General features: G+C 40.4%; 2 protein-coding genes and 1 non-coding gene across 4 annotated transcripts; 1 reads left to right on the top strand and 2 right to left on the bottom strand.

The window, feature by feature from the left end:
• Window positions 1-23,726: 23,726 nt before the first annotated feature.
• NUFIP1 (nuclear FMR1 interacting protein 1) lies at window positions 23,727-66,707 on the bottom strand. 2 transcript variants are annotated; one of them, XM_008706826.2, is made up of 10 exons: window positions 66,241-66,707; window positions 64,075-64,157; window positions 61,691-61,789; window positions 60,945-61,007; window positions 60,084-60,160; window positions 48,645-48,737; window positions 40,868-41,040; window positions 32,366-32,482; window positions 25,409-25,626; window positions 23,727-24,021 (listed from the first exon to the last, which is right to left on the bottom strand). In XM_008706826.2, the coding sequence occupies exons 1-10, from the start codon at window positions 66,644-66,646 to the stop codon at window positions 23,905-23,907; spliced, it is 1,446 nt and encodes a 481-aa protein (XP_008705048.1). In that variant the 5' UTR covers window positions 66,647-66,707; the 3' UTR covers window positions 23,727-23,904. The 2 variants fall into 2 exon arrangements, with proteins under 2 accessions (XP_008705048.1, XP_040478925.1); XM_040622991.1 differs by having other exon boundaries at window positions 25,409-25,623.
• A 54-nt stretch (window positions 66,708-66,761) lies between these two features.
• GPALPP1 (GPALPP motifs containing 1) lies at window positions 66,762-101,598 on the top strand. The gene is made up of 9 exons (XM_008706827.2): window positions 66,762-66,954; window positions 77,607-77,739; window positions 78,534-78,632; window positions 80,780-80,888; window positions 85,169-85,300; window positions 85,698-85,862; window positions 90,664-90,762; window positions 98,273-98,491; window positions 99,257-101,598. The coding sequence occupies exons 1-8, from the start codon at window positions 66,867-66,869 to the stop codon at window positions 98,489-98,491; spliced, it is 1,044 nt and encodes a 347-aa protein (XP_008705049.1). The 5' UTR covers window positions 66,762-66,866; the 3' UTR covers window positions 99,257-101,598.
• Window positions 89,644-89,716, bottom strand: TRNAE-CUC. The gene has a single exon. It is a non-coding gene; the product is annotated as a tRNA-Glu (tRNA).
• Window positions 101,599-143,887: the final 42,289 nt, after the last annotated feature.

The following is a 143,887-nucleotide window of genomic DNA, read 5'->3' as shown; positions in this document are numbered from 1 at the left end:
CCCCGCCTCCCCGCCTCCCCGCCTCCCCGCCTCCCCGGGCCTCTGGCGTCAGACTTGCTTCTGCGCCTGCGGAGATCCTGAGGCGCCCTTAACCCCTTCCGGCCTCCGCTCCGCTCCTTTCCGAGGGTCGCGGTCTTTCCGCCCTCGCGTCCTTTGTGATCTCATCCAGTCTCCTGGTTCTAGACACCACGTCTACACCCGAGTAGACCCTCGACTGGATGAGTCATTGTTCTTAATTCCGCACAGGAAATCCCGCAGAGTGCAAAGGACTGGTGTTTGAGGGTTAGACTCGGGAACGAGAAAGCGGTGCCGAGTGGAGTCGTCACACCGCCACAGCGAAGGCCAGACGGGAGCGGGCGTCCCAGCCGCGGGGCGGCCGCTCGGAGCCCGCCTCGCCGGGTCTCCGCCCTACGGGGCCTCCGCGTCGGGACTCGCTGCGCGCCGGCGCCCCTGAGGCCGGGCTGTGGCCGCCGGCCGCCCCGCCTCGCTGCTCGCGGGGGGCCCGGCCCCCGTCCGGCCCCGGCAAGTTTCTTTTTCCTCTCCAGAAACAGAAACGGGGGCTGCCTGGAAGCCCGCAGCATTCCAGGTTCTGTTGATTCAACGGCAAACGGCAGGATTTGTGTCCCCCAAAGTAGGCGAGGGTGGTTTGTAAATGTAGCTTATAAACCTGGAGAAAGCCCCCTCCTGCAAGCAGTCTTGGTTGATGGAAATTCTTTGTGGTTTCCAAACTCGTCCTGGGGTTGAAGGAGCATTTCACTGGGACCCGTCTATGCGTTAGCGACCTACTGTTTGGATTAGGCAAGTACAAAGAGTCAGTTATTCGGGATAGCCGGGGTGGGAGAGCTATGGTTCTGCTGTCCTCGTTGTGGCTTAGGCTACACAGAAGTTGTTTTGCTAGCGGCGGACACTTTGGAGCCCAGTGAAAAGTCCACTCCCCACCTGCCAAAGGAACGGTGCAGGTCCCGGCTCCCCCCGCCCCCCGAACTAACGGAGGCTCTCTAAGGCTTCAATTGTGACATTCAGCAGCGAGAGGGAGGAGCGACAAGAGACCCGACCTAGAAACTATTCGGCCTAGCGTTTATTAACAGAGATGAAGCTCCCTCACAGGGAGTGAACAGAACCCAACATCGCTGAAACTTCACGAAGCTCCGGGGAAAAACTAGAACCTACTGACTGCAAACCTACTATGGGTATTAGACACATTCAAATATGTCTGCTCACTTAATCCTCACATTATACCTATGAGATAGGTCTTATCCCAGTCTTTGGTCGTTCTTCCTGTACTATCTTTGCATCTTTGGACAGTTTCAGTGATTTGTTTTTTAATCAGTGAGACAGTGGTCTTCCTTTTGGAGACATCTGGGAGCACTAAAGAAAAGTCTCCAAAACAAACTTCATCAAGTACAGAATACCTTACATCCTGTGGTTCTCAGTTAAGGACCATGATTTCTCATGTCCCTTTCTGTTCTGTTTTTCCCATTTGATGATAATCTTTTTAAAAGGTATCTTGCAAGTTGTTATAAAAGTTCCCAGTGTAACCGATACATTGAGCAAGCACCGTCTTTAGGATATAATCGAAATGCAATTTTATTTTTGTCTCTTACTGTCCCCAAACTGAAATCTGTTCAGTTTTCCCCTTGCCACTGGGTGAAAGCTTGGGCAGTAATGGAAAGCCCTAGGGGCACTTCAAATAATAAAGCGCAGTGCAGGACAATATGCTTTTCAACAAGTCAATCTTCGTTTCTAGATAGTTCTGCCCCTCCATCCCAGCTTGAGCATGATTTCAGGCTAGGAAGGCTGGTGTGAGCTGGCTCGGGCTCCCATCAGCTCACAGGATCCCACCGTGGGCTGCTTCGGTGCCATCACACTGGTAGTCTGTAGCCTGAGATGGCCATGCTGGGAGGGTTACACCACAGAAATAGGCAAATCCTCCAAAGCAGGGCTTTTCACCTCGGGAGCTGGTGTGCCGCTTAGAAAACAGTGGTGCACTGGTTAAATATTTATCCACACAACACCGGGCCAAGGTTTACTGTCAAGGGAACAGGGTGTGATTCACTTCTTACTTCACTTTCTTTGGCCTTCCTTTTGAGACTCCAAGGCCCTCCAAGGTTGGAGTGTAGGGAGGGCAAGAGAATGGGGAAGTGGAAGTTCCTACTGGACTGGTACTGTCAAAAGTTGGCTTGCTGCTTTCTGGGTCTGAATGTGTTCTCAAGCTGACCCTCTTTTTCAGTCGTTCTCTGTGGCTTCACCGGAGGCGTCCATGCCAGGGGTCCTTAGTGTCCCAACCAGGAGGCCAGCCGTGTTCTCCCAGCGTGGGTCTTTCACCAGTGGTACCAGGAGCACTAGTGGCCGAGTTTAACTGCCAATTCCCAACCCCACCATGAACTTCCACATGAGAACTTCTGGGAGCTGGGGCCTGGGAGACTGAATTTTAACAAGCACTGGCCCCTGCGATGATTCTGATGCCGGTGGAGTTTGAGAAACACTGAATGACATAACTATAAGTTCCCTAAAACTGTAAGTCTCTAAAAGACCATGATTCCTAAAGCACAGTGTCCATCACTTTCCTTTCCTCCTCAAAAACCTGAAAAACGAATGGCTTGTAGTTGCCTATTGAGTATGTGAAAGGTGAAATGAAATGGGGTCACTTATGCCAAGGGGTTTTAAAATGGAGCCAGGAGGCCATTGAGGAGACGGGCCTGATGCATGTCCTCACTAGTGGAACCACACGCTTTTGAACTGGGCCAAACTGCAAATAGTCGAATGACTGAGCCCCAGCACCCAAAACTTGCTACCATAAAGGAGTTCGCTTAGTGATAGACTTAGCAACCAATTATATTCAGAAAGACTAGCTTCCTGCCACCAGCACCAACCAAAAATTCTTTATAAACAGTACATACAAGCATTCCGTTTTTGCTTTAAAAATCCCCAACTTATGCTCCCTAGTGAGACACGATTTGGGTTGCTACCCAAGTCGGTGTACCCTGAATTGCAATTCTTTGATCCCAAATGAAACACTCTTGCTTAATTATTGCCTCCTGACAATTTTTGGATGAAAGGTAAAAATCTAAATTCCCTGGCCAAGGCTTCCACGCTTTCCATGATCCAGCCGCCCCATACCCTGCTTCATATTATCCTCCAGTGCCCCTCCTCAGAGACCACATTCCAAATCACCCTCTGTGCTCCAGCCCACTGGTCCCACGTGCTTTCCTGCCCTGATCCCTGCCTGTGTACCGCCCTTTCCACTCTTCTTTCCACATCTGACCCCAACTCCAAGGCCAGCTCACCCCCATGAAGCCGCCTTGGGTCCTCCTGGTCACAAGTCACTCCCGTTTCCTCTGAATCCCAAAGAGCAAGCCTTTAAAAAGTGGTAATGTAGGCTAAAATGCCTTGCCACCCTTATTACTTGAGTTATTTAATAGGAAAGTCCATGAATAAAAATTGGCCTCCATAATCCCCCTGGGAACCCAGTCCTGCACTCAATCATTCTACCAAATAGTCGTTCCTTTTAACCAACTTAAATACTTCCCGCTGTACTTCTATGTGAAAGCTGCCCCCTTTTAACCACCAGCATGAACAAAATGTTCCTGGGAGGAGGAGGAAAAAAAACACACATTTTTGAAGTTTAGCCAGACCAGTAAGTGAGCTGCATTTCTTTAGTTCCGCGCACACACACAAGAAAAGCCTCCTTGTTGACACAAGCAACAGCCACTCCTGTTCCCATGCATCTAAGGCCGCCTCATTCGATACTGGGAAAAAGCCCCAAACACATTGTACTTGCTGGGCATCCATATTAGCCAAAGTGCTGGGTGCGATTCAGGCCCCTGCCTGCCAGGCATTTAGGAGTTAGGATGGTTTCTATTTCAGTGGGCCCAGGAGTCACCCTTTCTAAGGGCACTGAAAATAAGCACCAATTAAATTCCCTTCTCCCAGGGAGAGCTCTGGCCAGCACAGACCCAGCCCTCCGCACCAAGTTAACCTCAAAGCTCTTTTGGGTAACAGCACCTGCCCCTGCTGACCAGTTGGGGGAAGTTCATCTTCATGGCGGTCGCTAGGTTCAGGTTCTAAAATTAGATCTGAGCTCAGGAGGCCACTGGGCTGACAGGGTTTCCTCGGGGCTAGTTTAGATTATGTAACTGTGCCCTTCACCTCTACCCCAGATCAAGCAACTCCTATTCAGCCTATGACTCGGGGAAAATACCCTCGAGCTCCTGAAAATGGGTTCGGCACTGTTCTGTGCACACACCCCGTGAAATCAGGAGGCTGGCCCAACTCCCTGCTTCCCTCTCTGTGGTGGTCTGCAAACTCCTGATGGCAGAGTCTGGTTCTTATTCTGTTGTATTCCCAGCTTCTAGCACAGTGCTTGGCACACACAACCATTTACTGAATGAATCAGTCTCCTAAAATATCTTTGTTTCTTTGGGGACCCTCGTATAAAGGTTACTTTTTTCCTTAAATCAACAAATTACAGGAAGAAACTATTCTTCAGTCAGGTAAAAATAATCTGCACGGCATGGTATCTTTCCTGACATATCAGCAGCACTTAGTCAGTGTTGGAGTGGTTGCTTACTTGATTCAGTTATTCATTCGGGAATCAGTTAGTCAATGAGTCCCAGAGGAAGAGTCCTGCTTTTCACATAGCACGTTAAGTGGCAAGGCAACTAAGGGTCTCAGGGGGCCATAATTTCAATATCTGAGCAACTACAGCGTAGAACGAGAAACCACATCGCCGTCTGCTAATATCCTTCCCCACCTCGCAGATACTCTCTTTTTCCTAATACCTTCCTTTCATCTGCTGCTCACAGAAGACGGGGAGAGCTTTGGCAGACCGTCCTCATACTCACCTGTACGTGTGCTCCTACCAGGGACTAGCCCTGGGGCAGAGAGCGAGCTTTTCTCATTTTTCTGGAGAACCACACTCCAGAGTGGTAATGAGTCCAGGTACTCCCTGGCCTGGCATCTAGAAAACGTGCCCAGCATTGTAGTTTCCGGTTCTGCGTGGCAATTGCTCAAATATTGAAATTACGGCCCTCTGAGACCTTCATTAGTTTACTTTGCCACTTAAGTGCTAGGTGGAAATCAGGTTGGATGGGAGGTTAAAACTATTTCTGGTTCATCTCTGAACTTCCCATCAGCAGTTCTGAGTTGAGTGAGCTTTCTAAACTCATTTTCTTCTTTCCCTGTGAGATAATCTGTCTCAATTACCATCAGTAGATCCACAGCCAGGAATTATGTCAAGTTCAATGTTCATCGTGGCTCCCAGTATATATCTGACAGTGCTTGATATAAAAATAATAGCTATCACATGTAGGATTCACTATGTGCCAGATCATTCTAAACACTTTAATATATTAACAATTTAATTCTCACAGCGACTCGCTGAGATAGGTACTAATATTACTTCCATTTTACAGATTAGAAAACTGAAACACGGGAAGGTTAAGTAACTTGCTAAAAGTTTTACAACTCATAAACAGTAGAAGAGGAATTCAAGAATTCCAGAATCTGAACTCTTTTTTTTTTTAAGATTTTATTTTTTTATTCATGAGAGAGAGAGAGAGAGAGAGAGAGAGGCAGAGGAAGAAGCAGGCTCCCCGTGGAGCAAGGAGCCCAGTGTGGAACTCAATCCTAGGACCCCAGGATCATGACCTGAGCAGAAGGCAGACACTTAACCAACTGAGCCACCCACACGCCCCAGAATCTGAACTCTTATTATCAGACTGACTCTCAATTATACATAGTGCATGGAATAGGGGGCTGCCATTGGCAATAATAATAATGGTGACAGTGGCTTCAGCAACAATGACAACACATCCTGAGGCCTGATGGCATCTTCGGGGAAGAGTAAAGATATTATGGGCTCTTCTTAAACCAATGGAAATAAACATTTCATGATCTAAGCTTCATAGATGCTGACATTGGCACAGAGACAACACCCCTGGTCCCTTCTCTCTCATCATCTTCCCATTTTCAGACACACTACCTTCACAATTATCCAAAAACAAATTCACAGTCCAGGATGAGAAATCTCATAACTTTTCCCCTAACCTCTATTCAGAATTATTGTTGATTAATTCGTTGATTCACGCAATCAACAACCCAGACACAAAGACTCATGAGGCATGAGACATTCTGCCCTTCCGAAGCCATGACCTACTTGACATCTGCACGTGGATGACTAAGGAGCACCTCAAACTGAACATGTTTGAAACTGAGCTCGTGAGCATCCGTCCCCCCATCCCCTCAACCTTCTACCATCTTCCCTGTTTCCGTTAATGGCAGTTGCTCCAGCCAAAAATCCTGGAATCACCCTTGATTACGTTCTCTCTTTCTCTCTTTTTCTCCATCCGATTCCTCGAGAAATCCTATTGGCTCTATCATGAAAATACATCCGGAATCTGATCACCACTCCCCATTCCCCTGGCCCAAATCCCCACCATCTCTCACCTAGAGCTCTGTAATAGTCTCCCTCCTGCTTCAGCCCACGGGCTCCCCAACCCTGCAGCCTACTGTCAACACTGCAGCCTGAGGGCTTCTGTTAAAGATTTATTTAAGAGAGAGACAGCACAATGGAGGTGGAGGGGATCTCCAGCACACTCTCCATTGAGCACAGAACCTGATGCAGGGCTCGATCTCACAACCCTGAGATCATGACCCTGAAAAATCAAGAGTCAGACGCTTAACTGACTGAGCCACCCAGGCAACCCTGAGTGCTTCTTTTAAAACAAATCAGATCATGTCACTTCTCTCTCTACAACCCTCCAGTGGCTTCCCATCTCACACAGAGTAGAAGTCGAAATCCCAACAATGACCTACAAGGCTCTACGTAGCAACCACCCCTTCCCGTTAATTAACGCCTCCCCTGGGCCAAGTGCGTTTGGCTCCAGCGACTACTCACCTGTCATCTTCACATCCTCTAGATATGCTGCCACCTCAGGACCTTTGCACTTGTGTGGGGAGGAAAGGGATTTCCGTAGCAGGGGAACACCTTCATAACTTACTCCCTGACCCCCTCAAATCTGTTAGAAATTATCTTCTCAGATCTTCTCTGTCCACCCTATCACGAATTTCAGTAACTTGCCTTTTCCTGCTTTACATTTTCTCATGAGCACCTACTCACACTTGATATACTATGTATTTTATGTGTTTATTTATCTTGCTCATTGTCTGCCTTTCCTACCAGAGTGCAAACACTTCTGCTGTTTTGAGCACTGATAGATCCCCTGCCTTGAGTAAAACTTAGAATTTAGTGAGCATTCAGTAAAAACGTATTGAGCAAATGAACGAATGATGACAGTTACACAGAAGAGTGCACTGAACGGCACTCTGAGTGGTTCGGACAACAAGAAACACCAAGACAATTAAAAGGGAAAAGATCACTTCTTGTAAGGAAGGGCAATCACAGAAATGTCAGAAAGTACGTGGTACCTGAGCTGGGCTTTTAAAAACAAGGAACCTTTGGCCAGGTGCAGGTGGTGGGGAGAGTACAGTGGGGAAGAATGTAACAGGAGCAAAACCCTGGAAGCAAATACACGCAAGACATACTTGCGCGCAGGTGGTGCGCCTGGAACGGACGTTCCCCAGGAAGATAATGCCAAAAAGTTAAGCTGAGGCGGTTGAGGAACCTTCGAATGCAAGCCAAGGAGCTAGGGCTTCCACATGGCGCCTTACTTCCCCCTTGATTTGTCCACACCACAATCGTAGTTGGCTCGGCAACCACGGCGTGTCAAATACGTGATGTGACGATAGGGCGTAAGGAACGTGGCTGTCAGGATTTCTTCTCAGATAGCCGTTATTTATTGCACTCTTCATGGAACCTGTGTTACCTATTAACTGACTGTCAGAAAAGCAGCGCCAGCCCAAACATCTAGGGGTTTTAGCAATGCACATATTAGAGTTATAAAAAGAAAACTCAAGAACAAACTGGAATTCTTCTTCCAGTCGATAGATTATGATTTTCCTGTACTACCATTAGGCATATATGGCTGAGACTCAGCAAATTAGAAAGCAGGCTCAGTAAGTATTGCCCCAAATCTCGAAGCAAATGTGATTTTCAGAGGAAGGCATTCAGTAGAACATATAATTAACTCCCACGCAGCAGATAGACAGTTCCCAACTATTAGCCATGTTGAACCCACAGTATCTTTCTTTGGAGCCACTCTTAGCATAGTAAAACTTTTATAAAGAGGACTGGGATGTGCTGCTAAGTGCAGGGTAAGTCAACTACGGATTACTGGTCCAAGAGGAGTTGAATTTCCCCTTAGCAGTCCTTGAAAATTAAAAAGCTACTCAGACCACATCAGAACGGCACCGTCCTCCCATTCGGTTCCGTTAGAGCCCGTATTCTTGGCGCCCTACGTAAGAGGAGACACTCAACAGCCTTCCCCAGTGACCCTCAAAACGCAGACTCCCATCGGCGTGGCTGTTAATCTGTTTCTATTATTTCTCTGGGCAAAATGCCGCGCAAAGGACGAACGATCTGGTGAAAGTAGAAACCGAAGCGCCAAGCGGGAAGCTAAGCAGCACATGCGTCCGAACCAGCGGCAGCCGACCTCCTGCGGAAATAGAGGCAGACCGACCCGATGAGAAAAGCAAAGGCTCAGCCTCCGTCGCTTGCATTTTGACAGAGATTCAAAGGCAGGCAGAGGATGGGGAAAGTTGTACAGTGAAGCAGAGGGAAGGCTGCAGGGCTGCCCTCGTTGGTGGCTGCTGGCGCGGGGAAGCTGGAGTCAGGCTCCCTAGAAGCGGGTCCGTGTGACTGGGTGGGGCGGTGCCTATTTCGCTTTCTCTGATGGGTCCTTAGCTGGAAGTGGAGATGAAATAGGGAAGCTGTCAGTTATTAATCAAATCCTGGCCACTTGGGGCTGATGGTGACGGAGGTTAGTGTTTAGCTTCCTGGGTTGTTACTAGAGCTAGCAGTCGGACTTCCTCCGAGCCTGACCTGCGGCAGGCTGCCTGCCTGGGGGTCTTACTGCAGAGCGTGCGTGGTTTTCCCCCGCGGGCTGCTGCACGGTGTGGGTCAGCGATCGGTCTGTACACTAGGTCTCTGATTTCCAAGAGGCTTAGTAGCTCCAGCAGTTTCAAAGCACTTCTTCAAGCCAAGATACATAATCCGGCTGCTCCTCCTTCACTCCTTCCTTCTGCTTTGCAGACTGGACCCCCCCCCGCCCCGCCCCACTCCGCCAAGGCCCAGAAGCATGGACTCTTCCCTCCGTTCTGCCAGAACCGTCCCTCCTACCTTGCATCAGCAAGAGCTCTCCTTTACGCCCAAAACCTCTTGGAAATCACCTGATGACAGGTGGTTCCAGTTCCCTTTCTTGCTGAAGTGTTCACATGTCATTTACTTGTTCACCGGCACTCGTACCTATTACATGTTGTTAACATAGACAGCAGTGACCGTGTCCTTTTTTCCAAGACTGTCCACGGCCTGGGATAATGCCACACCCGGAGAGGTGTGTGGTAAACGAATGGCTCTGATGGTTGATGACCTTTGCCTTACGAAAGTGGGGAGCAATTCCAGTCCACCAGTCAGGGCAGGTTCTGGTAACCTGTTTAACTGCAGGGGGCGTCTTTCTCTCCTGAGGCCCTTGTTAAATTTAGAAACAGAGCAAAGGCATTTCAGAAGTGTGTACATCCTCTTTGTGTAGAGGAAGAAGTTTCCCAGCTCTGTTTGAGGAATAATCATTTTAGTGTGTGTGTGTGTCTTATCCAGCTACTGATTCAAGTCTCACTTTTGATAACTGTTAAACTAAAAGTCATAAGACAATTATAACGAAATAGGCCTCTCCACATTCATAATCTGAACAACAAAATAAACTGGGTAGGTATAATAAGGGCTGATAGCCAGCACCCTGTTACAACAATGCCCATTACCCAGATCCAGATGGCTGTCTGGAACCATCTGACCTCACCATTAGCCACCATGGAAGTCTGACGTGGCATGAGCTTTTGTCCCGTTTCTGGTACCAGACTCTAAATGAATTCCATTTAATTAAAAAAAACGGAGTTTGAAAAAAATGCCTATTATTAAACTTTCAGATACTGACATAAGTCAGTCACTGCCATTTTATTTTATTTTATTTTATTTTATTTTATTTTATTTTATTTTATTTTAAAGATTTTATTTATTCGACAGAGATAGAGGCAGCCAGCGAGAGAGGGAACACAAGCAGGGGGAGTGGGAGAGGAAGAAGCAGGCTCATAGCGGAGGAGCCTGATGTGGGGCTCGATCCGAGAACGTTGGGATCACGCCCTGAGCCGAAGGCAGATGCTCAACTGCTGTGCCACCCAGGCGCCCCAGTCACTGCCATTTTAAAACAGCAAAAATACATAGACTAGTGCCCTCTATTGAGATATTTGTCCAATTTATCTGGGTCCAAATTCTGACTTCAAAAAGAATGGTCAGGAGGGCCATTATTTATAAATGCCAAATCTTAAAACTGTAAAACTGCTCTGTTGATTATATAAGTTCTTTGCTCTCTGTTGTCTTTGTCTCCTCTGAAATCCTCCCTCGGATACAGAAACCTCCCTGGAACTCAGCCAAGACCAGAAAGAATACAAATAATAAATACAACTTCTCGTTTGCATTATGCTTTACAGCTTATAAATCAGCTCATATACAATGAAGTCATGTGGACCACAAATTATGGGTGAAATATAATCAAACATCTGTGGCGTTCTCTCTCTTAAAAAGGTATCGGTCATTAGCAGGGTGTGGGCAGACATGGGAATTTGCACCAGCTCTACGACAAGCTCATAAAACTGTATGCAATCTAATAAAGTTGCCAGCGGGCCTATCTCTCTGGATCCTATGAACATGTTTCTTCCTGCCTCCATCCAGCATACCCCACAAAATGGGCCAGGTAATTGCCCATGGTACCAAGCAATAATACAGGATGTCCAAGTCGCTGTCCATGACCACTCCCTTCCCTGATCTAAAGAAAGTATGAAGTTCAAGGTCATGCTGTGATGAGGGAACAGAAGGCAAGCTGAGGACAAAGCATAAGCGGACACCCTGCAACCTCCCCCCACCCCACCCCCCACTCCTGGGTGGGACAGGTGTGACATTCTTCCAGGAATCTCCCAACTGTCTCAATGTTAATGCCTTGCTGGAGGGGAAAACAACCTTAACTTGACAATGGCAAGGCCTGTATCTTGTAGGTCCTCTTTAGCATATGAAAGAAAGTTCTTTTGAAATCTCCCTTTTTCCTTACCTCTCCCAACCCCATGCTATGTAATCAGCCACCCCTCACAACCCCGGTGCAGCAGCTCTTTCTGCCCACGGGTCCTGTCCCCGTGCTTTAATAAACCACCATTTTGCACCAAAGACCTCTCAAGAATTCTTTCTTGGTCGTCAGCTCCGGACTCCACCCCACTGAACCTCACCTATATTCCAAAACCACAGCAGCTGGAGACTCTTCAGGCAATTGCCCAACTGCCCCTGGGTAATAAACTATTTCCTTCACCCATTTTCTAACCTCTAGTCAAACGGGCTTTTAAAAATCCTGTGCCTGGGTACCTGGGTACCTGGGTGGCTCAGTCAGTTAAGCATCGGACTCTTGGATTTGGCTCAGGTCCTGATCTCAAGGCTCTGGGATCAACCCCTGCTTCAGGCTCCGCGCTCAGCAGGAGTCCCCTCGGATATTCTCTCCTTCTATCCCTTCCCCACCACCTCTCTCTCCCAAATACATAAATCTTTTTAAAAATAAATAAAAATTAAAATCCTGTGCTGGTTATTTCTATCCTCTTTTCTGTGATACTCTACTCTGTGATGGCCAGTAACGAAAGCATTCATCTCTGTAAAATGAACACACTTTCCAGATGTTACCCATTGTAAGATTCTGCTGTATGGAGAGGGCAGTCATGTTTGCAAGTTGTTAAAAATTACCTTACTCTCCTTTGGTACCATCCACCCCAATCCCCAAAATGACCTTAGAGATCTAGTTTGAGCATAAAATTGCTTTCTGCTGTTTTTGATAAAAGAATAACAGAGTGTCTTCTAGAAACCCACAGGTAGGAATGCAGCCAATTTTGGCATGCCCACCCTGCCCTTGCTGCTGTTTGTATATGTGACCTCATTCATACAACTGCTATGTGCCAGGCATGGTGTTTGTGGCTGGACCACAATAGGAAACACAAACTGATCCACCTTTTTACAGCGTAAGTCCCAGGGCTTACAGTCTAGCAGAGACAAACCAAGTTGTCACACAAATAAATACACAAATGCAACTGTGGTGATGCTGGGAAGGGCAGGTACATGGTGCTGAGTGTGTAAAGAAGGACCTGACCTACTTAGGGAGGTCAGGAAAGGCTTTCTGAAGAAGTAATTGCTGAGCAGAGATCTAGGTTTAAGCAAGCAATAACAAGACATTGGGGAAAGGGAAGAGCTTTCCAGGTATGGAGAAGAGAAAAAGCCTCCTGGCAGAAGGGAAGCATGGCAAGGCACTAGGGCTGGAGCACCAGGGCTAGAGAGCAGATTAGGGGACCTGCCCAAGATCACAATAAAACCAGGGTCAAGGCACAGGGATTTCTGCCCAGATCTGCACAACTCCTCAGCTATTTTCGTTCCCCTGCCAAGCCACCCTAACCAGCAAACATCATCTTCTTTCCACTCAAAACTTTGCTTAGGGATAGAGGTCCATCAATTAATGCTCACTCCCAAGGAAGAAAATCACCAAGTAGAACATGAAAAAGAAAAGCAAAGGCTTGAGCCAAACAAACCCGAGACCTTGCCACAGAATTCAGTTTGTTGTTTCCTTGTTCAGTGCGACCAGTCTGGGACTGGGAAGTCCTGGGGAAGATCTATGTCAGTAGCACTCAAAAGTGTGGTCCCCAGACCAGCAAAAGTAGCAGCAGCATCTCCTGGGAACTTAATACAATTGCAAATTCTCAGGCCCAACCAGAGACCTATGAGTCAGAAACTTGGGAGGAGGGGGACCCAGCAGTCTGTATTTTAACCAGCAAGACGCCCTGCGGGGGCTTCTCCTGCACACACAATGGTCTACATCCGTGCTTCCCAAACCTGTCAGACCACGTTCATCACCTCACCCGGGGAACTTGTTAAAATATTCCTGGACTACATCCTAATACCTACCAAACCAGACTCTCAGGGTAGGAACTTACATTCAGATGATCAGCCTGGTTTGGGGGCCACTGACTGATACCAACTAATAGTGACTGACATGGTGAACAATTAATTTTCAAATGCCATTTTTCCTTGCTAGGTAATTAAGGGTAATGAATACCACAGGCTCTGTAAGTCTGACTCAGTACGTAATTTGATGGATACCTTCTTTCTTATTTTGATGGGTTTTTTTTTAAAGATTTTATTTATTTATTCGACAGAGATAGAGACAGCCAGCGAGAGAGGGAACACAAGCAGGGGGAGTGGGAGAGGAAGAAGCAGGCTCATAGCGGAGGAGCCTGATGTGGGGCTCGATCCCAGAACGCCAGGATCACGCCCTGAGCCGAAGGCAGGCGCTTAACGGCTGTGCCACCCAGGCGCCCCTTGATGGTTTTTGATGACTGTCTCCTGTCTCAGTTTCCTAGCATCACACCCACCAAGCACCCTATGAGACCTAGTAAGTGCCTACCAAATTCAAACCTTGCGATTTTAGCTGTGGTCTAAAAACCTGCTCTTGAAAATGTCCCCAAGATTCAAAATATCCAAAGGAAAGCACCCAGCCTTGGAATACAAATATGCATCTAATTCAGAACTTTTTCTTTTTCCTGCTTCTGCAAGGAAGTAGATGTTCTATCACAATGATTCAGCACTGTTTTAAATACATATACACAAATAAATATGGGGGGAATTGAGCCAGTATTATGTCTAAAAACAAAAACCAGAAAATACTTTCAGAGCTGAAAGAACTGATATTATCATAGATTCATTTTGAGCAATAACATTTTCAAGAATTTTCCCATTTTAGAATTCTTCCATATTCTGGAATTTATGCAGCTCATCACCAAATAATACTGACCATCTACTGTAGGTAATTTTACGTGTTCTCAGACAAGGTAATCATATATGACTTTCTTCCCTCAAGATATAAGAAGGCCACAGTCCAGTGAAAAAGCACACACACACACACACACAAAAAAAGCCCCAATCATTCGTTATCTTCAGATAGTTTAGTGGTTAGAGCCAGCAATCTTTGATTGTGTAAAATCAAAATTTGGGAAGTGGCTACTGCTACCACTCCAATAAGATACGGAAACAATTTTGGTTGTTTTTTAAACATGGAAAAGAGCATGGGAAGAAAATGCAGCCTTGATTAAACAACTGCCCCATAGGATATTAAAAAGAAACCGCTGTGAAATTGCATAATAATAACAGATTGTTTCTTATTATATGGTATCATCTTCAAAAAAAGAAAAACAGAAACCCTTCTACAGAGCACAAAACCTAGAAGGCAGTATCAAGAAGGTAAACCATTTTCCCTGTAAAAATAGGGGCGCCTGGGTGGCACAGCGGTTGGGCGTCTGCCTTCAGCTCAGGGCGTGATCCCGGCATTCCGGGCGTGATCCCGGCATTCCTCCGCTGGGAGCCTGCTTCTTCCTCTCCCACTCTCCCCGCTTGTGTTCCCTCTCTCGCTGGCTGTCTCTCTCTCTGTCGAATAAATAAATAAAATCTTTAAAAAAATAAAAAATAAAGGGATTAGAACAGCAAAAAAGTTTAAGTTCCTCTTCTACAGTTTTATAGAATAAGGAATTTAAAAAGTAGCAGATCCCTAACTCATGCTATATGCAAAATAGATTAAAGATCAAAATATAATATCACAAAAGCATTAGAAGAAAAAATATATATATTTTAGGATGACACAAAGCCGCAAGCCATCGAAGAAAAAGTAATAGAATGAACTTCCCCCCAAATAAAAATACTAGCAAGAGACTGCAACATTTAACAAAAGATTGAGATCCATAACAAAGGATGTGTACAAATCAGAAAGAAAAAAACAAGTAACGAACAGGAAAATAAAGAATTAGAACACACAATTCACAATGTAATGGCCAAAAAAAAAACCAAACCCAAACAGGAAAAATGGTTGGCTTCACTAGTGATGTAGGAAAGACATTAGGGTTCAAAGCAGACAGCCAAGAAAGAATTCTTGAGATGTCTTTGGTGCAAAAAGGTGGTTTTATTAAAGCGCAAGGACAGGACCCGTGGGCAGAAAGAGCTGCACGGGATCATGAGGAGTGGTCCATCATATACTTTCAAGTTGGGAGTGGATTAGGGATAGTGTTAAGTCTCTGAGGAATTTTGGAAGCAAGGTTTCCAGGACCTTGAGGGGGCTAGCTATTGTTGGGAAAAGGTCATTTATTACTAATAATACCTTAGTCATGAGACCCTTCAGATGTGTATCGGTGAGCCATAGCTTGGGGGGCGATTGCGAACACGTATCTTGGGGGCGGGGGTTAGGGATAAAGGATAAATTTCTAAAGGAATTTTTATATGTTAAAATAGACTTACAGGATTGGGGGGGGGGGCGTGTCGGGTGAGGACTGCCTTTTGCCCTTAGCAAAGGATTAACATTGAGGCAGTTGAGTCCCTAGAGGAATGTCACTCTGCCTGTTTCAAGGACTTGTCAATGGGCTGTAGGTAGTAAGAAAATTTAATGGTTTTTCTTTTGCCTTTATTTCCCATATCAGCTAGTGTCAGGAAAATGCAAAAAAAAGAAAAAAAAAAAAAGATGCCATTCTCTCATCTGCCAGAATAACAAAATCACTATATTTGCTGTTTTGGGATGTTCTTATCCCTCGAAAAGGATGTCTAAATATCACGTGTGTTCCATGTGAAAGGTCCAACACTGAGCACCTCCTACTGTTCTGGACTGGCCCCCGTTGACAGGACCGACTCCCAGGGTAGGGGTATTCAAAGGAAAGGCACACCTCCCCAACCCAGGCCACGTGGGATACGGAAGGGGAAGCCTGGGCACCACTAGTCCTTCTCTTAGAGCCTCGCATCCTCTTCAGGCCCCTGAACAGAAAGCAGACACACTGAACTCTGAGGAAATGTTTAAAAATTTTTTTAACTTTTAAGTCCTTGAGTCTTACAACATTCTGGCACATCTCTTGCATCAGCAAAACCAGTAAAAAGATTTGTGATACATTGGTCAGAGCATGGATAAAAAGAAACTCTCGTGAACTTGTCAAAGAATAATTTTCGAAAGTTAGAAACAACACAGTAAACACAGGCCAAAAGATTTCTTTAACTTATTACCAAAGGATCCCAAAGGATGATAAAAGACGATACTGGAAGAGAATGCAGGAGTAACATTACAAAGTCAAATGATTAATGTCCTACAAGGCTAAACAACTATGACCTCCTTTCTACTAGAGAAAATGAACAGGTCACTCCACCAAATAAAAATCATTTGCAGCTTATCAAGTTAACACCAGGCCTTATAGAATCTGGGCCCTAATCAATCCGTCAAACAAAAAGGGTCAGTTAGCCATTAGGTGGGTTTGGTTAGATAGCGCTCTACTACTGTGACTTCCCAAACATTTTGGTCTTAGGACTCCTTCGCAGTCTTAAAAATTATTGAGATCTCCAAGAGCTTTTGTTTATGTGGGTTATATTTATTCATATACATAGCATTAGAAATTAAAACAAAATTTAAGCATATTAATGCACTTAAAAACAACACACCATTTTAACATAAGTAACATTTTTTTTAAATCTCTATATTCTAACACAAAAAATATTAGTGAGCGGAGCGGCATCATTTTAAAGCTTTCCAGATCACCGGCATTTCAAAATAATAATTTATTGATGACATTAATTCAATAATTACAAGGTTACAAAGACTGTAACAGGCATAACCAAAGATAGCTAGTAAAAATACTGAGAACAACCTGAGTTCAGCTCTAAAAACTCCTGTATGTTTATCATCAGCCTACCAATTTAGAAAACTCTAGACAACACAAGAATAACCAAGGATGCTTCCCATTAGCTGTCATAGTGATGACAGCATCATATATCATACAGCTTTTGGAAAACTCTATCCATTCACAGAAGAATGAGAGTGAAAAAGGCAAATAATGTCCTAGAATTGTGAAAATAGTTTGAATTTCACAGACCCCCTGAAAGGTCCTGGGCCACACTTCGAGAACCACTGCTCTTGTGTGACACTGAAAGGGCATACAGGAATCTATTTTCTTATTTCAAGTTTGGTATGTTTTCTAAACATATTTTTAATAAGAATGTAATTTGGTATACAGCCTTTTAAAGGCCATTTGACCTTTGAGCTCAAGACTCCTACAGAAATATTCATAGATAAAAACACACATAGAGTGTGTATCACTGTAAATTCAGCAGTGTTCACTGTAGTCTCATTAACATTAGAGAAAAACTGGAAACAAATTTCCCCATAGGGGAATGATTTAAAAAGTGAAAGCATATATATGCATACATGCATATATTTACATATATACATAAATATTCATGACATACTGTCAAGTGAAAAATTTGCAAAGCAATATCTATGACAATTTTTCTATTTAAAAACAAAATTTATATAAGCATATTTAGATATTTGTAAATATATGTATCTTAAAAGTCTGGAATACGCATCAAACTTAACAGTGGTATCTCTGGGTAATATGATAGGAGTATAGGGCCAAACCTCACTTTTTATTTTATACACTACTGGATTATTTGAATTTTTACAATGAGCATATTACTCTTGTCATAAAACAACAACAACAAAATGAAAGACAAGGTAACTGAGAGACACAGTGGCTAAATGCAAAGTGATATCCTGAACCAAATCATCAAAAACGACACGATGGAAGACTGGAGAAGCCCAAATATAGCCTCTATTTTAGCTTTACAAATTAAATAAAAACATAAAAATAACCAGAAAAACATGCAGATGCTATATGCTTGCAAAGACTTGACCCAGGAAACGGTGGTACTGCCCTCCGCTAACCGGATAAAGACTGCCGCAAACCACAATATGGAAACCCTCACACAACCTATGAGAAGTTCCTAAATGAAGACATTGTAGGTTGTCCTGGGGGTGCACAAAGACACATTCAAGTCGACTGGGACAAAAGATCAACAGAAGACCCAGAAAGTGTTCCAAACAGGAGCCACGGTGTGTCACAGGGTGCGCTGCACGGCAGGGCACAGTCTAGGGCAACAGCGATCAAGAATGGAAATGTCAATTCAGGTATGTTCTGAATATCTGTCTTCTTTACTACTCCATGTACTCACATTTACCTCCTCTCCCAGTTTTGAAATGATCGTTTCCTATGCTGCTCCCATCGTTTCCTATGCTGCTCCCAAGAAGCCCCCAGCTACGCCAAGAGGAGACTGTTCTGGAACAAGTCTGCCATCTGAAGCTCTTGCTTCCACCATAGTCAAAGTGGCTTCTCCTCTCCCGGAGTGACCACTCGGTCCATTTCAGCCTTGTGTATCAGGCAAATAGTGAGTGGACAAAGGAAGTCAATAGGGCAACTCTTAAATGCTTGTTAAAAATGCTGACTGACACACACACACACACACACACACACACACACACACACACACACACCCGCCCTGGCCTCTTCCTTCAGCAGGACTTCCCTATCTTCTTCTCCCCTCACAACAGTAGCAGCGGTGAGCTCTACTGTGCTTGGCACTGCCGTTTTCGCATTTAAATGAAGATACATAGTCCATTTCGGAATGTAAATGTCTCCTTTTTCATGGAAAAGAGGAAGGTGGCAATAGTAGTAAATACAATAAACAAGTTGAGCAAATTTTAAATATGTCCAAAATATACTTCTCCAATCTGACACTTGTGATATATAAACAAGGTACAAAATGAAATACAGAGAAGGATTTCAACTGTGTTATCTTAACGAGTTAGAGAAACTTCATTTGTCTGATTGGACAGTTGAGGGTCTTAAGGAATTCCTAATTTTAAAGATATGGTGGGGATTTTTAAGTTCTTACCGTCTAGAGATACACACTGAAATACGTAGGAATAAAATAAGACACCTGGGCATTTGCTTCAAAATAATCTCAGGTGGGATGGGGTGGGGAGGGACAGGTGAGGTGTGGATGAAAATAAGACTGGCCACAAAGTATTGAAGCTGCATGACAGTTTTGAAAAGGGGTGTCATTACATTACTCTCTCTACTTTTACATATGTTTGAAATTTTCCAAAATGAAATGCTTTTTAAAAAAAACCATAAAAAGGAGATGGGGCGCCTGGGTGGCTCAGTCAGTTAAGCGTCTGCCTTCAGCTCAGGTCAAGATCCCAGGGTCCTGGAATCGAGCCCCAGGTCAGGCTCCCTGCTCAGCAGGGAGTCTGCTTCTCCCACTCCCCCTGTTCCTGCTCTCTCTCTCACTCACTCACTCTCATGGGTGCACGCTCTCTCTCTAATAAAATCTTTTTTAAAAAAGCCATAAAAAGGAGAAAATTTTTTTAAAGAGGCTTACTCTAAAACTGAGGAATATGATGAATGAAGAAATTAAAAGTCTAGATTAAAACAGTGGACTACCCCTCTCCTTATGCTCCAAATTCCTTGAAATGATTTTTTTTTTAAGAACTGGAGATTTACAACAGGGAAGGAGTACAAAATAAAGGGTAATATTGGTGTGCCAGTGGTTTTGAGAAACTCTTAAGTTCCTCACAGTGGTTCTTAAAATGTGGTCCTCCAGACAAACCTCATCCGCATCACCTGTAAACTTGTTAGAAATGCAAATTCACAGGCTACATACTAACCTCCTTTATTATAATCTTTAGGGGTAGGACCCTACAATCTGGATTTAACAAGCCTTCCAGGTGATTCTGATGTCTGCTGAAGTTGGGGAACCACTGTAAAGCTGATCAGAATGACAAAAAACAAGAGTGGATGGGGGCGCCTGGGTGGCACAGCGGTTAAGCGTCTGCCTTCGGCTCAGGGCGTGATCCCGGCGTTATGGGATCGAGCCCCACATCAGGCTCTTCTGCTATGAGCCTGCTTCTTCCTCTCCCACTCCCCCTGCTTGTGTTCCCTCTCTCGCTGGCTGTCTCTATCTCTGTCGAATAAATAAATAAAATCTTTAAAAAAAAAAAAAAAACAAGAGTGGAGAGCCTCAGTCCAAACCAGCCCATGAGACAACAATCGAAAAGGTAAAAGCAATCCCAAGGATACCCTAAGCTGAGTCAACAAGTGACAGAAAAGTGGGGGTCTCCAGCCACGACTGTCAAGTCCTAAACTTGCCCATTTCCAAAACTAAGTGGTTGGTGGGAGTGGGAGAGTTCTGCCCTGGAGAGAAGAGCTCTATCCTCAGAATAAAGCCCTCTGTATTTTGGCAAACAGAGGCACAGTGACTGTCCAGTGATGGGGCTGAGGATGGGACAAGAGCCTAAATCTCCCGCCCACTCCCCGTCCGCGTATTCTAAAAAGTCTGCGTGAACAAGCCCCCTTTTCTCAGTCAAGGTAAAGTCTTCTGGAGAAAAGAAGGCTCATACCAATGTGGGGAAAATCCACACCCACCTACCAGTACATTAATCAAGTGAATCTCTTTCATATGTAAGAATGATCCTTTAAAAGACAACACATAGTGGTAAAGATAATTAGTAAATTGAACAAATTAAAACAGTTGGCAATAGAGAACACAAGTAATTGAAAGAATAGAAAATAATGTGAAGATTCCAATTGATACCCCAGAAATGTAAGGGTACCACATCTATGAAAAAAGCAGTTAGACCAAGAAAGCAATCTTGAATATTTAAAAACAAATTACTAAACTTAAAATGAAATAGAAATGCTAAAATACTAATGTAATGGACATGCCTGAAGAGGGAATCAGTGATCTGGACAATAACAGCTGAAGAAGTCTTCCAGAATGGAGCAAAAAGACCAAGACAAAATATAAATGTCCAGCAACAGAGGATCGCAAGAGGTCCCACATTCACTCAATAAGAGTTCCAGAAAAATGAAACCAATAAAATGGAAAGTCATTAAAGAAATCATTTTGGAAATTGCCCTTCATCCAAGAATAGTACAATTCTTCAGAGTGAAAGGACCATGGGGTATGACGAATGTCCCACATACCTAGACAATAATGGTGAAAATTTTAGGACTCAAAGCATAAAAGGAAAATCCTCAAAGTTTTTCAATGACAGAAAAAATAGGTTTTTATCAATAAATAAAAAAAGAAGATGAAAGAATCAGATTGGTATCTGGTTTTTAAATCAACAATACTGGACGCTAGCAAACCATCATGTTAGGGCTTCAAAATTCTGAAGGGAAAGGATTTCGAATCTAACACCCTAAACTCAATTTTTAAAAAATTCAAGTGAAGGATTCAACCTGATGGATTAATTGATGATCTGCTGCAAGAAACCAAAAAGCTAACCTTGGGATGAAAGAAAAAGCCGTGAGAAGGAACCAGTAGAATTTACAGTTGTCTAAATAACTATGCATACTGTTAAAACGCACACAAACACACACATCAGGATCACAGAGATTAATCTGAAACAAATCCCACATGACGACACCAGGAGAAGAGGTCCGGGTGGGGAAGAGCAAGAATCCTAAGGGAGAAGAGTGGAAGATAACAGCCACTGTATCTGCAAACGCAGAGAGAAGAATCACCACTAAAGGAAGAGCAGTAGGTTTAATTCTTTCCAAAGCACTGGAAAGAAAAACTAAGAGAAAAAACAATACTCAATCATGTCGCTGAAATGCTGAAGATACAAAATAAAATGGCAGGGATGGTCCAAACATTTCAATAATTTCAATTAATATAAATGGATTAAATTCCCCAGAGACTATTAGATGAACGCCCAAAAAGCTGTTTTGACTACATTAATTGGGGGAAATAGGTCAATGCAGAGAGTATTGAGGACAGAGAGTATGGAGGACAAACAAGAGTACTTCCCAGTTATAAAAGGCACAACTCAACCAAGAGTCATCATATGATGCTTTCTTTCACATTCAGAAATCAATTCATTACATGAACAGTAAAACAGGAATGCAAACTGTATGAACAATTAACAAGCTAAACCCAAAAAACCTCATATCCAAGAAAAGGCACCCCTCTCCCTGAAAACACTCACAGAATATTTACAAATATTGACTGCGTGTTCCACAAAGGGGAAACCACATGGGCTGTATTCTAGGTGCTTAAAAATTTTAAACACACTTGAAGAATTCCTGCGTTAAATATATAAAGGCAACTGAAGCTGAAATTACCCACTAGAAATAAACAGCGACGGTGACAGAGTTCAAGACTGCCAGACAGAGCCAAGGCAGGTCTCAGAACAGCATTTTCAGTCTTAAATATATTTATTAGAAAGCAAGAGAAACTGAAAATAAAACTTTTTGCACAATACACTTTAAAGCAGTGATTGTGAACATTCCTGGAGTTATAAGGGTCTGTGAAAGCAGCCTAGGAGTCTGAATTCATTTATGTATTTAAAGCCAATGGGATTTGTATGCCAACCTGTGATAAAACTGCAGACTAAATCATACCTTAGAATATCAACCCAGTTTGTAACACTGGTTACTTTATCCTGATGAGATGAATTGGCTTAAGAGTCATCATTAGGAATAATACAAAAATTAAAGTGAATTCCTTGAAGTCAGGCAAGGCCTCATTCATTTTTATATTTTCAATTCATGCATACTGCCGGCATGTAAGTAAGCACTCAACAGTGTTATATAAACTGAATTAAGTAATGTGCTGGACAGATAATTTTCTAAAACATGGGATTCACTGCAGGAGGAGAATGAAACAGAATAAGTCTATATGGTGGTTACGAAGTTGGGAAACACCGACTTAAGTATCAATTTGATCTCAGGTCTGTAATATCACAGTGTTACATGCCAGGTATTCCAGGATTCTGGATAGGATCTTACAAATATATAGGAGCAAGAAGTTTTTCTTCAGGGCCACCATCAGCTTTCTTGCCTTTTTCTTGCAGGCAAGATTCATGGACTTCAATAATCACAATGTCAGATAAAGTCAATTTTTCCACAACAGACTAGTTTTTTTAAAAACCCCGTCAAAAGCGGAGGGCTCCAGCTCTAGCTAGCACAAGTGACTAGAATGTAATATCAAAATCTCTGGTATTAAAGGACCCAAACAGATTATTTAAAACATTTTTTAAAGGGTTCAAATAATAGGCTCATACGATGAATTTTAATTACATCTTAAAACTGGTTTTAAGGTTTTACATTATTTCACAAACTACTGTTTTGGCTATGAATTAGATGGACCTCGTCAAGTACCATGCTTTACATAGTTTTCAACAGAGAAATTAAAAAGGTCCAATTCTGATCCATACTCAAAAGAAGCACTCCCAGTGAATCTAAACACACACAGAGGCCTTATCTATATTAATATTCCAAATTCAGTATCTGAACTACTTAAGTAGTGCCAATAGATGAATTTCAAAATGCCCTTTGAACTAAACACAGAAATCTTAAATTTTAAGACTTTGAGTGTATTAATTTAATATGTTTTATTTTTTAAATAATCCCCCTTGCTACAGTTAAAGAATGATTCTTCCTCTCCTGCATTAAAAACAAAATGACTATACTTCTCTCCCTGACCTACCGTTTTGCTTAGCTGAATTAAACATTTTTAAAGCTTTTTTCTTTACTACTAAACCAGTATCTTCGATTCTTAACTGTCCCCAGAGCAGACTTCCTTACCTGACAGCAATACATACAAATAAATATAAATAAAAAATAGAATTCTGCCAGCAAATATTATGCACAACCCCAACAATACAGACACAGTCTTAAAAATCAGTTATGTATTTATTTGCATAGATTCAAAGGAAAGAATTAAAAATCCAACATAATATCCCATGAGGTCTACGATTTAATTACTAATCCAGTTTTGTTTTTGTTTTTAAAGGTTTTCCTCCCCTAACTTTAGGATGGGACTATGTCACATGATGCTGAAACATCAGATACCTATACATCTTTAGTTTTTGCAGAATTAGTATTAAGCCCAAAAAAGTCCTTTTTGATGATGTATCGAACACACTGCAAAATCACATTTCTTTCATGTCGAATGTCCGGAGCTAAAAGCTAAAAAATAATAAATAAAATGATTAGCTGGTAAATAAAATATATCCAAGAAACACAATCTAAAATATATGTGTCTTCCCCATATAAATAACACAGAACAATAAAGATATATATTTATACTTATTATAATTTATAATATAATACATATTTAAATATATATATATTTTTAATTATTTTGTCAAAAAATAATACAAGAACATTTCCTTTTAACTTATACTAAGACTATCTAGTTTTTTAAATAGCACAAATGTTCACATCTGGGGTCCTCTCTAGGAGTATCTAACAAAGGACAGGAAATACAGGTTTAAAAGTCTACAATTCTTTAATCTACAAATCATGTCAAGGAGGACCCTCCTAAACCCAAACTTACAAACAGTACAGAAACTGATAAGCAGATAGAGTAAATACAGTAATGATGAAACCAGCAGTACAAAATCCCAACATTCCTGGATTTTCGCAACTTTTCATTTTTGTGCTTATTGTAATTGAAGGAAATCTAAAAATCCCTGGTATTTAGAAGAAATCCATAACCAAGGAATCATATGTGATTTGCCAAAAAGGACAAGATCATTCGATTTATTTTCTGATGTCATTAGTGTAGTTTAGAAACATCACAATGGAATGAACAGTGAAGAGATGACTTAATTTACCACTTACAAGGTATTCTGAAAATTCAATTTACTTTATATAAGCACTGAAATTTACAAAAGAGAGAGTCCCATTTCCGATCAATTTAAACAAGAAGTAACTGTGTCTACATGTAACACCTCAAAGAGTGTGGCCACAGAACAATTTAGCTATAGCATAAACACTCAGGTGACAGGGCAAAAACAACTTCCACACGTTGTCAATAGTTCTACAACTCTAGTAAAAATTTCAGAATATTTTCTAATACTTTTAGCATGAAAGAACTGGCATCTTTGAACAGCTTCATGTCCATGACTTAGAATCAAAAGATGTGCTACTTTCTCTTTTAAAATCTGAATAGATTTTTCAGCACATCATTCTAAGAATAAAGTCAATAATGCACAAAATAAACACATAACAACCTTTCTCCCTTCCGTCTGCCTTTGTATTTAGTTGTGATTTCAATGGAAACTTTAAAAATGTCACTACACCTCAATACATATTTCCTTACCAATTAGTTAAATCTATAGATTCTTTTATTTTAAGCAGTTTTGAAAAGTGTAACTACTCCACGTTTGCTGAACAGCAGCTGTATTCCAAATGCAGCTTCAAAATTAAGATACACAAATGAGTCTGCAAGGAGCAAATGTCTTTGGTAAACTTTAAAAACACACATGCATGAACCCATGCAGAAACCCAGTGGCTCTACCTTCATCATCTGAGAAGAACACAGATTAGAATGTAAAGAAAAATCATTTACCATTTCCAGGAGATATGGATGGCGTGTCCTTGGTTCAAATAACGATTGATAGTTGTGATAATCTTTTTTCCTCTTAGGGTTTGTCTTTTTAAAACTCTTCTTTCGGCTCTCGTACTTTCTAACAGTCACTTTAACACTCGGACTTGGTCTCCTCGGAGTATTGCTCGGAAGAACCTCATCTGCCACCAGAATGTCTGCTTCAGTCTTAATGGGAGCTTCTATGTGTAATGAAAAACAAATACAAAGATAACAACAAAGACCAGGTAAACTTCCAAAATAACCAAAAGAGCCATAATACTTCCCCCCAGCAGCCATAATATTGGCCACTTACTAATAAAAACTAGGCATTTTCAATGTAGTACGGTATTTTTCAAATCGGAAATATAACTGCCAAGAACTGAAGAGATTACCATAAAGAGTTAAAGAAAACGATCTCTATGAAGGAAACAATACCAGATAGAAACTTGGATCCACACAAAGGAATGAAGAGTGTCAGAAATGTCAATATGTGGATAAATACAAAAGATATTTTTTTAATTTAAAATAGGTTTTAAAGATAACTGACTATTCTATGCAAAAATAGTAATAATGTATGTGGAATTTATAACATCTGTAGAAAACCTAGTAACAACAGCACAGAGGAGGGGAAGAGGAGAGTGTAAGTATATTGCTATAAAATTCTTAAATCCTATATGAAGTGAGATAATATTACTGAAAGTATACTGTGATAAGTTGAAGCTGCATACTATATACTCTAGATAGACCAACTCCTAAAAAGTAAAACAAAGAGGTTCAATGAATAAGCCCATATTTGCACTGCCCTAATAAGGCAGCATAAATCCAAAGGAAGGAAAACAGAACAAAAGGTGAGATAAAAAGAAACAAGCCATATCAATAATTACAATATATATAAATAGTTTAAACATCCCACTTAAAAGGGTGAGTAGTCAGACTGGGGTGGGGTGGTGGGGAACAACAAGACCAACTACATAATGTCTACAAGAAACCAACTTTATTTATTTTTTTTTTTGAGATTTTATTTATTTATTCGACAGGACAGAGACAGCCAGCGAGAGAGGGAACACAAGCAGGGGGAGTGGGAGAGGAAGAAGCAGGCTCCCAGCAGAGGAGCCTGATGTGGGGCTCGATCCCATAACGCCGGGATCACGCCCTGAGCCGAAGGCAGACGCTTAACCACTGTGCCACCCAGGCGCCCCAAGAAACCAACTTTAAATTATAGGCAGTTCTTGCTTTCACAAACAGAACTGAAATTAAATCTCAGTTACCCAGGAAGTACAAAGCAAGGGCTGCCTGTGACCAGTCACAGGTTAAAAGTAAAAGGGGAAAGAAAAGACCATGCAAACACCAATCATAAAAAAGTTGGACTGGCTATATCAGTATCAGACAAAGGAGACTTCAGAACAGGGACTATAATCAGGGACAAAGGACAGTTCATAATGGTAAAGAAATCAATTCAGCAAGAAGGCAAAACAATAACACCTAATAACAGAGTTTCACTATACAAGTAGCAAAAGCTCACAGAGCTGAAACAAGAAATAGACAAGTCCATTATTACGGTTGGAAACTTAACACTCCGCTCTCAGTAACTGAAGAACAATTAAACAGAAAATGAGCAGGGATATAGAAGACCTAAGTACAACTAACAACTCAAATTGACAAACACTGAACCCAATATACATTTTGTCAAGTTCACATGAGCATTCACTTGGTTAGGCTAGAAAACAAGTCTCAATAAACTGGAAAAACAAAAACACTCTGAAAGTGTACAAAGTATGTTCTCTGACCGTAACAGAATTAAAGTTAAGTTATTAACAGAAAACTATCTAGAAAACCTCAAAATCTCTGGAAACTAAACAACATATATCTAAATAACCCATGTATTAAAGAGCAAATCACAAGAGACATTAGAAAATATTTTTAAAACAATAAAAACGGGGGGCGCCTGGGCGGCACAGCGGTTAAAGCGTCTGCCTTCGGCTCAGGGCGTGATCCTGGAGTTCCGGGATCGAGCCCCACATCAGGCTCCTCTGCTATGAGCCTGCTTCTTCCTCTCCCACTCCCCCTGCTTGTGTTCCCTCTCTCGCTGGCTGTCTCTATCTCTGTCAAATAAATAAATAAAATCTTTTAAAAAAATAAATAAATAAATAAAAAATAAAACAATAAAAACGAAAACATAACATAAATTTGTAGGATGCAGCTAAAGCAATGCATGGAGGCAAATTAATAGCTTTGAATGCTTTTATTAGAAATGAAGGAAAAAAAGAGAAAAAAATTAAAATAAAAAAAAAATGAAAAAGAGTCTAAAATCAATTATCTGAACTTCCACTATATGAGATAGAGAGTGAGAAGGGAAGAAATAACAGAGTGAAAATCAATGAATTAGAAATAGCTAATAGAGAAAAAGCAATAAACCCAGAAGTTGGTTCACTCTAAAGAGATTAATAAAATTAATAAACTGCTAGCAAGAGTGATCAAGAAAAAAGGAAAAAATACCATTTAATAATATGAAGAATCAAAAAGAGGACATCACTATAGATCTTACAGATATCACAAGAAAATGTTGTGAGCAACCATATGCCAATAAATTTGACAAATTAGATGAAACAAATTTTTTTGAAAAACACAAATTACCAAAGCTGAACAAGAAAAAATAGAAAACCTCAACAGTCCTATATCTATTAAGGAAATTTAATTCATAACTTAAAATCTACCCCCCTAAAATGCCAGGTACAGATGACTCCACTATTGAATTCTACAAACAAGAAAAAATGGCAGCAACCCTACACAAACACTTAAAAAAGAGGAGGAAGAAACAGATCCCAACTCATATCAAATCCAGAGAAAAGTAATCCATTACAGGAAAAGAAAAAGACAAACCAATAATCCTTCGTGAACATGGAGGTAAAAATCTTTAATAAATTATTAGCAAATCAAATCCAGCAATGTATTAAAAAGGTAATACACCATGACTAAGTAGATTTTATTCCAAGAATACAAGATTGGTTTGATACTTGATAATCAATCTATGTATTTCACCATATTAACAGAATGAAGAAGAAAAACCATATGATTAGTTGAAAACTCACAAGTTTTAAGGATCCCCTCCTCTCATCCCTAAAATGGTTATTCTGTATATTCTGACAAGCTGATATGATATAAAGACTTCAATTCTAGAAGCTGGGAGACTGGGTTCAACTGCCTGGACAAGAGTGTAGGAGTCTAATCATATCCCTCAAAACCTGTACACCCAACTGTTACATAGCACCAAATGTGTTAATTATGTTTGAAGGGAAGTACAGGGTAAGTGTCAGAAGCACAAACCCTGGTCCCAAACTGTTCAAGCTCTAGTTCCATCACATACTACTTGTGATCTTGGGGCAAGCTACTTATCTCTGCCTAAATATCCCCATAAATAATGGCACCTGCTTCATGAGGTTATTGCAATAATTAAATGAGTAAAGCACATAAAACGGCCTGACACAGAATAAGCACTATACAAGAATTTGCTATGACGGGGCACCTGGGTGGCTCAGTTGGTTAAGCACCGAACTCTTGATTTTAGCTCAGGTCATGATCTCGGGGCTGTGAGACTGAGTCCCCATGCCAGGCTCTGCGCTGAGCATGGAGCCTGCTTGAGATCCTTTCTCCTCCTCCACCCCACCTGAGTGCACATGCGCATGCATGCTATCTTAAAAAAAAAAATTGCTATGATGGCAGTGGTTTGATGTGCCCTCAAAGTGATGGAAAAAAGAAAAACAATTATAGAAATGGAACCATAAAAGAATGGAGCAAAGAATTCAAAGTGGTTTGTAGAGTTCAAAACTATGGGAATAATAACAAAAGACAAAAAGAAAAACCAAGGTACTACTTTTTGTTATTTCCTTCCCCTTCAAGTATTGATCTTCTGGGCACCTGAGTGGCTCAGTCAGTTAAGCCTCTACCTTCCACTCAGGTCATGATCCTGGAGTCCTGGATCAAGCCCTGAGACAGTCTCCCTGCTCAGTGGGGAGTCTGCTTCTCCCTCTGCCCCTCCCCCTCCTCATTGTTTCTCTCTTTCTCTCAGATAAATAAATAAAATCTTAAAAAAAAAAAAAAAAAGTATTGATCTTCCAATCCAGGAATACAAAAGTCAAATGAATCAGAGCTTCCATTGTCAATTTTCTGCTAAGGAATAAGGAACTGGGGCCATTTATATTTTTCTTGAGGCTCGCAACATTTCCCAGCTTAGTATCATATTTTAATGCAATATTTACCAATCCAAATGAATTTAAAATATAACCACTGAATTTTTTCAAACCTATAAATCACACTTCTTGATTTGTGGCCTTTAAAACTGAGTTTTCAACTTGGAGGACCCCCAGTCATAGCCCAAACCAGTTGAAAAAAACAGTTTTGGAGAGCTACAAAACTGCACTTAACTTCTAACATGGCAAAACAAAAAACAAAAAACGAACATGCAAAATCTGGAACAGATATCAAACTAACCCATCTGGAAGTATTACTCACTGAAATTTTCCTTCCTATGTGTATCTTAATGATTTTGACGTCCCCAGAGCCAAGCAGAGCCTCTTGTTTAACAGCTTCAGTCTTTCTTGAGGGGCCCCTTCCTTGTTTAAAACTCTTTCTGGAAAAGCACTAGCCATGTTTAGATCCTTGATACACCTTTGTATTAATTCCTAAGTTGAGAAAGATTATAACTATGATAACACAAGTGTTAAAATCTGTGAGGCATCAAACTGCTCCTCTCCATTTAGAATCCACTTAAATAAGCAGCCTTCTAGAAGCTACTTCATGGTTCAGAGAAAGCCCGCTTTATTTCTTTGGTTTATTTTTTCCAAAGTCCCTATGTGTCAATACCCTATCCTATAGCCCAGAATTTACAATGGAAGTTGGAAACTTGCTAGTGACCTGGATGGCTTAATAAAGCTGAATTCAAAATACATACAATAATTCTTAAGCATTAGGAATGTAAAGCAAGGGCTTTTTCCTTCAGGCAGGGGATTTTAGACAATTTGTAAAAATAAATTCATATAAGATAAAATTTATCTTTTAAAAGATAATATCTATAAGAAAAGGCTATGCATTTCTGTGCAGGAAGACAGAAAATATAACACAGAGAATGACTGTAATGAAAGGCAATACAGTTGGCTTTTTTTAGATTTTTAAGTCCCTAAACCTAGGCTTTACATCAGCTCTCCCACATACTAGCTTTGTAAACTTGTCTTCTTTAAGCTTAAGGTTCTACAAATGAAGGAGTGGGACCTCAAAGATCCCTCCCGGTTTCCTTTCTTCCTTCTAATTTAAAAATGGTGGCAGCCTCAAAATGAAGACCTGAGGGGGCGCCTGGGTGGCTCAGTTGGTTAAACATCTGCCTTCAGCTCAGGTCATGATCCCAGGGTCCTGGCATCGAGTCCCGCATGCGCTCCTTGCTCAGCAGGGAGCCTGCGTCTCCCTCTGCCTGCCTCTCCCCCTGCTTGTGTGCAAGCAAATAAAGACATGAGAATGAAAGTATTAAATGCTTTATCTTAACAGAGAGAGAGAGAGAGAGGAGAGCACTAGTGCAGCTTGTTTTTATAACATGCAGTAATCTGGTAATAGCTTTCATTGCTATCACCTGTCATAAATACAAGTGATAAGCAGGAAATGTAATATGTGTTTAAAGAATAACTCCATCTTCATATCAGTGTACTGGAAACAAGAGTAAAGAAATAAATACTGTTTTTCTTAAAATCAAAATAAAAACAAGAAGAGGTAACCATCTGTTAAGAAATACTCTGATAAAACCAAAGTAGTTTATATTTCAAAATTCAAGTAGCTTTTAACCAGCTACCATAGTAAACCATGGTTCATTAAAAAAGAAGAAAAAAAACCCTATGTTACAGATACATCTAAACGTTATCCTTCATATTAAATCCCAACTCTTTCTCCTTCAACATCTTCCAACTATACAGTGATTATCTCTAGCTTAAACATTAAAAGTGCCGCTATCTTCATCCAATTACACTCATATCTTCCCTTCTTTCTACACACTCACTTGTAGACCCTGTACTCTTATCTTCAGTTCAGCTCCTACCGTGATTACACATCTTGTCCAGAGACACAGACACATGAATTCTCTCACGGTTGGTAAAGCCCAAATAAATTTACCATGCAGAGCCAGGTTTCCACAACAGAAAGGCACAGACTTATTCACTCAACATATGCTAATTATTTATATGAACCTTAGGTTTAGAATTGCCACGCTACAACAGATCAGTAACATACTCACAACTTTTAGGTGACCCCCCAAAAATATGCTAGATTAAGCTGGTTTGTTGTCATCTTTAAAGGTTAGACAGGTATCCTGTACATCACTGATTTCTCAGAAAGAACCCTGAAAGAATTCCATTTCATCCAGTCTTTAAAACACACAGGCTAATTCGACACAAGTATAGGGTTACTGTGTTCTCCAAATGAGGTAATTTATGTAAATGTGCCCCATAAAAAACAATGCTCTATATACATGTAAGGAATTGTCATCCACGTTGTCACAAGGACCTCTCTTCACCTAACAAAGGTGCTGTAAACATGTTACGACAAGGGCTCTTGAGAGTAGAAAAAAGAAATTAACTTTCTTTGCACTTTCTTTGCTCTGTCTTTTAGAATTTTCTTTGATTCCATTAATGGAATATTCTCTCCTGCTCTTCCTATTCTGTCATTATGTTATTTTGGCCTTTTTCTCCCAGACTAGCAACACATTTACTCGTTTCTCAAGTTTTCCTTTATCCCATGCTAACATCAAACGAAAAATGTGAAGATTAAATAAAGATGTGCCTGACACATCTCGTCCTCAGAAAGACACACATGAAGGGACGCTACTGATGCACAGTGCACATCAAATTCCAACAGCAACCGAACGAAACCCACCCGCCTGTAACAAAGGAGGCCATGACTTACCTTCCGGCTCGCTCTCTGACCCCGACAGACTGCCATAGCTGCTCATGAGTGAGCACAGGGCTGGCGTCACTTCCTTGGGTATGACAGTCCCTTGTGGTTTCTCCTCTTTATCAGACTCTGAAACAGAGCGGGAAAGAAGTAAAACCGTATACCAAACACATCCACCAGCATAAAAAGGAAAGCTGACAGCCCCCCCCTTCACATGCTAGTAAAAAGAAAGTCATTTCTGATCATTTGCTTAATCTGCCCCCAAAACAGAATTCAGGAAACCCGAACATTTTCCCTTGGTTTAAACCTTCATGGTCGGAGAATCTACTTGCCCCAGAGAGAAGACAGAAGGCCAATGGAAGCTGTAGCACAGCTCAATTACTTACCATGCTCCACAGGTTATGGAATTTGGGCCTTCTCTAAATTAATTATACAGTCTTCGCTACTAATTTATTTTACTTTATTTAGGCTATTGTGCTATTAATTAATTTTATTAAGGTAGAAGGAAGGCCAAGGCCAGAAATTCATTTAACTTCACTGGATTAGGATAATTGACTATAAAAATTAGATTTAGGAATAATATAAAAATATCTTTTTTTGTTTTTTATTTTATTTTATTTATTTGAGAGAGAGAGATTGAGAGACCGAATGGGAGGAGGGGCAGAGGGAGAAGCAGACTTCCTGCGGAGCAGGGAACCGACGTGGGACTCCATCTGGGATCATGACCTGAGCCGAAGGCAGACGCTTAACCAACTGAGCCACCCAGGCGCCCTACCCTTTTTGTTTTTAAGACTGGTTTCGAGGGCACAAATAATAGTTAAACCATTCTATATATAAAGGCATAGTCAAAGACTAATGCTGAAATGAATTCACCTAAAGTTTTTAATATTTAGAACTTCTAAGAACTTAAGTAAACAAGCCAAGCCAGAGAATTTGGCCAATACCAAAGAGCCTGCCAAAGGTAGTGTTTGATCAGAGCCCAGTGAGCCTAATTGTAGCCTCAGGACACCACCTATTACATTGGTTTTGGCAGCTCTAAAAATGTATTAAATCTAGTCTAAACAACCAATAAAAAATAAAGCCTGACTGAAGAATGAAGACAGGAAGTAACCTGTCTATGTAATGTACCAACTCAATCCACAACCAATATGAAACGTTTCAAGACAGCATTTAACGTTCACCAAGTCACTCCAGGGGAAAACAAAACATGCCAGTAGGAATGGGGGTATACTTCCGTATGAATATGGAACTACCATCTGCTGGTGGATGAAGTTAAATACCCTCTCCTCCACCCATCCACGCTACCCAGCACCACACCCTCTGAAAACTGCTCCTTATCAATTTTAAGCTAACTTATTATCTTTTCTCATGAATTAATAAGGGGAAAGAAAAATAATGCAGTTCTACATACAAATTACTAGTGGACTAAACAGAAGTCTACAACAATATTAATATGGAGACCGTTCATCTCACTGTTTGAATGATGACAAGCCAAACTATTATTTCCTTCTAAGACCCAAAGAGAGGTACTGAAAAGCACAGTACAGTTGACTGTAATGCTCTTTAAAAGTATGAGCTTGTTTAATTCTTAGGAGGTATCATTTTCACTATTAATTACAGATGATGAAACCAAAATTCAGAGAATCTGAGTAACTTTTCCTTCAGGTAACAAAAGTAGACAACAGTTGGCTCAAAGTTAAATCTGGGCTACCTGATTCCAAATCCCAAGTCTTAACTAATGGGCTAGAATCTCTCCTACAGATACATAAAGTCCTTTTATTAACATGAAGCCATCCTACCAAACTGTCTCTATGGTCAATAATAATGCTATTAAGTGTCTTCCTCCAGCTATGGTTCCATTTCTCTGTTCCCTGTTAGAGCAAAACTCTAAACAACTATCTGATGCACTTTGATGTGAACAAGTACAAGCGACAGGAGGGAAAGGGCTTGACTTTGTTCAGTTCTGTATCCTAAGAGCCTAGAACAGTACGTAAGTACTGAACAAATATTTGAAGAACAAACTGTTGCATGAATGAGTAAAGACGAGTTCAGAAAAGGCTAACTGGTACAAGACGATAGGGCTATGAAGAGCTAGAGCCATAACAGAAACCTAGTTCTGACTGGATTCAGAGCTCATCTTTCTTTCTTTCTTTCTTCTTTCTTTCTTTCTTTCTTTCTTTCTTTCTTTCTTTCTTTCTTTCTTCTTTCTTTCTTTCTTTCCTTTAATAACGTGACTCCATTTTTATTTTTAAAAATCACATACATGTAATAAGAAAAATATTAAAAGGATATACAACAAATGTGAGCAGTGGCTGTCTCTGTAAGTGGAGGTTTTTTAAAATGCTCTTCAGTTTCTTCTGTTTTTATAATCAGAATATAACAGAAAAACATAGGGAAATAAACCCTGGAGGAAAGTGTTTCCTTACAATTCAATTCAAGAAGTGGAGGGCAAGGCTTGAATAGGCCTACATATCGCCTCTTTTCCCGCATTCCCCTTTTTTAAAACCTTGTATTTGAAACAATCTTAGATTTACACAAATGTTGCAAAGGTAGTACAGAGAACTTCCATATACCCTGCCATCTAGCTTCCCCCTTACATAAGCATGGCACAGCATAGCAACCAATTTAACACCGGTGTAATACTACCGAAACTACAGACTATATTGTGATTTCACTAGTTTTACCACTAATACCCTTTTCTTGCTTCAGGATCTAAGCCATCATATCACATTATACATTTAGTCATCATGACTTCTTATGTGTGTCTTCTCCAAATCTGTGACAATCTGTCAGTATTTCCTTGTCTTTAATGAACTTGACACTTTTGAAGACTACTGGTCAGTTACTGTAGAATGGCCCTTAGCTAAGGTCTATCTGATGTTTTATGATGATTACACAGAGGCTATGGATTTTAGGTAGTGCCCTTCTCGTGGCATCATACCAGGAGTCCATGACATCAACATGACTTATTACTAGTGGTGGTAACCTTGAGCTCTTGGTGGTCTGCCTGGTTTCTTTGCTATAAAGTTATGATTTTTCTCTTTCATTATTCTTTTTTTTTTTTTTTTTTTTTTAAGGATTCATTAAGGCTAGCCCACATTCAAGGGGAAGGGAATTAAGCTCCCCCCTCCCCTCTTAGAGTAAGGAATATCAAAGAAATTTAGACATGTTAAAACCACCATAGTAAGTAATATTTAAGGGGAGATATTTTGAAACTACATAAATACCCTGTTTTAAAGTTTTGCCACTAATTTTACCATTCGTCAGTAGGTCTTGCCTGAAACAATTATTACTGTGGTGTTTTAATGATGACTTTTTGTTTCCTTCATTTCTTCTACATTTATTAATTAGAATTTTTCTGAAAGATCTGTCCCTCCCTCCCCATTTCTTATTTGTATCAGTATGGACTCATGGGTATTTATTTTATTCTTTGGGTTATAATCTATTATTATTTATTTTGTGGCTTGAATTGTTCCAACTTTGGCTATCTGGAGCATTTTCCAGTTGGTCCCTATATCCTTCTGACATGCCCACAATCCTGATGGATTTTTGAGCACTTTCTAACCTTCTGGCGCTATTAAGATGCTCTACGTTCACTTTGTTATTTTCTCTGTCCCAGCTCTACAATCAATCATTTCTCCAAAAGGCCCTGGTTTCTTCAACTGGAGAACCACAAACTGGATGCCTGGCATACTCATTACCAGGACTGTCACAAAGTTCACTATACTGGAATGTCTCCCCATGGGTAGGAGTTAGGAGTTCACACAAATGAACAATTGCCCCCTTAGGTCGTCCTCCCTCAGTTATGTTTCAGGAATCCATGACACGTAATAACACTTTGAAAAGAGGTATCGTCCTTTTGGCCCTATCAAAACATCCTCTATAGTGACTTTTCATCTGAAAAAAGGGGGGGCTGTTCCCAAAGTCCCTTGGATCTACCAGCAGTTTGAATATAGGCATTTTCAGCAGTTGGAAAGATTACGTTGAAGGCACTTACTGGCTGGCAAAATAATACTGAAGAAAATTCACTCACTTTTTAACAAAAACAGACAAAACACCTCTCTAAACTAAAAATGCCAGTATAAAGACAGGAGTAATGAAGATGATAAAATCAAACTTTAAAATGATTACAAAATACCAGCTCAAATAATTACTCTTACTGCTAAAGCCCTAGCAATACTTCTCTTAGAGTAAATCTCTCCTCTCTATCTCATACATACCCATCATGTGCCCTCTGACCAAATATATATATATATATTAATCTAAAATTTATCACTGGACTATGAATTTCTTGAAGTTTCAGAGAAACTTCTCTGAATTACAATGGTGGACAAGCAGAATGTAGGACCTCAAGTAAATCCCTGCTGAAATGAGAAGAAAAAAAACCCAAAAAAACAAAAAACGCCCTTTGTAAATCTTGTGTAAGTATAAACACTAGTTGTAAAAGCTTCCTGTCTGGATTCTTTCTACAGCTTATTTCTTTACTTGTCTCTCCCCCCTTCATCCCCTTACTATTTCTTATTGCCTTTATGAAGTGAAACACAATTACATACTTTAGCCCCAAGAAGACCTATAGATTAAGTACCCTAAAGAAAACGCAATATGTTGAAAAAGTCACCCTAAAAAATGGAAACCTTGCTTTATGGTTTCCAACTCTCAAAAACAAACATTAACAATGAGCATTCCTGACAGCTGATGGGCTAGCTTATATTCTTATTTTAACATCTACATTTAAACACCAGAAGCCCACCAAGCTTAATGTCAGTGCATACACTGATGTCCCCCCATGTTCTATGACAATAGCGATATTTAAACTATAATGAATGAATACCAAATTGGATCTTTTTCATTTTGTGAATGCGAAGGCACTTCAGTCACTGATGGTTGATGCACCTTACTGACCAGCTCTTCGCTTTCTAGCTCAGACAACACTCATTAAAACCACAGGTCAGGAAAGTCATAAAACATGTTGTATATACATTTAAACAAAAGCCACAAAATAAATGTGGTCCTAACTGATGAAATATCAAAAAAAGATTTAAAACAACAACAACACCTAGAGGACACTAGTTAGCAGAACATACAAGGAACTAAAAAAATAAATAAATAAAAAACGGCACCATTAAGGACATCTAGTGAAAACAGGCCATATTCAAAACTGATTAATTTGCAGACTCAAATTACAGGCTTTCCCTTTGAAACAATATCAATCCCCAGTTTAAAGCACCTGCACAATGAATGAAAGTTCACATACTACCAATTATCACAAAAAATACTGATTTTCTAAGCATGATATGAAACAGATCTGTGAAGATCCTTAAGAACTGTTGTTTAAAATGTGAATGCTGCTATCCAGATAAGGTTCTGAGCCAAAAAAAGGAAAAAAAAAATACAAGGCATCAGGACATCTTCATTTTAAAAGTGAAATTAGTGATGAAAAGTATTAACTGCCACCTGAGAGCATGAATAGGGCCACATCACTGCAAACCTGCCCTGCCAACAACAACCTGAATAATGGGCACAACAACTGATCTTAAGGTTGAGAGAAGCAAGAGAGAAGAGAGAAGCAAGAGAGGCCCAGAGAGAAGCAAGCTGCTTCCAAACAAGTGTCACACTGACAGATCAGAAAGCAGACATGCTGGGACTATCCGGGCATGTGAAAAAATGGCACATGTCATTTTCTGTAACTATACTTGCAGTGAAAAGCTGAAGAACCAACGGTCTAAACATCGATTTGGAAAATGTAAACGTCCACAAGAAATCCCAGGTAAAGGATAACATATATCTAAACGAAATCTTTCCTACAAAATTAAGTTACCTTAACTTGATCATTGGTTTTTCCTTAAAGAATAATATTATAAATGTATAACTTAATTGTAAGATTTTTATATTCAAATCTTACATAATCATCTTTGACCCTCAGCATAAGTAAAGGTTTCCACATTTATACCAAACAAAATTACTTGAGGCCTTTCATACAATTGCTCTTAGGAATCTGACTAAACACCTTCTACCATGAGGATGAAAGATACTACTGTTTCTCTCATCTAAAGCATCTGCTGAAGACCTAGATGCAGGCTTAAATAGAGCAAAATACATAAGCATCTTTTTGTTGGTATTTCACCAGATTACCACACACTGAAATATTTCTTTAAAAATGAGAAAACAGGGGGCGCCTGGGTGGCACAGCGGTTGAGCGTCTGCCTTCGGCTCAGGGCGTGATCCCGGCATTATGGGATCGAGTCCCACATCAGGCTCCTCCGCTGTGGGCCTGCTTCTTCCTCTCCCACTCCCCCTGCTTGTGTTCCCTCTCCCGCTGGCTGTCTCTCTCTCTGTCGAATAAATAAATAAAATCTTAAAAAAAAAAAAAAAAATGAGAAAACAGGGGCCCCTGGGTGGCTCAGTCAGTTAAACGTCAGCCTTTGGCTCAGGTCATGATCTCGGGATCCTGGGATCAAGCCCCACTTCAGGCTCTCTACTCAGCAGGGAGTCTGCTTCTCCCTCTCACTCTCCCTCTGTGCTCTCCCCCCTCTCTCTTATATAAATAAATAAAATCTTTAAAAAAAATAAAAAATAAAAATGAGAAAACAGAGGGCGGCCTGGCTGGCTCAGTCCATAGAGCATGCAACTCTCAATCTCAGGGTCTCGAGTTCAAGCCCCACGTTGGGTGTAGAGATTACTTAAAAAAAAAAAAAAAAAAAGAGCGAGAGAGAAAGAAAACAGAATTACCCATCTACCAAAGCTAACAGAATGAAGACTATTCAACATTAGAGTCCCTTGAATGTTCATTTAGAGAACTGCATGAAGTGAAGAATTACATAATTTTCAGATTAGTAATTTACTAATTATAACAGTAGTTTTTGTATTTGTGTTTCAAGTATTTTAATGACATGAAAGTTTTTATTTGGATACAGAGGGTTTTTATCATCAAGGTCACTCACTGTAAATCTGAAGAACTGTGTGGGCTCTTACAACTTTTGAAGGAAAAAAATCAGTGCCCAAGAGTAAACTCAGAGCTGGCCCCAAATGTTATCTGCCTTTTCCTTGCTAACGGCAAGGATAAAAAAGATGCCTTTCCTAAACTCTCTCCCACATCTCCAACTATCCTAGGCTCATACAATATTTTTTTAGATAAATTCAGACTTCACATTTAGAAGAAGCGTAGTGTCTAGTAGAACAGACTCTTAAATTCAAAGTCTGGCACCGCTGCCAACTAACAGCGGGGCTGAGGTAAATTACGTACCCTGTGCTCCTCAGTTCTAACATGCAAGTAGCAGCACATGCTCATTGAAAGAGGTCTGGGATGAGGAAAAGAGTTCGCATGTAGAAAGCAGGTAGAGCACCCCAGGTACCTTACTCAGTAAGTGTTAGTGGGTGTTAAAATAATTACTATTATTCTAACTAAATGATATCTTATTAATCTTAGCCCAACACTCCCTTATGCCACAATCCTTTCCAACCTAATTCAGTTAGTTATCCCAATTTCTTGCCATCCGTAAGTTTAATAATTTGCCATGTGCTTATCATAGAAGCCACTGTCTTCTAAGCTAAACAGAGCGTGCTAGCATCAGCCCACTCACTAATACCACTCCTTTGCGGAAGAGAAAACACATACAATAAGATAAAGCCTCATGATGTTATTGGAAGGGAGGGGGTAGAAATATTTACATCTACATTTTCACTTTTCAAAAGGGGAAATGGAGCCTCAGAGGCTGGATAATATCTCTGTGTGGTTAGCAGCATTCTGGTCCTTTAATTTTTCAACTTATTAAGCAAGAGTAAGGGAATTCAAAGCTAATAGCAATATATTCTATGCGCTGAGGGAGAACAGTATCAAATACAATGAAATAATATTATTTACCCAAAGAGAGCATATTCATGCTCAGCAGCATAAATAATACTGGCTTCCACTGAAATTACGCACCTCATAAGTGGGGAGAAACAAACAAAATTGAGCAAATTTGAATCTACAGCATTAATACATTCAAAATAATCTTTTTTTTTTTTTAAGATTTATTTATTTTAGAGAGAGAGTCAGAGCGCAGGGGGGAAAGGGGGTGGCAGAGGGAGAGAGACAGAGAGAATCCCAAGCAGACTCTCCTCTGAGAGCAGAGCCCAATGTGGAGCTCCTTCTCATAACCCTGAGGTCATGACCTGAGCCAAAAATCAAAAGTCGGACACTTATCCTACTGAGTCACCCAGGTGCCCCCATACAGACCAATCTTAAGAACATTTCCAAGATCACACCATACTATGAAAATTATCCAATAAATATCATCTTTCTTTCACATCCTGCCTGCCTCATGCACCCACTCCCCAAGATTCAGAAAAGATGTCCAGAATTAGGGTTTTGACAAAACACTCCTACTACAAATAAAAACAAAAGCATCGTTCTATTTTTTTTTTTTTTATACATATTTGCCATTAAATTCTCCACAAACGACGCTGTGAAGAATCAACTCCAGCATCATGGTCGATAGGCTTACAAACGCACCACTTCCCTGTACAGCTTACCAGAGTCAGTGTTTGCCAGAACACCCAGAGGGTCTGCATTTGCTTCAGGTGCACCTTCAGGCTTCGAATCACAGGCTGCTTGGTGTCCAACACGGTCATTTTTCCATTTGTGATGCCTGCCCGGGCTTCTGATCTTTGCCATCTGTGAATGTCTGGACATCCCCTTCATCTTGCTGCAGTGAGAAAAATGCAATTCTATATATAAAAGGCGCTGATCTCTCAAGAAAAATCTAAAGGAGAGTACTGAATGCAAAAGAAACAGCTGCCCTATCAGTTATGTGGAGCCCGGGACGCTAAAGAAATCCGAATAAATAAACTCAATGGCTTCCAAAGACAGGGAACTTTATGGTAGATCTTGAAAAGAATAACATACCACGGTATACTACACTTTATTAATTCTGAGGTGCATATTTCCTCCCATATTTTAACCCCTCCGCAAATGGCCTATGTAGTATGATCGACAGTGGTCAATAGGCAGAATTCTTTCATTCCGATTGTACATAAAATAAAAGTGTTTTTTAGATTTTAAAGTGTGTTAACTCTTGTCTATTCATTTTCCAGGAGTCTTGAAAGTTTCTGACGCATTTACAAGTATGCTGCCTTGTTTGACCTTCATGACAACTCTTTGAAAGTAATTAGACAGGCATTATTCTCTTCACTTTACAGGATAAACTTAAAGATCAGAAACTGAGCACAATTTCACAGCTACCTCAAATCAAGTGCCCTCTCAACAACTATAATTACTTCTCTTTGAAGGAAAACAAATGCTTGTTTGAGCATATTCTAAGGTAAACCGTGTAGGAAAAAATTTTCCAAAAAAGGTTCATTATACATTCGCAACAGACAACAATACAAGGTATCCTTTGGTAGGGCTGAGTTTTCACAAAAATACATGTTTTTTCTAATTTGTCATTTGTTAGCAGAATTCTTTTTTTTTTTTTTTTCATTAATAATGGAGGCTGCAGTTAGGAATACAGAAATTAGGAATCTGGGTTCAAATTCTAATTTTGCCACTTACTAGCTGTGCCTCTTGGACAATATTGATATCCCTGTGTCTGTTTACTCCCTCATTTGTTGAAAGGGAATTGTAGAGACATAGAATTAATATAAAGTGCCACATTGAGCCCTTAATAAATGGTAGTTATTATCATAACAATTTCTAAATAATTTTCTAAACCAACATATTTGGTTAATATTTCTGCAATCCAAAAGTTCTTAATCCTTTTAGGGTCACCAAAATCCTTACCGAGTCTCATTCCAAAAAATCATATATATACTCCAAATTTTGCAGAAAACCATGGGCCAATTTCCAATGTGCAACCACCGAAGTCAGGCCTCAAATATACATTTATCATCACAGGTAAAACAGGTAGTTTTGGCCTCAGGCCCAATGGCCCCATGAGAATAATGAAGAGATGCTACTTTCCTTAGGCTCTGATTCACAGGTGCCTTCCCTGTATCCTGCTCCAATAGCACCTGACTACAGATGGCTTTTAAATGATCATCTTAAGGTATTCACATTCGTGAATGAGTTAGAATGACTTGTTTTTTATAAGATTTTTAAAAAAGATTTTATTTATTTATTTGAGAGAGAGAGGGAAAGAGAGAGAAAGAGAAAGAGAAAGAGAAAGAGAAAGAGAAAGAGAAAGAGAAAGAGAAAGAGAGAGACAGAACAAATGGGGGAGAGGGGCAGAGGGAGAGGAAGAAGCAGAAGCAGGCTCCCTGCTGAGCAGGGAGTCTGATGTGGGACTCGATCCCAGGACCCTGGAATCATGACCTGAGCCAAAGGCTGACACTAAACTGACTGAACCACCCAGGGGCCCTAAGATTTTGTTTTTTTTTTAAGTTATCTCCACACTCAACATGAGGCTAGATACAACCCCAAGATCAAGTCTCATGCTCTACCAACTAAGCCAGCCAGGTGCCTCTGGAATGACCTTTACCTGATCAGACCAATAGGACTTCACTGAAAGTGGTACATCTGGTATTTGCACTACCCCCACCTTTGAGGGAGTAGTTCCTTTACACTGTTGATTGACAATAATTTAAAAGGAAAAGTTTATTTAGTCAACACTCAAAAATACTTATACACAAAGATAATGTAAGTAAAGATGTAGATACACATGAAGTAGAGATTAAGGAATAATTATAACTAAAAAGCTAATAGAAAAGAAATAAAACATTAAAAAAATATTTAATTAATTCAAAAGAAGGCAAGGGGGGGGTGCCTGACTGGCTCAGTCGGTTAAGTGTTCAACTCTTGATCTCCACTCAGGTCTTGATCTCAGGGTCTTATTGATCTCAGAGTCATGAGTTCAAGCCCCTTGTTGGGGCTGGGTGTGGAGCCTACTTAAAACAACAACAAAAAACAAACAAACAAAAGAAGGAAGGAAATAAAGAAAAAAACAGGTCATATTAAAAAAGAACAAATAGAACAATGGTAGACTAAAACCCAACTATATTAGTAATTACTTTAAATGTAATTAAAAGATACAGACTGTTGGCCGAGATAATAAAAAATAAGACCAAATTATATATTCTCTAAGAAATACACTTTTAAGTATACAGATACAAAAGTTTAAAAGGAAAGGGTTGAAAACACTATCGTTTCCCCACTACACCAAATTGCCATCAGCCATAAGTCAGGTGACTGTTTGCCAGAAGATCTGTCCTATTTACCTATTTTTGGACAACACCACACTACCTCCATCTCTTTCTTAGCTGTCTAGATCCTTCGGGTTTTCATATAAATTTTAAAGCTTGTCAATACTAACTCCCCCTTCCACCACCCTACAAAACAAAACAAAATTTGCTGGGATTTTGATTGGGATAAATTTGGAGAGAAAATCATATAGAGTCTTCTAATCCATGAACATTATGTATATTCCTCCATTTATTTAGGGCCTTATTTTTAAGCAACATTTTAGTTTTTAGTATAGAGGTCTTACAAGACTTTTGTTAGACGTATTCCTAGGTATTTAATATTTTGATGCTATCACAAATAGTATCTTCTAATTTTCATTTTCTAATTATTGTTAGCATGTAGACATATAACTGCTTTTTTAAAATACTGATTTTATATGTATTCAGCACACTTGCTAAATTCACTATTAACTGTAATTATAGATTTGTTTGGATTTTTTTTTTTTAAGATTTTTTATTTATTTATTTGGCAGAGATAGAGACAGCCAGCGAGAGAGGGAACACAAGCAGGGGGAGTGGGAGAGGAAGAAGCAGGCTCATAGAGGAGGAGCCTGATGTGGGGCTCGAACCCGGAACGCCGGGATCACGCCCTGAGCCGAAGGCAGACGCTTTAACCGCTGTGCCACCCAGGCGCCCCTGGATTTTTTTTACAGACACAATCACATCAACTTTTTTTTTTTAAGATTTTATTTATTTATTCGACAGAGATAGAGACAGCCAGCGAGAGAGGGAACACAAGCAGGGGGAGTGGGAGAGAAAGAAGCAGGCTCATAGCAGAAGAGCCTGATGTGGGGCTCAATCCCACAACGCCGGGATCACGCCCTGAGCCGAAGGCAGACGCTTAACTGCTGTGCCACCCAGGCGCCCCCAATCACATCAACTTTTAACAAATGACAGTTACTTCTTCCTTTTCAAATTTTGTATGTCCTTTTTTTTTTTTTTTTTTTTTTTTTTTTTTTTTGCTTTATTATACTGTCCAAGACCTCCACTATGATGTTGAATAAAAGTGGTAATAGTGGCCATCTCTGTCTTGTTCTCAATCTCGGGGGAAAAAAAAATCAATATTTCACTACTAAGTATAATCTGGCTATAGGTTGTTTGTAGATATCCTTTATTAGATTGAGGGAATTACTTTTATTCCTAGTTTATCAAAAGTTTTTTTCATAACCAGATATTGAGTTTTATCAAAAATTTTTTGTTATTTATTAAGATAATCGTATCATTTTATTCTATTTTGTTCATGTGATGAATAACATTTGATTTTCAAATACCAAACTAACCTTGCTCCTGAAATAAATCCCACTTAGTAATGATGTATATCATTTTTTCCTACTTCCAGATTGATTTGCTAACATTTTGTTTAAGACTTTTGTGTCTCTGCTCAACAGATATTTGCTTCTGATTTTCCTTTATTATAATGTCAAGTTTTGTTATCAAGACTATACTGGACTCTTAAAATGAGTTGGAAGGACACCTGGGTGGCTCAGTAAAATTAAGCTTCCAAATCTTGATTTCAGCTCAGGTCATGATCTTGGGGTTGTGAAATCAAGCCCCCTGTCAGGCTCTGCATTGGGTGTTCAGCCTGCTTGAGGTTCTCTCTCTCCCGCTGTCCCCATCCCCCACTCTTGCTCTTTCTCTCAAAAAAAAAAAAAAATTTTAAATGAGTTGGAAAGTGTTCCCTTATTTTTAATTTGCTGGAAAAATTTTTGTAAGACTGGTATTTATTCTATAAATGTTTGGAATTTTTTGTAAAAAGGTTTTTAATTATGGATTTCATTTTGCTAACAAATACAAAATTATTGTTTTTTTTGAGTCAGTCTTAAAAATTTACATTTTAAATGTACTGCTTAAAATAAATAAATAAGTAAATAAATGCTTGATTTCTAAGCACTAGAGTTTTTTTAGCTATCTTTTCGTTATTGATTTTTAGCTTATCTTACGTTGGTCAAAATAAAACTTTTGAATTGTTTCAATCCTTTGGAAATTATTCATATTTGTTCTATGATCTGTTTGATACCATGTATATTCTTTGCATAAACAAAAAGTTGTTGGGAATATAAATATTCTAGATTAGACTAGTTGTATTCAAATCTTCTAAATCCTACAGCTCATTTTCTAATAAATACAGGGAAAGGTGTGTTAAAAATCTTCAAGTCTGGGGCGCCTGGGTGGCACAGCGGTTAGGCGTCTGCCTTCGGCTCAGGGCGTGATCCCGGCATTCTGGGATCGAGCCCCACATCAGGCTCCTCCGCTATGAGCCTGCTTCTTCCTCTCCCACTCCCCCTGCTTGTGTTCCCTCTCTCGCTGGCTGTCTCTGTCTCTGTCAAATAAATAAATAAATAAAATCTTTAAAAAAAAAAAAAAGAAAAAAAGAAAATCTTTAAAAAAAAAAAATCTTCAAGTCTGTGAATTCATCTAGTTCTCCTTTGAGGCAGTCAATAATTTTTGCTTTATGTTTTTTAAAGTTATGTTACTAGTCGCATGTAGATTTATGGATTATTCTGTCTTCCTGTTGCTTCCTGTTCCTTTTAATATTATAAAATATCCATACATATCTCTAGTAACACTTCTTTCTTTAACACCTACTTTGTCTGATAATAATACTATTGTTATCAGGTTACTTTTGGTTGGTGTTTGCATAGTATAGCAAAATTGGTGCTGGATCAACCACAATTCATATGAGGGGAGTAGAAAAGAATCCCAATCCTTATGCTATGTATAAAAATTAATTCAAGATACAAACATGAATAGTAAAGAAATAAATCCAAAAGAAAACATAGAAGAATAGCTTCATGACCTTGCTGTAAGAAAAGATTTCTTAAGCGGAACACAAACAACACTGGTCATGAATTGGACTTCATGAAAATTAAGAACCTTTATTATCAAAAGACACCATTAGGGACTTCTGTTTATGGCCAAAATAAAGTAACAGGGACTAGATTTATTCTCCCACTTCAAACAACCAAAAATCTAGGCAAAACACAGAAGTGTACGAGAAACGGTTAACTATGTAGGTATTGCAGCCTTCAGCCAGGCTAGATTAGCCATCAGCTAACCAACGCCCAGCTGTGACTGAGCCTTGTCAAGATCAGCAGATATGTCTAACTGAACTCCAAATGACCCCGGTTGTTTGAACAATTAATACTTACTACTATATGGGGGGGAAAAGGACACCCATTAAGACAGTAAAAAGGCAAATCACAAATTGTGAGGGTGTACTTGCAATATATCTACTCTACTCAAGAAAGGATTTGTGTCTAAGTAAATAACTCCTACCAATCAAGAGAAGCAACCCAATTAAAAACTGGTCAAAAACTTGACGAGGAAATACCAAAATGGCTGATAAGCATATAAAAAGTTTTCCACCATCATTAGTCAAGAGGGAAATGGGGGGACATGAGGAAAAGGTGTAACCAAGCATGAACCAAAGACAGAGCAATCAGATGCACGAGCAGGAATGTAAACTGGTACAACCATNATGGAAAATTTGTTTGGCTTTATCTATTAAAACTAAACATACAGGTGCCCAATGATTCAGCATATATATATGACCAGTGAAAATGAGAACTTAGGTCCCCAAAAGACATGTAAAAGAATGTTCACTGCAGCCTATATTCATAATAACCCAAACTGGAAACAACCCAAATATCCAAAAGTAGAATGGATATTCTCACAAACGAGTAATACACAACAATAAGAATGAACAGTTTAGAGCTACACACAATATGGGTTAATACTACAAAACAATTCCACACCACAGAAATCACACACCAAAGAATATACATCATATGATACTACTTATATAAGGTTCCAAGAGCACGTAAAATAACTCTATGATTACAGAAATCAGAAAAGAGGTTATCATTGTGGGGAGACAATGAACTAGGGAAAGCGTAAGGAAAATTTATGAGGTGAAGATGTTCTGAATATTATTAATCTGTGTGGAGGTTACATGGGTGTGTAGGTATGTGTATGTGTATAAATTTGAGTCGTACATTTGAGATTTGTGTCTTTTATTTATATTAAAAATGAACTTCAGTTAAAAAATAAAATGGAAAAAATTCTGAAAAAAATTCTATGAAGGTAAGGGGTTGGGGAAAATAGGGTGTCTCATACATTGCTGGTGGGAGAGTTAACTATGATAGATACTTGGCAATCAGCCATTAATACTACAAATACACATGTATCTGGGGTGCCCAGGAGGCTCAGTCAGTTAAGCTTCTGACTCTTGACTGAAGCTCAGGTCATGGTCTCGGGGTCATGGGATTGAGTCTCAAATCAGGCTCTGTGTCAACAGGAAGTCTGCTCAGGATTCTCTTCCTCTCCCCCTCCCTCTGCCCCTCTCTGCCATGCTCTCTCCATTGCTCTCTCTAACAAATAAATCTTAAAAAACAACAAAAAACAAAAAATAAAAAACAAAAACAAATACACATATTATCTTCTGACTCAGCAAATCCACTTCTAGGAATCCATCCTCAGGAATACCTGCATATGTGTAAAATGTATGTACAGGACAATAATGGCAAATTTTTATTAGTAAAAGACTGGTAAGAACTTAAGTATCTGACAATAGGAAATTGGCTTAAAAAAAAAAAAAAACCCTGTGGGACACCTAAGGATTCTACACATTCTTGAAGAATGAGGAAGCTAGTTATGCATTAATATCTCCAAGTATATCACTTGGCTAAAAAAAGCAAAGTGTAGAATAGTGTCAAAAAGGAAAAAAAGAAAAGACTATTATCTCACGTGCTATATACAAATGAAGTATCTCTGGAAGGATAAAATGGGTTGTCTCTGGGAAGGAGAACCATTTAGTTAGGAGACAAAGACAAAAGACTTATCGTTAATAAATAATATAAATAACAAATCTTTTTGAAAACCACATGAATATAGGGTACTACTTATTTAAAAATATAATTTAAAGAAATTCTGAAGTAAAAAAGTTATAAAAGAAGAGACTTCAGAATTAAGAGTGTAGAAATTTTAAGATTTTGGTACACGCTCTTGTTTATTATTTGTAAGTATACTTGTTTGAAATAAGCATGGAGAATGCAAGCAGTTTTAAGGAACTTACCCATACTGTGTTGTTGTCAAAACTGCTCCTCTCTTTTCCTTTTCAAGTTTTAACTTTTTCTTTCTTTCGATATTGGCCAGAGTTGGGTAGTTTCTAAGAAACAATAAAAGTCAATTATAAAAGGGCTTTTAGAGTACAAATTTAATTATGCAATCAAGCAATTACTGCATTTAGCAATTTTTGTTTAATTAATGACCAATACAATAAATCATTTTAAATCTTTAATTCTTTCTAGAATTTTTTTTAAGGGAAATAAGTAGCCTATGCCAATGCTACTCAAAATGTAAACCAGCTGTCAGTCTACAAACTTTGCTACCAGTCTATGTGCAGGTTAAGGAGCTTACACTAGAAACTGAATTAAATATCATAAAATGTGCTCAAACTGATACAGTTCATTTACTTGCCATGTACCCATAAATGCTATTTTAAAAAAGTAAGTCTATGCAACTACTTATGCAAATACATACTAGGTACACCCAAAGCTACCAAAATGAGGAAGAAAAAGGTCTCAAAAAAGGTAGTCTGGTAGAAGGATGAGAAAAAGCACACAAATAACTAAAACAAAGGTCAAAACATAATAAAAATACCCCAAAGAGTAAAAACACGAGGTGGGAGGAAAAGATCATATCTAGCTGGAGAAATCCAGAAATCCAGAAAGATGAAAGAAGCTGGTCTTACATGGTGTTGATAAATAGAAATTAGGTGGAAAAGCTTCAGTGTTCTAAGTAGAGCAAACAATGCAAACAAGCCAAGGCCTCAGAAGGTGTCAAGATATCCAGGGAATGGCAAGTGGTTCGTTATGTATGGTTACAAGCAAGGGAGGCCACGGCCATTAAATAATGTGCCTTGAATACCAGATTAGAAATTTTATATTTAATTCAGTGGCAATGGGGAGCCACTGAAAATTAAGAACAGGGAGAGATATGTACAAGGCAGTGATTAAGATTAAATCTGACGACAGCATGCAAGGTGAATTGCTCTGACAAAGCTTTCTTTCTTCTTCGGCCCAGTTGTGCGGAGATGCGAGCACCAAACTCTGGTGGTGAAGGGAACGGATCCTAGGAGTATAAGAAAGTACGAAGGGAGGGGAAACATAGACAGCCCGCTACCACTCAGCTTGGCTAGTCATCAGAGTAAATTTTAAGAAATACCAACAAATTGCATTCTGCCATTGTTTCTAGGACATTGTCCCCCCGCTTCTTTTTTTCTTTTTTTTAACATCTGCATCACTGACTTGAATGGCATAGACAATATGAAACCTTTAGGTTGGCCACACTGGAAGATAAGCATGGAAATGACATTGAGTAAGTGGTGAAATAATTAGAAAAAAAGGCAATGAATTTCAATGAGGACAGTGCCAAGCATTCCAGCCAAGATCTATCCAGCCAAGAAAAGTAAACTCCATAAATAAAAGATGATGAATGTACAAGCTATAAATAAACATAAGAGGGAAAGATCAAGGTCATAGGAGATAAAAATCTGACAGCCAGTCAGCACCATATGACTGGACTTCTGGAAAGCAAACATCATCTAAGGTTATGTGAAATGGAGTCTGGCACACGTACAAGTGTGAAACCTTCCTCTCGCAGAACTCAAAAGTGGTCAGAAACTCTCAGGGCACTGTGTCCAGCTTTGTGCTTCTAAACTGAAAAGGAATGTTAAGGAAAAATAAAACTTGGATGGGATTCAGAAGAGACTCAAAGATGATTAACAGGCTGAAAACTAAAACCTCTGAGGAAAGATGAAAGGAACTGGAACTATTTGCAGCCTCTAAAAGAGGAAGAGAAGTGACAATAAATGCTCTTACAGAAAGGATGGTAGCCAGCTGGTCTCAATCTGAAGACAGAAATATGCAGAAGCAGAAATGGTGAGAAAAACAGTGATGACTTTCACAGGCCCCACGCTGTCTAGGCATATAACTCACAGCTACTCAACACCCTTCACGTCTCCGAAACGCACTTATTCTTACTACTAGGGTCTCTTCAACATTTTTCTTCTGAGTATTGCAGACCCTTAACGTATTGAGCCATATGCTGAACAATAAAGATTTCGTACTCCAGTGCACCGTGTACAAGCGAGCAGATGCTACCTAAGTGCTTCCCAATGGAAAAAATGTAAACGTTTGTTATGGCAAGTGGATTTTTCGTGAGATCTAAGAAAGAATTCCTTAAACAAGATATTAAGGATGCTGTGCAAACTCCTTTGGTGGAAGTCTTTTAAAACAGCTCACTTTCTCTTTCTGGCAGATCAAAGTATCACTTCCTGAAAGTTACGGGATTTTTCAATAGCCCTTGCAAAGCTAGAAGATGCCACTTTTCAGTGCTTAAAGTAAAACCCTCTTCCAAAATGTATACCATTCTTATTTACACAGAACCTAGAGACTAAAAACTAGGAAAAACAAAGGCACTAGAAAGCAAATGATCCAAAAAAAAAAAAAAAAAGGAAACCAGAAACACAAAACCATGTTACACATACAAAAAAAAAAAAATCAGAAAGCCCCCTCCAGCAACATAATACTGAAATACAAGAATAAGGAGAAGTCTGGAGCTTTGATACATGAAAAACCAAAACACAGTTAAGATTCCTAAAGTACACTTGAAATAAATCCAAAGACTGTTAAGAAAAAAATCATATACTGTCTGAGGTTACACAATTACAAAATACAGACAAAACTTAGTCTGGTGTCTCCTGTTAGAGAATACCCGGGTATGATGAACTTACAAAGCATGTGACAAGTGCTATTTTCAGAGTTGGTTTCTCTGCTTTTACCTGCTAAAATCACTTTTTCACTATACTTCCACCTTTCCCCAATACTCCACGAGGAAATGGCCCTGAAACCATATGTCCTTTCTCTTTCTCCTCCTTTCATGTCTTCCCTACCCTTTGCCCTCCCCTTGCCTAAGCCTTAAGTATGCAGTGACAATCCTTAAGCACTGCAATCGATAAAATGGGCAAAACTGTGCCACCTGTGATCCTAGAACCATCATTTTGGTTACATTATACTCTGACTCTTTGCCGCTCAAATCACCACCCACTTACCGACTTTTCCCCTAAACCTATTCTCTATAATAACACAATCCCTCTTTATTGGCATTGACCCACAACTGTTTCAACACAAGCCATACCACTGTATTTTTATTTCAAAGTCTTTCTGAACTTCAAAAAGACATAGCATGTTTTAGAAGCCGACCCCCCTCTGTTGGAATTCTGAAAGAAATGGAGATACAGTTTAAAAGGATCCCCTCAGCACCACAGTAACTACTGAAACGAAGATCACAAAACTACTCCACCTAGTGGACCCACAATCTACTGTAAACTATGTTTCAGTGTTTCTAGCCAACTTCTGCTGTTTTCTATAATGCCCAATCACACAGCATTTGTACCTCACAGGTCAGGAATTAAGAAAGAATCACTTCTGGCGGGGTGAGGTGGGGTAAGGGGCGGGTTGAAAGCTGTTAGTAGAAAGACTTAAAGTTTTTAATTAAACACAGTGGGCATCCCTGGATTTGGATAGATAAAGGAATAAGAGCAAAGATGTGCCTCCTTTAAAGACAAAGAACAACATACCAAGCAAATCTTTAGCATTTTCTTCCAACTCTAAAATTCTTGCTATATGAAAGTCTTTTACAAGGTTTTCTAACACAGCAATTACATAAAGATCTTATCTTTCCTGCATGTTAAAGAATACAGTGCCTTCCTCAGAGAGAATGTGGCCCTCAAAAGAAAATTCAAGACAGAAGGACTATCCTGCCACATCAACATGAAATTTATTCTTTTCAGGCCTTCAAATGACATTTTTTAAAAATTGAGAATGATAGAAATTTAGAAAGTAAATAGTTTTTTAAAAACTGCTAGTGGAGAAAATGTTAATGTATTCTTGAGAAATCTATCAAATGTGCCAAAAGAGAAATGTTTCCCATACTTTTTATTAATAAAGTACATTTATAGAAATAATGTATGAGCATGTTATAGCAAAAGAACTTCAGAAACAAGATATGGAATAACCTCAGATGAATTAGCAAGTGCCAAGCGATAATTTCAGAACACTGTATTAACAAGGCCACATCACAGGTACGAATGAACTTCATCCCAAATTGTCATCCTCACCCAATTTCCTCATTCTCTTTAAACATCTCTAAATTTCACAAATCTGTAATTTCATTTATTCACTTCAAAGGTTTTGCCCATTCCTCTTCCAAGACATTTCTGTCCACTATCATAGTATACCTTCAGTCTACATTCTAGAAACTAGAACTACACTCTATCCTATTCCCTGTGCCCTCACCTATCTTACATAAAAATCATCAGTTAGCATATTAAACACTTGTTCAATTTTATCCTTTATTCAAGATAGACCTGCTTCCAAAAACCACTTACAAGTTTTGAAATACAATGAGCTTTAAACTTCGCCACCAACCACTGACGCAAACACTACTACCTGCCTGTTCTCTCCTCTTCCTTAACAATTTCATCTGTGGATGTTCTACCGACTCTGTTGTCACCAAGGTGGTCAAGCAACCCACTTGTAGCCAATGAGAGCTACGTAGAAGTCTCCTAGTTGGATCTAAAAAATAAAGCTATTGTTGTCCCAGTGAAAAGAGGAAAATTCAGCTTTGTGTGCCTTTTGCCTTTTTCTCATCATCCTACCTGGAATGAAGGCATAATACATGGATATGCAGGAACCTTCTAGTGGACATGAAGATGAAAGCTACCTACTAAGAAGCAACAAGCAAGAAAATGTGCCTGATGGTACCGCTAAGTGGCAACAGTAGCCCTGGACTTTTTTTCTACCCAGGAAAAATAGCCCTCTTTGTGCTAAGCTAGGGTAGTAAGGTCGCTGTTCCATTTGCTGAAACAGGATCCTAACCGATGTAAGCACCACTGTATTCTAGCCATCCTCTTTCAGCTGAACGCTGTCCAAGCCCTACTAGGCACATCTTGATTTAAAAACTTGCCTCCTAAAAGCAGTTTCTTATAAAATTAACCATATGCTTCTTATAAAGTTATACTTATTATATGACAAAACAATCCCACTTCCAGGTATTTACCCAAATAAAAAAAAAAAAAGAATATAAACAAAACAAAAACCTGTATCATCAATGTTTACAAAGACTTCACTCATACTTGCCAAATATGGGTAACATCCCAAACGTCCCTCAATTGGGAAATAAATGAACAAACTGTGGTACATCCATATAATGGAACAGAATAGCAACAGAAAGGAACAAACTACTGCTACATAAATGAATCTCGAATGCACTACGCTAAGTCAAAGAGTCAGACTCAAAAAGCCACACACTGAATGATTCCAGTTACATCATGTTCTGCAAAGATAGGAATATAGGAGCAGGAAAAAGATCAGTGGTTGTCAGGGATTAGAGCTGGGGGTAGAAGTTGACCACAAAGGGCATGAGGGAATTTTGGGGGTTTAATGAACAGTCCTATACCTTGATTGTGGCAGCGATTACATGACAATATACATCTGTTGAAACTACATATTAAAAAGGATGAATTTCACTGTATGTACAACATACCTTAAAATAAATGGGGAGGATGGGTGGATGGGCACTATACCTCCTACAAGAGGTCTTGCAAAACAAATTTGGAAGCCCTGCCTTCCAAAGATTCCAAGTACCCCCTGACCAGACATTATTATACCTGCATGGCTAAAATTAAACCTTCAGTTGTCTGTGGTCTCATGGCCATCTCACATATATTTATCTTATATCTCATATTAGGGTAAGAGTCTTAAAGGCAAGACGAGTAGACACTCGTGTCTACTCCTATATGTTTTTGGTGACCTCAGCCATATATAATAAAACCCTTGCCTTTTCAAATACCAAATGTTTACCTCTAATTTTTAAGCTAAACGATTGTCAAGAAGTTAGCCAAAGGTATCATAATGTATATTAACATAAGGTATCATAACAAACATATCATAATTTACATTAACATAATATAAATTCAAAGGTTACTAAGATTTCTCGCTAACATCAGAAAATCAAACTAGCCTTCTACCAGAGCCTTTACACTTGCTACCTAAGCGGGTTTTTGTCTTCAAATGTTAATATACCTTAAGTTTCTCTAGCCAGTGGAAATTTTTTCCTTTAAAGCACTTTTTACACAAAACCACAAGAGGGCATAGTTCATATTCACATAGGGAAAGCTACTCTAGAAAGTAATGCATTCAAACACAGATCAATTTGGTTTGTCCAGTGATGGTCTGTCCTATGTGGTAAGAATTTAATGTTCAAAACCACAGCAGTTTAAGTACCATTAGCTATTATTACTGATTTCCAACCACAATTATTAGCCAGATCAACACACTTTTACCCAATTTCTCTAAAAAAAAAAAAAAAAACAGGTGAGATGCCTGGGTGGCTCAGTCGGTTAAGCATCTGCCCTCGGCTCAGTTGATGATCCCAGGAGTCCCGCATTGGGCTCCATGCTCAGCAGGAAGCCTGCTTCTCCCTCTGCCTGACGCTCCCCCTGCCTGTGTGCGCTGGCACTCCCTCTCTCTGACAAATAAATAAATAAAATCTTTTAAATAAATAAATGAATAAACAAACTGGGTAGGGAGGTGAGGACAGAAAGGGATGACAGAAGAAGGTAAAGGGAGTATGGGATGGGAGGTCTCAACTAGTGCCATACCAGGCAGAGGTGACAGTGAGAGCTGGATAGAATGGAGGTTATAATAAAGAGGAGTATGCCCAAGGGCACCTGGCTGGCTCAGTCGGTAGAGCACGTGACTCTTGATCAAGGTTTTGAGTTCAAGCCCCACACTGGGTGTAGAGATGACTTAAAAATTAAAACAAAAACAAAAACTAAAAAAACTTATAGAAAGATGAGTATGCCCAGCTTTAAGATTTCCAGGCAAAAAGTCCAGAATATTAGATCCAGACTGTGATCAGGAAAGGGAGTGGCTAAAATTGCATGGAGGTGAAGGACAGCAGAAATCTGAATATAAGCTATGAGTCTCAAAAAGTCAGGGGAATTCAAAGTATACACCCTGCTGTGGGAGCATCTGATATGCCAATGGCAGGTGGCAAAGGCAACTGCAATCCACTACAACCCATCTTGTTACGAATCACTGGGGAGGGTGTTAGAACTGCAGACAGCTGTGTAGACAGATGGCAGGAAATTCAAAGAAGGGTGAAGGAGCAATCATCTGCGTCCACATCAAGAAGGCCTTACTTGTCATAAAATCAAATAGTCACTTTTTGTTCTTGTTTTACTTCACCTTTCCACAACAAACTACACTATTACTACTAACCACATCTTCCTTCTTGAAATCCTGCCCTCTAATGGCTTCCATGACATCTCATATTCCTAAGTTTTCTTCTACCTCTCCAGCTCTCACTTGGCAGTCTTACTGGTTTTTACTCTGTTAGGCCGTCTTCTCCTTTTACTCTATCCTTTCTCTCTGGGGGGAATGTGTTTACATTTGTAACTTCATGATTTAAAAATATATATCTCCAGCCCAGTCTGGTCCAAGACCCAATGTCTATGCAACATCTTCAAATAAATATCTCAGAATGTCCTCATGCTCAACAATGTCCAAAATCAATACGTCCAAACCCTCTTCCAGGATTTACTGTTCACAGGGGCTCATATCAGGAACCCGAAAGTCTCCGCAAAACCTCTTTCCTCTTCAACCTCTTATCATTCAATCCCCAAATAGTGCCCACTTACCTCCCAAATGTTTTATATCCACCTAGTTCTTTCTGTCCATATCACTGCCATCTATTAAAAACTTCTATCATCTCTTACCTATACTCAAGTTCCTTGAACATGCCAATCCATCTGGATACTACTCCCTGCCTCCCCTCATCTTTTCCTAGTTAGATCTGAGTTCAGCTCAACCTCCCTTTGCCAAGGAACACTGCACTCCTCCAGACTACATGCTGAGAAGGAGGGAAGGACTGTGAGAGAGTGAAATAGCTAGACTTGTAGAACAGAGTCATTGAAAATGGTGACCATTATTAATAGTGTCTAATTTTCCCAGAGCTCATGATTCAATTTATACAGCCACTAGAGATAAGAGAACCAAGGCTGGCAAATCAGAAACTCATCTCAGACGTTTCTTACTGACTTAAGTGAACTCAAAACTTGTAAGATTCAACAACTAAGTTTAGTTAACTTCCTAGCTGCTTTATAATCTATGCTGTCTTGCAGCCATTGTCATCCTCCTCAAAAGAATTAAACACTTATAAAAGGGCCTGGCACCAATGAGCTGCACTAACTTCCAACTGATCAAAGTCAGGGCTAAGTAGCAAGGGGAACAGGTTAGTGTTTTAGCAGTTACGTCACTTCCATCCCATCTAGCAGGATACAATCTTCGACCCTGTCAGCATCCGCTCTTCGAACACTATCAGACAGGAAATGGAGTTAATTCTTCTTGTTTTAATATTCCTCTGTGTAAAATAATAAAAAGATATAACCTATTGATAAAAACAAAGAAGCAAAGCAAAAACAAAACAAAGCAAAATAACCATATACTTAGGGAGCTGTGAGGAGAAAAAATTGTATCTATAAAGAAGCCAGCTAAAGGGAGCAAGGTGCTTCGATAGGCCATGCTTCAGAATTCTTCCCTAAGTCAAACCACGTCATGGTCCTAACTAAGTTTGACCATGCAACTGGAGAAGCTCCCTTTGTGCTGAGACTGGGTCTTCCTACCCTGCGCCACTTCACAGAAATTCAATCAACAAATCTCCACATGCTAAATTCCAGGCACAGTGCAAAGTGCAGCAGAACCAAAGATGTGCCAGACTCGGGATAACTATGCTATAATGTAACAGACGCTACTGCGGTGTGCTCACAAGCTACATTGTCCCAAATGAGGGAGTCAATAGTGCCTTAGCGGAGGCGGTCCCTGGATTGGCAGCCAGTCCACCCGCTGATACAACAACTCTGTAACTAAGGAAAATGTTTAGATCAGCTGACATCTTTTTCCTACCAAGATTTTCTCTCAATAAAAAAAGTAATGTATCAATTGACATTCTGATACAAGTTCCTTATCTCATCACAGACTAGCACTCTGGCAGCACTGAGCTAAAGAAAATGAAAATGAAGAAGAGTGATAAACCAGGTGACATTTGAGACAGATCTTCCAAGATCATAAGATTCTGCCAAGGAGGGGCGCCTGGGTGGCACAGCGGTTGAGCGTCTGCCTTCGGCTCAGGGTGTGATCCCGGCGTCATGGGATCGAGCCCCACATCAGGCTCCTCCGCTATGAGCCTGCTTCTTCCTCTCCCACTCCCCCTGCTTGTGTTCCCTCTCTCGCTGGCTGTCTCTATCTCTGTCGAATAAAAAAAATAAAAAAATAAAAAAAGATTCTGCCAAGGAGATAAAGAGAAAAAGGCATTCTAGTATACTCTACTCCAGGTGGCCTAAACTCCTTCATTTGTTAGCCTTAGATGTGACTGAAATCTATTAAATCCACCAAGTCCACGCTGACTGGCTAGACCTACTTGCCTAAAAACTAAATTCTTCTGATTGCGCCTTCACCCTCATCCATCTCTGCACACAGTGTTCATAACTCATACTTACATGCACATTGACTAAATTCTGTGTGTTCTCAGCTGGTTCTAAAACTTTTTGTTACAGAATTACCTCCATAGCTTTCAAGGGCAGTCACTAACTTTTTCACCTAACAGTATAACATCTGCCACAACACTACACATGTAAGCAGATTTAAACTAAAAACTTAAGATACCATAGATGGACCTAGAGGGAATTATGGTAAGTGGAGTAAGCCAGAAAGAGAAAGACAAATACCATATGATCTCACTTATATGTGGAATCTGAAAAATAAAACAAATTAAATAATAAACGAAAAGCAGAGTCAAACCTATAGACACAGAGAACAAACTCATGGTTGCTAGAGGGGAGGTGGGTGGAGGGATGGGAAAATGGGTGAAGGGGAGTGGGAGACACAGGCTTCCAGTTATGGAATGACTAAGTCACGGGGATAAAAGGTACAGCATAGGGATACAGACAGTCAATGGTATTATAATAGTGTTGTGACAGAAGGCAGCTACACTTGGGATGAGCACGGCATAACGTATATACTTACTGAATTACTACACTGCATACCCGAAACCAATATGACATTGTGTGCCAACTATACTCAAATATTAAAAAAAACAAAAACACGTATTTTAAGAGGTTTAAAAGGGAGACAGTGAGTGCTAAATAAAAGCATTAAGATACCCTAAGGTGTATTTCATTGGTACATCTACTCACAACCTCACATTGTGCCCATGGCACATATTAACAAACTAATAAAACATGCCATGTCATGTTTTATTGTTTCTTAGGCATCTGATCAAGCTTATCTCACTCACATATCCAAGACTTCGAGGATGATGATGGTGGTAATAAATACCCATAATTTTACTAACATCCTCTTTCTATAATGTCAGTGCGGTCTCAAATTATTCGTTACACATTAAAATGTTGAATTTAAAAATAAACTAAAAAATTAAGTTGAACAAAGCAAAAATTTGACCTGCCCGTCAAAAGAGTTTTAAGTATCTTTCTTGACCTCAGAAGATAACTGTCCCCTTTTTCATCTCAGGCTCTCCTCATTTTTAATTCCACAAAAACACCATCCGACTTAAAAATGCATCTGATCATTCTCATAGTTCTGCCTAGTTTCGGCTGCTGGATGAGCTGTCATATTTCCTCCGAGAAGACAGTAGAAGTGTCCTACTGGGATTTTTCATGAGTCTATTCTAGCTAGACATCTATTAAACTTTCTTCCCTAATAAGCATAAAGACACAAGTCACATGGCAAGGCTCAAATTTCTTAGACACTACTCACAGGAAAGAATTCCTGGTCTTTTTTTAATTAAGGATAAACCCATGTATCATTGCTCTACTTCCTCTAACTAGCATACTACAGTCATTCAACAGATTTTTGTTGGGGGGGGAAAAAATCAAAAGAAAAACACAGCAAAGTATTTTTTTAATAGGAGCACCCACTCATTACTGCCTGAGCACTGAACATCTAACATAGGTGGCATGTACTAGCTTCCCTCAAAGAGTAGAGTACGGTCCCATTATGACATTATTTACAAAGAGTTCCTATTAGGTCTTCTCAAAACTTATTCAATAACCACCTCGTATAATATAGCTCACAGCCCCATTCCCTAGTACCATCATTATAGTGGAATTCAACGAATCGAAACTACCCTAATAAAAATTGTCAGCTTATTTTTAAACCATCAAGTAACAATCTCAAATTCACTATACACCAACTCTGAAGAACAGCAAAATTAGGACTAGTCATTTTCAGAGGAATATTTGCAATGTTAAAAAACGCCGTATTTCCTTTTTCAAATTACTCATTAGGGCCAGGATGGGCATTATTTGGAAGTACTCAGCCTTGCCACAGTACAAGAAAGTCATTTCACTAGTTCTGAACTCTTGACTCACTTCCTTCTTTCTTCCCTCCATCTTGCAATCTCCTCTGGAGTGTCTAACTTGATCTTCTTCATACCAGGAGCATGCATCTAGGGAGAAAAAGCCTGCTGAACATCAGGAAGCATATCGTATGTGTTGGTTTTTGTTTTTGTTTTTAACTTTTTGTTTTTTAAAGTAGGCTCCATGTCCACATGGGGCTTGAACTCACAACCCTGAGATCAAGAGTCACATGCTATTCCGACTGAACCAGCCAGGCGCCCTCATATTGTATGTTTCTGACTAAATTGCCAGTATCATGGAGGATAATGGAGACTCTGTACTCGACATTAAATTTACTAGCAGAGACAATTTTAAAACAAAGTAAGCGGGTTTTACCTATCCGTTATTATGACTTCTCCCTTAAAGGAAAAGGAGTGATTTTTGTGTGCTTAGATTACTGCTACTGATAAAGAAAAAAGGAGTAACATAACTTTGATTACAAAGTAGGTATGTGACCATTTCTCAACTGACATCAAATACCCAAATGAATGACCTCCCAAGCAAAACTGATTAAGGCAGCTAAAGAAATACTGAATACACAGAATGATTTGAAGCAGCACAGTGGAGTAAAACAAGTATAGAATTTATGGTCAAGAAACTCAAGTGCAAGAATCAGTTCTAAGGTCCTGGGCAAGTCATTTTTTTTTCATCTATTAACTGTGGCCAATATTTATCTACTTCACACAGTGGTTTGTGAGGATAAAATTGAATAATACAAAGTACTCCATGAATGTTACTTATTATTAGGCTAGGTAAATGAAGAGCTGTGAGATAACAAATCGATGAAATAAAAAAAGCATGAATTAAAAAAAAAAAACCCACCCAAGAACTTACATTTCTCCAATGAAACTGGACAATCTTCTCATGTGCACTAAAAGAACAATCTACTTCAGGACACTGCAAAAGTTTGGAAAAAAAAGACCATTCAATGTTTTCCATACTAAATTTACCCTACCACTACATATTCAGACATAATCTGGTTGAATTTCATAGTTATCCCATTTATGTGGTGTCATCATTCCATACTTGTGTCAATAGCGAAACAAACAGCACTCCAAAACAGGATTGTATTTAAAGAGGAATGACATTCTCAAAGCATATTGAACAGTAATATATATCACTTACTTCTCTACTTAGTAAATGCATGACATCGGCAATGCTATCAAATTGTCTTAATTCCTAAAGTTGAAGGGGCGTTCCTAATAACTGAAAAGAACCTTTCCAAATTAAGAACATTCTGATTAAATATTTTTTAAAAGTACTTAATGCGGTCCAGACCATCCTTAGAGAGTGATGGGCCATGGCAAATTACAGTGTGATTAATCGGTCAAGGGCAGCCTTAAAGAGGAAAAAACACAAAAAGGTGCATAGAGGAACTGGAGGTGAGGCCCAGCACTCTTACAAAGCAAGAGGTGCACACACACAGCTGTCAGACCTCCCTTCTTTGCTGCCATCTTGCCTCTTCCTGAAGCAGTGGGCTCCCCACCCCCAAACCATAAATTTAAGCAAAAAAGCTCAGAATTTCTACCAAATATACCCATTTTGTTAAATAAATTTCAGGGCAACCAAGAAAAACCTACTTTAGTATGTTCGGACATGTGTTTATCATACTTTTCTTGATTTTTAAAACCACGATCACAGGTATCACAAAAACAATGAAAAACTGGTTCTTTTCTTTTCTGCAAACAAAAACAGAGAGGCATTAGGCTTTTGATAAAAAATGTTTAATCAATAATAAAAATATAACTATCCGTCCAGTGTTATATACTTTGATTTTTCATATAACCCCTGTATGTGGGAGAAACTTCTGAATACATTTCTAATGAAGAGATAATTCTGTTATCCCTTATTTTATTTTTAAAAAATACATTAGGAAAAGCAGGCATGATAGAGAAATTTCAAATCTGAAAAGAGCTAATATAATCTGTGAGTAGATTTCAAATTGGTAATCTAATTAAGAGTACAGCATATGTCAAAATGATCTAATAATCAATATTGATGGTAAAAACAGCATTTCAACTTTTAGGGAAAAAAACTATATCAAATTTTTTTAAACCCCAAAAAGGAAAAAAAGAATCATTTAGTAAAGGTCTGTTATTTGCTCCAAATTTGCTATTTTTACGCTTAAACATAAAACAAAAAAGATTACTACAATGATAAGACTATATAGGAAATGCTATCCCATTGTTTAATGTTGGGATTATGTTAATAAATACATTATACATACACAATATTTTCTTAGTATTAGCTACAGTTTCCATGCCAAAATGAAGGATACTAAATTTCATGCTGCAGACTTTATGCAACTCATTCTAAAATAATGACATTACTTTTTTTAAAGATTTTAAGTAATCTCTACACCCAATGTGGGGCTCAAACTTACAACCCCAAGATCAAGAGTCACAGGCTCTACCAACTGAGCCACCCAGGCACCCTGATATTTATACACCTTAAAACAGGCCAGATTTATAAGATTCATCAGAATAAAAGAAGCCTGGGACCTGGGTGGTTCAGTTGGTTAAGCAACCAGGACTCTTGATTTCGGCTCAGGTTATGATCTCAGGGTCTTGAGACAGAGCCCCAGTCTGTTCAGTGCTCAGTGGGGAGTCAGCTTGAGATTTTCTCTTCCTCTGCCCCTTCCCCCTGTGCACATATGTGCATGAGCTCTCTCTCTCTCCCCCCTACTTTCTAAAATAAATAAATAAATCTTAAAAAAAAAAAAAAGGAATAAAGGAAGCCTATTTTAAGATTTGGTTTCTGGGGCGCCTGGGTGACACAGCGGTTAAGCGTCTGCCTTCAGCTCAGGGCGTGATCCCAGCGTTATGGGATCGAGCCCCACATCAGGCTCCTCTGCTATGAGCCTGCTTCTTCCTCTCCCACTCCCCCTGCTTGTGTTCCCTCATTCGCTGGCTGTCTCTATCCTGTCGAATAAGTAAATAAAATCTTTAAAAAAAAAAAAAAAAAAGATTTGGTTTCTGAAGCATAATCAAGAGTTGACCCTGATTTAAAAAAATAACTTTTTTTCATAAAAATGATAAATATCCACTACTGAAGAGAACTGAAGCATTACAATGAATTAAGATAAACAAATAATAAATAACAATAACACACAAAAAAGCCCTGTCTGAACAATTTCAGACATTACTTCAGGCACAGCAGATAAACTAATTATAAACTATTTTAAATTAACATTAAATTTTAATTGAATTTGACACAAGAAAAACTGCTGCAAATGCTTTTTTTCATCACAGAAATATTTGTTCCTAAAAGATCCGTGTCAAAAAGAAAAAGTACATAAAAAATAAAAGGTTTGAGTCATTGTAATTTGTTCTTAACTCCATGCTTTCAATTTTACAAGAGAAAAAGTTTGGACTTCTGTTCTTCTCCCTATATTCCATCCTTCCTGTCTCAATTTGCTAATGTACATGTACACATATATACATATACATATTTTTTAGTTCACCAAGGTTTAATAACATTTACATTTACTAGTAATCATAATTCTCAATCATATTTATTCATGAAAATATACTGAAATGGATTGAATGTTTTCTTTTCTTTTTTTTTTTAAATTTATTTGAAAGAGAGTGAGTGACAGAGAGAGCACAAGCAGGGGGAGCAGCAGGCAGAGGGAGAAGCAGGCTCCCCTGCTGAGCAGGGAGCCCAACGCGGGGCTTGATCCCAGGACTCTGGGATCACAACCTGCGCCAAAGGTAGTCGCTTAACCAACTGAGCCACCCAGGTGCCCCTGAATGTTTTCTTTTTCTACAATTTCTCCGTTTATTTCTCAAAAAGATTTCGCTTAAAGTTTTTACTTAAAGCTAAGATCCTTAAAGATCCTATTATCGCAAGGCCTGTGTCAATAATGGATGCAAAACATCGAGACCGTTATGATAGAAACACAAGGCATGACACAGTGACACAGGGACCCAAGTGTCACATTCAAGAATATCTTTAAAAATACCTTTTTTTTCTGTTTCCTACTGGGAGGGAAGTTGACATCAGTGAACTTTCGATCATATTTTCGTGGAAAATAAGGATGTTTAACTAAAAAACAAAAAGAAATCCATAAATATTTGCAACTACACAATTTTTAAATTTTTATTTGCCCTAACATGTCAAAAATACTTGAGTAAAAACTACCTCTTCTAAGAAGAAAAGTAGTTCAAACAAATTAACAAAGATTAAGACTAGTCTACCAAATAAATATTTTTCAAATGAATTCATAATTGGTAAGATTAAATGTCCATACATGCTTTAGGTGTCAAAGTAAAAAAAGGAACAGCCACTTTAACCTGATGAAATTTCTTGTAGTTTTTTCAAACATTAGAAATGTAAACAGTGAAATCCCAATATAGTGCTTTCAGCATCAATTTTACACAGAACCTTGTGATCTATATTTTCTCTCAAATTCTTTCCTTTCTTAGTGCCATGACCCCACTCTGAAACCCTTATCTTTCACCTAGATTACTATGACAGCCTCCCCCATTGTCTTCCAGTTCCTGAGCCCTCTCTTTCAACAGACCCTGCATATTGACACCACAAAAATAATCCTCCACTGGTCACAATCCTGCTGGAAAAATCTACGAATGGCTTCACAGAGTCCTTCAATGAGATCTCAGTTTATTTTCTCATCCTACTCTTCCCCCCCGTACCCTCCACTTACTTTGCTTCAATCATACGAGAACAGCACAATTCTCAAAACTCACCCTGTACTCACACCACTTTGCCCCTACCTAAATGGTATTTCTTCTTAAATCCTAAACATCTCCCAAAACACTTCTTCCAAAAGCTTTCCCCAACTTCCTCTACACTCTGAAACCACCTTTCATATGCCTCCATCACCAGTTATGCTGTGCTGATTGACATTTATAAACCCATCTGATCTGACTTAGAACTGTCTTAGGCACATTCCTATTCCCGGCATTTGGCACACAGTAAACACTGATTTGAATTCAAGTTGATGTAAATTAAATCTTATGCAGAGTTGGAGAATGGTTTCAAGTGAACAATCTCGTGGCTTTAAATATGATCTACATGCTGATGACACCCAAATTCACAGCTCCAGCCACAAATCTCCCCTGGAGAGTACGAACTAACAGCCTATTCAGTATCTCTATTTTACATAAACATATTCCAAACTCTACTCCTCGTCTTCCTTCCAAATCTGTTCCACTCCCATCTTTCTGCTTGTTTGGCAAAAAACTTTAAGTTATTCTTGTCTCAGCTTTACCTCACACCTTATATCCGATTGTTCAGCAAATCAGGTTGGCCCTACCCTACCTTCTAAATAGATCTAAAATCCAACACTTCTCATTATGTCCTGGGCTCCACCCTGGTGGAAGTCCCCAATATCTCTCGCTTGGATAACTGCAATAGCTTCTTAATTCGTTTCCCTTTAAATCAACTCCCATCAGTAGCCACATTAATCCTTCTAAAATATAAATCAAATCATGTCACTCCTCTGCATTACCCTTATCACAGGAGTAAAAAGTCAAAGTTCCATCATCTACAAGGCCCCAGCAGGTCTGCCCTCTTCCCCAGTCTTCTACAATTCTACCCCAGACTCCACCCTCTCTAGCCACACTGGCTCGGGTTCTGATCTATAGCTCCTGCCTCAAGGTCTTTGCACTTGCAGTTGATTCTGCTTGCATCCCTATTTCCCCAGATATATCCACAGCTCTGATCCCTCACCTCCCTGAGGTCTTTGCCAGAATGTCACTTTCTTTATGACTGACACTGACATTTAAAACTGCACTATCTATCATTCTTCTTTGCTTTATCTCTCTCCATAAAACTCATTGCCTTGTAATACACGCTGCTTTATTCTGTCTTCCTCCACCAGCAAATAAATGTAAAGCTCCACAAAGATAGGGATTTTTGTATGTTTCGTTCACTGCTATATTCCTAGTTCCTTGTGCATCGTTGGAATCAATAAATAACTGCTGAACTGACTGAACAGACGGGGGGGGGGGGAACATTACTGTCCGACAAACTGTGAGACATTACTGAACAGACTCCAAGAGTGCAAGGCAGAATCAGAAGGAGAGAGAGGAAAAAGGGGAAAGTGGGAGAGGGAAAAGGGGAGAAGAAAAGTAAAGGGGTGGTAAGGAGAGGAGTAATAGCCTACCTGGAGCGTTCTGATGCCCAGGAAAGACACCAGGAGACTGTCTCCAGTACCATGATGTCGAAGCCTGGAAATTCCAAGAAGGCTGGCCGTTGAGGTGAGGCTGAGAATCAAGGGGGGACTGGGCGTCGAAGGGAGGCTGCGACCCGGGAAGAATCTGGGTGTCGAAGGGAGGAGGTGCCTCAGGGAGAGCCTGGGCCTCCTGGGGGGGCTGCTCCTCCGAGGAAGGCTGCGACCCTGCTACGGGAGGCGACGATGAAGGTGGCGGCGGCGGCGGCGGCAGCATTGCCCAGAGCATCCAGTTGTCCCGCAGCGAAGCAGTGTCGCTCAGAGGCCCCAACGTGGGGGTCAGCTCAGATGGTGGAAACCACCCCGCAGAAGTCACGAAATCACTAGCCGGCTCAGCCATGCCTCCCGCCAGGTAGGGAACCCAGCATGCGAATGTGGAACAAGCCTTAGGCGTCACTTCCGTTCTCGCGAATTACACGACTCTGCCAACCACGGGCTGCTACGTCATTGGTAGGCGCCGGGAAAGCTTCCTGCATTTGCGACGGATCCCGGGCTGCCTTAGGGTAGACCTGTCTCTGCGTGGTTAGAGTTGTACGCCTGATCAGTGTCCGCTACCTCGGATGGCGAGGGATCTGATCGGGCCGGCTCTGCCGCCCGGCTTCAAGGCCCGCGAGACAGCGGAAGACGAGGAGCGAGACCCCAGCCCTGGTAAGCGGCTGCGTGTACGCTGGCCGCCAGGCCCGCCTGCCCCTTCTCTGGCCCGGCCCCACTCTTTGAATAGAGGTCCAAGGCCTGAAAAGGCGGAGCGGTGGCAAGTGGGCGCGGGCGACCCGAGCTAACTTTGCTTTTTTAGCCGTAGCGGGCAGGGGAGGGGGCTGGTCATCATTACAACGATAATGTAGTCTCATTTAGCGCTGAATGGGCTAAACGATCGATACACCTTCAGTCATTTAATCCTCCTTGCAACTGTATAAGGTAAAGGTTCTTATTTGCATGTTACAAACACGAACACTGAGGCCCAGGCTGTTGCCCAGATCACAGAGCGGGTAAACGGTGGAGCCCGATTTAGAACACAGCCGGTGCTCCTAACCTCTGTGCCATATTGCCTTCTGACGTACAACGCTCTTGGCTCTTGCAGAAGATGCTTTGCTCCCTAGCCCCCGACCTGCCTTCCTAGCCTCTCTTTCTGTCGTTGTATCTAACACACACACAGCCCAGTGCTGACACCAGTCCGGGTTTCTGCGCCGTTCCTCAATTCTCTGGGCTCTTTTTGGCCTCACTCCACTTCTTGACATACCCTACAAACTCCTGCCCCATTCTCCAGGCCCAACTTCAATGGCAGTGAAGGCTTCAGTGAAGCATTTCCAGTTTCTCCCAAGAATTGTCCCGCCTTCCTTTTTCCCCCACGGGGTTTTCTTCTACGTAATTACGTAGCATATTTAATACACTTTTTAAAAATAACCTGTGACATATCCGCCTCACCATTGCAGTATGATCTTCGCGATTTAACGCAGAGTGGGCACTTCGTATTTACCAAATAAATGCTTCCTATCTATCTCCGTTAATGTTTGCTCTAATTTGTAGACTGGGATTGACACCAAAGTTGGAAAAGAGTAAAGCTGGAAAACTAACCCTCTCATTTCTTTTCTTTCTTTCTTTCTTTCTTAAAAGATTTTATTTATTTGAGAAAGAGTAGAGAGTGAGTGAGAGGGAGAGAGAGCATAAGCTGGGGGGGAGAGGGAGAATCAGACTCCCCGCTGAGCAGAGCTCCATCCCAGGATCCCAGGACCCTGAGATCATGACCCGATCAATGGGAAGGCAGCCGCTTAAGGCACTGAGCCACCCAGGCGCCTCTACCCTTCTGATTTCTTAATCTAATTTTCATTCTTTGACTAAACCAGGTTGGCGGCGGCAGCGGCAGAGCCATGTCTTCAACCTAGAGATTTTCTTCCAGATCTCCTTTCTGTTATAACGGCTAACAAGTCATGTTTTTATTTTTAGCAAGGAAGGATCCGTTCAACTAAAGTTGAGGAAAAGTGGGGTTAACCAGGTTTTTAGTTGGGTTTCTACATGTATGTTGTTTTTGGTTCACCATTTTCCCTGATTTTAAACCAAAGCCGGATTTGCAGGTAAATAACCACTGTCTCCCAAATAGGTACTTTTATTATGATTGGCTTCCATCATTCTGCAGATTTATTTCAGGTACTCCTTTCTCCATCCACTCTCTAATGTTTGTTTATTTTGTGTATTCCTTCTCTTCTCACCCCCACCCTCAGCACTTAACACTGTGTGTGTATGTACCCCCCTCTATCTTGACCAAGTTTTCCCCCTGCCTGGCACAAGAAAGATCTTTGGTAGCTATTTTTTGGCCACTTCTTCACCAAGCACAATCTCTTGCACACAGCATATCATTTTTAACACATAAAATCCCCCCTACTATAATTCCATTCCCTTCGTAACCTCCTAGATGGGTGATCCTAAAACTGTTGCCAAAAAAAAGTCTTGAGATATTTTTTATCTCATTATTCTTCTGTCTGGTTTCTTAAGGAGTTTATCAGTACCAGTACCCTTGAAATACACTTGGTCTCACCATAGAAGTTCCCTTGGTGCCATCTTCCAGTTGCTACCTGCCTCCCCATCCCTCTTTCAACCAAAGGGTAACTACTGTCTTGACTTATCATAGATTGGTTTTGTGTGCTTTATGTAAATGGAAAAATACATTATGAACTCTTTTGTAACTGGCTTCGTATTTTGGCATAACATTATTTTGTGAGATTCATCATGTTGATGAACTATTGTGGGTGTTACTCCAGATTGTTTATTGTCACGGCTGTCTAGCAGTCTATTGTGTGAGTGTTCTGCAGCTTCCTTACCCATTTTACTCTTGATGGACTTTTGAGTCATTTACCTTTTTGGCTGTTAATAAAGTCCCGCTATGCCTTATAGTACATGTCTTTTAGTGAACACATGTTGCATTCCTTTTGAAATTTTTGGATCACTGGATATGCATCTATTCAGCTTTAGTGGATACTGCCAAACAGTTTCCAAAGTAGTACCGATTTACACTCCCACCAGCCTGGATGAGAATTCTCATGATTGCATATTCTCATTTAGTTGTTTCTGTCTTTTTAATCTGATGGTTTGTAGCAGTATCTCATGGTAGTTTTAATTTGTAGTTCTCTGATAACAGATGAAGTTCACTACCTTTTCAGTTGTTTTTTTTTTTTTTTGAAATGCGGATGAGTGTCAGTCTTTTGTTCATTTTTCCACTGATCTGTCTGCCTTTCCTTACTGACCTATTGAGTGAGTTCTTTATATAGTTTTGACAAGTCATTTTTCAGTTATATGTGTTGGAAATATCTTCTCTAATTCTCTGGCTTGTCTTTTCACTCTCTCAGTATGTTTTGAGGAACAGAGGTTTTTAGTTTTAACATAGTCTGATTTTTAGATTTTTTTTTCTTTTATGGTTATAGCTTTTTGTAACCTATTTGAGTAGTCTTTGCCTCCTCTAAGGTGATAGAGTTGTTCTCCTTCATTTTATCCTACAAGCGTTACTGTTTTAACTTTCACATTTATATTTGCGGTTTATCAGGAATTGATATTTGTGTATGGTGTGAGGTAGGGGTGAAGATTTATTTTTTTCCTCACTGATATCCAGTTGATCCATCACCCTCCCTTCTCCACCATACTGTAATATCACCTTCTTTATAAATCATGTGACAGTATATGTGCACCTAGTTTTTTCTTTTTCATTCTGATAAAATATACATAACATTTACCATGCTAACCATTTTTAAGTGTATCATTCATCATTAAGTACATTCACATTGTGCAACCATCACCACTATCCATTTCCAGAACACTTTTCCTCTTGCAAAACTGAAACTCTGTACCCATTAAACAGTGAGTCCCCATTCCCACATCCCCCAGCCCCTGGCAATCACCATTCTACTTTCTGTCTCCATGAATTTAACTACTCTAGGTCTCTCATATAAGTGGAATCATACAGGGGCGCCTGGGTGGCCCAGTTAATTAAAAGTCTGCTTTGGCTCAGGTCATGATCCTGGGTCCTGGTATTAAGCCCTGTCTCAGGCTCCTGCTTCTCCTTCTGCCCCTTCTCACTGGCGCATGCGCGCTCTCTCTCAGATAAATAAATAAATAAATAAATAAATAAATATCTTTAAAAAAATAAGTGGAATCATACAGTATCTATCTTTTTGTGACTGGCTTATTTCACCTACCATAATGTCTTCAGGGTTCATCAGTGTCGTAGCATGCGCCAGAATTTCCCACAGGTGGGAATTCTTAAACCCAGTCGGGTATCTCTCCTTTGTTCCTCATACTCAGCTACCTCCCTGAAAGAGATCACTGACAGAATTCGGAGGAGGGAGTGAGCACACAGTTCTGGGATGGAACAAATCAACTTTGTTCAAATACTCTAGAATATCGAATGCTGGGAAATGTCTCCTCAGATCATGTCATTAGAAAAACTTGAGGTGGACATGTTTTCTCAAGACCAGTCCATATACTGCAGATGCTGCTTTGTGGAAGCTAAGGGGAGCCTTGACTATTTTGACTTCAACTCCAGACGACTCATGTGCAATGACCTTCACCTCCACTAATTTTAGCTGTATTTGTAATCACACACTGGACTCTTCTGTCTCTGAAAACTTAAATTCATATTTCATTCAGAGCAAGAGCCCCTTATTCAGCCATCATTCTCACTCAGTTATTCCCGTTATACTTGTTTTTTTAATTTGTTTTATAACCTCATTAAACTATGCAGTCTCTGCCCTCTGTCCTTTTTGGCCTCCTTCTTTTAATCACTTCTGCCCCTGCTTAGACTTCACGATCCATCATTCACTCTCTTGAAGAATTTTCAACTGCCTTACCCATTCGGGATTCTGTTAAACCCATCCGGCAACCGGCAAAAACCCAGCTCTGGATGAATCCAAATGTTGACCTCTCATGAGCCTACGTCCAGCCTTCCCAGTGCTGCTAGAAAAAAACCTCAGACTTCCAAAGGCTCATGTTACCAAAAATCACAGGCTCCTCCCCAGTTGGGTTCTCAGCTCTGCCCAACAATCCTCAGAGGCTTCCTCATGCAGCTCTCTTTCCCCATTATCAACCATGGTTTTTTAAAAGCCTCTTTTTCTTTCTGAAACTATCTCCCTCTACTTTGCTGAAGGAATAAATGCCATCTTAAAAGAACTTCCTCAATTTTCTGTCACTATGCCTAAGACTTTCCTGAATCTATGCCCTGCGTTTTTGTCTTCCCTTTTATTATAGTAGAAAAGGTACACTACCTTCTTCTAAGGCTAGTCCTGCCATTTTTACTCTGAATCCCTTCCCTTATTTGTTCTCAGAGCTCCCTGCCCGTAACATTTGACCAAAGCATTCCAGTTTTTCCCATCTTTATGAAAACTCTGCTCTACATCCCCCTGTAGCTAGTATTCTTTCTCTCTGGATCCTCTCCATTTTCTCCTTACCCACTGTGTTGTAGCTTCATAACCCACTACATTCTGGCTTCTGTTCTGGGCAGTCAACTGAGAATGCTGTCACTAATTCCACTGTGAAAATAGATGAAGACCACCCACCAATTGTTCTTCAGCACATTTTGCTAAATCAAGGCACTCTTTTTAATCCTGACCTTGTTTGACCTCACAGCAACATTTAACCCCATAGATCCTTCCTTTCTTTACATTCTTGGTTCCAGCCCCCTGATCACATTTTAGTTTTCCTAAATGTGGTAGGCCCTTACGCTTCCAGTTCTTTGGAGATGTTTTTGCCTCTGCCTGGACTGCCCTCCTTCCAATCCTCACCCCTTTTGTCCAGCCAAGTCACTTGAATCCTTCAGCCCCACCCCAACCATCACGTTCTCTAGGAAACATTCTCTGACATAACTGTCTATTCCCTAAAAAAGACTGAGTTGGGTTCTCCTTACTGATATTTCCATGCCTAATCTTGTCACAGAATCAGCCGTCTTTTCCTATAAAGGACCAAATAGTAAACATTTTAGGCTTTGCAGGTTAACGGGCAAAATCAAGATTACTGTGAAGTATGTATACAATAAGAGAAAACAAATTTTCGTAAATTTTTGTTGAAATTCAGAACATAAAGGAGTACAATTTTATTGTAGTATATAAGTCTCCTAATGAGAAGAATGGGATTGCTTTTGGTGGGAATAATGTTTTGTTTAATTGAGGTTCTAGGTTAGTGTTCCCTACCATCAGAGTCCATTACTGATCTGTAATGAGGGTTGTTTTTTGAGAGAGAGAGAGAGAGGTCATGTGTACATGGGGTTGGAAGGGTAGGCAGAGGGAGAGGGAGAGAGAGAATCCCAAGCAGGCTCCAAGCCCAGTGTGGGCCCGATGCAGGGCTTAGTCTCATAATCCTGCAATCATGACCCAAGCAGAAATCAAGAGTCAGATGTTTAATCAAATGAGCCACCCAGGTGCCCCTGTAATGAGGTTTTATATACTGTCCTGAGTACATTATTTTTCTCTGCATAATTTTGTGTTATAGATATTACAAGGGAAAAATAATGAAATATAAGGCATAACTCCTATTCTCATTGAATGTATTATCTGTTTGTAAAATTACCATTGCAGTGGGAGAGCTGCCTTAATAATTATAGTATAGCATTACTGTTTTAGGACAGAGATGAACTAGTTCATTACAAGTGCCTAAAATAATTTTGAGGCAGTTTATACTGTTCTAAAGAAGGGTACCAATAAAAAAAAGTGAAGCCAGATGTGTCCTTAATTTTATTAGAAAGTCTATAGTGTGGCTTATACCAACTTGTATTTTCAGAATTCTTTCTCCTTTTTAGGTCACTGTCTCTTAGTATTCTGTTACTTTGTTATATAATAGTTATTACTTTTGATACAACCCAAGTGGAATCTCACTCTTATTACATTATTTTTCCTGTGATCATTTTTTAAAAATAAGGCTTTGCATTCTTTTCAGATGAGTTTTATCTTCATCTGTTTATTCTCTTTTTTATATAATACCTCACTTGTTTCTTTAAAAATTTAAGGCAAATTTATCTGTTGGTTATAATACCAAGGACAACACATATTTAGACCGTTTAGTCTTTTAATCATTTGAACTGTATATAAGAATAGTAAAATCTCTTCTTTTTTTCTTTTAAGATTTTATTTTTTAAGTAATCTCTACACCCAACTTGGGGCTTGAACCTACAACCCTGAGATCAAGAAACACAAGCTCAATGGACTGAGTCAGCCAGGCACCCCGTAAAATCCCTTCTTGATCCAAACCAATCCAAAATTAGCCAGTTAACGTCAAATTGACAAATTACATTCGTAGTACTCTCATATAAGAAAAGTTGGAAGCGAAAGAGAAAAAAGTCTCCTCTTTAATATGTAGAATGAAGAGGAAGATGTAAGAGCCAATCATTATCAAAGGGAAGTGTAATCCTCCAGTCTACTTCATGGTAAAGCTCATCCTCCAGTCTTCTTCATGGTGACCTCTAGAATTTTGAAGAAGGGGTATTTATGGAAGGTGGTATCCTCCCCTTCTTGCTATAGTCTAAAAGGTGTTTTCTCTAGGAATTAATATACATAAAGAGATAATTAGAAATTAGTAAAGACATTATTCATTAAGGCTACAAATCAGATATGATCTCCACATATAGTTGGGGAAACTCACATACTAACTTCAGTCATTCTTTTTTTTGTTGTTGTTAAAGATTTTATTTATTTATTTGACAGAGAGAGACAGCCAGCGAGAGAGGGAACACAAGCAGGGGGAGTGGGAGAGGAAGAAGCAGGCTCCCAGCGGAAGAGCCTGATGTGGGGCTGGATCCCAGAACGCTGGGATCACGCCCTGAGCGGAAGGCAGACGCTTAACGACTGCGCCACCCAGGCGTCCCTAACTTCAGTCATTCTTGAACAGGAGTTGGAGATATGGATCCTATCCCTTAATTCTTAATGTTTTCTTCTTTTTGTTTCTTGATTGTTCTTTTCTAGGCATACTGTATTACTAGTTGAGCATGTTCTAAAATTCCTACCTTTATTTAATGACATGTAGAAGAATATTGAAAAAAATGCATCAAATTTTTTAAGATAAAAATTTGGATTTTTAAGTCAACTTATTGTATACTATTTGTTCTATAAAAATACATCAAGAGGGGATAGGAAAAAATGTTCAGAAATAGACCAAATGTTCCAAAACTGGCCCTAACGTTTTCCCCTCAGCTTTATACCCGTATACCCAAGTACCACTGGTAGTGCCACTGACATGTTTAGTGGTCATGTTAAACTTAAAATGTGAAAAGCAAACTCTTGGGGCACCTGGCTGGCTCAGCCAGAAGAGCTTGCGGCTCTCGATGTTGGAGTCATGAGTTCAAATCCCATGTTGCGTGCAGAGGTTACTTAAATAAATAAACTTTTAAAAAAAATTAAAAAAAAAAATGTGGAAAACAAACTCTTGACTCTTCCGCCAAATCTTCTTCCCTCTTAGGCTTCCCCATATTAGAGAATAGCATTACCGTCCTCCTGGCTAGCCAGTCAGGCCAGAAACCTAAGACATCCTTAAGTCCTTTTTTTTTTTTCCTTCGTTTTTTTCCTCACTTCCTTCATCCAGACCATTAACAAGTTCTCTTTGCCCTTCCTTCAAATTATGTTGGAAATCAAACCATTTCTTGCCAGCTTTCTAACTCCTCTACCTTACTCCCGATCCCCCAGTCTATTGTCCATAAGCAGACAGGTATTTAAAAAAAAAAAAAAAGTAATTCAGATTATGTCTGTCCAGACTTAAAACCTCTCAGTGACTGCCTATTATTAAAATCCAAACTCCTTACCAGATCTCATATTAGTATGTTTTAAGTGCTTACTGTATGCCAACTACTATGTTAGATGCTGTGCATGTGTTAACTGACGTAATCTTCACAACAGCCTCGTGAGATTGGAAATATTATTAACCTCATTTTACAGATCAAGAGTATAACACGGGATGGTTAAATAACATCGAGGGGCGCCTGGGTGGCTCAGTCAGTTGAGCGGCCAGCTCTTGGTTTCAGCTCAGGTCATGATCTCAGGGTTGTGAGATCAAGCCCCGTGTCAGACTGCCACTCAATGAGGGGCAGGGACTGTCTGCTTGAGATTCTCCCTCTCCCCTCCCCCCAGTTGCATGTGCGTGCTCGCTCTCTCTCTCTTTTTCTGTCTCTCTCAAATAAATAAATAAATAAATCTGTAATAAATAAATAACACCCAGATCACACAGCTAGTTAGCAGCTAAGCTGGAATGCAAAGCCAGGGTCTGACTCCAAAGCATACAGTCTGGCCCCTTTAAACTATCCCAACTTCATCTTGTCATTTTGCTAACTTGGCTTTAGCTAGGCAAGTCTTTTTGTCCTTCAAGCATATCAAGCTTGTTTCCTCCATAGGACTTTTGCACTCGCTATTTCTCCATCTAGAATGTTCTTTCCTCAGATTTTTGGGTGGCTACTGTCATCTCATCATTGAAGTCTCCATTTAAATGTTGTTTTCTCTGAGAGGCCTTCCCTAACCTCTGTCTTTAAAATTACTTTTCCACATATTCACAGTCACCCTTTGCTTCCTTTTTAAGTTTGTTTTTGTAGAAGTATTTACTTAGTATTTGTTGGATGGATAGATGTTGAGTCTTTGTTGAATGTTGTCTAGTATAGTGATTAAGGGTATAGGCTCTGAAATCAGACTCCTGGGCTCATATCCCAACTCCCCTGTTTAATTGTGTGAAGTTGGGCAAGTTGCTTTCTGCTTCAGTTTCCTCATCTGAAAGATAAAAGTAATAATACTTCCCTAATAGAATTGTTGTTAGAATTTAAAAGTTTATGGTTAATGCATGTGAATCTTTTTTTTTTTAACTCACGACCCTGAGATCAAGACCAGAGCTGAGATCAAGAATCAGACACTTAATAATGATATACTATATGGTGACTAACATAACATAAAAAAAAAAATCAGGTTTCAGGGCGCATGGGTGGCTCAGTCAGTTAAGCGTCTGCCTTCAGCTCAGGTCATAATCCCAGGGTCCTGGAATCAAGTCCTGCATCAGGCTCCTTGCTTAGCAGGGAGCCTGCTTCTCCCCCTGCTGTTCCCCGTTTGTGCTCTCTCTCTCTCTCTTTCTTTGACAAACAAATAAATAAAATCTTGAAAAAAAAAAAAGAATCAGAAACTTAACCAGCTGAGCAACCCAAGTTCCCCTGCATGTGAATCTCTTAAAACAGGGCATAGAAGGGGTGCCTGGCTGGCTGAGTCAGTGTAACGTACAACTCTTGATTTCAGGGTTGTGGGTTCAAGCCCTACGTTGGGTGTAGAGCTTACTTTTTTAAAAACATGCATAGCGTTATCAGAACTCAAGACATGTTATTTCTCTTTTATTTGTTATTTTCAGGTTTTTGCTGTTATTAATATTGAATGAATCGCATACCAGGGAAGCTCTTTGGAAAATCATATTTTCAGGCCCTACTCCAAGCCAGCTGAATCAGAATCTCTGTCGAAAAGGCCCAGGAATCTCTTTTAAAACGTATTTTGGCAGTTGTGATAAACACCCGGGCTTGGGAGCTGTGGCAATAGAGTTTTTAGCATCACCGCTCAGGTTCAGCGTAGACAGGTGTGACACCGTGACATTATGCAGGGGCATTATGCAGTAATTTGTAATTTTGCTAAGTTGTAAAGGGACAGCAAGTCATTGTGGTGAGTGGGTCCAGAAGACTCCCACCCACCGCCCTGGCATCCCTGTCCTGGTACAGCCTCATTCTCTTCTCTGTGTCTCTATAGTAAGCAGTGAAGCTTAGAGTGTGACTCTAATTTTTGTTTCTGCTTGAAAAATCATCTCAAAAAGAAAACGGAGAAGTACGATGATGTCAGTAAAGATACTTTTTAAAGTGGTGGTTCTTCATCAGAAACCAGAATGGATAGTTTTGATTATTGATATGTTAGAGTATGGAATGGCAAATTCGTTGCTTGGTTAGCACCGTGGCATGAATATTGTCGACCAAATGCTGTCTGTAAGAACAGAAATTCATGAAACTATCTTGGCAGTTGCACCAACCAAAATTGCAACCAGTGCAGAAATTGTAAGATGTCAGGGAAGTTACATGCCATTGTTAGAGTTACAAGTTTGGGTGTTAATTTTTTTGTGAATCTCATACTACAAAAGACACGATTTCTGCCTTTCTGGAGTTAGAAAGACAAGACCACTGCACACAAAACAGGAACAAGTGAGATTAAAGTTCGTAATAAGTGATAGCCAGCGAGTGCTGTGAATTTCGAAAAGAAAATATAAAATGTCAGCGAGGCGATTCATTGAAACAGTTGGGGCTAGTGAGGACTTACGCAAGACATTTTCTTTAGTTGCAGGACCAGCTCTGCCTCCTAATTATAAAAGCAGTAGCTCAGAGTCCTCAGACAGCGATGAGGACAGCAGTTCGTTGTATGAAGAAGAAAATCAAGAATCTGAAGAAGATGACACCGGTCCAGCAGCAAGGTCAGTCACTTACATTAAATGATAAACCAAGCTTCACACCTAGTATACGTTGGCTGGAACAGGCAGCTAGTCAGGGGACACCATACCTGTATTTTTACAGCACAAGAAGAAAGCCTTTCACACGCTATTGCCTTATGAACTATACCTTTGAGAAAGAAACTTATCCTAGTAGCAGATAGCTGTGCAGGTACCTAGGATTTCAATTAAATTCTTATAGAAAGGATTTTTCCTGAAGGTATTACTGAAGTGACTATTCTAAATAAGCCATAGCATTTCTTTGAAAAATTATTTATGCAGTGGATGGTTTTTGCTTAAGTAAATGAATGATTTCCCTCTATCTTACCATAGGTGCATGAAAAAAAGAAGTGGAATCTTTGTTTAGTATGGGGTAGCAAGGTTTTTTTGATACATTTTAAAGATTCTGAGACAGAAGTAGCTACTTAGAACCCTGCCTGAATGAGATTAATATCGAGAGTCATGCTTTTTGCTCAAAAATATTCAGCATGTAGACTGTTCAAAACCTCAGCAAATGGAATCTTTAATTAACACTGGAGAAAATTTAGGAAACTGATTAAGTATTCCTGCCATAGAGAATTAACCAATCTCTAGTCTAGGCCAAAAATAAATTCCAAGGAAAGGTTAGTGTAAGATCTGTGATATCCATTTGTTCTTATTGGGCAAGATTAATTGATTGTTTCAGTAGTTCTACAGCTAGTTGGAGTTAGTGCTTCTTTTAAAACTTAAAATTTCTCTGTGAAAAAAAATTGCATAAAGTTGCGCTACTGTGTTTTTAGAAAACAGAGGAGAAATCAAGATGACGATGATGATGATGAAGGGTTTTTTGGACCAGCTCTTCCTCCTGGATTTAAAAAGCAGGATGATTCTCCTCCAAGGTGATAATGTGTGATAGTTCAAGCCTGTCTTTTCTCAATATTTCCATTAGTGTTAGTTAATTCACTGAAGAGTTGTCCGAATGTTGTTTACCTTACAGATTTATCTAACATTTGAAATGCATAGGGAAAAATCGTTGTTTCCTATAACAAAAATTATTTAATTGCGTATAAATACTTTTGTAGTTTATAAAAAAACTTCCACATCTCTTCGTTGATGCTCACGAGAGTGTTTTGTAGTAGATTGACTGGAACATTATCCTTCTTCCCCCCTTTTTTTAAATAGATAAGATTGCATACGTAGTGAGTATCCTGTCTGGCCTGGGGCTGGAATCCTGGTATTTGATGCTTTCTTAGTCATTGGGTGATAGAAGAAACAATTCCTGTATGCCACGTTAAACAATTTGACTAACTTCTCTGTACCTCAAATTTCCCATCTGAAAAATAAAATAACAAGTGCCTTTCAAAATTGTTGTGATGATTGCGATTTCATATTTACGTACATACACACGTGTGTGTGTATGTCTCTTACGTGATGCCTGGCCCCAAGTAAGTATATAGTAAGTAGTGGTTCCTGTCTTCTTCTCAGAATTGTAAAATTTTTAAATGCTGAATATGAAATTGCGCACCAAATTGTTTATACTTCAGAACACTATCACTAATACGCAAGAGCAACTAGAAAAGGCTACTGTACATTTTACATTCAAACTTTGTAATCACATTCATCAGCTCCAATTTTCATATTACTTTGATCCTTTTAGAATTAACAGGGATAGACTCTCTACTGATTTTGTATGGCCCCTAAGTCAAGGATAATCTGTAAGGGGTCATTTAAAAAAAAGACGGGCATGCCTAAGAGCCCCATAGATGGCCTTCAAAGCCTAAAATGTCCTATCTGGCATTTTAGAGAAAATTTGCTGACCACTGGGACAGAACATTCCTTTCAAGAAAACACATTATTAGATGTGCAGCAATTTCTTCGTTGAGAGTTATGTTTTGGTGATTGAATGGCCAGGCTCAGAACCGAGACCAGCCGACTCTCGGTAGTGTTTTCCCTCTGCCAGGAAGCTTGTCTGTGAGGCTGTAGTTGAACGCAATGCAACCTAGAAAATTCAGCTTAGGACTTTGGTGGTTGGTAATCCTGGCACAGCAACACCTCTGGGGAAAACATTGGTATGAAAAAAAGGATAAAGGAACCTGAGAGCACGAAAGAGAGGAGAAAATATCTTGTCTCTGTTATTTTTTTCCCCTGACGTAAGGCTTTCTCCTCTTAAGACCCAGATTTTAGGCACTTCGCCCATTTGGACTGATGTCCGTTCTCTCAGAAATGTGGCAGTGGGGCAGCTTGAAAGAAAATGAACTTTGGCATCAAGGAGACCAAGGTTCAAACTCTAGCTTGGCCACTTACTAGTTTCTGATGTCCTCGGGCGTGATTCTGCTCACCTGGAAAATGGAGTGACTTATACCAGCCAGGGTTGTTTGAAGGAAACAGGTTCTCTGGTTGACACGTGGTTAGCACAGCACCTTTTCCCTTGTCTGCAGATCTCACATGACTTATGTTCATTCTCGTAGACCTCCATATCATTATTGGATCATTAGTGAGGACAGTGTTTCAATTTTTATGCTACCGTGGCACGCATAACCATAAATTGCCAACATCTGTTGTATGCACGTGCTGTTTACGTTCTTAGAACTCAATTTCTGCTTAAGGAGTTCTGACTATAATTAGATTGCCCCTAAAGAACGTGTCGGTGAACAGTAACTATCAAAAGTGAAAGCCAAGGCACAAAATAGAAAAAGATATTCACAGGCTTTAATTCTTAGTAAGGACTTTTAAAAAATTGTTATTTTTATTTAATGTAGTTCTTTGAGGAAGTGGGTATACACCACTGCCACAAAGATTTGAGAATTACTGGTTTAGTATCTTAGCATTGACTAACAAATAGAAAGTAAAGATGAGAAAATTAGATTTTTTTTTGAAGATACTACTAAGTGGAAAAATACTGTTATGAAATAAAAATATATATTAAATAAAATTCTCATTTTCAACATTTGTTATTATTTGCCTTTTTATTATATTTGTGAACTTTTATTCACAAAACTGCTTTTTAAAGTCAGGGAGAATGTTAAAGGTACATTTTATCTTTCAGGCCTATAATAGGTCCTGCACTACCTCCTGGGTTTATTAAATCTACACAAAAAAGTGACAAAGGCAGAGATGATCCAGGACAACAAGTATCATCCTATTTCAACTCTGAGGTTTGGAAACTTTTTAATTAAAGATTTAGATGTAGCGGGGCACCTGGGTGGCTCAGTTGTTAAGCGTCTGCCTTCGGCTCAGGGCGTGATCCTGGCATTATGGGATCGAGCCCCATATCAGGCTCCTCCGCTATGAGCCTGCTTCTTCCTCTCCCGCTCCCCCTGCTTGTGTTCCCTCTCTCGCTGGCCGTCTCTCTGTTGGATGAATAAATAAAATCTTTTAAAAAAAAAAAGATTTAGATGTAGCAAACTCAAGACTTTACCAAGTAATAACTGTAATCCTTTGGCTCAAATGTAACCACTATGCAGTCCTATTCACATTAACCTAGGTTGGTAAGGTGGATAGATGAAATCAAAAGCTTGTTCCAGAACTGAGATGTTACAAAAATAACAAGGCAGTTACATGATGACAAGGATGTTACCTATTCATGTTTCTCATCTTTGAAGGGAAGCTTTAATGATGAAAAGTTTAAGGAATCGTTGTGATTTGACCTGAAAAAGAGAAAGCCGAGGAATTTGTTGACTATGATCTTTGCCTCGAAATCAGCTCTTGCCTGTACTAGGCTCTGCTGCCCGTATATAACGAAGCTGGAAGTTAAGTGATGTTATGAGAAGATAGGTCAAATGATTTTAGAGTCAAGTATGAAAGCTGTTTCCTTGTTAGTGGCCTGGTCCTTAACAATAGCTGAGATTTGTAGAGTACTTTATAACTTGTAATGCTTTTTCCCCATTTATGGATGGCTATTATTTTTATCTTCCCTGCGACCGTATGAAATAAATGTGATCTGCCATCTTATAGATGCTAAAAACCAAAGAAATTAGGTAATTTACCCAAGATCACGGTTTGTACTTATCAAAGCCACGGCTTAAACCCAGTTCTTTTTTTTTTTTTTTTTTAAGATTTATTTTTTTAAATAATCTCTACACTCAACTCAGGCTTGAATCCACAACCCCCAAATTAAGAGGCACTTGCTGTACCGACTGAACCAGCCAGGCACCCCTTAAACCCAGTTCGTAAGACTTTGGATCACCTGTTCGGTCTGTTGGTCTACGGTAGCTTCCTGTACGTTCCTCTCTCCCGAGAAGTCAGCAGTTACACTGAGGTTGTTACTAAGGAAAATATAGTGCAGTGGTTAAGACCATGAACTTCAGAGTCGTGTACTCATTCCTTCAGCAGATGTTTATAGAGCGCCTACAATGGATCAGAATAGTCACAGAAATGAGTCTGTCAACAAGTCCTGTTGTTCCTCCCTTCAGAAGATACCCACGATCTCAACCGTTTCTGCTTCACCCTGGTCTAAGTCAACATCATATTTCACCCGTTTTATTGGTCTTAATACTTTAGTCCTTGTTTTTCTGCTACCTCTTCTCAATACAGTGGCTAGAGTGGCCCAGATAAAATGAAGTCAGATCGTGTCACCCACACTCAAAACTATCAGATTGCTCCTCCTGTTCTCAGCAAGCCAAGCCGGGGGTGCCGGGCTGGCTCAGTCAGTAGAACACGCAGCTCTTGATCTCAGGGCCGTAGGTTTGAGCCCCACCTTGGGTGTAGAGATTACTTTTTTAAAAAATGGAAAATAAAAAAAATAGAAGACCAAAGCCCTTCTACACTCCGGTCTCCTTTAGCTGCCTGATTTTCTCTTACTTTAATCTGACCACACTGTGCTCCTTGCTGTACCTTCTCACATATGCCGGCCAGGCTCCTACCCCTGAGTGTTGATACCTGTAAGTCTCTCCAGGATGGTCTTCCCCTAGCTGTCTATGTGGCTTGCCTCCCAGAACTTCAGGTTTGGCTAGAATGTCACCTTACTGAGGTCGTTTCGACCTCCTAATTCAAAATTGCTAACTCCTCTTCCCCTTACCCCTCCTTCCCTCCTTTAATTTTCTCCAGAGCATCTATCACCACCTCAGATTCCATTTCTTTTACTGCTTCTTTTTGTTTATTGTTGACCTGTCCCCACTAGAATGTGAGTCCGTTGAGGACAGAGATTTTTGTCTCCTCTCTAGTGGACATTCAGAAGTATTTGTTGAATGAATGAATAAGTTAGACATAGTCCCAGCTAATCACACCTGCGGTGTCGTGGGGAACACAGACATTAAACAAACATCTGACGTTATGAGTGATTCAGAAGGTGAGACAAAATATAGTGGAACCATGACAGACGATTCTAAGCTAATCTGAAGAAATGAGAAAAAGTCTTTGTCTCAGAAAATGTCTAAAGATTGATGAGTTGGAGATATCTCAGCAAAGATGTCAGGAAAGATTGTTCCAGAAAGTACAGATAGCTTCTTTGAAGGCAAAAGAGTGTGGGGAGGGAGAGATAGGGTTTAAGAATTCCAGTGTAGTTGGAGCGGAGAGACAGGGAGAGAGAAGGCAGGAGCTGCTCGAGCTTCGAATCCTGGGTGAGCTTAGTTTCTTGTCGGTATCCTGCGGGTTGTTATCCTTATTTTAGAGGGCTGTTGCAAGGATTAAGTCAGAACAATAGGTATTCAACTTATAATAGCTCTCATCATTGTCATTATTCTTACCATCTTCACTACTGATGCCACGAGAGTATCTTTGAGAAGTTTAGTCTCAGTACAAGGAATCCTTCTACCAGGGTTGCTAAATACAAGAATAAATTACCTGGCCTCCTGAGTGCTTTTCCCCGCTGCTTGCCGGTGCGGCCGTGGCTGTGGCTCACGTGGCCCCAAAGTTTCCGGGTCTCCCTCAGTCTGGTTGGCATGTCGGCAGCCCAGACAGAAAAGCTAAAGTTCATTGTATCTTTTATATTTCCTCATTTTGTGTCACCAAGTATTATTTTGTAAGGGCTATAAATATGTTTAAGATAATATCTTTGACGTCAAAGAGCTTACCGTATAGAGATGAGCTATAAACACTCTAAGGTTAAACATTAGCAGTTGAAATTAAAAAAAAAAAAAATAGAGGGGATTCTCTTGTGTAAGCAGAAAACATACTGGCCTTGATCTTAGAATATTTTCATCTTAGAGGGGAGGGGGGTGGGGGAATGGGATAGGCTGGTGATGGGTAGTAAGGAGGGCACGTATTGCATGGTGCACTGGGTGTTATACACAACTAATGAATCATTGAGCCTTACATCAGAAACCGGGGATGTACTGTAAGGTGACTAACATAATATAATAATAATAAAAAAAAAAGACAAAAAAAAAAAAAGAATATTTTCATCTTAAATACCAGTTTTATAACCTGGAGCAAGTTGTTTAACCTTCCTAAATCTACTTCTCCAAACCTAGTTTTCCTAGGTTAGGAAGAGAGAACTGGAATAATAATGCCTTTTCATGGTTTCGTTATTGATGCATCATATACCAAAGTCCATAGTTAGAGAAAATGAGTGTATGTGTGTGCGTGTGAGTGATTTGGCGTAAGCCGAGAGATAATATGTAACTAATGATTTGTGCCAATAGCAATTGTTTTAAGGGTGCAGAGAAGAAACTGCAAATAGATAGTTACCACTGAGTAGCTAGTGGGGCCAAGGTAAACAACACAAATGAACTTGATCCTGAAAGTTTGAAAAAATATGAGCAAGAAGCTGCCCCTGTCAGAGCTGGAGGACAAAGGTCTTACTGTTGTTCATCTTAACCTGTCTCCTCCTGGAGGACAAGGACTGCTTGAAGCCCTAGAGTATGTAACCTTTAACATGGAGTCTTACATACAAACCCTTTATTCAAATGATTTATGGAGAACAAATTGAATTCACTTATTACAATACTGTTATGTCTTTAGGGTAAAGGGGGTGCTTTGGGAACGAAGGTAATTCACTTGGGCCAGTATTTGTGGACTGTTGCACAGCATTTGTATTTCTGTGCACTGTGCTGGGTCACAAAGGCTCGTACAGCGTCCAAGAACGTCTTACTTGTGTTTGCCTTATTCTGAAAAGCTTTTTCTGTACCAGGAATGAAAATAGTTTCAGCTTGTGTCATCTCTGACCAACTAGTAATAATTAGCTGGACTATTACTTTGAGAGGAATTGTGAGGCCACCTCTGTGTCCGTCAGGAAGAAAGCTGAAATAATTTAATGAGGTCTGCCATGGGCATGGGAGGGTGGGACAATCCATATTCTGTGTATGTGTCATTTCTGGACTTTAGGAAGGCGGGGGAAAATCCTCATTGCTCAGTGATTAGCTAGCAACGCATTGTTTGCATTTTTGTTTTAGTGTCTCTAGGTAATCCGTTTTGGTGAAATTTTAAGTAATTTAGGATCATTTTCTATAACCTGTGGCTCTGTTGCTGGTTTAAAGGTAATGTCTTATTTCGAAAGGAAACAGATAGCAGTGAAGATGAGGACATTGTTGGACCAATGCCTGCAAAAGGACCAGTTAACTATAGCGTCACAACCGAGTTTGAAAAAAGGGCCCAGCGAATGAAAGAAAAACTGACCAAAGGAGACAATGTAAGTTTTTAAAGAGACTGTACTCTGGGAGATAGGCTAAATGGATTAAAAATCTAAATTTTAAAAATAGACATGAAAGAAAATACATGCACATATGTATATAAAGAAAATTTAGGAGCAAGTTAACCCAGAAGCTGGAAAAGACGGGCAAATTTGCCTATCTAAAAGTTTCTGTATGGCAAAAGATAACAAAGTCAAAAAATTAATAAATTAGATGGAGGTATTTGTAACATATATGACAAAATATCAATCCTTTATATTAAATTCTTTCTCTTAAAGTGTGTTTTTTAACCTTAAAGCCTCAATTGAAAAACATGGCCACTTCTAGAGTATTTTACACACACACACTGTCCAGGCTACCCTTTTTTTTTTTTTGGACTTTTTATTTCTCTTAAAGGATTCATCTAAACCAATGACAAGAGAATCATGGATGACTGAGCTGCCTCCAGAAATGAAAGACTTTGGTCTTGGGCCCAGAACTTTTAAGAGAAGAGCCGATGACAAATCTGGAGATCGATCAGTCTGGACAGACACTCCAGCGGACAGGGAGAAGAAAGCCAAGGTGAGAGGGTTTGTTTGTTCATGTATTTCTGCCCACATTCGCTCTTATTTTGAAAAGTTATAAGGCATAATTATTTCAGGGTACTATTTTTAAAATTATGATTCCAAAGGGAAAATAATAGAGTTCCCCCTGAACGAAAATAAGGAAAGTGACACCAATTGCTTACTATGTCCCAGTGAACTGTCTCATTTAAATCCCAAGAAAACCTGGAGATACGGACTTATTGACTTCATTTGATAGCAAGAGAAACGAACTTTTATGAGGTCAGCTTTTCTGGAATTAGAGGGCTGGTAGTAATGAGCAGTAATTCTGTTCTAGACCTTTCTGTAACAGCAGGGGAGGCAACAAAAGAGGTGGTGTGGAAGTGAGCCGCACACTTTGAATGACTAGTGTTGGAGTGCCTGTCTGCTCTTTCTTAACTGGTGTTTTATAAAAATAATATGTTGGCATTTTTATAATTTAGCCTTTAAGATTATTTCAGAAAAAGACATTCCCTTGTTTACATGGATTTATTCATGCCGACATTTAGTTGTGCTTTTCTCTGTCCTTCCGTTCCTCATTATAGGTGAATAGCTGTCTAGCCTAGAGCCAGATATGCAGGGAGTCTTCTTCAGAGAACAGTATCACAGAACAGGGAGCAAATGGAAATTAGACAACACAGTGATTTTAGGCCCTGTGATTGAGTTCTTAAATCCTTTTCTTTTAGGTACTGAAAGTGTTTTACTCAGTTTTACAGGGAACTCATAAAGGGATTATTAATACTCCTTAAATTGTATGCTAAACTATATTAAACATATAGTACTACAGACTTCTATTTATGGCATAAACTATATAGTATCAGTATCGGAGAGCTATTCATTTTTGAGGTAATCCCAGTAGTTTATTTTTTATTTTGTGTCCCTTGCCTTGGGAGACATATTTAGAAGAAGTTGCTAGGGCCTATGTCAAAGAAGTGACTGCTTGTGTTCTCTTCTAGGATTTTTATGGTTTCAGGTCTCACATTTAGGTCTTGAATCCATTTTGAATTTACTTTTGTGTGTGGTGTGAGAAAGTGGTCCAGTTTCATTCTTTTGCATGTTGCTCTCCAGTTTTCCCAGCACCATTTGTTGAAGAAACATTCTTTTTCCCATCGGATATTCTTTCCTGCTTTGTCGAAGATTAATTGACCATATACTTGTGGGTTCACTTCTGGGCTTTCTATTCTATTCCATTGACCTATGTGTCTATTTTTGTGCCAGAACCATCCTATTTTGATAACTGCAGCTTTGTAATAGAGCTTGAAGTCCGGAATTGTGATGCCTCCAGCTTTGTTTTTCTGTTTTAAGGTTGCTTTGGCTATTTGGGGTCTTTTGTCCTTCCATACAAATTTTAGAATTGCTTGTAGTAGGTGTGTGAAAAATGCTGTTGGTATTTTGATAGGATTGCATTAAATGTATAGATTCCTTTGGGTAGTATAGACATTTTAACAATATTTGTTCTGCCAGTCCATGAGCCTGGAATGTCCTTCCATTTCTTTGTGTCATCTTGAGTTTCTTTCATCAGTGTTTTACAGTTTCCAGAGTACAGGTCTTTCACCTCTTTAGTTAGGTTTATTACCAGGTATCTTACTGTTTTGGGTACGTTTGTAAATGGGATCAATTCCTTAACTTCTCTTTCTCGTGCTTCATTGTTGCTGTTGCGTACAAATGCAGCAGATTCCTGCACGTAGATTTTGTTCTTTGTGACTTTACTGAAGTCGTTTATCAGTTGAGCAGTTTTTTGGTGGAGTCTTTTGGGTTTTCTGTATAGAGGATCATGTTATCTGCAAATAGTGAAAGTTTTACTCCTTCCTTGCTGATTCGGATGCCTTTTATTTCTTTTTGTTGTCTGGTTGCCGCGGCTGGGACTTCCAGTACTATGTTAAATAAAAGTGGTGACAGCGGACGTCCCTGTGGTGTTCCTGACCTTAGGGGGAAAGCTGTCAGTTTTTCCCCATTTAGGATGATCTTAGCAGTGGTCTTTTCATATATGGCCTTTATTATGTTGAGGTATGTTCCCTCTAAACCTCCTTTGCTGAGGATTTTTATTATGAATGGATGTTGTACTTTGTCAAATGCTTTTTCCACATCTACTGAAATGATCATATGGTTCTTATCCTTTCTTTTATTACTGTGATGTCTCACATTGATTGATTTGCAAATGTTGAACCACCCTTGCACCCCAAGAATAAATCCCACTTGATCATAGTGAATGATTTTTTTAATGTATTGTTGGATTCAGTTTGCAAGTATTTTATTGAGAATTTCTGCATCTTTGTTCACCAGGGATATTGGCCTGTAGTTTCTCTTTTTTTATTTTTTATTTTATTTTAAGTGGGCTTCATGCCCAGCGCAGAGTCCAGCACAGGGCTTGAACTCATGACCCTGAGATAAGACCTGAGCTGAGATCAAGAGTCCGTTGCTTTACTGACTGAGCCACCCAGGCGCCCCTGTAGTTCTCTTTTTTAGTGGTATCTTTAACTGGTTTTAGTATCAGGGTAATGCTGGCCTCGTAGAATGAATTTGGAAGTTTCCTTTTCTATTTTTTGAGAATAGGTATTAACTCTTCTTTAAATGTTTGGTAGAATTCTCTGTGAAGCCAGGGCACCTGGGTGGCGCAGTCGTTAAGCATCTGCCTTCGGCTCAGGGTGTGGTCCCGGCGTTGTGGGATCAAGCCCCACATCAGGCTCCTCCGCTATGAGCCTGCTTCTTCCTCTCACACTCCCCCTGCTTGTGTTCCCTCTCTCGCTGGCTGTCTCTCTCTCTCTGTCAAATAAATAAATAAAATCTTAAAAAAAAAAAAGAATTCTCTGTGAAGCCATCTGGTCCTGAACTTTTGTTTGTTGGGAGTTTCTGATTACTGATCGAATTTCTTTGCTGGTTATCAGTCTGTTCAACTTTTCTATTTCTTCCTGTTTCAGTTTTAGTAATTTATATGTTTCTAGGAGTTTATCCATTTCATAATATTCTCTTATGATTGTTTGTATTTCTGGGGTGTTGGTTGTTATTTCTCCTCTCTCATGATTTTATTTATTTAGGTCCTTTCTGTTTTCTTTTTGATAAGTGTGGCTAGAGGTTTATTAATTTTTTTTTTTTTTTTGAAGAACCAGCTCCTGGTTTCATTGATCTGTTCTACTGCTTTTTAGTTTCTATCATTAATTTCTGCTCTAATCTTCACTATTCCTGCTGGCTTTAGGCTTCACTTTTTGTTCTTTTTCTAGCTCCTTTAGGTGTAAGATTAGGTGGTTTATTTGAGACTTTTCTTGCTTCTTAAGGTAGACCTGTATTGCCATACACTTCCCTATGAGGACTGCTTTTGCTGCATTCCCAAGGTTTTGGACCATTGTGTTTTCATTTTCATTTGTTTCTGTGTATTTTTTATTTCTTCTACTCATCTTTCTTTTTTAATATTTGATTTCCCAGCACAATCTCCCATGCTACTAAGTTCTCACATTCACTTAGCCAACATGGCCTGAAATAAGTAAGATTGCTCTTTAGAAGGAGCAAGTGGTCAGTACAAATTGACTGACATCTGTTATGTCCTCGCCTCCCAGTCTTCGCTAGATCTATTAACTCTTCATATGAAATGCTCATGTTTTTATCTCTATCTTACCATCACATCATTTTTCCCCTAATACTTATAAATGAAGCTTCTGTTTTCTAGGAAGATTTTTATGAGAAAATAAGAGCTGAGCTATTCCTATGTTTTTAACAGTACTTTATTAAATACAGCGTTTTGTACAATTTTTTTTAAGTAGGCTGCACGCCCAATGTGGGGCTTGAACTCACAGCCCTAAGATTGAGAGTCACATGCTCTGCCGACTGAGCCAGCCAGGCGCCCCTGTTTTGTACATTATTAAGATAAAAATTGTAGATGACCTCCTTGGTTTTCTTAAGCAGATAACAACGACAATATAAAAATATGCTTTGAGAACAGTGGTTTTTGATCGTCTTTATGTGGGATTTCATCATTCCTGGTTGGAACTATGTTCTCTAGAATCTTTTTTTTTTTTCTAATTAAAATTTATTGGAAATTTACCTCAGTACTTCATCTTGTGTACGCACTATTGTTAATTTTTTTTTTAAGTTCAAATTCCGTCGTCAGTATATTTTGTGTGTTAACCTTGTATCCTGCGGCTTTGCTGTAGTGTACTTGCTTATTAGTTCCAGTAGTATTTTTGTAGATGCTTTGGAGTTTTCTATATAAACAATCATGTCATCTGTGAATAAAGATAGCTTTATTATTTCTTTGTCAAACATTTTAAACCTTTTCTTTGTCTTAATTTTTTTTCCCTCAAGATTGATCTTACTGGTTTTAAAAACAAATAATTTAGAATTTCTTTTTTTTTTTTTTAAGATTTTATTTTTACGTATTCTCTATACCCAATGCAGGGCTCGAACTTACAACCCCGAGATCAAGAGTCACATGCTTTACCAACTGAGCCAGCCAGCCACCCCTGTAGGATTTCTTTTAAAGCCTAATTTTCTCTCCTACATCTCATCGTTTGTCAAACTCCTTTGTGAGTTTGATAAAAAAAGGAGTTTGATAAATAAGTGATTTCTTCCAGTTAGTTGATTGGATAGGTTTTTCCTTGTTCTCAAGAAAATCATAGAGTAGAACACGAACTGATCCCTTATCAATTCTATGTATAATCCTAGTGGGAAAAGATTCAACAATCTTAGTTTAGTCTCTTATTACTCAATCTGAGTCAAAATAATAGTATCTCTTTTTCAGTATTTCTTAACTAATGGTTCAGTAATGTGTACCTGTGTTCATTCTTCAGGAAACACAAGAAGCAAGAAAGTCGTTCAGTAAGAAGGAGGAAGAACATGTATTGTCAGGAAGGGAAAAGAGATTGGCTGAGCAGGTATCCTCATACAATGTAAGTAAGAATAAAATATATAAGCTTTTCTTTTTTCTTTTTTTTTTTTAAACAGAATGGTCATAAGTTTTGTTGTTGTTTTTTAAAGATTTATTTATTTGAGAGACAGAGAGCATGCATGAGTGGGGGAGGGGCAGAAAGAGAGGGAGAGAGAAAATCCCAAGCAGACCGTCCACTGAGCACCGAACCTGGCTTGGGGCTCCATCCTACGACTCTGAGATCACAACCTGAGCTGAAACCAAGAGTCAGACGTTTAACCGACTGTGCCACCCAGGCACCCTAATCTTTTTTTTTTTAACCGACTGTGCCACCCAGGCACCCTAATCTTTTTTTTTTTAATCCTTCAATGTTCTTCTCATATTTTTTCCTTTCTTGTTTCTCTTTCTTTTTGTATGTCTTCCTTTTTACCTCGGTCCTTTTCTGTACATCTGCCCTGAGAAATACTCCACTCTGTTGTGTTATGTATATTTACGTAAATTTCCTTTTTATAGGATTTTTTAATGTATCCCTGTAATATTTTCAATTTGTGTTTTACTTAAGTCATATATGAGAAATTTAATTTGTAGAGCTTAGTAACAGATGAACAGAAAGCAAGAGCCCTGGCCTCTGACCTTGCAGCCCCTGCCCTCCCCCACCCACCCAGAGCCACCTGCACCGCCCAGCCATGGTCAGTCACACCTCCTTCTTTGATGTCACCATGGACTGGGAGCCCTCGGGCCGCATTACCTTGGAACTGTTTGCAGACCAGGTTCCAAAGACAGCAGAGAACTTTCATGCTCTGAGCCCTGGGAAGAAAGAATTTGGTGATAAAGGTTCCCGCATTTACAGGATCATTCTGGCACAAGTGCCAGGGTGGGGACTTCACATGCCGTACTGGCACTGGCAGCAAGTCCATCCATGAGGAGAAATTTGCTGATGAGAATTTCATTCTGAAGTACCTGGGTCTTGCCATCTTGCCCATGGCAAATGCTGGACCCAACACAGACGCTTCCCAAGTTTTCATGGGCACCTCCAAGACTGAGTGGTTGGATGGCAGGCAGGTAGTCTGTGGCAAGGTGAGAGAGGGCAGGAATATTGTGCAAGCTATGGAGCAGTTTGGGTCCAGGAGTGGCAAGACCAGCAAGATCATCATTGCTGACTGTAGACAAAGCTAATAAATTTGACTTGTATTTTACCTTAACTACCAGACCAGTCCTTCTGTAGCTCAGGAGAGCACCCCTTCACCCCATCTGCTCAAAACATCCGATAATCTTTGTGCTCTCACTGCAGTGCCGTGGGTTCCATATTTTTCTGGCTCCCCTCCCAAGTCCAGCTGGATTGCAGAGTTAAGTTTATGATTATGACATAAAAACTAAACAACAGCAAAAGAAAGCAAGAGCCCTACTAACTCCTAGAGATCCTCAGTTTATATTTTAAATTATAAGCAGATTTGGAATGTTCGATGTGAAGATTTAAATATGGGAGAAAACATGGTTTTTAAGATACAGTTCAATCTAAATTTATAAACGTAAACAGTACTCATTTGACATTTTGTTATTTCATTATATTCTCTTACTTTGAAAACAAAAAACAAACTGGTGAGTGGTCCAGCTAAATGTAAATCATTAAACCCTTTGACCCCTGCAGTGTTCAGGTGTTTAAGGAAAATTACCTCTGTTCCCAATGTATTAGTTAATGAAAAGTTCTGTAAACATTAAAAATATAGTTAGCATGATAATTGAACATATGTAGACCAGTACACAAACAGTGAAGCATACAGGAAACATTTTTGGAAACTGATCAAAAACTCAACCCACATGGAACATTCATGAAAACTAAGCAGCTTAAGAGTCAAATCTCAACAAAATTGAAAGAATTACTATCATTAAAACCATATTCTCTGACCTCAAGGAATTTAAGTTGAATTCAGAATAATTTAAAAGCCTCGTATAACTGGAAATGAGAAAAATTCAGAATTTAAATTTTACATGAAGGACAACATGATAAGATGTGAATAACACAAAAATATGACATATCAAAAATGTGGGCAGTACACTATCAGGTGGTACTTACAGGCAAAATTACAGCCATAGCGAGTTCTGTTCGAAAGAAGACTAGCTGAACATCAATAAGCTGGGCCTCTTTCCAAATAGGCATTTGCTGTAGTAAACATACACCTACCCCGTGACCCTACAGTTTCACCCTGGGGCATCTACTTACGGCAAATGAAAACCTCTCGACACAAAGACTTGAATATGCTTTATTCTTAATGTCCTCAGAAAGACTTCTACAAGAAACTCTACCTCTGAAACTAGTAATACACTATATGTTAATTAATTGAATTTAAATTTAAGAAATGGTTTGCACATAGAAAAAAAGACTTCTACAAGCATGGTCATAGAAGCTTTATTCATAATAGCAACATTCTGTGGACGGCTCAGGTGTTCATCAATAAGAGAAAGAAAAACTATACAGTGAAATACTACTCAGCAATAGAAAGGAACAAATTACAAATCAGTGGAACAACTTGGATGAGTCTCGAAGTCATTACGCTGAGTATAAGGAAGTACGTACTGCACCATTCCGTTTATGTGATGCTCTACATTAAGCAGAATGAATCTGTGGTTGAAAAAAATCAGAATACTGGTTGTTGAAGTGGGGCATGGGCATTGACTAGGAAGGGGCAAAGTGTTCTCGGTGATAGAAATGTTCCACTTTTTTTTTTTTTTAAAGATTTTATTTATTTATCCGACAGAGGTAGAGACAGCCAGCGAGAGAGGGAACACAAGCAGGGGGAGTGGGAGAGGAAGAAGCAGGCTCATAGCGGAAGAGCCTGATGTGGGGCTCGATCCCACAACGCCGGGATCACGCCCTGAGCCGAAGGCAGACGCCTAACCACTGTGCCACCCAGGCGCCCCAGAAATGTTCCACATTTTGATAAGATTTTGGACTGGAAAACTCAGTGAATGTACACTTAAGATTTGTACATTTCATTGTATGTGAATTTACCTTAAAGGAAAAAATTGTGGGTAAATACTGAATTCTAGCTAATGAAGTGAATGCTGAAGTGCTTTAGGGATATGTGTAATGACGTCTGCCGTTTACTTTAATGCATCAAAGGGCATCTGGGGGGCGCAGTTGGGTAAGCATCCAACTCTTGATTTCGGCTCAGGTCGTGATCTCAAGGTCCTGAGATGAAGCCCCAAGTTGGGTTCCATGCTCGGCATGGAGCCTGCTTAAGATTCTCTCTGTGCCCCTCCCCCAGCTCCCCTCGCACGCTCTCTCTCTCTCTCTCAAATAAAAAAAAATAAAATTTAAAAATGTACCAAAAAGATTAGGGTTGTAATTTTTTTTTTTAAGATTTTATTTATTTATTTGACAGAGACAGCCAGCGAGAGAGGGAACACAAGCAGGGGGAGTGGAAGAGGGAGAAGCAGGCCCCTAGCGGAGGAGCCTGATGTGGGGCTCGATCCCAGAATGCTGGGATCAAGCCCTGAGCCGAAGGCAGACGCTTAACGACTGCACCACCCAGGCACCCCTAGGGTTGTAATCTTAAGCTGAAATTTTAGTTATTCACAATATATACTTTTCAAAATAGTAATAGTCTTAAGACCACCCTCTAACTCTTGGTTTTGATAAAATCAAACACTCTTTAAAGTATTACCATGAAGACAAAATAAAAACCAAAGAACTAGATCCTTAGCATGAATTTTCAAAAGCAGCCAAAAAATTATTTCATTCAAAATAAATTGCACTGGCTTTTATAAATTGTTACAAAACAAAATTTTGTTAAATGATTAAATTTGGTAAATCAACAAATTGGTCATTTAGCAAATTGCTCTGTACATGAATTGTCCTCAGGGTGATTTTTAGTGAACTGTTTCTGGTTGTTTTCATTTTTCTTTTTTTTTATAGCTGCAGCATTGGTTTGCTCATGGGTGCCACAATGTGCAAGTTATGCGGAGACAGACAGTATCCCTGAAGCCGCAGATAAAACAGTTCATTTATCATAACAGATTTGAGCTCTTGAATCATTTGAATTGCTTGTAGTAGTGCAGTGGTTTGATGTATTCCTCTCTTTACTGATGTTTAATTCACTAATATAGGGGATCAGTAAATTGAAACCTGCCATCTTTATTTCTCCATTATTGTTTGCTTTTGTTACCTTTTGTGCGGTTTTTTTGTTTTTTGGGTTTTTTTCAAAGAGAGAGATGGGGGAACAGAGGGAGAGAAAGAGCAAGTTGACACGGTGCTCAGTCTCATGACCCTGAGAGCATGACCTGAGCCGAAATGAAGAGTCAGACACTTAGCCACTGAGCCACCCAGGCGCCCATCCTTTTGCGCAGTTTTGATCATCTGTATCAGTCCTGTTCCTCAGCGGCTTCTTCTTTCTCACCTCTCCACGCATCTCCTCCAAACCTTGTGCTCTGTTTTCTCCAGCGCCTCCTTAGATCTTCAGGACTTCCCCCTTCCAACTCTTGATAGCCTGTCTGCCTTCATCCTTATGACCCCATTAGTGAGGTATTTCTTCATTCATGAGAAAGGGAGGGAAACTGTAGAGAAATGGTGCTGAAAGATTAAGGTTTTCTAGTATGGTGTTCTTACATTTATACATTCATACATAATTCTGTCACATTATAGCTCCTCACCCTGCAGTTACCCCTGCTCCTCATGTCCTTTGTGCCGCCTTCTCTCTCCTCTCTGCTAATACCCAGTCACCGGAAAGCATCATCTCCATAGCAGGTTCCACAGCTGGTGGGTGATTTTTAAAAGCACAGGTTTCTGAGACTCACAGTTGGCAATTTGGATTCACGAAATCTACGATGGGGCTCAGGAGTCTGTATTTCTTGTCAGTCCGTCAGGAGTGGAGACCAGCAGTCTTTCAGTGTTTTTGCTTGGTATCCCATAAAAGAAACCTTTATCCTTGACATCTAAAAATTTTATTGTAAGTTTCAGTAGTTATCAAAAATGTATTTTATAGGGTATTACTCTGTTAAATGTTTCAAATGGAATCCAAGTGCCCTAGCAATTCAGTATCAGTTATTATCCATTAAAAAATATACCTAAACAAGCACTTCCTTAACATTTGGAAATTTTATTTCATCCCATTGTCTCCTTGAATTCATAATTTTATCTCTCTTCTGCCACAGAATTTTATCATAATAGAAGTCTCTTTTACACTTGAAAATCTTTTACGATTATATTGACAAGTGTCTCTCCCTCTGCCCTTCCCCACCTCACACTCACTCTTTTTTAAGATTTTATTTATTTATTTGACAGAGAGAGACATCGAAAGAGGGAACACAAGCAGGGGGGGTGGGAGAGGGAGAAGCAGGCTTCCCGCTGAGCAGGAAGCCCGATGCGGGGCTCGATCCCAGAACCCTGGGATCATGACCTGAGCCGAAGGCAGATGCTTAATGGCTAAGCCGCCTAGGCGCCCCCCTCGCGTGCACTCTTGCTCTCTCTCTCTCTCTCTAAAATAAATAAGTAAATCTTAAAAAAAAAAAAAAAAAAAGAATTGGAAAGCTCTTGACTTGCAAATCAATTTGTTTCTAAAAGATTTTACCAAGATTTATGAAATGAGTGAGAGGGATTTGGAAAATGGAAATAATGGCAATTCAAATAAATACTTAACATAATATCTTTTGTACATTCTGCTAAAACATGGAGCTCCAGATTGAGCTTATTCAGTTGATGGGGAGTAACTACCACATAACCTAATTGATAAAGTCAGATCCACCAAGTAAGACTTACTTTCTGTCAGAAAATCTCGCTTCATTTTTCCATTCAAGTAGATGTGTTAATAATTATTCCAGTGACAGTTCTGAATTCTAACGCAGATAGGTAGGCATGGTAGTTCGTCTCCTGGATGAAAGAGGATGCTCCCATTTTCAGCGTTTCTTACCAGTGCCTTGTTACGTCACTTTCACTAAGCTCTACTTCTTTGCTTGCAAACACATTCTTTAACAGGGTAGGGCCTTCAAGAGAGGTGGTTGCTAAGCAAAAATTACCCCTTCTTCCACTGCCAGTCTGTCTGAGCACAGAACATTCGAACAAAAACCAAAACACCAATTTCTGAGGGACACCCCACACACTTACAAGAAATATGTTTAAGACACAGAAGAAGAGGGCGCCTGGGTGCTTCAGTCCATTAAGCATCCGACTCTTGATTTTCACTGAGTTCACAATCTCTGGGTCATGAGATCGAGCCCCACTTCAGGCTCCCCAGTAGGTGGGGAGTCTGCTTGAGATTCTCTCCCTCTACCCCTCCCCCTGCTCTCACTCGCTCTCTCTTTCTCTCTCAAATAAATATTTTTTTAAAAAATATCCTCCCCCTTGCCCTCCCACTCCTACTCTCTAAATAAATAAATAAAAGTCTTCCCCCCCCAAAAAAAAAAGACACAGAAGAACACAAAGCCTTCCTAGGTTTACAGTACCTCAGTTAGAGGAAGTTTCCTCATCCCAGTATTCCACATTTTTTGTTTCAAACCATGGAGACTTGCTCTCCTAGCCGATATTCTTACAGTAAGATTCTGAGAGGCCTCTCCTTTGTTATGTGGCAAAGGGCTATAATAAAAAGCGAGAGATCAAGATAACAAGATGCGTTATGGAGCAAATCAGTTTTAAGTGAGGGTACGTAAAGAAGTTGAGCCTTGTGGGTGGATAACCTTAAAATTATCCATGCCTTCATACCACATGGACCCCACTCTCCGTAGCCCGCAGGCCCACATCTGCCCCCTTTTGAAGGCTGCCGGTCTGTCTTGCCTGCAACGACTGCAGCATTCCACTCCCTGTTTCTTCAGTCCAGGGCCATTCTTTCTTATACTTCAATCAATACTGAAAGGTCTAGAATGAATCTCTAGTTGATGAAACCAATGGCCTTTGCTCAGACCTCATCCTACTAGGTATATTTGAAACTGTGAGCACGTGTCCCAGCTAAGAAAGAAAATGAGGGATGTAGGAGAAAGAATAGAAAACTGAAAGGAACAAGAATCTCTCAGCAAATGGAATATGCCAGTATATCCTGAACGGGCCTTGAATTTTGTCACTCCTGTGCCATTATTTTTCGGGTTTGCGCTTGTTTCTGCTTCAGCCTGGCCGTGCCCTTCCCTTCCTCTCCACCCATTCAGGCTTCACAGACTAGCGCAGCCATGACACTTTACCCAGGCTTCTCAGTGACGATATAATTGCTCTTCCTTTCTCACTCATGTTCTTGGCTTGGACTCTAATTGTGATACACCGCACATGGTTATTTCAAAATTTATTTCCTCTCTGTCTTGCTTTCTTTTCATTACTATTATGTAATGGTAGTTATAGATATCTTCATTTTGGTTTCATTGAGTTTGCCTCCAGTATACATTTTCTTCATAGATCGTGTCTTGGATTTGGCAAAACCTGATAGGGTTTGTAAAGTGTTCATCATTTCCTTAATGTTCCTCATTACCACTTAATCATTTTGCTTCATGATCATATTCTGTCCATAATCTATACAAACAAAGATTTTCATTTCTACTCTCTTGCTCTCCCCCAGGAATCAAAAAGATCGGAATCTCTTATGGACATTCATCATAAAAAATTAAAGAATAAGGCTGCTGAGGAGAAAAATAAGCCCCAAGAAAGAATACCATTTGACCGTGATAAAGATCTCAAGGTTAATCGGTTTGACGAAGCTCAGAAAAAAGCTCTGATAAAGAAGTCTAGAGAACTAAACACCAGATTTTCCCACGGCAAAGGCAGTATGTTTTTATAAGTAAGTATTTCAGTGAGGTATATTTTCAAACTGATAAATTTGAACTTCTCTAAGTACTCTGTTATCCATAAATAATTGTGTGTAAAAACCTCTTTGCTTTTATAATAAAGTAGATTATAAACCTGAAAATCTTTTTTGATAAGTCAGTCATGATTTTTTGAATATTCAGCCCTGTGGGATAAAAAATGTAGTTTACTGGAAAAGTAGCCTTGTCTTCAGGCATTTCCTATTAAAGACACTAAAGTTAAAGTTTAGTTTATAAGAAATGGCAGAGGGAAGAGTGGTTTGAAACTTGGTTAAATATGCGTGCTTTTTTGAAAAGAATGGAGAAAGGAGATGTGTTTATAATCTCTGTGTTAAACAAGATCACAGTTAGAAGACGTCCTTTGCTTTGAAAGCTTCTCTGTAAGTTAAGGTTCAGAATCATTATATCCTTCATCCACAGCCCAGTCTGACAAGGGTTCCTAAAGGTGAGTAAGGAATTACGTAAAAGATGAGGTTGCTTCTTAAAATCTTTATCATTTTTAATTGTGTGAAACCTACATCAATATTAAAATGTGGCTTTAAAGGAAAATACAGGGGTGCCTGGCTGGCTCAGTCATTGGAGCATGCGACTTTTGTTCTCGGGGTTGTGAGTTCGAGCCCCACGTTGGGGTGTAGAGATTACTTAAAAATAAAATCTAAAATAATTAAAAATAAAAAAATAAAGGAAAATATAGTTAAAGTCAAATATTTTCCAACTTACTGAACTTTCTTATTCCTCAGGGGGATTTCCCTGTGCAATGAAGAAAAGTTGAAGAATACTCTTTTATCTGTCTGTCCACCTTTATCCCTTTGTTTTGAGTTTCTTAAGATTAGAGATGACTTTAGTGTTAAAAACCATACAAACTTACCTTGTGCTGTATGTCCTGTAAGTCCTGTGGAAACCTGAAGTCAGTATTTCTTATGTGGAATAGAATTTTTTGTGTCTTTGGCTTCTGAGGAAGTGTGGGCTTTTCTTCAGATAATTATTTTGAGGATCTCCTATCTATTCCCTAATTTTTGTGGTGTCTCACAAGCATCCTGAAAGATCTGGTCAGGACTAGCCACCGAGTCTCCACCAGAGCTTAGACCTCCTCATCAAATGTTACTCACCTGCCCTGGAGTAAGCGAGTCGGGTCCTTGCAGTAAATCCACGGATTTGAAATTGTTTGGGTTTTCCCTCCAAACTGCAGCCCGTGAATACACATTTACAAAGAGGGGGCTCGGAGGTTTCGTCTGTTTTGTTCACATTTTGCTTGTTTGGGCAATTGGGGCTTTTTATTTGTTGTTTGGGCTTTTGTTTTTGTTTTTTAAGGGTTGGTGGTTGGTTTTTAAATCAGAAAGAAGGGCCTCTGCATTATCTCATGTGCTAAGGAAAAACTATTTTGATTTTTCCAACTTTCATAAGGATTTCTAGGGGAGGCAATCTGAGGGACAAAATCTGCCATTAAGCATTGGCAGTGTGAAGTCTAAGACTTGGTCTCCATGGTCCCACCTAAGCTTTCTAAGTCTTTAAACTTGGCTTTGCGATGATCTTATCTTACCCATTTATATTTAATAGATTTTAGCTAATTTATTGGGGACTGATCCTTTACATCAATCATGAAACGCCTTTTTAAAAAATCAAGTTCATAATCCCTGAGTACAAAAATCTAAATGGAAACTCTAATCATAACCACCCTAATGAGAGTATGTAAGTTTGTAACGCTTGAAGCACCATCTGTTAAGATGTTAAATAGAATATTCTAAATAGTTAAAGCCTAAATTCAAATTCTCTAAGTTATGTTTTCTTACAGAGCCATCCTAATTGTTCACTACTTCTGTGTTCTAGTTTCGACAAAGCATGAGAGGTTTTGTTTTTTGTTTTCTGTGGGAAAAAAAGAACACAAAATGAGAGACTAGGCGGGAAGTGTGAGCTTTTAATGGAAAAACATTCTGATTCCTACTTCATTTAGGCTTTATGACAATTGAGTGAACTGTTCAGATTATGGCACAAATTATTCTTTGCTTTTATGAGATCAGCATAAACAGTAGCCTAGTCAAGGAGCGTAGCTCTTAAAAAGATGAATTCTTCTCCTAAGCAAACTGAAAAAGCTTGTCTAAGCAGAATTGAACAGAGCTGCCGTTTGCCTAAGATGTCATTTTTAGTGAGTAATATTTTCTGTACACAAAACTTTGTGCAAAAGCATCCATTGCTCTTGTTTAATTTTGTTGTAATTTTTCCCCAGTGAAAAATCATCCTTGCATAAATTCCTAACATATACTTTTGGGAAACTTGATTTTTTTTGAAGTAAAAATGTCACCTTTGGTTACTTATTTTTCTTTGTTTTCTTCATCTTAAGGGGATAGGATACTTCCGTATCACGTATTTACTGTGTTTCCCCTCGCCTTGAAGCGTCTTTGTCCCAGCAAAAGCGAGAAACACCTCTTCTTTCTGCTTTCCATGAGTTACCACCTTACCGCTTCATGCCACCCCAGGCCAGTGTTAATCAAATGTCAGGCCAGACCAGAAGTTTTTATTCTCCCCAGAGAGACTACGCCCAATATAACACCATTGATAATAAAAGAACAGAGTTGCTGTTTCCACAGAATGGAAAGGTGCTCATGTCAGCCCCTCCCCTTTTCCAAAATGGTAAAAAACCTACTTAAATCAGGTCTCCATCCATCTGGCAGAAAATTGGCATCGTTGACATTTTCTAATAAGAACTTTGTAACTTCCTATACTTCTTGGCTAAGTTTTATAGAACTGTGACCTCCTTCGAAACTTAAAAATGAAGAAAACAGAGCAACACTCAGTTCAAAAGGTGCAGCCAGTACTTTAACTTTATTTTCTATCGAAGGTGACATCTAAGTTCGTTGTACCTGAAATTACATGACTTTTCCCACCTCTATAAATTGTCATCTCAGATTGATCGAGTTACTTCCACAAGTAACCACATTACTGATAAAAAAAAAATGGTGGTTTTTGCAAGTAAGGGAATTGGGAGTGGGGACAGAGGTGAGAGATGATGGCTTCACCCATTCATTATCAGATAAATTAAAGCCTTTTTATGTTGGGCAAAATATTGTAAATTAAGCCCTGCTCTTAAAAAGAAAAAAAAAAAAGCCATGGTCTTACTAAGAGCTTTTAATCGTATTTGGATATAGCAACCATGTGACATTTAATTTATCGCTTGAGCTTTTAAAATAGTTCTTCGAATTAATGACTTTTTTTAGAAGTGAGGTTGAGATTGACATGGTACCAAAGCTTACATGCTCCAGAATAGATGAATAGTTATTCTATAAATTATTTGGTCCCCAAACATAGTGGCACATTTATTTCTTATATAGGGTGGATAATGTTAATATTATTACTCAGAAACATATGATCATGGGAGATAGGTTGTTAAACTCTCTACAAGAGCCCTGTCATGTCTCTTTTGTACTTCTTCCATGGTAGTGATAAGTATTGTTAGAAAAAACAATTCTCTGTTGAGTTATGTACCTAAGAGGAAGAATTAACATGGAGGGAAGTGGTTAGAGATAGTGCCTATGTAACATCAGTGCCAATTCTTTCTATTTCATGATATTAATTCATTTTACTTTGGCTTTTGATGCTCTCATGAGATTTAAGTCTGCAGTTACAGAGGTCATACATTTCCTATTATAGGAGAGGTATATTTTTTTGCAGCTTAAAAAATTGTTTAACTGTGACTCTAGTTTGTAAAATATTATGAAGAGCTATACACTGCCCCTTTAAAACTTTTCATTTTGAACTTTACAGGAAAAGACTGTTTTTAGAAAAGAATTCCTGATGTATAATTTTTTATGTGTAAATAAAGTTTCATCTCTATCTGAGAAGTTGTGGTCTTTTATTTTTCTTCTGTTTTAATATAATTAACTCCTCTGAAGCAGGCAATATTGGCAAAGAGAATATTCTACTAAAATATATTCTAGCCAACCGGATTATTTTAGGAAGAAAACTCACTTGCCCGGTTTTCATTATCCCAATATAACTACAAACAGTAACTGTTTCTTTAGATACGCAAGACAAATTGGAAATGCTGTTAAGAGCACCATGGCCCAGGAGAGGCTAGAACTGGTTTATAACCAAGATTCCATTGTTCTACATATCATAAGGTTTTATAACAGTTGGTGGGTGTTTTCAGGGGTGTTTGATTATCAGCTTTTTTTTTTCCTTTCTCTACTTCCCAAATTCTTTCAGAAATCATGTATTCTTTTATAATTTGATGTGGGGAGGTTATCCCCCCTTTTAATAAAGTCCTAATTTTTTATTATATACGGTTAGTTGAGGATGAGAAACTTTTTAGGTAAAATGATAAGGAAAGTCTTTTGAAGAGACATCATTTAAGCTGAAACCTAAAAAAATGAAAAAGATGTTAGCGGTGTGAACAGTGACTGACCACACATGCAAAGGCCTTGAAGCATTAGTTCTGAAGTGTTTGAAGAGCTGCACCAGTGTGAGTGGTTTATAAGAAATATGGGGGCTCAGGGTTGGTCCTTGTTCCTGACGCTAGGAACCCCATATAAGGGCATCTGATCCAGTTTTAGAAGGTGAAAGGAAGCCTCTCAGAGGAGAGTATACTTTAGCCAAGTCATAAACGTCACACAGGAGTTAGCTAGATGGGTCCTACTACCAAAGATCTACCCCACTAGCCTTCTAGAATTTCCCAACCATGTCTGAATTCACCCTTTAGGCCCTTGCTGTGAATACAGCATGTACTCCACTAATGTCATCAGCAGAAAATTGAACTTCTGCCCGTACCTGTCACCAAAACTAATTATTTTAAGTAGAGCTGGGGTCGTTTTCCTATTTTTCAAAATTTGTTATATTGTTCATTTCCTCCTCATAGGCCTAATTATTAAAGATTATATACATTATTTTTAAGAGCTAAATAGCACCAGATGAATGCAACAGATATCAATTGAAGTAATTAATCTTTAGAATTCCAGGATATGGAAGAATATTTTCATCTATCTTTTTCTTAATTCGTGATCTTTAAACCACCATCAGAATCACCTGAGATTGATTAAATGCAGATTTCCAGGCCCACCCCTCTTGAATGGGAATCTTTGAAGTGAGAGTCAAGGAATCTCTGTTTTTAACAATTTCCCAGGTCATTCTTTGTAAACTCAAGTTTGAGAATCACTGCACTTAGTATCTGATGATCTGATGTTGTCTAGCCACAATCACCAGTGCCAGCAATAACTTGCATTATGAAGAGTAGATTGTCATTTCTCTTGAGTGAATTGATGCCTAAAAGGCTTTATTCTTCAGACATTCTTACCAGCCAGCTACTACAGGGCTCAAGATTCTACTGTCAATGATAATTTGCTTTCATTAGACTGTCTTCTCTCAGGCTCCTTTTAAAATAGAAGAGTCTTGGGATGCCTGGGTGGCTCAGTCGGTTAAGCTCAGGTCATGATCCCTGGGTCCTGGAATCGAGTCCCACGTCGGGCTCCTTGCTTAGCAGGGAGGCTGCTTCTCCCTCTGCCTTTCACTCCCCATGCTTGTGCGCTCGCTCGCTCTCTCTGATGAATAAATAAAATCTTTTAAAAAAATAAAGTGGAAGAGTCTTTAGGAGGAGTAGTTAGGTTATAAGATCCTTGTCCCTGGCTGGTGGGTTCCATGAGATCACTGAATACCCTGGAAATGCAGAACACTGAAAGGGCCAGGGGCGCAATGAACACTAATGATGAGCTCCAGAGGTGGTCTCTGCCTTATGACTTTCCCTTAGCAAAATTCATCAGTGTTACCAAAATGCTTTGAGGTCTTAACTGTGCCTTGACAGCTAATTATTTTAACTAAAGAACTTTGAAAGCAAGTGAGTTTACTTTTAGATATCATTTTCTGCATTTGCTAATGAAAGAAAGATGACAACAGATAAAAGAATGTCAAAAAGAAACAAACGGGCATGATTGTGTTAAGGCTGAAAAATTTTAAAAAATTCAAGACCTATGCTAAAATATTAAAAAGAACTGCAAAGCTCATTCCAAGTCTCTCTGATAACCATCTTTCTGCTGTCCAACCCTTCCATTTGGTTTCCTTAGGATGGGGTGATATTGGCCAAACAGGCCATATGATAAAGTATTTAGTCCTAAAGTTTTCTCTTCATATAGTCAATGCTCTGAGATAAAAACAGGTGTGCTCCTCTTATCCCTTGGCACAATAGCCCTCACTAACATAGAGGAGTTAGTTACACTATGCTAATTAAGAGTATACACATTGGAAGGAGCAGGCTGGAATGGAATCCAGGCCCTGCCACTAGCCACGTAGACTTGAGAAATTTCCTTAATCTATTTCACCCATAATTTGTCTTAAAATGAGACCAGTAATACCTCACGGGCCGTTATGAGGATTACAGAGATGACAAATGTAAACAATTAGCACAAAATCAACAATAAATTGTTATCATTGTAGACCCCTGGATGATAAGCCCATTCAGACTTTTGTAGACATGTCCACTCATTTCTTATAATCTCAGAGTAGTTCTATATTTGTGAGGGCTCTGGGCAGCAAGTGATAGAAACCTAACTCAAACTGGCTTAAGCAAAAAAAAATAAAATTTATCCCCTCATGTAATGAAAAGTCCAGAAGGTAGCTCTGGTTTTAGGTACAGCTGGATCTGAATGCCCCAACTATGCCATCAGGATTCTGTCCCTGTCCCTCAGTCTGCTGTCCTTTGTCTGGACTTCATGGTTAGGTGGGCTTCCTAGTTGGTGACAAGTGTGGATAGCAGCCCCTCTAAAGCGACATCCTACCCCCTTAGCAACCCAATGAAAAGAAAGCTTCTTCCCATTAAATCCAGCCAAAACCCAAGGGCTAATGCTAATTAACTCCAAGGACAAGTTTTGGTCATCTGTTCATCCCTGAATCCATCATGGTCAGGAGACACAGCACCTGGTAACCCAGGCTGGTTCACATCCCCTTCCTGTGGAGCTAAACCCTACCCAACCACATGGACTTCAAAGTTGGGAGGGTAATTTCCTAAAAGAAAATGAAAGTGCTGTACCTGGAAACAAAGTAACATGCTACAAAGGCAAAAACAGCTGATGCTTGCGTTAGCCCCCACCCCAGTTTTCATTCTCACCAATTTTCTAATGAGAATACCAGTATTCTGTTTACCAAAATGGGATATCACCCACCTGCCTGTCAGTTCTCCCCAGGTTATCACTATTACTACCTGGGCACTGTGAGTCTCCTTTCCCTTAGGTACCTTCTGGTCCAGGTCTCGGGAAGACGAGTCTGCATGTGGGGAGGTGTAGGGAGGGAACGTGCATACACTGAAGTGCTTTACAGATACGCGAGCCGGGTCAGGATCCTCCCAGTAAGACAGTCCTGCTTGTCTCCTCCTTCTTGGCTTCCATCAAATCTTCGACATCAAGAAGCATGCTGAGCACAAAGCAGATGAGAAATGAAGCCATCACAGTGTATTCAGCACATTCCGCTGCAACGTTCAAATCACAATACAATCTGCTGCAATGTATGAATCACAATACAATTCAAAATGATTTATTTAGCCTTTCTTTTTACAAACAAGACAAGAAAAAGGAAAGGGAAATGACAAATGATGAAAAATTGCCAGCTTCAATCCAATCAATAACAAGGAAGCTTGCCTGACCTTGCCAATTAATCATGTGTCTTGGATAGCAGGTGTTCGATGTCTGAGGCAGCTCTTGAGAGGGGAGAGCCAGAGAGAGCCACAAACCCCAGGTCGTAAAACTAGGTGGCAGCAAGAAGAGAGTTGGGAGAGTCTCAAATTCTGTCCTGAGCACCTGGAGGTCTAGGTCTGGAGAAGTGCCAAGGGCAGTAGGCTGCATAGTAGCCCTCAAAGCCGTGTCCACCCAGAGCATCACAATGTAACTTGTTTGGAGTAAGGGTCTTTGCAGATGTAACTAAACTCAGGATCTCAAGAGGAGATCATCCTGGATTGAGGGTGGGCCTTACATCCAACAACTGGTACCCTTAATAGAGAAAGTTCTATTTGCCATAAGCTACCAGAAGCTGGAAGAGGGGAGGGACGATTCTCCCCCTGGAGCCTTCAGAGGAAGCATGGCTCTGCTGACACCTTGATTTTGGACTTGTGACCTCCACAGCTGTGAAAGATAAATTCTGTTGTTTTAAGTTGCCAAGTTGTGGCGGTTTTTTTGCAGCAGCCCTCAGAAACTAATACCAAGAGAGCAACTATATTCACCTTCGCTTTTTCAAGCCCAAGATGGAGGCCTCGTGTTAGCTACTTCTAGCTGGCCATTGGCATTGACTTAGGGCACTGATGGGCCACTAGATTCGTCAGGTACTCTGCTGGTTCCTAGTGCCTGTGCCATAATGTTTCTCTCAAAGAAACGAGGTATTTTTGCCTCAAGAAAGGAATATATTCTTGGCAGGTAAAAACTTGAAAATGAACACTACTGTCGGTAAAAAGCCTGACAGAAAGTAGTGAGAAATGGATGTTTTGAAGTGTTGCCAAGTGGAAGGAGTTCTTTAATAAATGGTTCTTTAAAATTAGCCATCAAATATGTTCCCATAGTGCCACTGGCCTTCTATACACTGCAATTAGACAATTTGTGAATGTGTCTTCCTAAAGATAGTAAGGCGAGGGCTTTAGGGGCGCCTGGGTGGTTCAGTCGGTCAAGCGTCTGCCTTTGGCTCAGGTCACGATCCCGGGATCCTAGGATTGAGCCCCACTTCAGGCCCCTGCTCAGTGGGGAGTCTGCTTCTCCCTCTGCCCCTCCCCCCCACTTATGCTCTCTCTTTCTCTCTGCACTCTCTCTCTCCAAAAAATAAAATCCTAAAAAAAAAAAAATAAGGTGCGTTTTTTTTCTTACATAGGTAACTTTTTAAATGAGCTTTGTTTGTGCTGCCCCAAGCAATTGCACTTCCATGTGAGCAGTAATCACATTAATTTAGGCATTAATAATACAAATTATACTTACTAGAGCATGAGCTTTGAATTCTTAGTTATAATGCAAAAAAAGGGTTCAGGAGTCATTCAGACCAACGCAGTGTGTAGCTATAGCCAAATAATAATAATAATAATAATCTTTATAAAGCTAATAGATTATTACATTAGAGAGAAAAGAAATACAAGGGGAAAAAAGTGGTGCTACGTTTGGACAAGCCTATGATGTGTCTACCTAGAAAACTGTTTCTTGTATTAATTTCTATACCTCAAGAAAAGACATAACAGGAGGGGTGCCTGGGTGGCTCAGTTGGTTAAGCATCTGCCTTTGGCTCAGATCATGATCTCAGGGTCCTGGGATGAGTCCTACATCGGGCTCCTTGCTCAGCAGGGAGCCTGCTTTTTCCCTCTGCCTGTCGCTCCCCCTGCTTGTGCGTGGGCTCTCTCTCTTTCTGACAACTAAACAAAATCTTAAAAAATAAATAAATGTAATAAAATGAAACCATAAACGTACTGGAAGAAAATGTGAGAGAACTTTATTTCATAATCTCAGAACGGGCAAGGATTGCCAAAAGATAATGTAACATCTAGAAGTCCTAAAATAAAGCATTGAAAAACTGGATGATATTAAAAAATATTCTGCATAGAAAGCCATCAAAAAACAAATGAATATTTGCAACTCACATCATAGGCAAAAGTGTAATTTCCTTAGCATTTGAATAACTGATAAAAGTCAATAAGAAATTCAACAACAACAAGGGGTACCTGGGTGGCTCAGTTGGTTAAGCACCCGATTCTTGATCTCAGCTCAGATCTTGATCTCAGGTTTGTGAGTTCAAGCCCGAGTTGGGCTCTATGTGGCGTATGGAGCCCACTTAAAAAAAAAAAAAAAATTCAAGAACAAAAAAATCAACAACCCAACAGATAAATGGGCAAAGAGTATGAGCACAATTCATAGAAGCAAAATAGTATAAGAGTAAATATATGGGGGCGCCTGGGTGGCACAGCGGTTAAGCGTCTGCCTTCGGCTCAGGGCGTGATCCCGGCATTATGGGATCGAGCCCCACATCAGGCCCCTCCGCTATGAGCCTGCTTCTTCCTCTCCCACTCCCCCTGCTTGTGTTCCCTCTCTCGCTGGCTGTCTCTATCTCTGTCGAATAAATAAATAAAATCTTTAAAAAAAGAAAAAAGAGTAAATATATGAAGAGAAATTCAGGGGCACCTGGGTAGCTCAGTTGTTAAGTGCCTGCCTTCAGCTCAGGTCATGATCCGGGCAGCCTGAAATCGAGCCCCAGGGCGGGCTCCCTGCTCAGCGGGGAGCCTGCTTCTCCCTCTCCCTAGCTCCCCCTACTTGTGTTCCCTCTCTCGCTGTCTCTCTCTGTCAAATAAGTAAAATCTTTAAAAAAAAAAAGAAAAGAAAAGAAAAAGAAACTCAACCTTGCTCATAAAAAGAACATGCAAATTAAAACTACAATAAGAAATCAATTAATAGGTTAGGAAAAGTAACAAATGTTAAAACACTGTTGGCAAGGGTGGTAGGAAATGTGTTCTTCACATTGGTAGGACTATTAACTGGTGTGGCCTTTTTGGTGATTTATGAATATTCATAAAAATTCCATACAACAAATTTCACTGCTAAGAATTTAGCTTACAAGTATACTCGCACAAGTATGAAATGACATGTCATTTAAAATTGAGCATTGTCATAGCAAGAGATTAATGCCCATCTTAGGGGACTGGTTATGAGGAAATGGCAACACTGCTATTTAAAAGAATGAGTCAGTGGTATATACCCTGACATGGGACCATCCTCAAGACACATTAAGTGAAGGGGGCACCTGGGGGGCTCAGTCAGTTAAGCGTCTGACTCTTGATTTCTGCTCAGGTCATGATCTCAGGGTCTTGAGATTGAGCCCCGGGTGGAGGCCCCCCCCCACTCCGTGGAGCCGCATGTAGAGCCCCATGCTCAGCGGGGCGTCTGCTTCTCTCCCTCTCTTTCTCCCTCCGTCCCTTGGCCTCGTGCATGTGCAGGCACGCGCACTCTCTCTCTAAAATAAATAAATCAATAAATCTTTTTTTTTTTTTAAGTTCTTTCCAAAAAAAAAGTTTACATCCCCAGGCAGACTGCTTTTTTTAATTCCAAAGCCTCTGCTTGCTGGACACCTCCGCTTGATGCTCCGTAGGCCCTTCAAACACAGGACCAAGCAGCATGCATTATTGGCTTTAAATCGAAATACGCCTGTAGAAGCAAAGACTGTCCGTGGGAGAAAACGCGAGACCTGTGGGTGTGGCTGCTGGGCTCTGACCGCTCCTAGACTGCCTCTTTCTGTGAGCAGGCCCACCGTCAGCGAAGTCACCCGATCCAGAGCACCAGAGTCATTCTCGAACTTAGTTGTGAACACAACGGCATAATAACAATCCTTGTAATCCGTACATTTGATTGTGTTGCTTCCCTCCTTAACATCTTTCAATGACTCCATGGCGTTCAGATTAAAGGGCCTTCTCTTCTGACTCGCTCCAAAGCCTTGCCTGCTGCAGCGGCGGGGGGCGGGGGGGTGCCTCCCTCCCAGCCTCTGTGTGTACCTCTCGGCTCACACGCGCACCCCACCTTCTGCCCCGTGAGCAACCTGGTCCTTCCGAGAGGTGCCTACCATCTGTGCCCATAAATGTCAGCCAGCTGGGCTGTGTTGGATTCAGTCTGCCACTGACACCCTCTTCTCAGGTGTTCCCACCAGCACCGTCTCTGTTCCTGCTTCTGATGCAGAGAAGCAAGCAGACGGACCCAGGTAAAGATGGGTATTCCTGAGTAGTATACTCCGGTTTTGTTGTAACGGAATCCCCTGCTTGATGAAATAATTGTCTTGATTTCATCTTTCAACTTTGAGGGACTGGTTCTTTGAACATCCAGCTCAAAAAAGCCTTCTCCTTTCAAAGCTTACACGGCTTCCCCGGCGGGTGGGTCCCACCCTCTGTCATCGTCCCATTGGCTCCTATGACTATTAGCACTTGTTTCGTCCCTTCCCCACACCCGGACCGTGAACTCTGTGAAGGCAATACCCTCTTCTTTATGAGTACTATTTCTAGAGCCTCACTGAAATGTGATGGATACCCCAGTACAGTTTGTGGGAGGGCAGGAAAGAAGGATGGATACATTAATCCATGAAGAAAGACTAGTTTTGCTTCCAAATTCTAGCAGGAAAACCTCGGTGTGGGGTTTGTTTTCCTGGAGGGTGAAGTAGAGCTGGAAATGTAGGAGATGCCACAAGGAGGCACTAGAATTCCACCTGGGCTCCCTCTGCCAAGAAAAGCCAGATCCAAGGAAAATGTCTTCACCTGGGCTGGTGCCTTGTCACAGACGCCTGGTGGAGCCAAAAGGGCCAAGAGACATGATTCGAAACGAGGACTGTGGGGGGAATTAACACAAGGAGGCTACAGCGCCGCTATGGCAAAGAGATAGATGGTCCCCCTAAAGGGACTAACATGGAACATGGAAGAATTCCCCCCACCTCGGGACGACATCCCCCCTGCCCCTGGGAACGAGATCCAGACCATATATTGCTCCCCGACCCGTTTTCCTCCTCTGCTAATTAAGCAAAACACCGAGGCTCGTAATATGGGGAGATCTTTCCACTGCCACAGTAGGTCCCCACGGAATCCTTTCTTCCTCATTCAAAGATCGATGACAATTGTCAAGAATATTATTACCACCTCCCCCTTCCCTTCCCAAAAGGTCACTGAAACTTTCACCTCAGACCTTCGAACCCTGGATTTCTGTGTAGGCTGGCAAGAGAGGACGAAAATCCTTTGAAATTTCAAATACATATATCTAACTCCTGCGAGGGACTGGGAAATGTAACCATGGAAACCAGAGCATGCCTGTAACCATGGAGACCCATTTAAACCAGCTGGGCCTTTACCGCCTAGAAGCTTACGGGGCTTGGCTGTTAGGATAGTTAATAAGGTCGAGTGATTTCAATTGTTTAGGTGAGAATTTTACAGCCATTTTAAGCAATTTCTAGGTACCGCTAACACTTGAAAATGTTAAAGAAAAAGCCTTTTAAAAGGACTTCCTCTGTTAGACTAATTTCTAAAGGATCCTCCAAATCTCTTCCCCACCCTCTTATCACACCTGCAGAGCCTCACTTAATCAGACATTCATTCGGTAAACACATGCTAATCACTGTAGTGTGCTGGGCACTCTGCTGGATCCCACCATACATGTTTTCCAGATAATATACATTATCTGTTCCATTAGCTTTAATGCTGAGCCAAGTCCTCGAATAAAAGGGCTATTTATCAAAAGGCTTCTTTACCAGAATTCATCAGAATTTGGCTTTGTGTTTCCAGTAAGCGAGATGTGAACTAGTCTTTTGTCATTTTGAAGGAAACTTCCCCTAGTCGATGTCCTAGAAGAGCTTCACAGAGCCAGATTGTTGTTTATCCACGGGTTTTGTTCTTTTCCCTGCTCGCGCTGTAACCCCATCACTGCCCCGCAACCACGACTTCAAAAGCCGGGTGACAGTCTGGGTTGTGAGCTGCTTCCGGGGGTGTTTGTACCCCGTTGTGGTTGAAAGATGGAGCGCCGGAGTCGAATCACTGGTTCCTGCTGTGACCAGCATGAGCCCCTAGCAAGTCCCTGGCATTCTCGAAAGCTCAAGTTTCCTCCTGTGTAAAAGGGAAACAAAGCCTAACCCTTTAGGTTATTTGCAGCTCACTTCACACAGGCCGGGCACATCCACGCTGCTCCAGTTTCGTCTCCTGCTCTTACCTGCAGCACCCCCCCAACACTCAGCAAACTCTCAAACTTTCCTGTTCTTCAGTCCCTTCTCTTTTACTCAACAGCTGGTCCAAATCTTTACAACCTCCAATCGCGCAGCGGAGAGTGACGGTGGAGACGACACCAGCGAGGACAGGTGTTCCACGCGGCCTGCGGTAAGCCGGGCACTGCTCCGAGCCCTCCCCGTCCTGTAACTCATCTCATTCTTACCACAATCCATGGCGGATTCTCATCCTCTCCGTTGTACCGATGAGGAAACTGAGGCACATGGGGTTGGGGTGAATTTCTCAGGGTCATAAGCTAGGGAAGGGCAGGAAGAGAAAGTGAGCCCCAGCCGCGCCTTCCGGGTCTGGCCTGTCGGCCATCATGCGGCAGTCGGCCTCCCTCGAACAACTGTGTCCTGTCCCGGCTCCCTGGGAAGAGAGTCCACGGGCCCGGACCCCCTCAAATGGCTCCTGTTCAACCCCTGCACTTGCCACACTAACCAACACCTTGCTCGGCACCTGCCTCGAAGCCTTCCTCGGGGTTTCTGAGGAAAGGATCAACTTTCCTCCAATCCTCCCCCCACCCCCATGTCAGGTTCCTTGCTCCCCCAACTCTTCCCTTTTTTCTGATCTTCAGTCCTTCCTCTCATTTGGACTTTCCTCTCAGCACGTCAGTAGGTACAAGTCTCTCCTATTTTATTAAAAAAAAAAAGGGGGGGGACTCTCTCTGCTTTTCATCCGCTTTCTTCTTTTCACAGCCAGACTCCTGGAGAATTTTCCACCTCTACCTTTAGGCTTCCTGACTCAACGCTCTACTTCAACTGTTGTCCCCATGGCCCCTCCAAATTCTAAAATAAATGACCTCGTGCCTTCCTCTCTTCTCTCCTTCCTTCCTTCCTTCCTTCCTTCCTTCCTTCCTCCCTCCCTCCCTCCCAATACCTTTCTCCTCCCCCTCCTCCTCTTCCTCCTCAATAAAATAAAATAAAATAAAATAAAAGGCCTTGTTAAGGTACCGGTCCTGCCCCTCTTTGTAGCATTTAACTCCACTGATCACACTCTCCCCTTTACTACGTTCACCTTGGCCTGACCGCCTGGTCTCCCGCTCTCTAGCTCTTCCTCCTCCGTGTCCTCCGCTGGCCCCTCCCTCGCTGCCTGTTCCTTACATCTGCGTGTCCCTGGAGGTCCTTAACCTGGGTCTCCTCTCTCTAGGGACAGTCAGTGTCGTGTCTGTATGTTTAGTCACAACTTTCTCCTGCGGGTCAGAGCAGTAGATGAAAATGAAAATTAACTGTTATGACCTAGAGGGTCCGCAGACTCCTCCTCCCCTTCAGCTCACCACCGCCCTCCACCCAGAAGCCCATCACCAAACCGGAAGTCATCCTCCAGTCTTTGCCTCTCACCCAGCTCACCGGGACCCCTTACATGTATATCTTAAATATCTCTTCTTCCTGCTCCTCATCCCATCCCTTGCACCACTGCCTTGGGCCAGGCCCTCATCCTCGTCCTTTCCTGCAATATTAAAATCACCTCCTTACTTTATGCCTCAACCTCTATCAGCAAGGTCTTTCTAAAATACATACCAATCCACCGCTCAAAAGTGCTCAAAAGATCCTCAATGCCAACTAAAGAAAACAAATTCCTTTGAATAACAAGAGGGGCCCTTCACCACCTGACCCTGGCCTCTCTCTGGCCTCCTCAGCTGCCTCTCTACCTCCCTAACCACTGCCTCTCTAGCTCCACGGCTGCAATACCGAACTCCAAATGTGATAATGGCCCCAAGCATTTCGTGCACACTTCCTTAGCTTGGCACATTCCATCCCTTCTTTCTAGAACTGCTGTCTCAACTTGTTCATCACCACCATCGACATCAGAAAACACATACCAAATGCTACCAATAACTGAACAAAAAGAGTTGACCAGCTGGCAGCATAGAGCCACGGGGATGTATTAGTACAGATACCCACACATATGACATAAACGCAGCGGCACGCAGACATCACCAACACCACGTGACGGGCTGTTCTAGGTGGTTTGTAGGGTCTCCTCAAATACTGACATTCTGTGAGCAAAGGCATGAAACCAAGACATCCACTCAAACCAACCGCCATCTGAGTGCCTATTATGTGCAAGCTAGTTCACTCAATGCTATAATAAATGGGTAAGAATAGACACTTACCAGTATTTAGATCAAAGATAAATATAATTAGGGGCGCCTGGGTGGCACAGCGGTTAAGCATCTGCCTTTGGCTCAGGGCGTGATCCCGGCGTTGTGGGATCGAGCCCCACATCAGGCTCCTCTGCTATGAGCCTGCTTCTTCCTCTTCCACTCCCCCTGCTTGTGTTCCCTCTCTCGCTGGCTGTCTCTATCTCTGTCGAATAAATAAATAAAATCTTTAAAAAAAAAAAAAGATAAATATAATTAAAAGCCATTTGGATGTGAGATTGGGGTGGTTAAATCGGGAAAGACAAAGGAGAGAGCTCATTCAATTGGTTCAGCTAACCCTTGTTAGGGCCCAGCTCTGCGTCAGGCGCTGGGGCATAACCATGAAACCATGCACTCACTGTCCTTAGTGTGTCATGGCCTGGCGAGGCAGACAGACAGACAACCATCAAATGCAAAAGGCAGGAGGGGAAATGCTGTGATCAATTCTGCCTGTGGGGAGAACACAGGATGGAGCGCAGACCTCAATAAATTTCCCAGTCGTGGCATTTGGTATGGCTCTTGAAGGGCTAATGATTTTTTTTCAAGTGGGGAAGGGAGAGTTCCACAGCAAGAGAACAGAACGAACAGAAGAAGCACACCGAGTTCGCAGCGGAGGCACCTTGGAAACCATTGATTTTCGCCAGACGCGCACAGCCGCCACCGAGCCACTTGCTCGGAGCTGCACAGGCTCCTCCGGGGCCCGAGCGCAGTGACATGTAGTCCGGGGTGGCTGGGGCACACGGTGCTGGTTGGGAAGTGGGGAAATACAGCACGGTCACAAAAAGCTAACACACATTTCTCGGATATGCAGAAGGAAAAATAATTTTTAATGTAATCTATCACTGATCAAGTGTTCCTTCTCTGGCCTACCCACACCTTTGCCAAGAACAGAAGTAACTAGACAGTGAATACAGTCGTTTCACAATCCGTGTAGGTCACACGTGTGTCTCGGAGAGCTCACCTTGCCCTCTGCTTCTCTTCCAGAGAGTGCTGAGGGTTATGGGTTTTACAACCTCATGATGTCCAGAAAGAGGTGGGGCGCTAAGAAGCTATGACAGCACCCGCTTCCCCTGGGGTGCTGCCTACTAACCTGGCATTGGAGGCTGAACGTCCGTGGTTACTTGGGGCTAACTTGGCTGGACCCAGACAGCCAGCAGCACTCCTGGACCCCGAGCCCTCCTGGGGCCCGCCACACGCTGAGGTCCGCGACTCCCTGTCGCCCCTCGCTTGGGCACTCTTCCCTGCACAGGACTTTATAGTAGAACACCTTCACCACATCTTGAGTCCCTCAGCGGAACCCTCCATTTTACCTGCGCCCCTGCGCCATCCTGGAATCAAGGACGCGTCTGGCCATGACACCTCAGAGACTCCCTCTGCCTAACCGAGATGAGATGGTTGCTCCCAGGAGCAATTCGAAATATTTAAAAGCCCTCGAAGAGATACCAGCACACCCTTGTTCATAGCGGCATTTTTCACTCTAGCCAAGACGTGGAAGTGACCCAAGCATCCATGGCTGGATGAATGAATAAAGAAAATGTAACCTATACATACAATGGCACGTTATTCAGCCTTTAAAAGGAAGGAAATCCTGCCCCGTGCTTCAAAATGAATGAACCTTTAGGGTATCACGCTGAGTGAAACAAGCCAAGTGCAAAAGGACAAATACTATATGATTCTACTTATATGAGGAATCTAGAGTAGTCAGAATCATAGAACTAGAAAGGGGCTACAGGGAGGGAGGAAAGGAGGAGTTTCGTTAAATAAATAGGGAGTTTCAGATTTGCAGGACTAGTAAGTTCTGGAGATCTGCCTTACAACAATGTGAGTACATAATACTGAACTGCACTTAAAAATGTTAAGATGCTCAATTTATGTTACATGGGGTTTTTTTAACCACAATTTTAAAAAAACTAAAAATAAATAAACCCAAAATATTTTAAAAGCCCGTAGAACATAAGCATAGCACCATCCACGTGGACCCTGGTCCTTACGAACCCGGTCAGACAACCAGAACAGGCTGCGAACCCCCAGAATGGCTCGAGTAGTGCAGACTGGCACAGGAGCACCCACTAAGAAGGCCTCCGTCCCCCCAACTTACCTACATTCTGTCCCCTGTCCAAGCACATAATCGCCCACTGTGTTCTCCTATCTCTTGCTCCTCTGTTCTTCTCTCCACAACTTCTCATGCCTAAGAAGGCTTTTATTTCATTTACCACTCATAGATTTTATTTATTTATTTATTTATTTATTTACTTACTTATTTATTTACTTATTTATTTACTTACTTACTTATTTGACACAGAGAGAGAGAGAGCGCGCACACAAGTGAGGGGAGCAGCAGGCAGAGGGAGAAGCAGGCTCCCCGCTGAGCAAGGAGCCTGATGTGGGACTTGATTCCAGGACCCTGAGATCATAACCTGACCTGAAGGCAGATGCTTAACCAACTGAGCCACCCAGGCTCCCACCACTCATAGATTTTAGGTGCAAGGAATGGAACCGACTCTGGCACAGCCAAGGGACAAAGGAGCTCATGAAAAGGCAACGGATAGCCTGCAGGAGCCCCAGGAGGGCCAGAACCAGGCACCGAGGCTCTGCAGCCAGGAACACTGCTCACAATAAGGCCTTAGAAACACTGTTGTTGCTATGGACACTGGACCCCACAAGTTCCTCCACTGACAACACTGGACACTGGGCACAGCCAAGGTCACTGTCATCAACCAACACCAGAATAGGTTCTGGGCTACACCTGCTTCTTCCAAATACCAGCTTTCAAATCAAAGTCAGGGTAGATGTATCTGACTGGCTTGTACCTCGCTTATTTTCAAGGGAAGCTAGGACAGCAAGTATCTGGTATTTTTTTTATTCTTTTTTTTTTTTTTTTTTTTTTTTATTTGAGAGAGAGGGAGAGCACGAGCAGGGAGGAGAGGGAGAAGCAGGCTCCCCGTGAGCAAGGAGCCCGACGACCCTGATGATCCCAGGACCCTGGGGTCATGACCTAAGTTGAAGGCAGACGCTTAACTGACTGAGCCACCCAGGCGCTCCTGGTATTTTCTAGTTCTATAGTAAGCATAGGCTCTGCTCAAATAGAGAAAAGGGCTTCAAAGCTGGTATGGTCAGTCTGACTAGCATGCTCTAGACTTCCCCTCACGTCTTATTTTCCTGCTACGTGGTATTATTTGCCTGGCTGTCCTGGAAATTAGGGATAGGGTTAGGCCAGGCTTAGCAACTAAAAATAAAGATGCCCAGATAAATTTGAATTTCGGATAAACAGCAAATAATTTCTTAGTGTAAGTATGTCCCATGCAATATTGGGAACATACTTGTATTTCTACCAAACATACTTATATTTAAAAAGTTTTCATCATTTATCTACAATTCAAACGTAACAGGGCATCCCGCATTTTATCTAGCAACCCTCCTTAGGGCTATCTTTTCTATATGACACCACACTTTCCTACACTATACCAGGGCCTGGGTCCTGGACTCACTAAAGATACTCACATGCAAAATCCATATTCAAGACAAGAGCCTCACTGCCGAATTCTGGCTCTAAATGCCCCAAATTGGAAATTACCCAGTCTTCCTCTTTGCTTTCCTCCCATAACAGGATTTCATCTCCTCCAAATCAGATAGATGCCTAGAACCAACTAAGGGGAAGATTATGTCCTTGGGAAAGCGAAGGAGAGAAGCACATTAATATTCTAAAAACAATTACCCAGTGGCAACGAGGAAAAGTAGAGTAAGCAGAGCAGAAAGATTTCATGAATTTTTTATACTGGGCTCTCTCGAATTCTAGGACCTCGAGTTTACTATGACTCACACTTAACAGGGCTTTAATTGGGGTGAAACTATAAAGTAATGAAACGGATTTTCATGTGCTGTGTATGGAAATGAGTCTCTGAGTCAACGATTACTGTAGCTCTCACCTCCCACGTGGCAAGGTGGACCCATTACCCAACTGCCAATGTGTTCCTTTGATGTGAAAAGGCAAATGATTTTCAAAGCCACCCCATTTCAATGTATTATAGAAAATTATAGGACTATTTTGTAAAGTTACTTAAAATCGTAAATAACACAAACAAGGCACACTTTGTTGAACTCTTCTAAGGAAACACACACAAAGACTTTACTCATTTGCTCAGGTCTTACATAAGGAATAGCTAGACTTTCCCAAACCAATGTCAGCTTTCTCAGGGCTGCCAGCTGGATCACAGTGGGATGGTTCCAAGCCACGGAAAATAAATGGTGTCTCTGAGAGCTGATGTGCATGCTAGAATATATTTCACTAGCCAGCCTCGGGCCCTCGGGAGGAGAACTGATTTATGTATTTGCTTAAATTAAACCTTCTTTCAATTCCTTGAACATGCTCGTCCCTCCCATTTCGGGGCCTCAGTGCACACGGTTCCCTCCTCCTAGAACTCTCTTCCTTGTTTCATCTAGTGAACTCCCTTGGACCTCTGTTCAAAATCATTGCCTCAGGAAAAAGTCAATTCTCTGACTCCCCCAGACAGGATCAGGACCCCTCTTTATACTTTCAGAGGTCACTCTACCCTTTTATCACAGTTTATTAGGATACAGTTCTGAAATTTTGGGGTTAATGTCTTATCTCCCTATCTCCCTGAGTAATGAAAGTTTTAGCGGGACACAAACCAGCCAGACCCATATTTCCCAGTGTCCCTTGCAGCTAGGTGTGGCTATAGGACTAGCAGTTAGTCAATGGGAAGAGTTCACCTTCTGAGTGTAGCCTTTTGAAGGAAAGGAGCACACCCTCCTGTTTCCTTTTTCTTCCTCTAGCAGGCTGGAAGGCAAATACAATGGTGAATGGCCTTCGCCTTTGCAGGGATGAAGGGATGAAAAGAACTTGAGTGTCCATCACCATAGAGCCATCTTGTCCTGCCATTAACCAAGCCTTTCAGAGATGATGGCTCAGAGCTGCAGAACGGCTCTGAACCCTTACCTGAAAAGGAAACAATTTAGCTTTTTCTACATAATTTTTAACTTAATTTTTTTCCATGCCACGTATAATTTTACATAAATGCAAATCGTATGTGCTTTTATTATTTTGGTGCAATGCTTTTTCTTTTCTACTTGATTTCCTCTTCCTTTCCTCTTCTTCGTCCTCCCCTCCGACACCAGACATTCCCCCACCAACCCACACACAAGCCGGATCACCTACCAACTGTGCATTCTCCAGATTTTCTCCTCCGTGCTCACAAACTTGGGTATAGAGATTTGGAGGGCTTTTTGTCTCTTTTTTTGCTTTACAAAAGTGGGATCACATTATATACGTTTTCTGCATCTTTCTCTTCTCACTCAACAGTACCTCATGGAAATCTCTCCAACTCAACTGGTTTAGATTTAATTCAGTCTCTTTAATGCCTGAGTAATAACTTATGGTGTTGTGTACTATAAATTATTCAGCCATGGGCTTTCTTTCCAGCTTTTTGTCACAACAAGTAATGCTGCAATGGCATCCATGCACATGTGTCTTCTTGAACGAGTGGTTTTGTCTCTGTGGGATATTCCCAGGTACAGGCTTTCAAAAGATAGACGAATTTTTAATTTTAATAAATATTATTTTCAGTTTCAATTGCTTGCTTCCCTCGAGCCAGCCTTTTTCCTCCTCCACTCCCTACAGTTCTCCTCTTTCCCCACTTCCCCGTTATATCCTCCCTGTCTTTTATTTTCCGTAATTAGAAAGTTGGCATGTTTATTTTAGGTCTAATCTAATAGGCTAAGATGTAAGCTATTTGTGCTAATCTATGAAAATACAATAAATATTATTTTAAGAATCATCATCATATTAAAAGTCTCAACAGGAAGAAGCCCTCTTCGGCAAGGGACTAAGTGATTAAGAAAGGGCTTATACTCTCCCTCTGCTCCTCCCCCAACACGTCCTCTCTCTCTGTCTCTGTCTCTGTCTCTGTCTCTCTCTCTCAAAAAAATTAATAAAATCCTTTTTTAAAAAAAGCGCCTGGGTGGCTCAGCCAGTTAAGGATCTGACTTCATCTCAGGTCATGATCTAAGGTCCTGGAATCAAGCCCCACAAAGGGCTCCCTGCTCAGTGGAAAGTCTGCTTGTCCCTCACTCTCTGCCCGTCCCCCTGCTCATGCTTTCTCTCTCTCTCAAATAAATGGGGCTTTTAAAAGTTAAAAAAAAAAAGAGTGTAGCTAAAGGTATGTAATGTGATACTTATTTTTCCTCTTTCTATATTTAATCAAGATACATGTTCACAAATGCCCAAGCACTATGGCAACTAAATATTATCAGTAGCAAATTATGCAATATCCTGCCAGTGTTTCTTAGGATATTCATTATATGTGGTATTGCTTTCCTGAGGCATACCTTGTCCCCCAAATCCCACTCCCAGGACGATTTATTTATTCGACAAATATTTATGGAATTACTGCTACATGCTAGGCACTGTGCTGAATGATGGGCATAGAGCAGTGAATAAGATGGACAAGATCCCACTCTTACAGAGCTTCTCTTCTAGCTAAAGAGAAAGGTATTAAACAATTAATTACATATGCGTTTGCATAATATTTTTTTAAGTTTTTATTTATTCATTTAAGTAATCTCTACACCCATCGTAGGGCTCAAACTCACAACCCCAAGATCAAGAGTCACATGCTCTTCCAACTGAACCAGCCAGGTGCCACCCCCCGGATAATATTTTTATTGTGATCAAATATATAGAACATAAAAATTAGTTAAGCCACTATGTTGTGTGTCTTATTAAAGTTGCCTATATCCAATGAACGCAGATTTAAACATTTTCAAGTGTACAGTTCAGTGGCAGTAAGTACACCCACATGGGTGTGCAACCATCAACACCTTCCATCTCCATAACTCTTTCCATCTTGCAAAACTGTAACTCTGTACCCATTAACCACGAACTCCCCATTCTCCCCCAGCCCCTGGCAACCACCAATCTGCTTTTTGTCTCTATGTATTGGACGACAGTCATGTAAGTGGATCATACAGTATGTCTTTTCATATCTGGCTTCTTTCCCTTATCATAGTGTTGTCAAGGTTCATCCATGTTGGAGAAGGTGACAGAATTTCCTTTCTTTTTAAGGCTTATCATATGTGCAGACCATACTGTGTTTACCTAGTCATTAGTGGACGCTGGGCTGCCTCCACCTTTGGATATTTTTAAACTTTTTCTTTTCTTTTCTTTTAACAATGTTGAAGCTGGTAAAGACTGGCAAATTATTTCTCCCACATAACTTTCACTATGCATTCCCAGACAGAGTAAATATGTGTTTGAACTACTATTTTAAAAATATTAACCAAAATAAATAAAATCTTTAAAATTAAAAAAAAAAAAAGGGATGCCTGGGTGGTTCAGTAGGTTAGGCGTCTGCCTTCGGCTCAGGTCATGATCCCGGGGTCCTGAGATCGAGTTCCATATCAGGCTCCCTGCTCAGTGGGGATCCTGCTTCTCCCTCTCCCTCTGCACCTCCCCCTGCTCCTTCTTGCTCCCTCTCCCTCACTCTCTCTCAAATAAGTAAATAAGAAAGTCTTTTTTAAAAAAAATATTGCTGCGGTGTCCAAAACTCCATGTGGATGTTATTGTTTTCTAGGAGTTTTATATTTAGAATTCTCTAGACATTTTAAGATGCCATCTTGATCTTTGCAGCTTATCTTCCGAACATCTGAGCATTCTTCATGTAACACAGACATACCAGCTCACGTGCGTTTTCCCTAGCAGTATTCATATTCAACCCTAACATTCTATCCCTTATCATACAAAGCCATCGTGTTGAGAAACAAATAAAGGAAAAATTTCTTCCCACAGCATTAATTACTCCATTTTTAAGCAGACACAAACACGTTTCCTCCTTGGATTTGAAACAGCTACTATGGCTGCCAGCTGGGACTCCCGGAGGCTTTAAGAGCGTTAATCACCATGCGAAAGCTTTGTTCTTTTAAGACTAAATGAAAGGCACACTCAGATATTTTCCCCCTGGTTAGAAAAGGCACAAAATTTGGTGACTAATTTCTCATATATTCACCAGCAATTTTTTTCCAGTTACTATAATTTCAGTAAATTTTTATTGAAATATAGGCAAATTATGATTGAACTATTTAGTCTAAATCTATTTTCTAGCTCCAAACTCATATCCAATTATTTACTACATCTCCCCTTAAATATCTCATGGGCATCTAAAAGGAAAAAAAAATTTCATCTCAACTCAGGATTCTGACACCAAATGTGTGGGGTTTTTTCCACACCAAGAAATTTTTTAAAAAGATTTATTTATTTATTTATTTTAGAGAGAGAGCGAGAGAGCAGGGGAAGGGGCAGAGCCAGAGAGAATCCTGAAGCAGACTCCCCACTGAGCACAGAGCCTGATGCGGGGCTCGATCCTAGGACCCTGAGATCATGACCTGAGGTGAAACTAAAAGTCAGATGCTCAACTGACTGTGCCACCCAGGAGCCCCATGCCACCTGTATTTCTGATGGGGGGATTCTCATGACCCTCTTCTCTGGCTCGATGACTTGCTAGAATGACTCACAGGACTGGGAAACATGTTACTCCCCAGTACTGGTTCGTTATGGAGGGATACACTCAGGAACAGCCACCCGGAAGAGAGGCATAGGACACAGATTGGGGCAGGAGTGGGTGTGTGAGAGTTTCCGTGTCCTCTCTGGGAATGCCACCCCCTCAGCATCTCCGTGTATTCGCCAACTCAGAAGTTCTCCAAATCCTTTTGTTAGGTTTTTATGGAGCCTTCGTTACATTGGCATGACTGATGAATTCATTGGCCATTGGGGATTAAGTCAATCTCCAGCCCTTCTCCTTCTTCTTGGGGTAAAGGGAGACTTAAAAGTTCCAACCCTATGGCAACCAGCCTCCATCCTCTAAGAGTTACCTCATCAGCATAAAATCAGGTGTGGTTGAAAGGGGCTTCTTATGAATAATAACCTCCTTGTACCCTATCACTCAGGAAGTTACAAGGGTTTTAGAAGCTCTGTCCCAGGAACTGGGAGCAGACGCCAAACACATATTTCTTTTTATGTCACAACATCTCAAAGTAATCATGTCCAAAACTGAAGATTCTTTTTTTCTGTTATTGTTATTATGTTTTTACGTAGTCTCCATGCCCAACATGGGGCTTGCATTCACGACCCTAAGATCAAAAGTCACACATTCTACCAACTGAGCCAGCCCAAAACTGAAGATTCTTACTTTCTCCCCAAATTAATAAATATTGTCAATATCCACCCACCCACCCAATATCTTGCGGACTCTGGGAGGCATTTACACCTGCTGTCCTCCTCGCCTAGAAAGCTTCTCCCTACTCAATCCCGGATTGGCTCCTACTCAATCCTTCAGACTTCAGCTCAAATGTCACCGTGTCCAAGAAGTCTTCCCTGACCCTTTCCCAGTCTAAATGATATTCTCTCCTGTGCCCTACACTTCTTGATAGTGCGTATCACAGTTTTTACTCATGTTTGATGATGGCTGGTGTCCTGTCTGGCTCCCTAGCTAGTGTGAAGGTGTCAAGAAACTACAGTCCGTGCAGCCACAGACAGCACAGGACTGTGGGCATCTCTGTCCTTCTGCAGCTGCTCCTGCTGCCGGGGACGAGAACTCTCAGGTCCACAGCCTCTGCTCTCCCACGAAGGCTAGCAGAACGGTGGCCAAGGTTTACAAACATGAAATGTGGGGATGTGGGGGCGAATTCAGAGAGCTAAAGGGGACCGAAAATCTTAAAGGAAAAAGAGGCCTATCTCCTTCAATAAGATAGCGGTTAAGTAAATGATGGCATAGGCATGTAATCACAAACACAAATATAGTACGTTGTTATAGTTCATGGTACATTAAGTAAGTCATTCAAAAAAATAGAATGCCGGGGCGCCTGGGTGGCACAGCGGTTAAGCGTCTGCCTTCGGCTCAGGGCGTGATCCCGGCGTTCTGGGATCGAGCCCCACATCAGGCTCCTCTGCTATGAGCCTGCTTCTCCCTCTCCCACTCCCCCTGCTTGTGTTCCCTCTCTCACTGGCTGTCTCTATCTCTGTCAAATAAATAAATAAAATCTTTAAAAAAAAAATAGAATGCCATCCTAATTTTTATTTTATTTTATTTTTTTTTTAAGATTTTATTTATTCAACAGAGATAGAGACAGCCAGCGAGAGAGGGAACACAAGCAGGGGGAGTGGGAGAGGAGGAAGCAGGCTCATAGCGGAAGAGCCTGATGTGGGGCTCGATCCCATAACACCGGGATCACGCCCTGAGCCGAAGGCAGACGCTTAACCGCTGTGCCACCCAGGCGCCCCGTGCCATCCTAATTTTTAGTAATCAATATATGCATAGAAAAATGTCCACAAGGACACGCATATCATTAATAATCTTGATGTATTGGGACTGAGGATGACTTTAATCTCTTTTTTAGGGTGCACAGTTTATAAAATTTTGACAATAATGATCATTTTGTAATAAGAAAATTTCTTCTAGAGGCGCCTGGGTGGCTCAGTCGGTTAAGCATCTGCCTTTGTCTCAGGTCACGATCCCAGGGTCCTGTGATGGAGCCCGGCATCTGGCTTCCAGCAGGGAGTCTGCTTGTTCCCTCTCCCTCTGCCCCTGTGCCTTCTCATTCTCTCTCTTTCTCTCAAATAAATAAAATATTTTAAAAAAAGAAAAAGAAAATTACTTCTAAAAATAAAAAGATGCACAAATTTTAAAAAAAGAAAGAAAAAACTACGATCCCGACTCTTCCTATGAGTGCCTGACACAGTGTCTGCTGCCCAGTGGCCACCCCGTGTTCGTTGGAGAAATGAGCGAATTGTCTCTGTGTTTTTTAAAGTAAACTCCCCAGAAATTGTTCTCCTAGATGATAACATATGTTTCCTCACGGAATGGTTGTGCAGTCAAATACGTTTGATAAATAACTGAGTTAAAGGTAAGCAGGTTTCAGGGCACCTGGGTGGCTCAGTCAGTTAAGTGTCTGCCTTCAGCTCAGGTCATGATCTCGGGGTCTTGTGATCAAGCCCCCACACTGGGCTCCCTGCTCAGGGGGGAGTCTGCTTCTCCTCTCTCTCCCCTTCCCTTGAGCTCCTGCTCTCTCTCTCTCTCTCTCTCTGCACTCTCTCTCCAATAAATAAATAAAATCTAAAAAAAAAAAAAAAAAAAGGTCAGCAGGTTTCCGTACTGCAGGATTTCTCAGAGCCTACAATTTGCTATGCAACACTCCGAATATAGTACTTCAGAGGGGAAATGAGTATGAGGTTTCTCTCACAACTTAAATTGTAGAACCCTTATTTCACAAACTGTCTTTCAAGATGAGTGTTCTCTGGACCGTATCAGGGGAAAATCTAGCAAACAGTAATTTAACTTAACAAATATTCTTTTTTAAAAGCATAGAACTCTAAGCTCATAAATGAAGTTTGTTTTAAGTTGCTAAGTTTGTGGTAATTTGTTACACAGCAATAAGAAAACTACTACATGCATTTGTTTTTTTAATTCTTTTTATTTAATTTTTTAAAAGATTTTATTTATTTATTTATTTGAAAGAGAGAGAGAGAGAGAGAGCATGAGTGGGGGGAGGGGCAGAAGGAGAGGGAGAAGCAGACTCCCCACTGAGCAGGGAGCCTGATGCAGGACTTGATCCCAGAACCCCGGGATCATGACCTGAGCCCAAGGCAGACACTTAACTGACTGAGCCACCCAGGCGCCCTACTACGTGCATTTAAAGGGACTAATAATAACACAAGAAGGTTTTCATGCCAGAAATGCTGCTGAATCCCATGTGGAGCCACATCTGTCTCCACGTCAAGATGCTCTATGTGCAGATAAAGGGCGCCTGGGTGGCACATTCAGCTGAGTGTCCAGCTCTTGGTTTCAGCTCAGGTCATGACCTCACAATATCAGGATCGTGATATCAAGCCCCGTGTCGGCTCTACGCCCAGCTAGGGAGCTTGGAGTCGGCTTGGGATGCTCTCTCCCTCACTCTCTGCCCCTCGCCCTCGTTCACACACTCACTCACTCTCTTTCTCTCTCTCAAATAAATAAATAAATAAAATCTTTTTTTAAAAAACTATTGTATGTGCAGATAATGTGGAAGATTCTGCAAGAGTCTGCATTATTGCATAGTAAAGAGCTCAGGTTTTGAAATCTAAGTAACCAGATTTAAATCATGATTTCACCTCTTCTAAGTTGTTTGATATTCCATAAATTAGATAACATCTAGGGATATTGAGAAAAGTAAATGAAATGTACACACCTGGTCGAATGGCCAAAATCTGGAACATGGACAACACCAAGCGCTGGCAAGGATTTGCAGCCACAAGAACTCTCGTTCACTGCTGGAGGAAACGCAAAATGGTACAGCCACTTTGGAAGACAGTTTGGAGGCTTCTTACAGAACTAAACATATGTCACCATACAAATCCAGAAATTGCATTTCCTGGTATCTACCCAAAGCAGTTGAAAACTTATGTCCACACGAAAACTTGTGCATGGATATTTATAACAACTTTATTTATATTGCCAAGACTGAGAAGCAACCAAGACGTCCTTCGGTAGGTGAACGGGCAAATAAATTGTGGTGCGTCCAGATAATGGAATACTGGTCAGCCCTAAAAATACCTGGGCTATCAAGCCATGAAAAGACATGGAGGAACCTTAAATACATACCACTCAGTGAAAGAAGGCAATCTGAAAAGGCTGCAGACTGTAGGATCCCAGCCATACGACACTCTGGAAAAGGCAACATTGTGGAGACAGTAAAAAGCTCAGTGGTTGCCAGAGTCGAGAGCGAGGGGAGTGAGGAACATACACAGCAGAGGGGATTTTTATGGCAATTAAACTACTCTGCCCTGTGTCTTATAATGATAGATATATGTCATTATACCTTTGTCTAAACCCATAGAAAGTGCAACAGATGGAAGCAAGGTGGACATCTTCGGTTTCATCCCAATTCTTGGGGACGCAGGTCTACTTTGTCCTGCTGAGAAATGACAAAGAACGTTAATATTTAGTGGTTTAGTGGAAGAAGTGGAGTCCGTGATAGTACCTGACTAGAAATAAACAGGTAGAGGAAAAGTAGTAAAAAAATTTTTTTTGTTTAACTTTGGAAAAAGAGAGAATTTTAAGAGGGAGCAATGACAGTGTCTGATGCTGCGCTCAGTACACCTAATGTGTCCATTGCGTTTGAAATTGCAGCACTACTTTCAGTAAGAAGAAATCACAAGGAAATTAGAAACTACTTTGAGATGAATGAAAAGGAAAACAAATTCGAGCTTGCATATTTGCTGCGAGGGAAATTAATAGCTCTAAACGCCTTTCAGAAAGAAGAAACCTTATTAAGAAACTTATTAAGCTAAGCTTTCACCTTATAACATTGGAAAAAGAAAGGCAAATTAAACCCAACACAAGCAGAGAAAGGAAGTAATCAGAAGTAGAACAAAAATTAATTAAATAGAGAAGAAAAAAACAATAGAGAAAACCAATGAACTCAAAAATTGGTTCTTTGCAAAGATCAACATAGTTTCAAATCTTTAGCGAGGGTGGCCAAGGGAAAAGAAAAGAGATTCAAAGTACTAGAATTGGAAATGAAAGGGGGATATTATGGAGTGCCTGGCTGGCTCAGTCCGTAGAACATGTGCCTCTTGATCTCGGGATTGTGAGTTCAAGCCCCACGTTGGGTGTAGAATTTACTTAAAATAAATAAATAAAAATAAAGACTGACATGTTTAAAATTTAAAAAAAGAAGAAGAAAAAGATGAAAGGATTGGAGGAGAATACTATGAGTGGCTATATGTCAACAAATTAGATAACTTAGAAGAGATGGACAAATTCCTAGAAACACAGAAACTATCAAAGACTCAAGAAGAACTAGCAGTGAGGCTAAAAGCCTGAGGGGTCCCTGGGCAGTGAGGAAGGGCAGCTGTGCCCAGACTATTCTTTGAAGAAGTCTGGCTGGCTATGAAGGGAAAGAGAGAGATGTGGTTACTAGTGAGGGTGTGGTTAAGGTTTCTTTTCTTTTCTTTTCTTTTTTCTTTTCTTTTCTTTTCTCCTCTTTTCTCTTTTCTTTTTTTCCTGGTTCTGTTTTCAGGATACAGAGACTTTCTTTTTCCTTTTTTTTTTTTTAAAGCAGGCTCCATGCCCAATGTGGGACTTGAACTCACGACCCAGAGCTCAAGAGTCACATACTCTACTGACTGAGCCAGCCAGGCGCCCTAAGATGCAAAAACTTGACCACAGTTGAACAATAAGGGACCAATGGAGATGAGAGGTTGAGGACATAAGAGGAGAGAGAAGAACAGGGGGTGTCAGGAGATGGGATGTTATCCAGAAGGAGGAAGTCAGTGCCATGCCTTCCCTCAGCCACAGGGACCACGCCATGGGAAGATAAATGGCCTCTATCTGGAAGGTCCACAGGGAGACTCAGGATTCTGTTAAGACAAGAAGGTACAGAGGGTAGAGGCCGAGACTGTATTTTCAAATAGATGCCTCAGAGCTCATAAAGAGAATGATTAAAACAGAGGCCGGTGGTAATAGCAGGTGGAGGTATACTTGGGTCTGTCATCATAGAAGCCAAACAGAGCTATGTTGCATTTCAACCCTGGGCAGAGTACTATTCTCCAAATCTTTCTCTTCCCCGCTACGCCAGACTAGGTGGAGTGACCATCGCCTACACTCGTACTACCCTGTGGTACTTCTATTATAGAAGTTAATTGCATTGTATCATAATTGCATGTTTACTTGCTTATCTCCCCTACTAGACCATGACAGTAATTAGTATAATCTTTACATAACAGTTTTGTAGTTTTCTTCTCTTGCTTATGTTTTTAGACCTCCAAGTCAGTAATTATAAAGAGGAATTTTAAAAAAATCTTTTATAATAGAAAATTTTAAATATATACAGAGGTATAGGGAATAGTAAAATGACCCTCTTCATCGTGCAGATTCAACAATTATCAATTCATAACCGTTCTTTCTTCATTCATGGTCCCACCCCCTCCCCTACTCTGATTCTCTCTCTCTCTTTTTTAAAGATGTATTTCTTTATTTGAGAGAGAGAGAGTATGCATGTGTTTTTGCCAGTGGGGGTGGTGGGGTAGGGGGTAGATAGGGAGGGGCAGAGGGAAAGAATCTCAAGCAGACTCCTGCTGAGCTCAGAGCCCAATGTGGGGCTTGATCTCAAGACCCGAAAATCATGACCTGAGCCAAAATCAAGTCAGACACTTAATCAGTTGAGTCACCCAAGCGCCCCTCCTCTCCCATGATTCTTTTGAAGCATGTCAGAGACATCATAGTTCACATAAAAAAATTTTTTTTGAGATCGTATTTATTTGACACAGAGAGAGAGAGAGAGCTCACAGCAGGGGGAGTGGCAGGGAGAAGGAGAGGGAGAAGCGGACTCTCCACTGAGCGGGGAGCCTGATTTGGGGCTCAATCCCAGGATGCTGGGATCATGACCCGAGCCTAAGGCACACATTTAACTGACTGAACCACCCAGGCGCCCCTAGCTAAAATGTTTTAGTGTATGTTTCTAAAAGTTAATTCTCTTTTAAAAAAAACATAACCACATGTTATTATTATGTATATTTAAAAGTTAACAAGTTCTTAACATCATCAAATACCAAGTCAATGTTCAAATTTCCTCATTTGGCTCATAAAAATGTGTGTACTTTTTTTTTTAAATCACTGCAATTGGTTGATACAGCTTTTAAGTCTCTTCTTAATAAAGAAGTTCTCTCTCCCTGATACTCTATGTAGAAAACCCAAAGGACTCCACCAAAAAATTGCTAGAACTAATACACCAATTTAGCAAAGTTGCAGGATATAAAATAAATGTGCTAAAATCTGTTGCATTTCTATACACCAATAACGAAGCAGCGGAAAAAGAAATTAAGGAATCAGCCTTATTAGCAATTGCATCAAAAACAATAAGATACTTAGGAATAAACCTAACTAAAGAGGTAAAAGACCTGTGCTCTGAAAACTACAGAACACTTAATGAAAGAAATTGAAGAGGACATAAGAAATGAAAAAGCATTCCAGGCTCATGGATTAGAAGAACAAACATTTAAAAAATGTCTATACTACCCAAAGCAACCAATCCCTATCAAAATGCCACCAGCACTTTTCACAGAGTTAGAACAAACAATCCTAAAATTTGTGTGGAACCACAAAAGACCCCCAAATAACCAAAGCAACCTTAAAACAGAAAACCAAAGCTGGAGGCACCACAATTCCAGACTTCAGGCTCTATTACAAAGCTGTAATCATCAAGCCAGTATGGGACTGGCACAAAAACAGACACATAGATCAATGGAACAGAATGAAGAACCCAGAACCAGATCCATAACTCCATGGTCAACTAATTTTCAACAAAGCAGGGAAGAATACCCAACGGAAAAAAGACAGTCTCTTCAAAAAATGGTGCTGGGAAAACTGGACAGCCACATACAGAAAAATGAAACTGGACCACTTTCTTACACAATATACAAAAATAAATTCAAAATGAATGAAAGACCTAAATGTGAGACAGAAAACCATCAAAATCCTGGAGGAGAACACAGGCAGAAACCTTTTTGACCTCGGCTGGAGCAACTTCTTACTAGACTCATCGCCAGAGGCAAAGGGAAACAAAAGCAAAAATGAACTAATGGGACCGCATCAAGATATGAAAACTTCTGCACAGTGAAGGAAACAATCAATAAAACTAAAAGACATCCTACGGAACGGGAGAATATATTTGCAATGACATATCTGATAAAGGGCTAATATCCAAAATCTATAAGGAACTTATCAAACTCAACACCCCCCAAAAAACAAATAATACAGTTAAGAAATGGGCAGAAGACATGAATAGACAATTTTCCAAAGAAGACATCCAGGTGGCCAACAGACACATGAAAAGATGCTCAACATCACTCATCATCAGGGAAACACAAATCAATGAGATACCATCTCACACTTGTCAAAACAGCTAAAATTAACAACAGGTGTTGACAAGGATGCAGAGAAAGGGGAAGTCTTGCACTGTTGGTGGGAATGCCAGCTGGTGCAGCCACTCTGGAGAACAGTATGAAGATTCCTCAAAAAGTTAAAAATGGTGCTACCCTCCGATCCAGCAATTGCAATACTAGGTATTTACCCAACAAATACAAAAACACAGATTCAATGTGTACATGCACCCTGATGACTATAGCAGCACTACCCACAATAGCCAAGCTGTGGAGAGAGCCCAAATGTCCATTGACTGATGAGTGGATAAAGAAGATATGGTATGTATGTGCAATGGAATATTAGCCATCAAAAAATGAAATCTTGCCATTTGCAAGGATGTGGATAGAGCTAGAGTGTATTATGCTGAGTGGAATAAGTCACAGAGAAAGACGAATACCATATGATCTCACTCATATATGGAATTTAAGAAAGAAAACAGATGAACATATGGGAAGGGGTAGGCGGAAAAGGAGAGAGGGGAAACAAACCACAAGAGGCTCTTAACTATAGAGAGCAAACTGAGGGCTGATGGAAGGAGGTGGGGGACGGGCTAGATGGGGGATGGGTATTAAAGAGGGCACTTGTCATGAGCACTGGGTATTGTATGTAAGTGATGAATCACTGAATTCTACTCCAGAAACCAATATTGCACTATATGTTAAGTAAGTAAAATAAAAAAAAAAATCCAATACCTTTCTATTAAAATGTTGAGGCCATTTCATACATATTATATTGACTGGATCAGAGGTATAATAAAAACCAAGGAATGAATCAGGATGGTAAGAGGATAAATTATATCATGTAATCCTTGCACTGCCTTTGGAAGAATCATATTCTCCCTAAAATAAAGATTAATCGACTTTCATTTCATTTAACCTTCAGATAAATAAAGTCTAGTTAACGCCATAAAAAAAAGTTCCCTCTCCTTCTCCTTATTTCTCCATGCAATTTATCTTTTGAAAAAACTGACCAATTGATCCTTTTTCTTAAAAAAAATATTATTTATTTATTTATTTGAGAGAGAGAACAGAGCTAGTGAGAGAACACAAATTAGGAGGGAGGGCCAGAGGGAGAGGGAGAAGCAGACTCCCCGCTGAGCAGGGAGCCCCGATGCGGCTTGATCCCAGGACCCCGGGATCATAAAACCTAAGCCGAAGGCAGACATGAACCGACTGAGCCACCCGGGCGCCCCTGGACAATTTATCCTAAAAAGTTTTCCCACATTATAGATTTTGGTTATTGCATCGCCATTTTAGTATTTTACATATTCCTAAAGAGGATTTTTTTAAAAATGTAGTTTACCCTGTAAAATATACAGCTTAATTCTCATATTCAATTGTTAACATGTTGTTTTAGGACTCTGTGGCTGCAAATAAGAACAAACCCACGCAGGCCTACACAAAAAGACGGACTTCTCAAGTAGCGAACTAGCAGAAGCGGCTGGCTCCCTCCCCTCCCCAGCCCTGCCTGCTCTGATACAGCCGGCATCACGATCGGGACTGAACGATTCCGCAAATTTGCTAAAACGTAAAACCTTTCATTCTAATAGGGAGAGACAGATAATAAATAAGAAATAAGTAAAATATAGAGAATGTTTAATGGTAAAAATGCTATAAAGTGCATGGGCCTGGAAACGACACAGACTATGGGAGAGAACACTTTCCCTCATCTCGTTTGGAGAGAGAAAGGGATCACGATGGGAGGCTGGGGGCAGACCTCGGGAGGGCTCTTTTCTTTCTTCCGGTGATTGCAATCTAGAACTAAAGCAAGATGATACCTAGCGTGCTGGGGAGGGGAAGCAGGGCTGGCTGGACACCAACCCAAGGACAGTAAGGATATACTATTATACTTGTCTTTTGTGGGGAGAAGATAAAGATCTAATTCAGGTAAGAAAGTGATACAACTCAATAGGAAAAAAACCGAACAATTTTAAAATGGGCAGAATAATAATAGATAATAAAGAAGAAAATATTCTAGGGGCACCTAAGGTGGCTCAGTCTGATGGGCATCCAACTCGGTCTTGGCTGGGGTCTTGATCTCAGGGTCATGTGTTCTAGTCCTGCGTTTGGCTCCATGCTGGGCATGGAGAATACTTAAAATATAAATAAATAATAAAATATTCTGGATATGATGATGAGTGAACAATTCCATAAGTTTACTAAAATTAAAAGAACTCACATCCTAATGCGGGAAATAGACAATAAATAATAAAGAATAATAAAGGATATGTTTGATGGTAATAAATGCTTAGAGGAAACCAAAGCAGGGAAAGGGAATGGAGAGGAAGGAGGAGCTACATGTTTCAATAGAGTGAGTAGGGAAGGCCGGGCTGAGAAGGCACCATTTAAAGGATGGTTGGAAGAAGGGAGGTAGCTTTGTGGAGCTGAGGGAAGATTATTCCAAACAAGAAAAAAAAAAAAAAAATAAGAAAACAACCCAACAAGCAAAAACCAAAATACTAAAAGCAAATGAGCCTAAGAAATCAGAAAACAAGCAACAGGTCATAACCAAGGAAACCAGAAGAAAACAATAAAAATAAATGCTAAGGAGAGAACATCAACAAATTACACAGTAGAGAATATCAATGAAGCTAAAAGCAGTTTTCAAAAAAGAACTGGAAAAACTGAGAAAGAAAACACCAGACAAGAAACAATTACAGAGGGGTGCCTGGGTGGCTCAGTCAGTTAAGTTTCTGCGTTCAACTCAGGTCATGATCCCTGAGTCCTGGGATCTAGACCCCCATCCCCACCCCACATTGGGCTCCCTGCTCAGTGGGGAGTCTGCTTCTCCCTCTGCCCCTCCCCCTGCTCATGCTCTCTCTCTCCCTCTCAAATAAATAAAATAAAATAAAAAATAACCACAAACATAACAGAGTTTAAAATAATAATAAAAAATAAAATGAGTAACTATTTGGCAACCTGGATAAGAGATACATTCTGAAAAAAACAACAATGTAAAATGCCAAAATTGATACAAGAGGGAAAAGAAACATGGAAAGACTAATAGTTAAAGAAATTGACATGATTATCAAGGATATCCCCAAACTTGCCCCCCAAAAAAGGCCTTGCTCCTAATGATTTTACCGTTGAGTTTAGACAGTTTTTAAGAAAACAGAAAATAACTATTTATACAAATCATTCCAGAAAATAGAAAAAGAGGGATAACCTCATTTCCGGAGACTGCTATAACTTTTATTTCAAATCCAGAACCGTGTCAGGACAAGAGAAAGAAATTATGAGCCCTTTTCACTTCTGAGCATGGATGCAAAATTCTGAATAGACTATTAACCAACTGAGCCCAACAGTATATTACAAATAAGAAACATCATGACCAAGTAGTGTTTATCCTAAGACTGCAAAAACAGGGCAACATTAAGCAATCAGTGAGTGACTACCTGGCATATGATAATGCTCAGTAGATATTAGTTATTTATTGGCTATTAATGATGATGAGAATATAAACATATAATTGTTGCGGGGTGAACTGGGGAGACTTCCAGGCCCTGGGGCCTCAACACTGACAGAAGGAGTCATTGATGATTCTTGGTCGTCAAGAGAATGAATTCAAGGACAGACATGCAGCACAACAGGTGAGTGACACACGTAGGAAAGTTTATTAAAGCAAAAAGTATACTCCCGAGATATGAGAGCCGGCAAGCAAGAGACAGACAAAGAGAGACAGAAGGACAGAAAGACAGTAAGAGGGATAGCCCTGGGGTAGTTGTTAAGCAGGGGGTGGAATGTTTATTACTTGGGGTGGGAAGTAGGGTTTCACTTTTTCTTCCTAATTTGGTGCCGGGGTTCCTGTCATGGCATCCGCCATCTTGGGCCTAGCTCCTTAGATCTGGCTTCTTGTGGAGCACTGCCGGAGGCTGTTTCTGATAGCTGGCCTTGACTTCCACCTTGCTGGCCTCCAGGTATCCTGTTAGAACCTAACTAAGCGCCTACTCTATCACATGGCTTTAAAAAACAATTTGATATTATCTTGTAAAGTTGAACATGTGTAGTGGGTAACCTCAGGAATTCCACCTGGGAAATAGACCCTAAAGATTCTTACTTATATGCAGTTGTAGACATACACAAGAACATCCTTAGCAGGTTTTTTGGAAATACTGAAATGAGAAAGAAAAAAAAAGGGGGAAGCAATTTAAGTGTCTATCCACCGGAAAATGTATAAATAACTTGCATAATAATCACACAATAGCCTGCCGTTCAGCAATGCGGCTGGAGGTAAGTAAGAGAGGGTTGAAGTATTGAAGATGAACGAGAAAAGTAATTAAAACTATAAGCAAACCAACGCCAGTTCGCTCCTTGGTGAGTCACAGAAACGGCAGCAAATAAGGAGTCACAGCTTCCAAATAAAGTTTTCTTTGTGTGACATCTCACCTGGTGCCATCTCCGTGACTCACCAACTCAGGTTGGTTCCGTTACAAATTTGGCAACCCAGGTAGGTGGGGAGATGGGTAACCAGGTGATGGGCGTTAAGGAGGGCACTTGATGTAATGAGGCCTAGGTGTTACATGCACCAGATGAATCACTAAACTCTACCTCTGAAACTCAGAGGATTTCTGTTGGTTTAAATTATGCCAGGTCCATGGCACAGCTTTTAGAGGTAAAACTAGAGTTGTCTCGCAAAGTCTGGGCAAGATGGCATAACAGACAGAATACTGTGGGTAAACAAGGCCCCCTGATAAACACCATGGGGGAATGAACACTTGATTAGGGTCTAGCGGCTAGAAATCCCCCGGTGACAAAGCTCACTCGGCCCCGGCCATTCAGAGGGTTGTGTGCTCCAGCCCCGTGAAACAGGAGCGATCAACAGATGAGTTTAGGGGCTGGGAGATTGAAAGAAATTTCTGTCCCACCTAGCGGTTTGGTCTGTTTGTTGTTGGTTCCTGTGTCGATCTCCACCCTAGCAGTTTGGCTATTGTGCACCTCCTCCTTCCCTTACAACCCTGGATGAAGGAGACAGCAGCTCTTCGGGTCCCTGGAAGCACGCACTGGGAACAGGTAAGAGCTCTACTTAATTGGTTGAAAAACAAGCACTTAAAATTGGGCATTCGGGGCACCTCGGTAGCTCAGCTGGTTCAGATTCTGCCTTCTGCTCTGATCATGATCCTGGGGTCCTGGGATCCAGCAGCATCAGGGTCCCTGCTCATTGGGGAGTCTGCTTCTCCTCCTCCCCTCCCCCAGCTCTATGCTCACATGGTTTGTCTCTTTCTCTCAAATAAATAAATAAATAAATAAATAAAATCTTTTTTAAAAATTAGGCATTCTAAAACTCAGAAGATAAAAACTAACCCAAATGTTTTTCAAGTTCATGTGATCTAGGATAATCTTGGGTAAATTAAAATAGACATGCCTTTTGGAATTAATATCAAAAATAATTGATAACCAACTTTTGATCTACCTGAATTTATTAGTTGAATTCATACGGTATCTGTTGCAATTTGTCAGCAAAAATGACTTAAAAAGGATGGTTGATTTTTTGTCTGTCTCATGATGTTTTCATGGGTAATTGTTAAGAACAAGTAGGTTGGGGGCGCCTGGCTGGATCAGTCGGTAAAGCATGTTGACTCCTGATCTTGGGGTTTTGAGTTCAAGCACCACCTTGGGTGTAGAAATTAATCTCAAAAAAGAAAAAAAAAAAAAAAAGAACAAGTAGGTTGGATAGATAAAAAGGTTTGTAGGTAAAACTTTTAAGTAGCTTTCAAAATCTTTGGTAACCTGAAACTTTGAAGTTTTGCCCAGTTAAATGATACATTGGGTTGAATTCACCAGATATCTAAGGTTTTTTTTGTTTGTTTTTTCAATTAGGATAAAATACTACAGCATTGGTTACTGAATGTAGGTTACTTTTTGGCTTCTTATTGCAGACAAACGGAGGATACTTGGGTCTTTTAGTAAATATGACTTATGTTTTATTGAAAGTTGTACTATTTTTAAAAACCATGTTTCGGGGCGCCTGGGTGGCACAGCGGTTAAGCGTCTGCCTTCAGCTCAGGGCGTGATCCCGGCGTTCTGGGATCGAGTCCCACATCAGGCTCCTCCGTTATGAGCCTGCTTCTTCCTCTCCCACTCCCCCTGCTTGTGTTCCCTCTCTCACTGGCTGTCTCTATCTCTGTCAAATAAATAAATAAAATCTTTAATAAAAACCATGTTTCTGGAAATTGCAAGATATATTCATAAATTTGCCAATCTAAAGAATTCTGGTGTTCACAATTTGTTACTACTTATAGTTTTCACTAGAAAACTTAGTTTCACCAGAAAAAGTGAAAATTTTTACTTTTCTAAAAGTAAAAACTCTAGTAAATGTAACTGAGACTGCTAGAAATGGTAAGGAAAGCAACTCTGCAAGAAAAGATGTGTTTTTGGTAAGAAAGATATGAGGAAGGGGAATACATTTTGTTGAGGGAAAAAGAAAGTACTTTTGTCCTGAAATGAGACTGCCTATTTAGAGAGAAAAGGCTTAGGACAAAATCTGAATGAAAAAGAAACTTGTAGAACGTTTGTAAGAGAAAACCTGGGAAAAGAATTTTATGTGTGATCAGGACTAAGACTGAAATAAATGAATTTTAAAAGTATGCTGGTATAAGATTGAAAATCTTTTTCTCTCTGTTAAAAAGCCAAAAGTTTTCTTGGATTGTTGGTCAGCTCTTGATAAGAAATTGTAAACAAAGTCTTTAAATTTTTCTTTATCTGCCCAGGGGTGCCTCAGTGGCTCAGTCAGTTAAGCATCAGACTCTTGGTTTCAGTTTGGTTGTCATCTCTGGGTCATGGGATCAAGCCTGTTCTCTCTCTCCCTCTCTCTCTCTACCCACCCCCACCCCACCAGGAGGCATGCGTGTGCATTCTCTCTCTTGCTGAAATAAATAAATAAAATCTTTAAAAATAAAGAAAAATAAATTTTCTTTACCTGACAAAAAAAAAAAAACAATAAATTTTTACTTTGTCTTTATCAGGTCTTTGATTACTTAAAAAGCTAAAATTTCTTAGTATTAAGGGAGCTAAGTTTTGCTAACAACTGTTTAACCTGTAGACCCTCTTTTGCCAACCTAGGTAAATAGATAATTGAATATTAAGTTTTATAATGATCTGTAATCCAATTTAGGCATGTGCTTTAAAACCTCCTGAGATTGGGGTGCATGGGTGGCTCAGTTGATTAAGCATTTGCCTTCGGGTCAGGTCATGATCCCAGGAGTCCTGGGATGGAGTCCCCCATCTGGCTCCCTGCTGCGGGAGGGGGGGTTCTCCCTCTCCCTCTGCTGCTCTCTGTCAAATAAATACGTAAAATCTTTAAAAATAAATAAAGAAATAAATAAAACCTTCTGAAGTTTATAACAAAATTCCTAAGATACAAATTCTAGATTAAGTCTTTTTGACTAATTAGGCTTGTTTATCTGGTATGTTAAATGGGAAGCATTGTCAAACAAAATGGTAAACCTTCTTAGGTTATGTTGTTTGGGTAAATGCTACAACTGTTCTGGAAATTATATGAAATCCCCAGAGTTTAAATACGTCAAGTTGTCACTTGACATTGTAATTATTGAAATGTTCTGTGTTACAGAAATAACTGGATCTGTCAACTACATTATAATGAACTCTCATCCATCTTTAACTATGTCCATTTTTGAGGGGTTTTTTGGTCATTTGTAGTTATTGTTCTGCTCTCTTACAAAATGTGTTTCGTCTTCAAGGATATTCATAAAAAGTACTTTTTGATAAACATGTTTTTGATAACTTTAAGATCATAAAACTAAGCCGAGTAAGAATTTCTGGAACTAATGGAAAAGCTGCATTCAAACAGAACAAGAATTGATAACATGGGACTGAATGAACTGAGAAAGGTGATTATAGTTTTTGTGACTCTTGTTTGAAACATTGCTGGTTCTCTCATGTGTGCTTTTCCAGATTTAGGGAAACTTTCTCTTAAGAAATCCATGATAGGGGCACCCGGCTGGCTCCATCGGTGGAGCAGGTAACTCTTGATCTTGGGGTTGTGAGTTCGAGCCCTATGTTAGATGTAGAGATTACTTAAAAATAAAATCTTAAAAAAAAAATAAAGGTATTCCATGGTATACAAAAATATGATAAACTATTCCTTTGTGAATGAATTGAAGCATTTAACTTTTCTCCCTACCTGAGCCCTCCAGAATTCAGAAACTCTCAGTGAGTATTCTTTCTTTCAATAAGAATCTGTTCTGTTTGTAACAGGACACCATTGGAAACGTTGGTTATTTTACCAGGGCTTTGACTTGAATATCATATTTGAGAAAGACATGCATAGATTCAGATATGTCCAAACAGCTTTAAAGAATTAAGATTGACTTTATGGACACAATTGGAGCCCTTTGGAAATGTTGGCCTGGTACTTTGCTTACAGAGTTCCCAGCAGCCTTTTTTTTTTTTTTTAATAATTTTTTATTATGTTATGTTAGTCACCATACAGTATATCCTTAGTTTTTGATGTAGTGTTCCATGATTCATTATTTGCATATAACACCCAGTGCTCCATGCAATACGTGCCCTCCTTAATACCCATCACCGGCCTATCCTGATCCCCCACACCCCTCCCCTCTGAAGCCCTCAGTTTGTTTCCCAGAGTCCATAGTCTCTTGTGGTTCATTCCCCCTTCTGTTTACCCTCCCCCCTTCATTCTTCCCTTCCTTCTCCTACCGATCTCCCTGCTATTTCTTATGTTCCATAAATGAGTGAAGCCATATGATTATTGTCTTTCTCTGCTTGACTTATTTCACTTAGCATAATCTCCTCCAGTCCCATCCATGTTGCTGCAAATGTTGGATAATCGTTCTTTCTGATGGCTGAGTAATATTCCATTTTATATATGGACCACATCATCTTTATCCAGTCATCTGTTGAAGGGCATCTCGGCTCCTTTCACAATTTTGCTATTGTGGACAATGCTGCTATGAACATTGGGGTGCATATGGCCCTTCTCTTCACTACATCTGTATCTTTGGGGTAAATACCCAGTAGTGCAATTGCTGGATCATAGGGTAGCTCTATTTTTAACTTTTTAAGGGACCTCCACACTGTTTTCCAAAGTGGCTGTACCAACTTGCATTCCCACCAACAGTGTAAGAGGGATCCCCTTTCTCCACATCCTCTCCAACATTTGCTGTTTCTTGTCAATTTTTGCTATTCTAATTGGCATAAGGTGGTATCTCAATGTGGTTTTGATTTGAATTTTCCTGATGGCTAATGATTTTGAACATTTTTTTCATGTGTCTGTTAGCCATTTGTATGTCTTCATTGGAAAAGTGTCTGTTCATATCTTCTGCCCATTTTTTTATTTGTTTGTTTCTCGTGTATTGAGTTTGAGAAGTTCTTCGTATATCTTGGATACTAGTCTTTTATCTGTAGTGTCATTTGCAAATATCTTCTCCCATTCCGGGGGCTGCCTCTTAGTCTTTTTGACTGTTTCCTTGGCTGTGCAGAAGCTTTTTACCTTGATGAAGTCCCACAAGTTCATTTTTCCCAGCAGCCTTACCAGGTGAGTAAAGAATGTCACTTCCTGGCAGGTGTAGGAAACTCAGTATATTTTGGGGACCTGGAGAAGAGGAATTCGTCCAAATCTACAGGTAGTGTGGGCAAGTCTGATGGCAAGTATTTGGCTTAGCTTCTGGCCTCGAGAGGCTAATGAAAGTCAATCTAGAAATTCCTTTGAAAAGTTCTAGTAAAGCAAGTTTTAAAAATCTATACAGTCAATCATTATTCTTGCTGAGCTTATGTAAATAATCAGGCCAAGGCTGCTAAAACTGGACTTGTTTTACGAACAAATTAGTATTGATTTGGCCATCCTTGGTGGAAATGAGGGTGATTTTAGGGGAAAAATTACGTTGCAATAATATGTCTTTGTGGATGTTTGATTCTAGGTCTGAATGTCTTAGTATTTGTTGTTTGCCTGTAAAACTGGGCTAGATCCTGCATTCTAGTTTCCTTGAATTTCTGACTATGACTCACCAAACGAAGGTTTCCCATTTTCTTTCATTCTCTTGACTTGGAATCAATGAGAACCAACATTGCCCCCGCTTTCTTCCTGAAACCCTGCAAACTAACGCTAGGCAACGTAAAGCCCTACTTAGGAAGGCTCAACCCTTAGCATTACCTGATTTTGACAAGCTGTTTTATTTGTGAGTACACGAAAGGCAAGGAATAGCCGTAGCAGTGTTAGCCCAAATGCTGCGGCCCTTAAAGAGAACGAGACCTTATTTCTCTAAACGATGGGACACGGTGGCCAAGGGGAGCTGTAGCAGCCACATGCCTCTTGATAAAAGAAGCAAAAAAAGCCCAAACAAAAAAACGATGAGCCAACCTATGCCTATTTGGACCCCACACCAGGCTTCGAGGGTTTTTTTGGAAACCTGGGGACAGCTGTGGCTATCCCAAAACAAAATGTTACAACATCAGGCCGTGCTGATAGATACTCCCAGATACAGCTGCCACTCTACTCCCCCCATCATGAAGCACTTGACCAAATTTACTCTGGCAGCAAAGCTCTCCAGAGAGAACCTCTGTGCAATGCGGAGGAAATCTGGTTGGTACATGGCAGCAGTTTTATGGAAAATGGGCTAAGAAGGGCAGGAGATACAGTAGTATTCCTAAATGCTCTCACAGAGGCTGAAAGACTGGCCTTAGGCACCTCAGCCCAAAAGGCAGGAACAATTGCACTAACCAGGGTATTACAGCCAAGCGAGTCAAGGTGTGAACTATTTACACCGATTCTAAAAATGCCTCCTCTGTAATTCACGCCCATGGAGCAATATGGAGAGGAAAAGCCTGCTAAAGAGTGAGAACAGAGAAATTAAACACGGCAAGGACATCCCCAGGCTGCTAGAAGCCATACCTAAGCCTAAACATGTGGCAGTGGTCTGGTTACAAAACCAGGAGGGGGTTTGCACCATCGAATGAACCTCGGCGGGCTGTGATCTGCAGCTGAGTAGAACATAAGGTGAGAGGCAAGGATTTATTAAGAGGATATAGTATCATTTCATCGACTGCAAGAACAGGAATGTGGTTGTGCCGGGCTTTAGAAAGGAACGGAAATGAAGGCCAGCGAAGCTTCCAGGTGTCTTTCTCCGGGTGTCTTTCTCCATCTGTCATCTCTGCTTCTTCATGCGGATTTGTTATCCTCTTCCCTCTCCACGGGCTTGTCTCCTCCGCAAGGTTCACAGGGAAGATGGCTGCCTCACCGTTGTCACATTTGTACGTTGCAGTTCCAGACACATCATGAGGATGACCTAATTCTTTCTGAATCCCAATGAAAAGCTTCCAGAAAAGAGAATGTTACGGGGTGGCTCTGAAATCTGTGGATCCTCTGATACTGGTACAGCCGCCAGAGGTCCGCTCCTTATCGACCAAGAAAGAAGTCACTGAAAATTTCATCAAACAGGCCTTTACTGGGGCGGTTAGAACTGCAGTTCTGGAGACAAAGAGTCAGTCTGAGGAAGACAAAGAGGGGCAGGGTTATAAAGGCTGGAGTTCAGGAGTGCAGCTCTGATCTAAATCCTCTATGCAAAATACAGATTGAAACTAGGGGAACTGGGATTGATTGAGTTAACATGCAAACGAGGGATTGGAACTTGTCAAATCCGGTTGGCTCCTATGTTAAGGATTCAGGAGTCCCGGTGAGCAGGGAGTTAAATCCCGGCTGATGGCTTGCAGCTGGCACAAAATTTATGGTTCCTCCAGTGAGGAAGGGCATAAATTCCTCCTGGCTTATGGCTTCCTACCCCTATTTTATTTTTTTTTTGAGTATGAGTGAGGGTGGGGGAGGGACAAAGGGAGAGGGAGAAGCAGGCTCCCCACTGAGCAGGGAGCTCAAAGTAAAGTGCGAAGTGCCTGCAGCTCAAACCCATAACCTGAGCAGAAAGGCAGACGCTTAACTGACTGAGCCACCCAGGTGCCTCTCCTAATCGTACTCTAAAAGAAACTTCTTAGCAAGCTTGCTTGCTCCTGTTACACCTGAGACCTATGGATCAGGGTGGCAGTTCCCAAAAGAGGGGAATCCTTGTGAGCTAGGCAGGTATCTAATCACAAATGACCGATGACATTCATGTACAGGTGAAAGGGCAGGGAGGTTGACTCTGACTCCCCAAATCGGGGTTTCCAAGCAGAGTCATTTTGTCCACAGCCCCAACGAATTCATTATTTGAACTGATCCAAACAATTTTTCCAGGCAGAGTAATAGGGCTGTCGACAGAGGAAACAATATCATTAGAAACAAGGAGGCACTGAAATGGGCATCCTAAATGAGGACTGGCGGGGTCCCTGTTGTGGCTTTGCACAGATTCTGTGTCAAGATCCCAAATGGGGGAAGAAAAACAGGCAGAGCAGGTGGTGTTAGATTGTGAAAAGCTTTGTATGCCACACCCTTGCATTTTATCTTGAAAACAGAGGGAGCCACCAAAGGTTCTAGAGCGCAGGAGTGCCGTGTGTCATTTACAGCTTAGAAAAATAAATGCGGAGGGCAAAGCATTAGTATTGCCACCAATGCTAAACTACTAAAAACAATCATGGTT

This window comes from Ursus maritimus, unplaced genomic scaffold, assembly GCF_017311325.1.
Source record: "Ursus maritimus isolate PB19 unplaced genomic scaffold, ASM1731132v1 scaffold_10, whole genome shotgun sequence".
In the NCBI taxonomy this organism is placed as follows: domain Eukaryota; kingdom Metazoa; phylum Chordata; class Mammalia; order Carnivora; family Ursidae; genus Ursus; species Ursus maritimus.
This window is presented reverse-complemented; position numbering and strand designations above follow the sequence as displayed.

Bases quoted from the DNA above. Each gene is read 5' to 3' on its own strand.
- NUFIP1 (XM_008706826.2), bottom strand. From the start codon at position 66,646: ATGGCTGAGCCGGCTAGTGATTTCGTGACTTCTGCGGGGTGGTTTCCA. The intron at 64,158-66,240 runs GTAGGCTATTAC...TTTGTTTTTTAG, and splicing joins TGGGCATCAGAACGCTCCAG to TTAAACATCCTTATTTTCCA. The intron at 25,627-32,365 runs GTAAGTCATGGC...CATTACACATAG, and splicing joins GTCAGAGAGCGAGCCGGAAG to AAGCTCCCATTAAGACTGAA.
- GPALPP1 (XM_008706827.2), top strand. From the start codon at position 66,867: ATGGCGAGGGATCTGATCGGGCCGGCTCTGCCGCCCGGCTTCAAGGCC. The intron at 77,740-78,533 runs GTCAGTCACTTA...CTGTGTTTTTAG, and splicing joins GACACCGGTCCAGCAGCAAG to AAAACAGAGGAGAAATCAAG. The intron at 78,633-80,779 runs GTGATAATGTGT...TTTATCTTTCAG, and splicing joins CAGGATGATTCTCCTCCAAG to GCCTATAATAGGTCCTGCAC.